Genomic DNA, 111,747 nt, shown 5'->3' with positions numbered 1-111,747 from the left:
TGGTTTTTGAATGCCAAATCCCTGGGGTTACTACTTGTATTTATGAAATTAAAGTACATTTATCCTGCAGTTCTACACATTTGCCATGGGATGGAAAAAAATTATCCTTCGAACTCCTCTAACCTAGTATATTATTGTCTCTCTAATCAAAATACAGAGTGGGGCTCCCAGAATCTTACCTAGTGTACAGACCAGTAAATTCTACAGGTAGGATATAAGCCTACTGGCGGCTTGACTATATGCACTCTGCAATCCCCTTCCCCCAGGAATAGACAAACAAGTGAACAGGAATGGGTTAGACAGACAAAACAACAAAGAGGTCAAACAAAAATAAACACAGTGGGGTGGCAGTAACACTGTGACAACATTTATTACATACCCACACATGAACGACTCTCTCTACTAAAGTACTAAGTGTATAAATGTCTGAATGTCAAAGTGTTTGTAAGTGGATCCCTAAATGAATCCAAAGTGTACTTATGTGTCTGCAAAGCCCAAGAGAGAGGCTAAGATGAAAGACAACAGTTGGTTTTTAAAATATGGGAGTGTGGTGAGATTGGCCATTAACAACAACAGGTTTCATGTAATTATGGTGCCTGGTCACTGATTGGACCACATGGGTGCAGAAACAAACGTTTAATGATGATGGACAAGTGAAGGAACAAATCACAAGGGACGAATAGGAATAAGGAACACCTGGATATGGACTGACAGAGAGAGAAGAATCAAAGGGCAAACAAATACAAACACAGGGACGATTCCAGGGGACATAACAAGTATTTTGCTGTCACAGTCCAGACATACAGTAGACCACAAAAGATATAGTCCACAACAAGTGTTTTCTTCTCTAAACTTAAAAAGGTGTGAGAGTGTTACATCTTCTACTGCTTCTTTAAGCCTGCTTGTCTTAGGGTACATATTTTGTAGTTGTGTGGTACCACATACGTTTACCCATGATGTCACATTAACTATTTAAAAATGAGCCACCTCAAATTCCAGATAGTATCTTGATCAATACCACAGCATTTGAAATGCTTGTGATGATGTATACAGTAGTTGCGATGGAACGCATATTGTCTAGCCATAATAATTGCTATCAAGATGATCGTACCTTGATTGTGATATGATATACTCACAGTTTGCACATTTTGGCACAATAATGTTTTGGTTCTTTTTAGGACTAATCTAACTGAAGGTTCTAACTTCAATGTGATGGAAGTACACCCCTTAATAACTATAAATAAAATAGCCAAAACCAAGCCAATCATAAGGATCACAAGCAACTGTCATTAAAGCTTCAGTATTTTTTCAAATTCTATCTGTTTGATGTTTTGTACATGTGTAATTCAGCTTGCATTGCAATCAAGCCAGCTAGCGGTAGCAAACTGCAAGCAACTACAGTAGCCTCAATGAATAATACTACAGTTTATGATTATTGGAAAATTACTTACCATTGTGTTTCTCATAAACATCTGACCTTTTTCAATTTCAGGGTCAAGCTTGTACATGTGAGCTGTATGCCACATTCGCCACTGCTGAGCAAGACTATGTACATGGTGTGTTACATAAACTGACATGTGAGGTGTTTGTTTTGAGTTGTATCAACCATTATGTTTATAAAGTTATCTACATGCCCATACCTTTCAGCCAATGTTCATCCAGGACAAATTCTGTCTGTAAAGCCGTTTAAAAAAATACTTATTAACAAAAATGATGGGATAAAAGCAACACATTACAGTTTGTTTAACAGTTTATTTAACATATAGATAACAGTTTATTGTTTAGTTTGTGAAATTAAAACAGCTGGACTGGTTCTTTAAATGAATAGTACACACTATGTACATGATAAATATTTGCATTAATAACATATTCATACTCTCAACAAAATCAGTGGCAACTTTTAAACAAAGTGTAGAGACCTGCCTTCCATTTAAACTAAATGGTATATACTAAGTAAACAACTTCAAGATGTTTTTTTTTATATACATGGGAGATTATGGTAATAAACTATGTAATGGTTGGCCGACCACCTCCTATGTGTTCTGGCATAAAAGACTAACTTTGTAATTATTGGAGAACATAAAGTTAGCATGAGTCTAAGATGACTTCCAGTGTTATGATTTTGTTCATGGACAGAATCTAACATAATCAAAATATAATTATAATAATGGAAAACAAATGTCTCTCTTCTAGCTGAGATCTGCAAATTGAAATATTGTCATTGGTCATCTTACAGTTACATTTGTTACTCTATTTGTGTTGTTTAAAAAAAGCATTCAGCAATGTGGTAAATAAATGTTCTATCAAATGTGCAATAATATATAAAAAAAAATTCTGTTTGAAGTAACATCTTTACAGCGCAAAAAAGCATATACATTATTGAAAAACTGTTGCTATCATATGGCAGGAACTTGATCCAACATCTAGCTGTGATAGAGGTTGCCTTTAGGTACATGTCATGAAACAGATAACCTACCCACATTCAAACCTTATCTATTAACAATAAATATAATAAAATGACCTAAAATCAGCATCTAGGGGCAAATCTAACAAACCTTGTGAGCGCTTCTACTGTAACTAAAGTGCTTTATTTGGGAGGCCCTTGTTCCTGGGTGATGTCCTCAAACTGGACTGACCTGTAACACATTAAGACACAAAATGAACAAAAACCTCTGACCACACACACACACACAGACACACACTCTCAAATGTTGTGATTCTGAGTGAAGATAAACTAAAGAAACTTTTAGGACTGTCCAAATGTCTTCACTTTCCATGTGAATCAACTAGCATGCTCCTTCGTTTCAGGCCCACAATAGAATCTGTTGATCGTAATTGCCCTCTCAAGATTCGAATCCGGGTCACACACGTGAAAGGCTGTGTCGGTAACCACTATGCCCCAGAGTTGTACATTTGCTGGGTGTCGACATAACACAACACCATTAAGCATTGTGTTAAACTGAGTAACATTTCTTATTAAGTTTACCTCCACCACAAATAGCATATATGAACAGTATGGCTTTTACAGCTTATTAGCCATACGTGAATTACATTGATACACTAACTACTGTATCAATGTAGGTGACAATAACTAACTTTTTCACCAAGTGAAAAGATGAGAGAATCGTGCAATCAGCAAAGTTTTTGTCTATCCTGAACAAATCCTAATATCCACCAGAACTGCAAAGTCTTTGGTCGTCTAGCATGAACCACACGTTTGAGATCTCCCCAGAATGGCTTGATGTTATTAAGGCCAGGAGACTGTGATGGTCTCCAGAACCTTCACTTTTTTCTTCTGTAAAAGGGTCATCTTGGCCTTGTGCTTAGGGTCATTGTTGTGCTGGAATATCCAAGTGCATCCCATGTGCAGATTTCGTGCAGGAGAATGCAAATTGTCTGCCAGTATTTTCTGATAACATGCTGCATTCATCTTGCAGTCAAACTCCTAAAACATCAGTTAGCCACCACCATGCTTTGCAGTGGGGATGATATTCTCTTCACTATTGGCCTTGTTGACACCTCTCCAAACATAGCGCTTAAGGTTGTGACCAGAAAGCTCTATTTTGGTCTTGTCACTCCAAATTCGAGTCTGCCAGAAGCTGTGAGGCTTGTCAAGGTGTTGTCCGGCTTATTGTAACTGGGCTTTTTTGTGGCATTGGCACAGTAAAGGCTTCTTTCTGGCATTTGACCATGTAGCAAATTTTTGTTCAAGTATCATTGCATTGAGCTCCTTGAAACAGCTACACCGTCTTTTTCCAGAGCAGCCTGTATTTCTCCTGAGGGTACCTGTGGGTTTTTATTTGTATTCTGAACAATTCGTCTGGCAGTTTTTGCTGAAATCTTTCTTGGTCTACCTGACCTTGGCTTGGTATCAAGAGATTCCTGAATATTCCACTTCTTAATAAGTGATTGAACACTACTGCCTTGCATGTGCAAGTCTTTGGATATCCTTTTCCATCTTTATAAAGTTCCATTACTTTGTTACACAGGTCTTTTGAAAGTTATTTTCTGCTCTCTGTGGCTCAGTATCTAGCCTGCTAAGTGCATCCACTTGAGAGCTAAGAAACTTACTGATTATTTATACACAAACACTATTTACAGTTTTAAAAGCCACAGGTGTGGGAACTTCAACTTTAATTGTCGGTTTCACCTGTGTGTGTCACCTTGTGTGTCTGAAACAAGGCCAAACATTCAAGGGTATGTAAACTTTTGATCAGGGCCATTTGGGTGATTTTTTTATCATTGTGATTTAAAAAGGAGCCAAACACCTGTGATAGTAAATGGCTTCATATGATCACTATCCTTAAATATATATATATTTTTTTGCATGTTCAGTCATCTTTTCAAAATCAATGCCAAAATTTCACAATTTATGCTAGGGTATGCAAACTTATGAGCACTAATGTATGTAATTGTCCACAGCAGAGCAACAAACTATTGGCTGAAATTGCTTTCAGGGGTTAAAGCAAAAAGAAGAGGAGAGTTGGGCAGATGGTTAAAAATACAACCACATTTGCCCCATTAGAAAACTTGACTGATGTGCAGTCAAATGGCATAACCAAAATAGCCAATGCCATGTATTCAAAACTAGGAAAAAGGTATTCTGCTAAGAAAAAAATAGGTATATGTTAATGTAGGCTACATGAATAATTGCCCTACATGTCAAAGCCTAAGTGATGGCCATTACTAATAAGGAAGTAATCCCTGCACCAACATGAGGAAAGCTTTTAATTACATACTGTAATTGCAGGTCATGTTCGACAAATATAAAATTTGTAGATGAACATCTAAGTCTAAAGGTTTGGTACTGTTTACATATTTATTAGGCACGTACATTCCAAAAAGACCTCTCCATGAACTGCCACCTTAACGTGGTGGAGGGGTTTGAGTACCCGAGTGACCCTAGGAGCTATGTTGTCTGGGGCTATATGCCCCTGGTTGGGTCTCCCAAGGCAAACAGGTCCTGGGCGACGGGTCAGACTAAGAGCGGTTCAAAAACCCTTTATGATGGAAAACATTTTGAGGACCATGACGTCGCCCGGTATGGCGCAGCCGGGGCCCCACCCTGGAGCCAGGCACGGGGTTGGGGCTCGTATGCGAGCGCCTGGTGGCCGGGCCTTTCCCCACGGGGTCCTGCCGGGCTCAGCCCGAAGGAGCGACGTGGGGCCACCTTCCCGTGGGCTCACCACCTGCAGGAGGGACCATAAGGGGTCGGTGTGTAGAGGATCAGGCGGCAGTCGAAGGCGGGGGCCTCGACAACCCGATCCCTGGACACGGAAACTAGTTCTAGGGACGTGGAACGTCACCTCGCTGGCGGGGAAGGAGCCTGAGATTGTGCGTGAGGTTGAGAGGTTCGGCTTGGGTTCTGGAACCACACTCCTTGAGAGAGGATGGACTCTTCACCACTCTGGAGTTGCCCATGGTGAGAGGCGTTGGGCTGGTGTGGGTTTGCTTATAGCTCCACAGCTCTGCCGCCATGTGTTGGAGTTTACCCCGGTGAACGAGAGGGTTGTTTCCCTGCGTCTACGGGTTGGGGATAGGTCTCTCACTGTTGTTTGTGCCTACGGGCCGAACAGCAGTGCAGAGTACCCGAACTTCTTGGAGTCTCTGGGAAGGGTGCTGGAAAGTGCTCCGACTGGGGACTCCATCGTTCTACTGGGGGACTTCAACGCCCATGTGGGCAACAACAGTGACACCTGGAGGGGCGTGATTGGGAGGAACGGCCCCCCTGATCTGAACCCGAGCGGTGTTCAGTTATTGGACTTCTGTGCTAGTCACAGTTTGTCCATAACGAACACCATGTTCAAGCATAAGGGTGTCCATCAGTGCACGTGGCACCAGGACACCCTAGGCCGTAGATCAATGATCAACTTTGTTGTCGTTTCATCTGACCTGCGGCCGTATGTCTTGGACACTCGGGTAAAGAGAGGGGCGGAGCTGTCAACTGATCACCACCTGGTGGTGAGTTGGATCCGATGGCGGGGGAGGAAGCGGGGGAGGAAGACTCGGCAGACCCAAGCGTACTGTAAGGGTCTGCTGGGAACATCTGGCCGAGTCTCCTGTCAGAGAGATCTTTAACTCTCTGACAGGAGAGCTTCGACTGGATCCCGAGGGAGGCTGGAGATATTGAGTCCGAGTGGACCATGTTCTCCACCTCCATTGTCGAGGCGGTCGCTCGGAGCTGTGGCCGTAAGGTCTCCGGTGCCTGTCGAGGCGGCAATCCCAAACCCGGTGGTGGACACCGGAAGTAAGGGATGCCGTCAAGCTGAAGGAGTCCTATCAGGCCTGGTTTGCTTGTGGGACTCCTGAGGCAGCTGACGGTACCGGCAGGCCAAGTGGACTGCAGCCCGGATGGTTGTGGAGGCAAAAATTCGGGCCTGAGAGGAGTTCGGTGAGGCCATGGTGAAGGACTATCGGCTGGCCGCGAAGAGATTCTGGCAAACCGTCCGGCGCCTCAGGAGAGGGAAACGGTGCCCTACCAACGCTGTTTACAGTGGAGGTGGGCAGCTGTTGACCTCAACTGGGGATGTCGTCGGGCGGTGGAAGGAGTACTTCAAGGATCTCCTCAATCCCGCTGTCACGTCTTCCATTGAGGAAGCAGAGGCTGAGGGCTCAAAAATGTGGACTCGTCCATCACCCAGGATGAAGTCACTGAGGTAGTCAAGAAACTCCTCGGTGGCAAGGCACCGGGGGTGGATGAGATCCGCCCTGAGTACCTCAAGTCTCTGGATGTTGTGGGGCTGTCTTGGTTGACAAGCCTCTGCAGCATCACATGGCGGTCGGGGACAGTGCCTCTGGGATGGCAGACCGGGGTGGTGGTCCCTCTTTTTAAGAAGGGGGACTGAATGGTGTGTTCCAACTACAGGGGGATCACACTTCTCAGCCTCCCCGGGAAAGTCTATGCCAGGGTACTGGAGAGGAGAATACGGCCGATGGTAGAACCTCGGATTCAGGAGGAACAGTGTGGTTTTCGTCCGGGCCGTAGAACACTGTACCAGCTCTATACCCTCTACAGGGTGATGGAGGGTTCATGGGAGTTTGCCCAACCAATCCACATGTGTTTTGTGGATTTGGAGAAGGCATTCGACTGTGTCCCTCACGGCATTCTGTGGAGGGTGCTTCGGGAGTATGGGGTCCTGGGTCCTTTGCTAAGGGCTGTCGGGTCCCTGTACGACCGAAGCAGGAGCTTGGTTCGCATTGCCGGCAGTAAGTCAGACTTGTTCGAGTGCATGTTGGACTCCGGCAGGGCTGCCCTAGGCGCAGCCAGAATTTCTAGGCGCAGCCAGGGGCCGGAGGGTGTCAGGTTTGGGGACCACACAATTCCGTCTCTGCTCTTTGTGGATGATGTTGTCGTGTTGGCCCCTTCAAGCCAGGACCTTCAGCATGCACTGGGACGGTTTGCAGCCGAGTGTGAAGTGGTTGGGATGAAAATCAGTACCTCCAAAACGGAGGCCATGGCCCTCAGTCGGAAAAGGGGGCTTGCCCACTTCAGGTTGGTGGAGAGTTCTTGCCTCAAGTGGAGGAGTTTAAGTATCTAGGGGTCTTGTTCACGAGTGAGCGAAGGATGAAACGGTCTTCAATCTACGTTCCTACTCTCACCTATGGTCATGAGCTTTGGGTCATGACCGAAAGGACAAGATCCCGGATACAGGCGGCCGAAATGAGCTTTTTCCGCAGAGTGGCTGGGCGATCCCTTAGAGATGAGAAGCTCTGTCACCCGGGAGGAGCTCAGAGTAGAGCCGCTGCTCCTCCACATCGAGAGGGGTCAGCTGAGGTGGCTTGGGCATCTGTTCCGGAAGCCTCCTAAACGCCTTCCTGGGAAGGTGTTCCGGGCCCGTCCCACCGGGAGGAGACCCCGGTGAAGACCTAGGACACGCTGGAGGGACTATGTCTCCCGGCTGGCCTTGGAACGCCTCAGTGTCCCCCCGGAAGAGCTAGAGGAAGTGTCTAGAGAGAGGGAAGTCTGGGCATCTCTGCTTAGACTGCTGCCCCCGCGACCCGGCCCCGGATAAGCGGAAGAAGATGGATGGATGGCATTCCAAAAAGAATCTTCAGTGCATGTTGACCAACGCAACATCCACCACTTCACAATCTGAGCAGAGGCAGTCAGCGCTGAAACATAACTAGAAACCACAAACATTAGTTTGAAGATTTGAAGTTATTTTCTTTGACACGCCTTTGTTTAAAATAACCTAAACCAAAATGTTTCTTGGAATTCAATAAGGATGCAAGCATTTTAACCATAGCTATAGCCATGTACACAATTTTTATTGTGGATCTACACTGGTCCTATGTAACTGAACTGTTTTTGAACTGTCAATACTAAATAATTTAAGCTAATTTGCTCCTATTACATGACTAGTGTAGCTACGTTTATGCTAGTCACCTCATTTAAACAATTGATTACACAATTGTTTAAATTCTCAGCTGGGCTTGATAGGCATTTAGCAGTGTTTTCAGTGTTTTTGCTTCACATTTTTTCAACCATATTTTCCCCAAAACCCATTCAGAAGGTGGCATCAAAACATCTTTTTGGTAGTAGTCTGCCAATAAACCCCAAAGAAGAAGTCTGATATGAGGCGTTTCCAGTTTCTGTTATGTAGGTAATGTGTTAGCGTAGATATATTACCACAGACATCCCAACTCTCCCGGAAGTTCGGGGAGTCTCCCGCATTTTGTTACCAGCTCACTGACACCCGCAAATTATCTACAATATCCGGGAAATCAATATTTTTTTAGAGCAAGCCAGAGAGAGTTAAGGGCATAATGCATATTAAGTACTACTTGTATGTACCTCATGAGTGATGGTGAAGTGTGTGCTGTTGAGTATGTAGTAGACTAGTATCGCAGTAATTTGGGACCGATTTAGACATCACAAAATTGTGTCTCGGGAGGAGGGTCACCTTGCAGGTTGGGATGTCTGTTACCATCATTGTGCTATAAAAGGTTACCATACACAGCTGCACCATACACAGATTCTACCATTTTCCCTAGCTACCAAACACCAGTGGAAAATGGAACGCATAAAGATTCACCCACACCTGTAAAATGGGCAAAGAATGCTGGCTGACTTGTAAGACTTTCATAAAGCCATGAATACAATGATTATTTTGATTAAATTGATGTACCACATTGGAAACCATTGGAAAATAGGCGGAGCTCTCAAATAATTGGGGGAAATGTTTTAGTGACTAGCGTGTGATGACAGGGAAAGCTAAGTGACCTTTAAAAAGGGGAGGTTCTCCTGATAAAAATGATATACACTGAGATATCTGATGAAACAGACAGCCTTGCACCTACAGTATAGCATGTTTCCATAGGGAAACAATGAGGCAGCCTCAGTGTTCCAAAAGTTACGTGTATTTCCAACCTGGTCTCAGGGTACTACGAAGACTATTTTACCTAAATCTTTGACAGCTGAATTCATAAGATATATTACGTTAGGTAAAGTAACATTGGACTTTGCAAACCCGGGACTTTCTGCTCCACAAACAGGTGCTTTACCCACTGCTCCAAACAGAAACTTCTTGTTGGAGTAGGCAAGTAACCCAAAATGTAACCCTTACCTTAACCCCAGTGCTGTGATACCTAACCTTAACCCTAACCTGAACCCCACTGCTGTGATACCTAACGCTAACCAAACTTTAACCTAACCTTTTTGTTTTCTAACTTTACCCCAAACCTTAACCCCAGTGATGTGATGCCTAACGTAAACTGTAACGTTAAAATGCATTTATTACATATTGTAGCGACCTTGGTAAGACCAATACTCGTCCCCTGGTATCCATAAACGCTGTGTTGAGCAGTAGGTAGGGCGCCTGCTTTCAGACCTGAACGTTGCTGGTTAGAAACATGCCTTGTTCATTTTGTATCATTCATTTGTAATGAATGATACGTTTTTGTACATTCGTAAAATATGATACATTTGTCTGGTGTTCACATCATATTATACATTTTAATAGCATTCATAACATATTATATGTTGTAATAGCATACGATATGTTACATTTTAGCCAATTTGTAACGTGTTATATGTTTTGTTAGCGCACTGTAATGTAACCTAACAAAACATAACATATACAAAATCGGGTGCCATGGATTTACATAAAATAGTGTACATAGTCCCCTGAGACCACGTTGGTAGTTCTGAAAAAAAAATATTGGTTTCATGTAGAAAATAACAGACCTACAGTAAGGCCTGGAAATAATTGGACACTGAAGTTTTGTTATTTTGGCAGTCTGGACATTTTAAATGATGGTTTGGATATTGTAAATGATGGATTCATTTATATAATAATTATTCTCTCAATTGTTTATAATAATGACCATTTTATGGTTTGGTCTCTTTTTAATAATGTTTATTTTTAATGTAGTTTCGCCTGAGGGCCAAAAGATCACAGACATCCAATATTGGTTTTCGGCCTTGTCACCTGCATACAGAGATTTCTCTGGATTTTCTGAATCTTTTAATGATATAATGTACTGTAGATGATGAGATCCCCAAACTCTTTGCAATTTTACGTTGAGAAATGTTATTCTTAAATGATTGCCCTATTTGCCTGCACAGTCTATCCCAGAGTGCTGAACCCATCCCCATGTTGTTCTTCTTAGTCTCAACATTTGATATGTTGTCTCTGTACTATTTTCTATTGAACCTATGATTTAAATGATTTGCACATCATCGCATTCTGGTTTTCTATGATTTAGCACAGCATCGCAACATTTTTGGAAACGGGGTTGTACAACGATAATTTTAATGCTTGTAACAATTTCTGAAGTTCCAAGTTGGTGCCACAGCTCTGAATATTATTTCACTCCTTGGAACAGCCAGGAAAAAAAACAGAAATTGTCGTGAACCACTTTTCTTGATTACTAAATTGCAGCAAGTAACTTGGATAAGATCATATTATAAAACTGGCCTTGTGATGAATGGAATTATTGCTTGAATTAACAATGACATAAAGGCAAGACTAATTAGAAAGCTAACAAATGTGTAATCAAGTAGCTTCAGCTAGTATCAGGCTTAATTCAGCATTACGATCATGTTCAATGTATGGTTCCCCTTAATTACCAGCAACAGTGGAGTCAGTAACTCTGCAAACAACAATTTTTCTTAACCCTGAAATAACCAATAACATCTGTTAGGAAAGAGACATGTTGTCATTGACACAGCCACACACAAACAAACCATGGAAATGGATGTGATACACAGTAGTAGCCTACAGAACTTGAAGTAGCCCCTATTTATCAACTTATATCAATGTCTTTCTATAATGGAGAAGCATTGATATTCTAGTTAGTTAGGCGAGTCAGCTACAGTAGGCTATTGGCTAAAGGTTGTTTTCTGCAACAACCACATTCAGAACAAACAGCATAAACCTACAATTTAAATAAAAAGGAATGTTATTTTATGTCCTTTCACATTCTAATTCCAGTTTTGTATAGACTTTCAAAAAGGCATTCCTATCTAGGAAAGTATCGAAGTATCTAAAAGTGGAAAAACTGAAAGTAATCAGATTAAAGTATTAAGTATTTGACACACTGACGATTTTGCAGGTTTTCCTACTTACAAAGCATGTAGAGGTCTGTAATTTGTATCATAGGTACACTTCAACTGTGAGAGACGGAATCTAAAACAAAAATCCAGAAAATCACATTTTATTGTATATGAAGCCCTCCTTTTCTCCGCTCATTACCTGTATTAACTGCACCTGTTTGAACTCGTTACCTGTATAAAAGACACCTGTCCACACACTCAATCAAACAGACTCCAGCCTCTACACAATGGCCAAGACCAGAAAGCTGTGTAAGGATATCAGGGATAAAATTGTAGACCTGCACAAGGCTGGGATGGGCTACAGGACAATAGGCAAGCAGCTTGGTGAGAAGGCAACAACTGTTTGCGCAATTATTAGAAAATGGGAGAAGTTCAAGATGACGGTCAATGTCCCTTGGTCTGGGGCTCAATGCAAGATCTCACCTCATGGGGCATCAATGATCATGAAGAAGGTGAGGGATCAGCCCAGAACTACACGGCAGGACCTGGTCAATGACCTGAAGAGAGCTGGGACCACAGTCTCAAAGAAAACCATTAGTAACACACTACGCAAGTCCCCCTGCTCAAGCCATCACATGTCCAGGCCCGTCTGAAGTTTGCCAGTGACCATCTGGATGATCCAGAGGAGGAATGGGAGAAGGTCATGTGGTCTAATGAGAAAAAAATAGAGCTTTTTAGTCTAAACTTCACTCGCTGTGTTTGGAGAAAGAAGAAGGATGAGTACAACCACAAGAACAACCGTGAAGCATGGAGGTGGAAACATCATTCTTTGGGGATGCTTTTCTGCAAAGAGGACAGGACGACTGCACTGTATTGAGGGGAGGATGGATGGGGCCATGTATCGCGAGATCTTGGCCAACAACCTCCTTCCATCAGTAAGAGCATTGAAAATGGGTCGTGGCTGGGTCTTCCAGCATGAAAACGACCCGAAACACACAGCCAGGGCAACTAAGGAGTGACTCCGTAAGAAGCATCTCAAGGTCCTGAAGTGGCCTAGCCAGCATTTTCTAATGTATCAAATACTTATGTCATGCAATAAAATGCTAATTAATTACTTAAACATTTGATTTTCTGGATTTTTGTTTTAGATTCCGTCACTCACAGTTGAAGAGTACCTATGCTAAAAATGACATGCTTTGTAAGTGGGAAAACCTGCAAAATCGGCAGTGTATCAAATTCCTGTTCTCCCCAGTGTAGTTAAGGAAAACCAAAGGTTTGATTACAATTTTGAACAAGTAAATAGAAACTGTATTGGGTTTGCTATCCAACTCTGGCCACTACACACACAGCTGGCTCACCTTGTTTTTGCAGAAGCTTGGCCCAAATATTATTCCCAGTATAGCATTTATTGCATGTGCAGCACAAACAAGGGCTTGTAGTCCACTGGTGGCCATTAGAACACAAAATAGCGCTACGTTCCACTGAACAATGTTCCGGGGCTCCACACAGGCCGACGCCCACAATTTCCTATCATATAGGTAGATTGGATCACTGCAAAGTAAGTTAAAACAAAATTGACATTAATTACTTCCTAACAAACAGAAAACGGTGCATGGAGTTGATAATGATTACTGGTCATTTTGTGACTCACCCACTTGTCTGTTGTTTGAGTGGCACATCCCAGGCTAAGCCTTGTGTGCCATTGTGCAGACACAGTGGTCCATGTACCAATCCTATAGCACTCACTAGGCAAGAGAAGGCAGCAGCAGCCAGGGCCACACAGGAACAACCGACCTGGCACAGCATCTGGCCACAAAAAGATGGAAGATCCATTCTATTAAAATTTGATTTAAACAAGAAACCAGGCAAGCCTAGTTCAGCCAGCCCGCAATAAAATGTGTTAATCATGGCTGCCCACTCAAGAATCGAACCTGCATCGCACATGTGAAAGGCATTGTCATGAACCACTATTCCACCAAACTACATATATGCTGGGCATTAGTATAGCCTCTTCACATTATATTATTTTCTCTTATTAACATGACGCCGAGTTTGAGTATTTTGTTAGACATCATTAACTAGCGTTAAACTGAGTAACATTTCTCAAGTTTACCTCCAACACAAATAGTATCTATGAACTGCATGCATTTTGCCACTGGCCGTTCTAAAAGCTTATTAGCAAGTAATATGTCGCTAGATGCCATTCTTTTGTGTTAAACTGAGTAACGTTTCTTATTAAGTTTACCTCCACCACAAATAGCATCCATGAACTTTATGGCTTTTGCCACTGGGCGTTTTAACAGCTTATTAGTCATTCGTGAATGACATTGATACAATAACCACTGTATCAATATAGGTGACGATAACAGACTTTTTTGTCAAGTGAAAAGATAAGAGAATTGTGTAGTCAGCGAAGTGTTTGTCTATCCTGAACAAGTCCTGAGACATAATTAGAAAATCCACCAGAAATAGTTGCAATAGTAAACAGTTTCATTTTAAGATTCCTATAACGTATCTACTCAAGGTTGTAGCCAGCGAGGTTTTTGTCTATCCTGAACAAATCCTCTTTTGCCAATGGCCATTTTAACAGCTAATTAGCCATTTGTGAATGACATAGATACAGCATCTATCAATATAGTTGACGATAACTAGTGATGGACATTCGAGACTTAATTAGCATTATTTTAGTAGCTGGATATTATGCTGGTAGCACTCTTTTCTTTATCACAATAAAAGTTAGTTAACAATATAATCTGTGAAAAAGAACAGACAAGAATAACATTGGTACGGACATTAAACATGTACAGACAAGGTCCGCAGAGAGCTTCCAAAGCATCAGAGGGATCTCATTGTTGAAAGATATCAGTCAGGAGAAGGATACAAAAGAATTTCCAAAGCATTAGATATACCATGGAACACAGTAAAGACAGTCATCTTCAAGTGGAGAAAATATAGCACAACAGAGACATTACCAAGAACTGGACGTCCCTCCAAAATAGATGAAAAGACGAGTAGAAAACTGGTCAGGGAGGCTTCCCAGAGGCCTACAGCAACATTAAAGGAATTGCAGGAATTTCTGGCAAGTACTGGCTGTGTGCTACAATCTCCCATATTCTTCATATGAATGGGCTATGGGGTAGGGTGACAAGACGGAAGCCTTTTCTTACAAAGAAAAACATCCAGGCTCAGCTGAAGTTTGCAAAAACAAACAACAAGTCCCCCAAAAGCACATGGGAAAATATGTTATGGTCTGATGAAACCAAGGTTGAACTTTTTGGCCATAATTCCAAAACGTATGTTTGGTGCAAAAACAACACTGCACATCACCCAAAGAACACCATTCCCAGAGTGAAGCATGGGGGTGGCAGCATCATGCTTTGGGGCTGTTTTTCTTCAGCTGGGTCCGGGGCCTTAGTCAGGGTAGGGGGAATTATGAACAGTTCCAAATACCAGGCAATTTTGGCACAAAACCTTCAGGTATCTGTTAGAAAGCTGGAGTTCACCTTTCAGCATTACAACGACCCAAAGCACACATACAAATCCACAAAAACATGGCTTCACCAGTAGAAGATTAACGTTTTGGAATGGCCCAGCCAGAGCCCAGACCTGAATCCAATTGAACATCTGAAGAGGGCTGTGCACAGGAGATGTCCTCGCATTCTGACAGATTTGAAGCGCTTTTGCAAAGAGTGGGCAAATATTGCCATGTCAAGATTTGCCATGCTAATAGACTCCTACCAAAAAGACTGAGTGCTGTAATAAAATAAAAGGTGCTTCAATAAAGTATTAGTTTAAGGGTGTGCACACTTATGTAACCAGGTTATTGTAAGGTTTTTATTTATCATTTTTCCCGCTCAAAGATTTCGGTTTGTTTTTCAATTGAACTGTTCATGTTATAGGTCACATTAAAGGTGGAAAAAGTTCTGACATGATTTATCTTTGTCTCATGCTTTTACATCACAAAAACCTGCCATTATAATCAGGGGTGTGTAGACTTTTTATGTCCACTGTAAAGTTGTAGGCAGTGAAGTTTTTTCTGTCCTTTTGACTGTTACGGGAGGCAAACGCAGGACCTGTTGTTCCGGAACCGCGTTTCTAACCACTACGCTTTTTAACAAGGGGTAGTCAGTCACTCAGTCATTCAGTAAGAGACATTCGCTCTTCTTACCCGGCTCCGCTTACGCGGTCTGCCAAAAAAGGTAGCCTGTTAGTGAATAGAGAAAGGGTAGACAACCATTTCCCAGCAGAGCATAGGGGTTGCAGGATTATGTACAACTACGCATTTAACTATTGTTAAATCATAAAACATACAGGGTTGCATACCCCTGGGATGGAGGACTGGAGGTAGCTTGGGTTTATTCCCCACTATTTTTAATTAGTCAAGGAGAGTGGTCAGCAAACCAAATCCTAGCTGGAAGTTGACATTAGTACACAAAAGATCCCATTTGTCCTTACAAGTCAGTAAGAAGACATATGGAGGTCAGTTGTTATGTGAACCACATTTGTTTGACTGGTAACCTCATCTGAGACCTGAAAACTCGCATTAGCTAATGTGGTCTTGAGGTGCATAGATTTGGATGAAAACAGAAAGCACATTCTCACCTCTATCCTGTATGCACAGGGGCCTTTTTTTGAGCTGCCAATGATAAAACCTCGAGCCCCAATAACAACCTTAAGAAAAAAGCATATATTTATTTTAGATTTTAGGCATTTAGAACATTTACATTTACTAGGTTAGTTAATTCATGTTAAGATAGCTAGGTGGTGCAACCCAGTGATAAGCAGTAAATAAAATTCAACAAAATTTGTTTGGTGTTAATGTTAGTGAAAGCAATAATATGATTTGGACATGGAATACCTATTTAACTGGATACACATTTACTTCTCTCCAATAATATTTGTACATTATTGCTGTCAACAGTTGCAGGGAAGACTGGTAGCACAGGGATTTGCTTGTGGGAGCAGTAACTAAGAGGTTGCTTTCTTCTGAGCTGACAAGGTGACAAATACCAGTAATCCTTCAATAGTTGGTAATATCTTGGCCGTGAATCCACACTCAGAGGATGTTTCAGGGAGGTGGGGCTATATTATATCATTAGGAGCAACAACAATCTGCTTAAAATCTCACTGTGACTGACTGTGTATGAATGGCAAACACATGACAATCCTCCCCCAGGCTACATTCAGACAGAGGACTTTTTTGGTTTGTGGGGATTTTGGTGAATAAATGTGTGACATTAATGTCATCACTGTACAATCTATGACCATATAAGGAGAACCCAAAAACAGACAGACACAGCATTGTTATCTCACCAAGAATCCAGAGGCCCACAGGCCTGTGCCCCACCTTGCCTCCCTCGTCACGTGACCCTCTAACAGGTAGCGTGCCTGAAGATCTGGGAACAGCAACAGCCCATTGGCCAATATGCACACAACTGCCATGGAAACGAGGGACACACCCACACACCGAGAGCAGCTAACAAGAGACATTTCTGTGATAGACATCCAGCAAGGAGAATGCAGAAGATTCAGGAAAATTAGAATAGCTTTTTCTTTTTAGTTACCCTGTCACTCTTCTTAAAGATCAATCCTTACTCACAGAGAAATACTATTTAACATGGAAGACAGGTATTAAATCACTCCATAGAATAATATGGGACATCTTATAATGACAATGAAGAAATAACTAGCTTGAGCCTTACCTGATGAAGTTATTCTAAACTACAGGTTTGGAATGTGACATAGAAAAGGATCCGGCTATCTGGCAGAGCTGGATAAGGAACATACAGTTTCAGCTTGACTGAACCTAAATAGGCTCTGTCCAGTGACACATGCCCGCCCCCACAAATATAATGTGTACTAGCTTCAACCACCCTCCCCCAACATTAATTATGCAGGTCAGCACCAACAACAAGGACTAGATAGTTATGTTACTGGGAATTTAATATATTTTTTTATCAACTTATATGGTAGCTTATTGACTTAGTGTAATTGTAACACCAATGATGAACATTCCCAATAGTACACTTAAAAGTTAAAGATACATTTTTGGCCATTGCTGGTAATAGGGGTGTTGTCGAGCTAAAAATAATTTCCCAAAATGTGTGTACAATCATGCATGTACAGATAAATGCCCCATTTCGTCCAAATGACTTGCTTTAAAAAGTTGAATTGTGATGATGATTATAATTTAAGGTTATGGACATTTACACAACATACTATACATCCAAATGAAAAAATATATATTTTTTAATACTTTGTAATTTAAAAAAATTCCCACACTGAATTTTGAATGAGGATTTCCGAAAATCACCAATCCTTCAAAAATGATTTGTGATATGATTACTAATTCTGCTCATAATATTATTCATCTTCATTTAAATTGACTAACACTATTTGTCACAATAGACACACAAAAATATCCAGACTAACAAAAGGATTGTGGTAATTTTCTTTCATATACTGTGCTGTGAATAACTATTTGTCCCTGTTCTGTTTGTTTCTATTTCTGCTATTTGATCTTTTCAAAACTGCAACCAAAACTTAATATTAAACTAGAAAAGACATTTACAGAAGTGAATGTTGTATGCTAGCCAGGTTGTTTAAACATTTTTTGACTTTGAAGTTAAATTCCAAGCCATGCGACAGTACTACAGTTGTGGTCAAAATCTAGCACAAGACAGGGAATATTAGGCTACATTAGCCTATCCATTCGGGCAAAGTGAGCACGTGTGAAGCAGTAAGCAGATGACAGTTTCTAAATATGTCTCTCATTGTCAGACCTTGGGGAACAACAGAAGTCTACAATTTAGCCCTTCAAAGATTGCAGAAGTAGCCATCTGTCTTAGGAAACTATTTGTAATTCAGATTAAGCAATTACATTTTTCTCTGCACTAATAAAAGATGCACATAAACTAGTAAGTATTCTAGGTTGGATTAGAAAGTTTGGGAGTTGTGAATTCCCTTTACACTCAATGGTTGTATTACACAATTAGTACTCGTGTTCTATCTAGAGCGTATTGTAAGTATGGAAGTCAACTGATGTTCTTCAAATGCAATGCATTACCTACAGTAAGAATTTAAAATGCAAAAGAATGTACTAAACTAATGCCAATTGTTATGCCTCTCACCAGGTCAGGTTTTGGTTACCATTCGACTTATCTGGTTAAATACATTTGATTAAATTTAACGTTATATCTTATACTTTTCTTGTCAAACAATATGTGGCCTACATGCAAAAGTTTTCAAAATGGTCAATAGCTGGGGTAATGATGTCAATGGAATGTAGACCAAGAGGGCTAGAGGAACACTGTCAATGACGCAGTCATAACTCAGTTCTAAGAGAGTGAATATCTGTCAAATCCTTCATGATTCATTTTAACAGCCCGACAAAGTATTCGCTAAAGTCTGATATTGATAAATTTGGCTGTTTGCTGCATAACATTAAGAAATAGTATTTTTGAGGTTGACAAATAAAGTGAATATATAATGGCTTTATTGTTTATAACATCAGACGGTTATAACATTATGATGCGTCTGATTAAATGTGTTTTCTATGTTAAAAACTGCTGCCTGTATTTTAGCTGATGATAAGGCATGGGTTTTGTTACAATTACTAGCATCTCTTACCGTGTTTAAAGTTCTCAAACCCTAACTGTAAGGACAAAGATTTGCAGGTATTTTATACTAATTGACTATTTCCTATAATAACTCGTTTTTTTCCCTAGAATACCTATATTTTTCAAAGCCATAGTTACATAGAAACTTAGCTAGTAATCATACAATTACAAGACTTAATGTATTCAGCTTAAAATATTGTTACAGAGTTGAACCACCTGTTCTATTGGCTAATTACTAAGTGTTCTTTACTGTAGTTGTTGTTAAAAACCAAACTTCTTAAGGACATCCTCCCTGAGCAAGAGGATTATTATAGTAGTTTCAATCTACAATTTCAGCAGTATGCAATTCAAAAAGTTGCTGCAAGTGTGACATACACCCACCTGAAGGATTATTAGGAACACCATACTAATACTGTGTTTGACCCCCTTTCGCCTTCAGAACTGCCTTAATTCTACGTGGCATTGATTCAACAAGGTGCTGAAAGCATTCCTTAGAAATGTTGGGCCATATTGATAGGATAGCATCTTGCAGTTGATGGAGATTTGTGGGATACACATCCAGGGCATGAAGCTCCTGTTCCACCACATCCCAAAGATGCTCTATTGGGTTGAGATCTGGTGACTGTGGGGGCCATTTCAGTACAGTGAACTCATTGTCATGTTCAAGAAACCAATTTGAAATTATTCGAGCTTTGTGACATGGTGCATTATCCTGCTGGAAGTAGCCATCAGAGGATGGGTACATGGTGGTCATAAAGGGATGGACATGGTCAAAAACAATGCTCAGGTAGGCCGAAGGCATTTAAACAATGCCCAATTGGCACTAAGGGGCCTAAAGTGTGCCAAGAAAACATCCCCCACACCATTACACCACCACCAGCCTGCACAGTGGTAACAAGGCATGATGGATCCATGTTCTCATTCTGTTTACGCCAAATTCTGACTCTACCATCTGAATGTCTCAACAGAAATCGAGACTCATCAGACCAGGCAACATTCTTCCAGTCTTCAACTGTCCAATTTTGGTGAGCTTGTGCAAATTGTAGCCTCTTTTTCCTATTTGTAGTGGAGATGAGTGGTACCCGGTGGGGTCTTCTGCTGTTGTAGCCCATCCGCCTCAAGGTTGTGCGTGTTGTGGCTTCACAAATGCTTTGCTGCATACCTTGGTTGTAACGAGTGGTTATTTCAGTCAAAGTTACTCTTCTATCAGCTTGAATCAGTCGGCCCATTCTCCTCTGACCTCTAGCATCAACAAGGCATGTTCCCCCACAGGACTGCCGCATACTGGATGTTTTTCCCTTTTCACACCATTCTTTGTAAACCCTAGAAATGGTTGTGTGTGAAAATCAGAGTAACTGAGCAGATTGTGAAATCCTCAGACTGGCCCGTCTGGCACCAACAACCATGCCACGCTCAAAATTGCTTAAATCACCTTTCTTTCCCATTCTGACATTCAGTTTGGAGTTCAGGAGATTGTCTTGACCAGGACCACACCCCTAAATGCATTGAAGCCATGTGATTGGTTGATTAGATAATTGCATTAATGAGAAATTGAACAGGTGTTCCTAATAATCCTTTAGGTGAGTGTATAGCTCTAGAAAAAATTAAGAGACCACTGCAAAATTCAGTTTCTCTGGTTTTACTATTTATAGGTATGTGTTTGAGTAAAATTAACAGTTTTGTTTTATTCTATAAACTACTGACAACATTACTCCCAAATTCCAAATAAAAAGTATTGTCATTTAGAGTATTTTTCTGTAGAAAAAAACAACTGTTCAAAATAACCAAAAATAGATGCATTGTTTTCAGAACTTAAACAATGCAAAGAAAACAAATTCATATTCATTTTTCAGCAACAAAATTCTAATGTTTTAACTTAGGAAGAGTTCAGAAATCAATATTTGGTGGAGTAACCCTGACTTTTAATCACAGCTTTCATGCATCTTGGCATGGTCTCCACCAGTCTGTCACATTGCTGTTGGGTGACTTTATGCCACTCCTGGCACAGAAATTCAATTAGCTCAGCTTTGTTTGTTGGCTTCTGACCATCAATCTTCCTCTTGATCAAATTCCAGAGGTTTTCAATGGGGTTCATGTCTGGAGATTGGGCTGGCCATGACAGGGTCTTGATCTGGTGGTCCTCCATCCACACCTTGATTGACCTGGCTGTGTGGCATGGAGCATTGTCCTGCTAGAAAAAACAATTATCAGGGTTGGGGAATATTGTCAGAGCAGAAGGAAGCAGGTGTTCTTTCAGGATAACCTTGTACTTGGCTTGAATCATGTGTCCTTCACAAAGACAAATCTGCCCGATTCAAGCCTTGCTGAAGCATCCCCAGATCATCACCAATCCTCCACCAAATTTCACAGTGGGTGCGAGACACGGTGGCTTGTAGGCCTCTCTAGGTCTCCATCTAACCATTAGACGACCAGGTGTTGGGCAAAGCTGAAAATGTCACTCGTCAAAGAAGATGACCTTACCCCATTCCTCTATGGATCAATCCTTTTGGTCTTTTGCAAACTTCAGCCTGGCTCTTCTTTGCTTCTCATTGATAACTTTTTTTTTTCAAGCTTTGCACAACTTCAGCCCTGCCTCGTAGGAGCCTGTTTGGAACCGTCCTCATCGTGCACTTCACCCCAGCTACTGTTTGCCATTCTTTTTGTAGGTCACTTGATGTCATCCTACGGTTGATGAGTGACATTCGAATGATTTGACAGTTTTTTTCGCCCTCTGCCAGACTGTAGCTTTGTTGTCCCCAATGTCTGTTGCTTGACCTTGTTCTTATGAACTGCCGTCTTTGAAATTTTCAAGATGGAAGCAACCTGACGCTCACTGCATCCCTCTGCCATTAAAGCCAGAATTGAACCCTTCTTTTCCTCACTCAAGGCTTTTATTTTCAACTCTTTTGTCATGCTGAATAGTTCAAATTAGCTTTAAGGTACTACTTGCACTGTTTTTGCCATCCAGCTGGTCCTACTGCAAGAGGATAGGGATGACTACAGCAGTGTTTTTTAAAAACTTTTCCTTGTTAAATTTGATTTGGTTCAGGTAATCACCTGATCAGTACCTCATTAGGTTAAATTAGGTGTGCCTGTGTTGGAATATAACAAACACTGGAATGGAATGGCTGCCATACATGTAGAGATGCTAATTTAAGAAAAATTAGGAGTGGTCTCTTAATTTAGATATACAGCTCTGGAAAATGTAAGTGTTTTTAATTTCTCTTGTACATCATGGAAACCCATGGGCCTTCTGGCACAACCCAAAGTGAGGAGAAATTAACACACTTTTTATGCACTATCATCTAAATTAACACACTTTTTTATGAACAGAATGTTTTATATTTAAAGCAACAAAATAAATTATTATAACTGACAACTAATGAAAATCCCAAATTCAGTACCTCCGAAAATTTTAATATTACTTAAGACCAATACAAAAAAAGTACTTTTAGAAATGTTGGCAAACTGAAAAGTATGAACATGAAAAGTATGAGCATGTACAGAACTCAATACTTAGTTGGGGCTCTTTTTGCCTGAATTACTGCAGCAATGAGGCCTGGCATGGAGTCGATCAGTCTGTGGCACTGCTCAGATGTTATGAGAGCCCAGGTTGCTCTGATAGTGGCCTTCAGCTCTTCTGCATTGTTGGGTCTGGCGTATCGCATCTTCCTCTTCATAGTACCCCATAGATTTTTTATAGAGTTAATGTGCTTGGTCACAGAGCTCTGTTAACAGCCAGCCTCTTTAGCTATGACCTTTTGTGTCTTGCCCTCCTTGTGCAAGGTGTCAATGGCTGTCTTTTGGACAGCTGTCAAGTCAGCAGTCTTCCCCATGATTGTGTAGCCTACAGAACTAAACTGAGAGACCATTTAAAGGCCTTTGCAGGTGTTTTGAGTTAATTAGCTGATTAGAGTGTGGCACCAGGTGTCTTCAATATTGAACCTTTTCACAATATTCAAATTTTCTGAGATACTGAATTTGGGGTTTTCATTAGTTATCAGTTATAATCATCACAATTGAAAGAAATAAACACTTGAAATATATCAGTCTGTGTGGAATGAATATACATTATACAAGTTTCACTTTTTGATTATATTCTAATTATATGACCAGCACCTGTAGTAGGATATAGGGCGTTCCAAGCCTTTTCGTTGAGCATGGTCGTTGTAGGTGAATAGAGCCAAACTAACCCGCTTCCCGAAAAGGAAGAAATAAGTTTTGGGGAGATTATGGGCGTTGTGTGAAAAAGCATAATTAACCTTCAAATCACAAGGATTGTAATTTATTAAAAACAAGGTGATTCAGGTACAATATTGAAAGAAACAGAAATACAGAAATCATACAGCCTTAAAAAATGTCATATACACTTTGCAAACACCGTACAAAGCATCTAGCAACTATATAGCCAAATAAACTTTTCTCTAAAATTCTTCCGCGGCATCACACATACATTATACTCCATTTAAATATTGCATTAGAAAATGGGAGAACCCAGTGGTGTCGTTAGGTCTGGGCGTCCGGGGCTATAGTCACGGATATTTTATGAATAGTCCCTGATCTCAAATTGACCACAAATAATTCCTATTGCGCATTGACAATGCAGAGGTGTAGGCCGCTAGTGTGTACATCGACGGGGCGGGGCGAGGGGTGGGCTAAGCCCCGAATATTTTGTGATCCTAGCGACGCCTCACGGAGAATCAATGCAATAACCAATCAACAATGTTCAAAACTGTATTTTTTATGGTTTTTAATTTCTCGCATGTCAGGATCAAGAAAGAGTTGTTAAGCGAATGTCTCCTAGAATAGTGTCCGTGTCTTTTCGTTGAGACATCTCTTTCGGCTGGGTTCACTTAAAAGACGGCTAATATATTACACTTAAATAATATACTGTAGCATGTCAGATAAGTAAACATTTGCATGGAAATACATATACAGATGTGCATGTGGAAACAAAGCATCCTCACTAGGCAGGATACGAACCCATTTACATAAAGCATCTAACAGTTGCTCAACTTACTCTTATTTTTTTTTTTTATTGAACAATATTAACAACCATAATTGGCCTGGAACAACAAATTAAATGTCAGACAACAGACAAGCACCTTACGTAAGATAGAAAAAAAAAAAACACTAGGGATTTTCACAAAGTTTCACATCCTTTATCAAAGTAGATAAGATTACGGCATTCTGTTGAGATTTCATTTGTTTATTATATGTTTTGTTCATAATCTAATAGGTGCTCTCATTTGTGTTTATATTTTGTATTCATTATTACCCCTTGTTGTCCCTGTGAGCCAAACAATCACATTGTGACTTGTGTATCATGTGACCTAATCAGTGAATGACCAATTGCACATGTTTCTGTTCAATACACAATAAAAAGAGTGCCGGTCAGAGAGACGGGCTGATTGTGAAACCGTTATTCGTTGTCTGTGTGAGTCACTCTGCTAACAGGTTATGGGCCCAGAATACATAGTGTAATATTGTAGTGAGGTCGAGAATAGAAAAGGCAAAAGGAAAGGCCTCAACGAAAGACAGGTCCGAGAGAAGTGTCTCGTTATACGGTCATGAGCATAAGGTCGGATACAGTGGTACCAAGGCACCGTTGGTCAAGACTGGTCTTTGACGGAGATGAAAAGAATTACGAGTTATGGGAGACGAAGTTCTTGGGACACCTTTGTTTGCAAGGACTGAAAGGGACTATATTAAATGAGAATGCTGACGACGAGAACGACGAGACGAATAATGCGAAAGCCTATGCGGAGCTGATACAGTTTCTGGATGACAAGAGTCTGTCGCTGGTCATGCGGGAAGCAGCAGATGACGGACGTAAGGCACTGAAGATTCTACGGGAATACTACGCTGGGAAAGGGAAGCCCAGGGTGATAAACCTGTATACAGAGCTCACTTCACTACAAAAGACGCCCACGGAGAGTGTCACAGAATATGTCATCAGAGCTGAGACAGCGATCACTGCTTTGAGAAACAGGTGAGGTTCTGAGCGATGAGCTTTTGACAGCTATGGTTCTGAAAGGACTTCCGGAAACGTTCAAGCCATTCACAATCCACGTTTCCCAGGGCGACGACAAGATGACCTTTGCTGAATTTAAGACTAGGCTCCGGAGTTATGAGGACATTGAACACATGCGGGCGACTACCCCTGAGGACAATATAATGCATGTAAGAGCACAGCAAGGACAGAGATCCGCATCAGCTGGGGCTGCGAGTGCTGACATCGTTTGTTACAGGTGTGGCACAAAAGGACACAGAGGAAGGACATGCCAGCGTAAACAGTGGTGCAGTCAATGCAAAAGTACCACCCATCGCGACACAACATGTAGGCGGAGAAAGCAGCAGGACAACGCAAGACAAGTGTCTGAGGAGACGAGAGACAGAGAATATGTGTTTCGGGCAAGCGACGCTGTGATGTGGAGGCCTGAAGACAGGAGAAGACGCCTGATGGTGGATGCAGGTGCGACTTCACACATCATCACAGACATCGCAAAGTTTAAGAAGTTTGACAGCAGTTTCCGGGCGGACACACTGCGTGGAATTGGCAGACGGCACGAGGTGCAACGGAGTCGCCAAACACAGAGGAGACGCAGCAGTATGGCTGGCGGACAGCAGAGGACGGCATTCCAAAACTACATTAAGAAACGCGCTATATATCCCAACATATCCACAAGATATATTCTCCGTGAAGGCAGCTACATCGAATGGAGCAACAGTGACCTTCAGAGAGGGGATGAACGTTCTACTGCATAAAGACGGTACCGAATTCCCCATACACGTACATAACAAACTGTATTATTTGCAGACCACAGACAATGAATGTGATGATGACCAATGCAACAAAAGTTATGATTTGGAGACATGGCATGGGATATTAGGACATTGCAATTACGGGGATATACTCAAGCTTGAGAATGTTGTATGTGGCATGGAAATAAAGAATAGAGCAGATAAACTGACCCCACGTTGTGAGATTTGCACACAAGGGAAGTTCATTAATGCTAGAAACCGAGAACCAGGTGTGAGAGCCGGAGCGGCTCTAGAAATGGTACACACAGATCTGGCAGGGCCTATAGACCCAATATCCAGAGACGGACATAGATATGCTTTGTCTTTTACTGATGATTATTCTGGTGCCATTTTTGTTTGTTTGAGAACTAAAAGTGACACACTAACCGCCACAGAAAAGTTCCTTGCTGATATAGCTCCGTATGGTAAAGTGAAGTGCATAAGGTCTGATAATGGGACAGAATTCACAGGAAAGGGATACCAGGCTTTGTTAAGTAGAAATGGTATTAAACAGGAGACCTCTGCACCATACTCTCCACACCAAAACGGCACTGCCGAACGAAATTGGAGAACCTTATTCGACATGGCCAGGTGCATGTTAATTGAAAGTGGGTTACCAAAAACATTGTGGACGTATGCAGTCCATACAGCTGCTGTAGTAAGAAATCGATGCTACAATAACCGCACTAAACATACAGCTTACTTCATGTTAACAGGCAGGCAACCGAACATTTCTAGAATGCAGAAGTTTGGTGTTCCCTGTTACGCTTATCAACATGGCCGAGGCAAGCTGGACTCGAGGTGTGAGAAGGGAATTTTTGTTGGATATGACAAGAACAGTCCAGCATACTTGCTCTATTATCCCGACAACAATAAAATACAGAAACGGAGACTGGTCGAGTTTTACCCCACGGTGGGAGCTGAGGCTGACATGACACAGAGTGACGACGAGGAAAGTGAATTTGGGGTTAGGGCTACCCTTGGGGAGTCAGTAAGAGGCCCTGGGGTTGACCTGGGGAGCCCACAAGAACAAGCACAAGAACAAGCCAAAGTACCTGAAATAAGACGTAATCCCACCAGAGACAGGAAAAGGCCAGGTTATTTGGGTGATTATGTTTGTGGTTTCGAGGGTGAGGTAACGGACGTGGATTACTGTTATAGACTCGTATGCAACATACCCCAGACGTACAAAGAAGCCGTAACGTCAGTGAATGCCGACGAATGGGTTAGGGCTATGGATGACGAGATGAAGTCATTGGGGACAGTGTTACGTTTACCCTGACCAGTCTACCCGCAGGCAAAGAACTAGTGGGGGGTAAATGGGTCTATGCGATTAAAAAGAACATCGACGGGACAGACAAGTACAAAGCGCGTTATGTTGCCAAAGGTTATAGTCAAGTGAGAGGTGTGATGAGACAGCGTATATACATGCGCCGATAGATTGCGACATTTATATGAAACAGCCTGAGGGTTATGAGATATTACAGGCACATGCTAAACTGGTGTATAAATTAGAGAAATCCCTGTATGGACTTAAACAGTCGGGCAGGAACTGGAACCGAATGTTGCATGATTATTTATGTGACATGAAGTTCACTCAAAACCCGGCTGACCATTGTGTTTACACAAAGGCTACAGAAGCCGAGAGAGTATACATAATAATATGGGTTGATGACTTGATAAATGTAGTTTAAATAATGCTGGTTTAATAACCATGTATTCTTATGTTTTTGTTTTATTAAATTGTATGCTGCAGCCAGGTTAGGGAAATATGATTGAATACAATAACCATAAAGTTTAGAACTCCTTAAATTACACTCAGCCACACTCACTCAGACTTTACACCTGGCTCTGATAGAGAGACAGGATTAAAACCCCACAATTAACATACAAATGAAACTGCCCCCTATACAGCACAAAGAGACCTTCTGTCTCCAGCCCCCTGATGTTCTAGTCTAGGTTAGGACAATAGAATGTAAATTACTGTAACCTGGTTAAGATTTCACACCTGTATGCAAATAACCTGTTGATCTATGCTCGAGAGTTAGTGCATGTCCTTCCTCATTGGATAGCGAAAACCAAGAAATTCGTCCAACATGTCACCATGCCAACGAAGAGCCAACACGGATGGGTTTTACTCACGAGAGTGAAAAGTAACCGCCCCTGTGGCGGGAGTATTAAAACCAATGTTCGATCTTTATTCGTGGCGAATATTTTGTGGAAGCTCGAGGGTTGAGCAAATATTTGACCGCTGCAGTGTATTTCATGTATTTTGACATATCAATTCTTATTAATAAATCTTCATGCTAAATTTCAATTTGGACCGGAGCCTCGTCCTTCTTCAGAAACTCTGATACACGTAAAATTCTTAACATAATCTCAGCCAACAATATGTATGTGCTTAATCGTGTGAAAGAGATGCTCAGTGCAAAATTCAGAATGAAGGACTTAGGAACACTAACACATTTCCTTGGTATTGATTATAAGCAGGAGTTTGAATGTGTCAGAATGTCGCAACAACAGTATACTACAAAAATCCTGGAGAGGTTTGACATGCAGAACTGTAAGGCCAGAGCCACTCCCTGCGAACAGCAATTGAACTATACGGACAGCGCAGAGGAAATGACTGACGTAAGAAAGTACAGAGAGGTAGTAGGTAGCCTCATATACCTGGCGACGTGTACAAGACCGGACCTCAGTTATGTCGTAAGCAAACTGTCACAGTATTTTACTAGGCCGACCACAGAACAGTGGAATACTGTAAAACAAGTTTTAAGGTATTTAAAAGGGACAAACGACAAAGAACTGTGCTACAGGAAAGGAGATGATGAAAACCTGATACATGCATACTGCGACGCAGATTGGGCAGCTGATGTGACTGATAGACGCAGTACTACGGGGTACTGCATTAGCCTAAACGAAAAGGGTCCGTTGGTCTCATGGAAGACCAGGAGACAGCCTACTGTCGCATTGTCCACCTGTGAGGCAGAATATATGGCGCTGGCCGCGACTGTACAAGAGTGTTTGTTTCTACAGCAATTGCTGGAAAACCTAGATGGTCTGAAATACAAAACCAGGGTCTACGAAGATAATCAGGGTGCCATAGCTTTGGCCAAAAATCCTGTGCAAAGACAGAGGTGCAAACATGTGGACATTAAGTACCATTTTGTAAGATCGGTGATAAAGGAGGGGAGAGTTAGTCTACAATATTGTCCAACAGACGACATGGTTGCTGATATACTTACGAAACCAGCAACGAGACTAAAGTTAATAAAATTTGACACATTTATGTTTGGTGCATAAAGACTTGTATGACAATAGACATGTGAGAGCAAGTGGGGGTGTTGAGATTTCATTTGTTTATTATATGTTTTGTTCATAATCTAATAGGTGCCTTAATTTGTGTTTATATTTTGTATTCATTATTACCCCTTGTTGTCCCTGTGAGCCAAACAATCACATTGTGACTTGTGTATCATGTGACCTAATCAGTGAATGACCAATTGCACATGTTTCTGTTCAATACACAATAAAAAGAGTGCCGGTCAGAGAGACGGGCTGATTGTGAAACCGTTATTCGTTGTCTGTGTGAGTCACTCTGCTAACACATTCTCTGAAGTTAATGAAGACAAAGAATGCCTTAATCTTATCTGCTCAACCTACTCAGCCACCATATTTTAACAGCAATTACGGGACGCGCGAATACGTGGCTCCGAGGCTGGTTCCGAAATTTAATTCCAGCCAGTTCGAACTTAAGGGCAGAGGCTTGTATCCGAGCAACAGTATCACGTGATTGATGACGTTTGAAGCTTCAGACGTCACGCAACCATCTAATGCGTTTTTTAAAGACATGGCGGTTACCAACCATGCTTTAAAACATATGAAACTAAATTAGTCTTCAGCCTAATTATCAAGAAATAATTAAATTCACAAGAATGAATGTCAAAACGTTCCTGCTACATTCATTATCAAAAACAAACGGATAGGCCCAATACTGTAGACTTCTGTTAGAATATGTTTTGTAATTTCGTTAGGTCATCCAGAACAGAACGTGTAGAGCTGTGGATAATCTTTCAGTCGTTTTACAAAGCCCGGATCGAGTCCCAATGATTACTTTGTCACAATGTTTTGATGATATCACTGGCAGCACTGTGTTTGTAATTCTTATGTCAGGAATATTTGCTTGTCAGTTTTTAATATAATTTCTTAAATCAAGCATTGGATCCACCGTATTTTATGAATATTTCTCCAGCGTTTCTCTCATAGATATGTATCATTCAGAAGTATGATCACCAGGTGATTAATGATGTCCAAAGCTTTGTTTGATCTCTACTGACAGGCACTGGGGCTTTCCTCCAGGCCTAGTTATTTGCAAGTGCTTCCCATATATTGGATATAGCTAAGTAGCCTATGTGAAATTGGTGATTAGATAATTATCTGATATCACTGTCACAGTGTTGAATCCAGTTTTAGTTGAGGTTTAATGTGCCAGCACACTTAATTAAATTCTTATATTTATTTTCTTATGAGTTATGTTAATATTTTCTCTTCCGCAGCCTCAATAATACCAAGGATGCAAACGTTTTTAAATAATTGTTGGTCAGGAGATAAACCAACATCTCTGATCGAGGCATGCTTTGAAATTGCAACCCATTCGAATCCAGGCGAAGGGGCCGAGGCTTGCGCAAGTGTAATACCATGTGATTGATGATGTCCGAAGCCTCGTTTGATCACATGCTTTATCAAAGCGTCTTTGGAAAATGCACTCTTCTATGTTTGTTTGGGTTGGTTCGGTGTTTGAAACTTTTGAACAGCAACCTCTACTGGTCACCTTATTTAGTCATCTATTTTAAAAAGTTGTTAACATTACCAGTTTTGCAATGGCGCAGTTGGTAGGGTCGCTTTGCTTCTGTTTTTTAACTTGTTATGGTGCGAGATCGAATCCATATCATGTTTGACTTTTTGAGTGTACATGATACTGTTTATTGTTCTCTGAATAATTTGTTTTATTTTGTGTATCTTATGACACTCTTGCCTTCATAATACAAAATATTACAACGGATTCATAGCTGAAAAATGCTAGATGGAAAGGCAAGAATAACATTGGATTCAAACCACGCATTTATATTTCTCTTCAGAAAGCACACACCACTGCGTCGCAAAGCCATGTACTATACATTTATATCAACATTAAACATGTGATATCGAGGCATGCTTTAAAATGTAAACACATTGTAATCAATGCGAGAGGGCCGAGGCTTGCGTCGATCACAGTGTCAATGCAGTGTTGCCAACTCCTCAGTAAGGAAAGTCACTATTGGCTGTCCTAAAAGTCGCTAGAAGTCGCTAAATGATGTCATCGCCTAATTTGCGTAATTTCCCATTAGCATCATGAATGGATTTTTTTTTTCTTTTTTAGCCGAGGTGAGGTGAGTAAGTGACTGAGGCTGTGTGAGTCGAATCATACAGACAGTGATTTATTTTTGTGCAGTGATTTATTTTAGACAAAGAACATTTACATTTTACATTATGGGCCGGAAAAGTCAGCGGGGGCTTCCCGCATGCGCGATTCATTTTCAGTCTGGACGCGGAGGAGTTAATATCTCCTGCTCTGACTGCAGCTCGGAGGAACTGCTGTGCGAGGACTGTGAGTGCTTTCAGATGGGGGAGGGGCCCACGGCGGCACCCGCTGCTCATTGAGAAGAGTAGGAACAAGTCTCCAATAACACCACAAAAAGTAGCTAGATTTGTCGCTAGTCCCTTTTTTGAAAAAGTCGCTAAGTTGGCAACACTGCGTCAATGTAATACCACTTGATTGATGACGTCCGAATCCTCGTTTGATCACGTGCTTTTTCCAAAGCCTGTTTGGAAAAAGTAGGCTTCTGTGGTTGTTCGGTGCTTTCGAAAAGCAACCAATACCGGTCACCTTATTTAGTAATTTATTTCAAAAAGTTGTCAACATTGCAACTCTAGCAGTGGAGCAGTTGGTAGGTTCGCGGATTGCGGCTGTTATGGTGCGAGATCGAATCCAGATAGTGTTTAACTTTTTGAGTGCAAACAATGCTGTTTATTGTTCTTTGAATAAATCGTTTTATTTTGTCTCTTATGACAATCTTGCCATAATTATACAAAAAGATTAGAACGGATTCATAGCTGAAAAATGCTAGCTGGAAAGACAAGAACATTACCCATATGGAAAATAAATATATTTTTGCAATGCAAAATGTATGTAGAATATATGATGAATATATGTCGAATAGATTTAACTTAATTCAAAATTCATTTCAGGTATCAACATGTATTTCACCCTTTATTCTGAAATGTATTTAAAAACGTATAAATACATTTATCTTTATTCAAAATACATTTCAGGTATCAAAATGTATTTCACCTTTTACTCTGAAATGTATTTAAAAATCTATAAATACATTTAACTTTATTCTAAATACATTTCAGGTATCAAAATGTATTTCAGCTTTTATTTCCGAAATGTATTTGAAAATGTATAAATACTTTTCAGTTTTGTCCAAATGTATTTCACGGCAGAAATGCTCTCATTACAATATTTATTTTGTATAGGAAATACATTACAAAATGTATTTTGAAGCCCATATTAAAATGCTTTTTTAAAAATATATTCCCATCACTACATAATAGCATGGTTATTAAAAATGTTGGCCTCAATGTCGGTGCCTACAAATATATTTAATTTGGGAGAAAATATACCTCAAGGGTTTAAAAATGTTGCCTAACTAGCTACGGCAACGACACAAACATAGCAAACACCATTGCAATAAATGAGTAGTTAATTAATTAATACATTTTATTTAGTTTAATATAGCACACTATGTTTACACCCATGTTTGAAAATCTCAAATCAACCTTAATTGAAAAATTATTATTCAATAGTATTGTATATTTTATACATATATATACTACTTACACAATTAAAAAAAGTACAGGTAAACCCTACATCTAAATTATAACAATATGATTTAAAATACATTAGCATAGCTAAATATAATTACTCAACCCACTAACAATATCTATAGAATCACTTTAGACAGACATAAAACAAACTGTTTCCCATGTTAGGGCGATCCCAACAAAAAATTATATAACGTTATTGACTAGAACATTGGTATTCAACCCTCTCCTGGGGACCCCCCCAGCCATCTCACAGTTCAGTTTTAGCCCTGAACAAGCTCACCTGATTCAACAGGTAAGGGCTTGTTAATTTGTTAATAATTTGATTTAGGTGTGCTAGCTCTGGGATACATCTAATAGATGGAATGACTGGGGGGTCCCCAGGAAAGGGTTGAATACCAATGTTCTAGTCAGACGCACTAACCACTAACCCAAACTAGAATATCTAACATAAAGGGGCAAATAGTTGTCTTACCAAGTTTGCTATAGTACATTAGAATATATTTGACCATAACATGAAATGTATTTTGGTAATATATATCTATATAATGTGTTTCAACACCTAAATGTGATATAATAAATACGTTGGTAATTACATTTCATCTTTTTACTTTCATAGGATCTGAAAAAAGCATTTTAATATGGGCTTCAAAATACCCTCTCCTTGAACTGCCACCTTAACGTGGTGGAGGGGTTTGAGTACCCGAGTGACCCTAGGAGCTATGTTGTCTGGGGCTATATGCCCCTGGTAGGGTCTCCCAAGGCAAACAGGTCCTAGGCGACGGGTCAGACTAAGAGCGGTTCAAAAACCCCTTAATGAAGAAAAAAATCATGTGTTCTGTGACATCGCCCGGCATGGCGCAGCCGGGGCCCCACCCTGGAGCCAGGCCCGGGGTTGGGGCTCGTTCGCGAGCGCCTGGTGGCCGGGCCTTTCCCCATGGGGCCCGGCCGGGCCCAGCCCGAACGAGAGACATGGGGCCGCCCTCCCGTGGGCTCACCACCCACAGGAGGGACCATAAGGGGCCGGTGCAGAGAGGATCGGGCGGCAGTCGAAGGCGGGGGCCTAGACAACCCGATCCCCAGACACGGAAACTAGCTCTAGGGACGTGGAATGTCACCTCGCTGGCGGGGAAGGAGCCTGAGTTAGTGCGTGAGGTTGAGAGGTTCCGACTAGAGGTAGTCGGGATCACCTCTACGCACGGCTTGGGCTCTGGAACCACACTCCTTGAGAGAGGATGGACTCTTCACCACTCTGGAGTTGCCCATGGTGAGAGGCGGCGGGCTGGTGTGGGTTTGCTTATAGCTCCCCAGCTCTGCCGCCATGTGTTGGAGTTTACCCCGGTGAACGAGAGGGTCGTTTCCCTGCGCCTACGGGTCGGGGATAGGTCTCTCACTGTTGTTTGTGCCTACGGGCCGAACGGCAGTGCAGAGTACCCGACCTTCTTGGAGTCTCTGGGAGGGGTGCTGGAAAGTGCTCCGACTGGGGACTCTATCGTTCTACTGGGGGACTTCAACGCCCACGTGGGCAACGACAGTGACACCTGGAGGGGCGTGATTGGGAGGAACGGCCCCCCTGATCTGAACCCGAGCGGTGTTCAGTTATTGGACTTCTGTGCTAGTCACAGTTTGTCCATTACGAACACCATGTTCAAGCATAAGGGTGTCCATCAGTGCACGTGGCACCAGGACACCCTAGGCCGCAGGTCGATGATCGACTTTGTTGTCGTTTCATCTGACCTGCGGCCACATGTCTTGGACACTCGGGTGAAGAGAGGGGCGGAGCTGTCAACTGATCACCACCTGGTTGTGAGTTGGATCCGATGGCGGGGGAGGAAGCTGGACAGACTCGGCAGGCCCAAGCATACTGTAAGGGTCTGCTGGGAACGTCTGGCCGAGTCTCCTGTCAGAGAGATCTTTAACTCCCACCTCCGGCAGAGCTTTGACTGGATCCCGAGGGAGGCTGGAGATATTGAGTCCGAGTGGACCATGTTCTCCACCGCCATTGTCGAGGCGGTCGCTCGGAGCTGTGGCCGTAAGGTCTCCGGTGCCTGTCGAGGCGGCAATCCCCGAACCCGGTGGTGGACACCGGAAGTAAGGGATGCTGTCAAGCTGAAGAAGGAGTCCTATCAGGCCTGGTTGGCTTGTGGGACTCCTGAGGCAGCTGACGGGTACCGACAGGCCAAGCGGACTGCAGCCCGGGTGGTTGTGGAGGCAAAAACTCGGGCCTGGGAGGAGTTCGGTGAGGCCATGGAGAAGGACTATCGGCTGGCCTCGAAGAGATTCTGGCAAACCATCCGGCGCCTCAGGAGAGGGAAACAGTGCCCTACCAACGCTGTTTACAGTAGAGGTGGGCAGCTGTTGACCTCAACTGGGGATGTCGTCGGGCGGTGGAAGGAGTACTTCGAGGATCTCCTCAATCCCGCCGTCACGTCTTCCATTGAGGAAGCAGAGGATGAGGGCTCAGAGGTGAACTCGTCCATCACCCGGGCTGAAGTCACCGAGGTGGTTAAGAAACTCCTCGGTGGCAAGGCACCGGGGGTGGATGAGATCCGCCCTGAGAACCTCAAGTCTCTGGATGTTGTGGGGCTGTCTTGGCTGACACGCCTGTGCAACATCGCGTGGCAGTCGGGGACAGTGCCTCTGGGATGGCAGACCGGGGTGGTGGTCCCTCTTTATAAGAATGGGGACCGGAGGGTGTGTTCCAACTATAGGGGGATCACACTTCTCAGCCTCCCCGGGAAAGTCTATGCCAGGGTTCTGGAGAGGAGAATACGGCCGATAGTAGAACCTCGGATTCAGGAGGAACAGTGTGGTTTTCGTCCAGGCCGTGGAACACTGGACCAGCTCTATACCCTCTACAGGGTGATGGAGGGTTCATGGGAGTTTGCCCAACCAGTCCACATGTGTTTTGTGGATTTGGAGAAGGCATTCGACTGTGTCCCTCGCGGCATCCTGTGGAGAGTGCTTCGGGAATATGGGGTCCTGGGTCCTTTGCTAAGGGCTGTCAGGTCCCTGTACGACCGAAGCAGGAGCTTGGTCCGCATTGCCGGCAGTAAGTCAGACTTGTTCCCTGTGCATGTTGGACTCTGGCAGGGCTGCCCTTTGTCACCGGTTCTGTTCGTAATTTTTATGGACAGAATTTCTAGGCGCAGCCAGGGGCCGGAGGGTGTCAGGTTTGGGGACCACACGATTTCGTCTCTGCTCTTTGCGGATGATGTTGTCGTGTTGGCCCCTTCAAGCCAGGACCTTCAGCATGCACTGGGACGGTTTGCAGCCGAGTGTGAAGCGGTGGGGATGAAAATCAGTACCTCCAAATCCGAGGCCATGGTCCTCAGTCGGAAAAGGGTGGCTTGCCCACTTCAGGTTGGTGGAGAGTGCCTGCCTCAAATGGAGGAGTTTAAGTATCTAGGGGTCCTGTTCACGAGTGAGGGAAGGATGGAACGGGAGATTGACAGACGGATCGGTGCAGCTTCTGCAGTAATGCGGTCGATGTATCGGTCTGTCGTGGTGAAGAAAGAGCTGAGCCGCAAGGCGAAGCTCTCGATTTACCGGTCAATCTACGTTCCTACTCTCACCTATGGTCATGAGCTTTGGGTCATGACCGAAAGGACAAGATCCCGGATACAGGCGGCCGAAATGAGCTTTCTCCGCAGGGTGGCTGGGCGATCCCTTAGAGATAGGGTGAGAAGCTCGGTCACCCGGGAGGAGCTCAGAGTAGAGCCGCTGCTCCTCCACATCGAGAGGGGTCAGCTGAGGTGGCTTGGGCATCTGTTACGGATGCCTCCGGAACGCCTTCCTGGGAAGGTGTTCCGGTCCCGTCCCACCGGGAAGAGACCCCGGGGAAGACCTAGGACACGCTGGAGGGACTAGGTCTCCCGGCTGGCCTGGGAACGCCTCGGTGTCCCCCCGGAAGAGCTGGAGGAAGTGTCTGGGGAGAGGGAAGTCTGGGCATCCCTGCTTAGACTGCTGCCCCCGCGACCCGGCCCCGGATAAGCGGAAGATGATGCTATGATGCTATGCTATGCTATGCTTCAAAATACATTTTGTAATGTATTTCCTATACAAAATAAATATTGTAATGAGAGCATTTCTGCCTTGAAATACATTTGGACAAAACTGAAAAGTATTTATACATTTTCAAATACATTTCGGAAAAAAGCTGAAATACATTTTGATACCTGAAATGTATTTAGAATAAAGTTAAATGTATTTATAGATTTTTAAATACATTTCAGAATAAAAGGTGAAATACATGTTGATACTAACTCTAAACACTAAAAAGGCCATACCAATTTTTTATTGTACATCAACAATGATTATATTATTTGCATAGATACAGTGGGGAGAACAAAGCCGATTTTGCAGGTTTTCTGACTTACAAAGCATATAGAAAATTCACATTGTATGATTTTTAAGTAATTCATTTGCATTTTATTGCATGACATACATTCACCTAAAGGATTATTAGGAACACCTGTTCAATTTCTCATTAATGCAATTATCTAATCAACCAATCACATGGCAGTTGCTTCAATGCATTTAGTGGTGTGGTCCTGGTCAAGACAATCTCCTGAACTCCAAACTGAATGTCAAAATGGGAAAGAAAGGTGATTTAAGCAATTTTGAGCGTGGCATGGTTGTTGGTGCCAGACGGGCCGGTCTGAGTATTTCACAATCTGCTCAGTTACTGGGATTTTCACGCACAACCATTTCTAGGGTTTACAAAGAATGGTGTGAAAAGAGAAAAACATCCAGTATGCGGCAGTCCTGTGGGCGAAAAATGCCTTGTTGATGCTAGAGGTCAGAGGAGAATGACTGAAATAACCACTCGTTACAACCAAGGTATGCAGCAAAGCATTTGTGAAGCCACAACATGCACAACCTTGAGGCGGATGGGCTACAACAGCAGAAGACCCCACCGGGTACAACTCTTCTCCACTACAAATAGGAAAAAGAGGCTACAATTTGCACGAGCACACCAAAATTGGACAGTTGAAGACTGGAAGAATGTTGCCTGGTCTGATGAGTCTCGATTTCTGTTGAGACATTCAGATGGTAGAGTCAGAATTTGGCGTAAACAGAATGAGAACATGGATCCATCATGCCTTGTTACCACTGTGGAGGCTGGTGGTGGTGGTGTAATGGTGTGGGAGATGTTTTCTTGGCACACTTTAGGCCCCTTAGTGCCAATTGGGCATCGTTTAAATGCCACGGCCTACCTGAGCATTGTTTTTGACCATGTCCATCCCTTTATGACCACCATGTACCCATCTTCTGATGGCTACTTCCAGCAGGATGTCACAAAGCTCGAATCATTTAAAATTGGCTTAGGTGTTCCTAATAATCCTTTAGGTGAGTGTAAGTATTTGATACATCAGAAAAGCAGAACTTAATATTTGGTACAGAAACCTTTGTTTGCAATTACAGAGACCATACGTTTCTTGTAGTCCTTGACTAGGTCCTGTCCTGTCCCCTTTACTGAAAAGCATCCCCAAGGAATGATGTTTCCACCTCCATGCTTCACGGATGGGATGGTGTTCTTGGAGTTGTACTCATACTGTGGTCCCAGCTCTCTTCAGGTCATTGACCAGGTCCTGCTGTGTAATTCTGGGCTGATCCCTCACCTTCCTCATGATCATTAATGCCGCACAAGGTGAGCTCTTGCATGGAGTCCCAGACCGAAGGAGATCGTCCGTCATCTTGAACTTCTTACATTTTCTAATAATTGCGCCAGCAGTTGTTGCCGTCTCTCCAAGCTGCTTGCCTATTGTCCTGAAGCCCATCCCAGCCTTGTGCAGGTCTACAATTTTATGTCCTTACACAGCTCTCTGGTCTTGGCCATTGTGGACAGGTTGGAGTCTGTTTGATTGAGTGTGTGGATAGGTGTCTTTTATACAGGTAACAAGTTCAAACAGGTGCAGTTAATACAGGTAATGAGTGGAGAACAGGGCTTCTTAAAGAAAAACTAACAGATCTGTGAGAGCCGGAATTCTTACTGGTTGGTAGGTGATCAAATACTTATGTCATGCAATAAAATACTAATTAATTATTTAAATATCATACAATGTGATTTTCTGGATTTTTTTTAAAGTGTACCTATGATAAAAAAATACAGACTTCTACATGGTTTGTAAGTAGGAAGACCTGCAAAATCGGCAGTGTATCAAATACTTGTTCTCCCCACTGTTTGCCAAAATGATCAGACAAACAATTTCCCATGCATTTAAGCTCAACACCAAATCAACTCTTAAAATGTTTTAATGTACATTAACAAGATAATTTATCTCAATGAGACAATTTGTGTAAATAAACAATATATAAAAGCCTAATACACAGTCCATTCTCCTGCCCTTAAATTGACATTCTGGGCACTGTCCTGGAAATCAGGGGTCCGTAAAATATCCCTGGAGAACCCCACGCTTCCAGTTACTGGAGTATCCCACATAGTCTTTAAAAAAGCACTCTGAAAAGAAAAATATCAAGTGGGAAACACATTTTTTTCCCTTATGGCCCTGGGCATCTTGTTGAGATTCGCCACACCTAAATCAAGAACAGAGGGAGAATGATTAGAATGAGCATGCTTATATTTACAATACTACCTAACACAGCATAATACACAAAACAGGTTAAACGCTACTAGCAGACAGATTACTGTCATATATCAACCAACTGTGATCTAACGTATTATTATGCTGTAGCTCTGCCGTCCTGAAGTTTGATACGTGAATATATTTTTAAATTACATTTACATTTAAATTGTCAAAAGCATTTAATCTTACTTAACAGTATAGTAAGATAAATGTTGATTGGTACCCAAACATTTTATTCGTTTTTGAACTATTTAGAAAATACTCTCCAGCCAGCCAAAGTGGGCCAGCTCTCTAAACTCCTGATTGCTCACCACATCCCTCAAGGATTTGCAAGTTCCCAGGGAATGAACTGAACATAATGTGGATCAAATTTAGTAAAAATAAGTTATACACAACCTATCATGTTTGAGTATAATAAACTGGTTATTATCTGTAGTAACTCATTTAGAGTCTATAGGCTATGAGCACAGTGGAGTTGTCCATGAAGACTCTTCAAATAGGTTTATATATTCTAAAAACAAAAGACACTTCAACCGTTTAATTCGGAAACGTACAGATCTTTTTTTCAGAATAACTAAGGCCTCTACAAAGTAAATATGTTAGTATAGAACTATAATAGTTTACTAGTGACAATCCCATGATTAATATTATTGTGTATAGAGTATTTTTTGGATATTCAATTTTGTCCGGCTGTTTTAAGTATGAAATCACTACTGCAATAATTTGCTCAAAGCTAATTTAAATCTGTAACTACCTACATATCTTATGTTATAAACAACATGTAGCTACAGTACAATAGCTAGCTACTGTATATAGCTTCAGTAGCAAACTTGTAACAGTGGCCAGGTTTACAAGTGACATGACACAGTACGGAAGTATGAATTTTAGCCAGCCGAGTTTTAGTCAGCTGAGTTTCAGCCAGCCAAGTCTGCGGGGCTGCAGCTGGATGCCTCTCCCCACCCCCGGAAAGTCATAGCCCCGGGTAGTCACTAATAAACTGTTCACACCACAATCAAACAAGTAATAATAATCTGTTATATGGGGTTAAGTCTGCACAGGACACCAAAAATAAGCCAAAACCTACTAATTTTCTCACGCCCAGTGGCTAAAGTTTTCCTTCCTTATCTTTGGGTGCCATTTTGTTTATGTCAGTTTTTTCTGCACCTTTATTAGCCAGTCTGCAAACAATTGTGTTTCCATGTTGATTAGTGAGCTTCTCTGGCCCTAGTCTTTGGTCCTCTGGCAAAAACCTTTCTGCATTGCCCTCACATTTTTCCCCTTCCTCTTTTGTCTTCTCCTCATCGTTCCCACTACCCTGAGACCAACCTTCATTTTCCCTGCTCTCTTCCCTTTTATAATCCCCTATCACATCTTCTTGCTCAATATATACTACAAGGACAGATCCCTCTACAAGCATGAAGAGTAAACTCTTGTCAATCCTAGATTGAGGTTAACCTTTTAACTTGCATTAATCCTGTCTGATCACTCATAATCTTGGCAATTTGGATGTTCATGTGTTCATACACACAGAAAGCAGTTATATGTTGCAGAGCTCCGCCCCATAGAGGGCTTAGCTCCTAGTGGTTTACCCCCCCCACGTAAGCAGCCGTCACTGAAAACAATATATGCACATGCGCCAGCCAATTGAGGCACGCCTGCCCCCTATAAAGGTACCTGTGCCCGTAGCACCCCTCCCTTTTTTCTTCAGCACAGCAGAACGTCACTCTGCACTAGCCAAGAGTTGGTCGCCAGTTTATCTTCACAACTAGCATCTTGGATTACTCTAATTTACAACAAACAAGTTTTTCACCGCTGCTTGCCACTGCACCGACCTGGAGATACTCACAGTTTCTGTGTGTCGTGCCTTGGACCGGCGCACACTCATGCGGGAATTACCGACCCTCCTGCCTGCGCCGACTGTGCGTCCTTGCCTCTCCCTACTCGTGTAGAGAGCTAACTTCTTCGAGGTTGAGGTCGATTTGGATGACATCCTGGACCCAGGCTGACCCTCTATCCCCCCTCGTGGGGAGGGGAGAGAGTGGCCCTACTATTCATATTCCTCCCACCTTGTAAATAGACAATGACATTTCCTTGGCCGCCTCCCTTTCCTGTCCTCCTCCCCTCTGTGTGGAATTTTCCAGGATTATAGAACGAACTGAGCTCAGGATTGAGCTGCCTCTTCCTCCTCTTCTGCCACCTAGAGAGAAGTCCAGTCCAGCTAAATCCTTCAAATCCATCGATGGTCCCGCCCCAGAGGTTCAAGGATTTAAGGTTTTTTGCTGGGGGTTCCTGGGACACCCCCTCCCTGTGAGAGCTCTGGGTCATTCTTAACTTCCTTTCTCAAAGGTGGTGGGTAGGCAGTCCGCTATTAGCGGTGCTGTCCCCGTTTTGGAACCTGTGCTGGCTGCACACTTTCTACCATAGTGGGGCTGGCAGGGAAAGAAGCCTCTTTTGCCCTCCCCCAAGGACAGGCTTTCTGCCCAATTTTTGGATAAGGCTTATGTTTTAGGAGCCCAATTTATGGCAGCTTCTAACAACAATGCTATTCTAGCTTCGGCTACCACCGAGGTTTGGGAGAAGCTTCGACCCATACCTCCCATACATAGGGGAGATTGTGGACTCCATGAAAGCGATCCTGCACCTCATGCAAGCTCAGACCATCTGCTCTGGCCAGACCATGGCATCTGCCATCGCCGGTCACAGGCACCTGTGGCTTTCTCTCTCATCTTTACAAGACTCGGAGCGGAATCCACTACTGAACGCCCCTCTATCTCAGACAGGATTCTTCGGTGGCTATTGATTCTTTACGTAAGATCGACACGGACAAAAAAAGAGCTGGGATGCCATCTTCCCCTCGCTAGACACAGCTCCCCTGCTTCCTCCGAGGTACAGTCTTTTAAGCCTCCTCAGTGCCCTGGAGCGTCAGCCCGACGTCGTCAGAGACATCAGGCTACATCTACTGCTCCTGTCAGTGCCTCTGTCCTTCCTGAGAGGCGGGATCCTCCCCCTCCTGCGTCCCAGCCCGGCCTGACAATTCGTTCCTGGACTCCGGGTCCAAGATTCGCCGTCCCATGGCCTGCTAAGAAGCCTAGACAAACGTGACAAGGTGTGGAGTCGGCCGGGTACTGCACCGCTGCTTACCCAGCCCCCACGCCTCACTCTCAGGTTGTGTTGGCTGGATCGCGTGGCGTTGCCAGGGCTCAGGATCTCCTCTCTTCCCTCAGCCTGTATCGCCAACCTTGTGTCATTGTTGGGCATGATGGCAGCAGCCCATGCGGTGGTTCTCCTGGGACTGTAGCACATGCGCAGACTTCATGCCTGGTTCTGCCGACAGCGGGTAGACCCTGTGCATCATCGAAGACACATTCTATCCCTGCCGATCAGCTTATGGGAGGATCTGGCCTATTGGAGAGACCCCGTCTCACTCTCTCAGGGAGTCCCCATGGGGAGAGTGACGTCATTCGTTAAGGTGTTCACGGATGCCCCAAGGGTGTGGAGGCATATGTCAGGGGCAGACGATAGGGGAAGTGTGGCCTTCGGGCCCTCGCCATATCAATCTGTTGGAGTTGGACACCGTTCTGCAGGAATTAACCCACTAGACCTGATCAGAGGCCGCAACATTCTGATTTGCTCGGACAATTGGGCCACGGTCTCCTACATCAATCACCAGGGGGGAGTCAGGTCTCCTGCTCTCCACCTGTCGGCCACGCGCCTGTGGCTCTGGGCCCACAGACACCTGCTCTCTCTCTCGGCCCTTCACATTCTGGGACGGCTTAATGTGGGCGCGGACCTAATGTCCCGAGAGGGTCTTCGAGACGACGAGTGGGGTCCTCATCCAGAAATCGTCTCCCTCATCTGGGAGAGATTTGGGGAAGCCCAGACAGACCTCTTTGCATCGAGGCAGAACACTCGGTGTCGGTTCTGGTTCTCACTCAGTCAGCGGGATCACCCTCCGTTGGGGTGGACGCCTTTTCTTGCTGGATAATAGTGTTGCCAGGTATACTCAGCAAAATGTTATGAAAAATTAACATGAATTGTGGGTTGTCTGACTACACCTTATGTATAAGCAAATATTGCTCAGAAGAAGCAATTATATTGCCTTTTAGCTAGATTTTGCCATGTGCAAACTGGTCGAAGTTCGCATATTATTGTTCTAGCTAATGCTAGCACGATTATGGTTTCATGTTCGCTAGATAGCCATCAATGGGTCTCTGAATTATGGAAATGCATCTAAAGCAATAGATAGCCCAGATTATGTTTTGATTGGTTTAGCTGTTTACTTTGTTTATTCTGTGTTCCATAGTTATGGAAAGGGCCCATCAACTTTAACCCTATTTGAAACAAAGGTTTGTGTTCATTGTTCCAGCATCGAAGATTGGAGGTGACACTGCTACAGACCGGTCAGTATGGTTGTAGTTCGTAATGACAATGTCAGATCCTAAGGGAGTTGTAGAACCAATATATACAACTCACTGCTGATAGGTGGCGTTAAGTTGCACAAGGCACCTTAATATTTGCCTATAACTTGTACATTCCATAGGATCCTTAACATGTTTTAAAAGAAGGGAGATAAGGGCAGTTTTCTGATCTCTGTGAAAGGTTCCCACCTTAAAACCCACCCACTTTATGCAAATATCCGCAGAAATCAGTGGGGACTGACCAATAACATGATTTTTTAGGTGGCTAGTGGCTATGCTCAAAACATGACATAAAACTGAATTTGATGTTATGATGCCAGCATGCCATAAACACGCTCAGAAGTGAGCCACTCTGGGCAATGCTAACAGGGCTATCTGAATTTTTGGTAATCAATGTGTGCGTCTTTTGAAGAACTGGGCTTAGTGCACTTCTAGAAGCCCCATCTATCTTATACACAACTAGTGATGGGAAGTGTGACGGCAACACTTTGAGGCTTGCTTTGAAATGTCAACCTAGTCTGCTTAAAGCGAAAGTGCTGAGTCTTGCATGCAAGCCAAAGTTCCACGTGACAGATGTTTGAAGCTTCGGACGTCACACAACCATTTGATAGGGTTTTAGAACTTCTGGTTTAAAGGACACAGTTTTCTAACCACACTTTAATACATGTGAAACAAGATTAGTCTACAGCCTAATCATCAAGTCTTGAATTCTAACAAATTCTGTGCACCACATCATTCATTATCAATAACAGGTGCATATCCGAATAACTGTAGCGACCGTGGTAAGGCCACTACTCGCCGCTCCAAATGGGATGTCTCTATTTGGAGCAGTGGGTCGTATGCCTGCCTCAAAAATCAAAGGTCACAGGTTTAAGACACTGCCCGCCAGATGCTACAAACTGCACGTAGACTATTATTACAGTTTGTAAGACAATTTGTATTGTCTTACAAATTAAGCAAACAAATCAGCTGGTTGAAACCTACATTTTTTTGTCCCTTGTCAGATCTTATCGACTGCTGTGTAACACTGCCACACAATTATTCTCGAACACTTGGGCCAGTGTTTCCCAACCCTATTCCTGGGGGCCACGCCCCCATGCCCTGCAAGTTTTAGATCTCTCCCTGCTCTGTCACACCAGATTCAAAATATCAGCTCATTATCAAGCCCTTCATGAGTTAAAGTGATTGGCTTGTTTAATGACCCCATGAGCCTTCAAAAACAACTCAGGGTAAACAGAATTTTACCCAAACATGAATCAAACTATCCATTTAAGCAACTGCATATGTAATATTGATATTTTAATTTGATTTAATTTTGATGATTCAAAAGAAGGAATTTCTTTAACCTAGGCAGTTTCTTAAACATCATCCTGAGAGTGCCTCCCAGGCAGCAGTACCTCCTGCTTGTCAATGACGTTGGAATATGTCCTTTCATATCTCACAGACCTTTCTGAACACTTACTGCTCCTGTACTGGCTCATTAATGGTGGCTGCCGGTAAAAAAGAAATGGTTGATCATCAACAAATCCTGTGTCAAAGTGTTCTACTCTGTGTCTTTACCTCCCCTATCCTATTGTCTGCATGGTCACTGATGTTGAATGATTTTAAAACATAGTATTTTCTCTCACCCATCCACTTCTTCTTTCCCTCTCACCTTTGAGATGAGTATGTCATCCACTCCCTTTCTCTACCTTCTCTCTCCTCACTCCTACACTGCTAGACAAATGTTAATACAACTATCTAAGTTATACTGTTAGCCTCAGCAATCATAGAGTTTTTGGTAAACACGTATAATCAGTTAATTATCATTGAAATGTCAGCAATATTGAACAAATCTGAGAGCATGAAACTCACCTTTGTTTGTGTACTGTAGTTACTGTCATCCTTGTATGTAATGTGCTTGATTCTGGTATTTAAATATTCAGTGTTATCATTAACCTATTCATTTGAATTACAAACTTATCTCCATAGCTTTGCAGTCAGTAACGCTTGACCAAAGTTTCTGTCAGGGTTTGTTTTTTCGGATAATCTAAATTCATGTTCGGATAGCTTATCGGATAATTTTATGAGTAAAGCAACTAAAAGGATCAAAACAAGACACGTGAATCAATCTAGAAACAGAATGGGATACGAACAATGACCAACAAACACACAAGGGAAGAAGGAACGAGGGAAGAGGGTATGGCAAACCCGCCGTGCCAGGGCATGCACAGTTTTTACATTGTACTTTGTACTTTGTACAGAAATTAGTCCACTCAGCTACAATGAATGAATGCAGCCCCTGGCTTGATTTCTGATAAAGATTATATAATAATACAAACAAATAATGTATGTGAACAAGATCAACTACTGAGAGAAAGGTCCCATAAATTTGTCAGTTATTGACATGAGTCATGGCTAGTAAGTTAGTTCCTGTTTCAGTCACATCTTTTGTCACGTTTGTGTGGTCAACCACATACATCCTAAAGATTTCTTGACAAATTATTCCTCTGTCTAATCAGTCTCGCTTAGTCACCATTTTGACAAAGTGATCCACTGCATCACACCCCCAAATCAGCGTTTAATCAATATTCACCTACATCAAGCTAACTTTAACATTTCTAGAATATTGCCCTACCAACTAAGCTACACAGGGCCTATCTCCTCTCAAAACAAGATTTTGGCATACCACTGGAAATGTAAAAAGACAGGTACAATCCACATCAAACTGCGAAAGTACATTATTATTAGCTACTTGTTTGTTCCTTCTTCTCTCTTCAATACAGCCTGACTTGTGTCCCCTTCTCTATAACATCATGAATCACCATCCTGACTTCCAGTCTTCTCTTGTCTCTCGACATATCTCTTCTCTTTCTATTTTCTATTTAAACACAGTGGCCACTTCCTCTAACTCACATCTGCTATGAGTTCTGAGGATGAATGTGACAAGAATAACGTTCATGTTATTTTGAGAGTGGGTGTTTGATCCAAGGTCCCTAGAGAGGGCCATTTTGTAAACAGGACCAGAGTTTGTGTACTGCATGGATTTGTTTAGTCCATTAGTCAATGGTACCTTTGGGGTCTGGCTTGTGTTCTTGCCACCAAACGCCAAGCCAGTTGGGGAAGCTTTATGTCAGTGGCAAATGATAAATAAATAGGATTTTGTGTTGATTTTATATGCATCTCAAATAGTTTCTGCTCACATTGTTTTGAGAAAGCCTCTGAAATATGATGTGTTTGTCTCAGCTTCTGTTTATCTTCTATTTCATCAAGCGCACATAACCAGCTCTAATGCAATAGATTCACTTGGTTCTCAGCTCATGCACTTCTGTTTCCGGGACACGATTTGTGTATGATAGCTGTTATGTAAGTAATCTAAGCTAACACAGCAGTGTTAGAAACATTTCTAAACTATACGTTTTTTTCACTCTGGCAGTTTTGCCTCAAAGCCTATGCAGAGAAATGTGAAAAACTGTCATCTAAATCCACATGTAAAATTCAGGACCAGATCAAATGGAATTTCTGAGACCACACTGGTCCTTAAATGTGAACATCCTACAAATTTCTTGCAAAAGCCCAGCCCCCCCCCCCCCCCCCCCCCACACACACACACACACACACACACACACACACACACACACACAAACTTCCTTTGATTCTCAAATGAGGGAGGACTCATGCAGAGACACAGAAGAGCAATAGAGAGCAAGATAAGACACATTAAAGAGAACAGAGAAAATGGTGTGTGTATTTTTTTTGACTGAAAAGGTAGCCCTTGAGAATAGAGAACAGCAGCTGGAATATATGCGGAAAGTCTGAGAAGCATCCTGTGTTGTTGTCAGCAACAAAAGAGATCCACCCACAGACAAGGCACAAGCAGACGACACGCGACCCTGCACAAGCCCCCCACAACTCAAGCTCTGTTCAAAGCCAGGAGGAAAAAATTACTTTTCAACACAGACAATCCGTGTCCTGCTTGCTAAAGGTAAGTCATATGACCTACTTAAACAACTGTATAGGAATGAGCATGTACCGTACAGTGAGCAGGGATTAACTGCAGTTCAACCTGGATAAAATTATTGTTGGTCAACTGGATGACAATTTTAGATTTTGGGCAAGTGTGAGGTCTTGATAGGCCTAAATCAATGGATTTCTGATTTATCTAATGTTACTGAATTTTGATATGTGGTTACATAAAAGTTGAGAAATGTTTAGTTGAGGCGAGTTGTCATGATCATTAGTCAAGCTTTTGCAATACAAACTCAAAAATGGAGGTATGAAACAAGAACAGTTCTGCACTTATAGGTACACTTTTGAAGAATGTTCCCTCAAAGGTACAATTTGTCCTTTGGGACAGAAGAGCACTTTTTGACTAACAGAAATGGTACAAAGTGAATTAAAACAATAGGAAGAATACTAAAGGGTACACAATTGTCTCTCAAAAAGGGAGCGACAAGCATTTGTACCCTTTTAAGTACACACCGGTACTTCTATTGTACTATACTATATGTACTATATGTTATTATTATCTAGGCTATAGCTTGATGAGCAGTTGTTAGGACAAATAATAATTAGGGAGGCAGGTTGGAAGTGTAAAAACATTTATTTACACAGCATTGCTGATGATCATGATACATAAAATTACCTGTAGACTTAAAACTGTCCTTATATTCAAAATTCAGCCTTTCCAAGAAAAGATGTGTCATCAGAAAAACTGAAAGTTTAAGCTGGAAGCAGCATTTTGGGGTCTGAGCAGTGTACACACTGTGCCACCATACAGGCAAATTAGATATTTCCCTATACATTTCCCTGTAGTCCACTTTCCAAAACAAAACTAGTAAACAATGGAAACAATATAATACAACCCTGTTTCCAAAAATGTTGGGATCTGGCATCTACAGTACATAATATCATTAAAAAGATTCACCGTAACTGGACACATCTCTGTACGCAAGGGACGAGGCCGAAAACTAATATTGGATAGCTGTGATCTTTGAGCCCTCAGGCGGCACTGCATTAAAAACAGACACAGTTCTGTAGCAGAAAATAATGCATGGGCTCAAAAACACTTTCAAAAACCTTTATCTCTGAACACAATTTGTCACTGAATCCACAAATGCAAGTTAAAACTCTATCACGCAAAGAAGAAACCGGATGTAAAAAAGGTCCAGAACCACGGCCGCCTTCTCTGGGGCCAAGCTGATTTAAAATGGACTGAGGTGAAGTGGAAAATTGTCCTGCGGTCTGACAAATCAAATTGTGAATTTCTTTCTGGGAATCATGAAATAATTCCTGTGTTCTCTGAGCTAGAAAGGAAAGGGACCATCCAGCTCGTTATCAGTGCACAGTTCAAAAGCCATCATCTGTGATGGTATGGGGATACATTAGTGCGCACAGCATGGGTGACTTGCACCATTAATGCAGAACAATATACAGTATCTCACAAAAGTGAGTATACCCCTCACATTTTTGTAAATATTTGATTATATCTTTTCACTGAAGAAATGACACTTTGCTACAATGTAAAATAGTGAGTGTATAGCTTGTATAACAGTAAATTTGCTGTTCCTTCAAAATAACCCCACACACAGCTATTAATGTCTAAACTGCTGGCAACAAAAGTGAGTACACCCAAATTTGGTTGTGGAAATGGCTAAATTTGTCCCACAGATAGGACTCCAGTGGCAACCTGTGAAGCTCTGGTGAATTCCATTCCCAAGAGGGTTAAAGCAGTGCTGGAAAATAATGGTGGCCACACAAAATATTGACACTTTGGGACCAATTTGGACATTTTCACATAGGCGTGTACTCTCTTTTGTTGCCAGCGGTTTAGACATTAATGGCTGTGTGTTGAGTTATTTTGTACAAGCTGTACACTCACTAATTTACATTGTAGCGAAGTGTCATTTCTTCAGCGTTGTCACATGAAAAGATACAATCAAATATTAGCAAAAATGTGAGGGGTGTACTCACTTTTGTGAGATACTGTATATTTAACATGGGGACATAATTGTTTCACTTATACCTGTGGGCCAGCTGAACTAATCTTGTCTAGTTTTTGTTTCTTGTTACTGTAAACTACACGCATTATTTCATCTAAACCAATTTATGGAATTGGTAACTGTTATGTTTTGTCCCAAAAAAGACTGGTTCTTATTGAAGAAAGGTATCACTGTGCACACTAAAAACATATAATTGCACAGTGCTGTAGTTGAAAATTAATATACAGTGGATATAAAAAGTCTACACACCCATGTTAAAATGCCATGTTCTTGTGATGTAAAAGAATGAGACAAACATAAATCATGTCAGAACTTTTTCCACCTTTAATGTGACCTATAACGTGAACAGTTCAATTGAAATACAAACTGAAATTTTGAGTAAAAAAATTAAATAAAACTCACAATAACCTGGTTGCATAAGTGTGCACACCCTTAAACTAATACTTTGTTGAACCACCTTTAGATTTTATTACAGCACTCAGTCTTTTTGGGTAGGTGTCTATTAGCATGGCACATCTTGACGTGACAATATTTGCCCACTCTTTGCAAAAGCACTCTAAATCTGTTAGATTGCGAGGACATCTCCTGTGCACAACCCTCTTCAGATCACCCCACAGATGTTCATTTGGATTCAGGTCTGGGCCATTCCAAAACATTAATCTTCTTCTGGTGAAGCCATGCTTTTGTGGATTTGGATGTGTGCTTTGGGTCGTTGTCATGCTGAAAGGTGAAGGTCATCTTCAGCTTTCTAATGGACGCCGGCAGGTTTTGTGTCAAAATTGACTGGTATTTGGAACTGTTCATAATTCCCTCCACCCTGACTAAGGCCCTGGTTCCAGCTGAAGAAAAACAGCCTCAAAGCATGATGCTGCCACCACCATGCTTCACTGTGGTTATGGTGTTCTTTGGGTGATGTGCAGTGTTGTTTTTGTGCCAAAAATACCTTTTGGAATTATGGTCAAAAAGTTCAACCTTGGTTTCATCAGACCATAACACATTTTCCCACATGCTTTTGGGGGACTTGATGTTTGTTTTTGCAAACTTTAGTCGGGCTTGGTACGAGAAGGCTTCCAACATGCCACCCTACCCCATAGTCCATTCATATGAAGAATACGGGAGATTGTTGTCACATGTAGCACACAGACAGTACTTGCCAGAAATTCCTGTAGTTCCTTTAATGTTGCTGTAGAACCCTCCCTGACCAGTTTTTTTCTTGTCTTTTCATCTATTTTGGAGGGACGTCCAGTTCTTGGTAGTGTCTCTGTTGTGCCGTATTTTCTCCACTTGAAGATGACTGTCTTTACTGTGTTCCATGGTATATCTAATGCTTTGGAAATTGTATCCTTCTCCTGACTGATATCTTTCAACTATGAGATTCCTTTGATGCTTTGGAAGCTCTGCAGACTATGGCTTTTGCTCTGAGATGCAATTAAGAAAAGGTCAGGAAAATCATACTAGTACAACTGAACTTTATTTGTGATTAATCAGAGTCACTTTAAATGATGGCAGGTGTGTAATGATTTCTGTTTAACATGAGTTTGAATGGGATTGGTTAATTCTGAACACAGCCACATCCCCAGTTATGAGAGGGTGTGCACACTTATTCAACCAAGTTAGTGTAAGGTTTTTATTTTTCATTTTTCCCCTTCAAAGATTTCAGTTTGTTTTTCAATTGAATTGTTTACATTATAGGTCACATTAAAAGTGGAAAAAGTTTTGACATGCTTTATCTTTGTCTCATTCTTTTACATCACAAAAACCTGGCATTTTAACAGGGGTGTGTAGACTTTTTATATCCACTGTATTTTCCATCAAGTTCTCTTGCATCATAATTGAAATGCAAGCATTTTTGCTTTATTCAAAGGCTGTGGATTTACACAAACCTATACATTAACTAACACATTTCTGGTTTATTCACTCCTTGTAAAGAGGAACTCATATGCATATTCTTTAGAACTTTGGAGTTATTAAAAGTTAACCCAAATTGTACGACTAGCGTCATCGTGCCATGCACTCCCTTTTTCCGTCCCTTCATGAACTAATTCATTGTCTGGTCTCCCATAATCATGCACACCAGGTCCCAATCATCCCATCGGTATGTGTTTAAATGTTTCTCCTCTGCTCCCCCCAGTTGTTGGATATTATCACTATATGTCGCATGTAAAACATGCTCATTGAGCATGTTTGGGATGCTCTGGATCGGCATATACGACAGCGTGTTCTAGTTCCTGCCAATATCCAATGTCGCACAGCCATTGAAGAGGACTGGACCAACATTCCACAGGCCACAATCAACAACTTGATCAACTCTATGCGAAGGAGATGTGTTGCACTTGCGTGAGGCAAATGGTGGTCACACCAGATAGACAGGTTTTTGGACCCCCCCCCCCCCGAGCCCCCCCAGTACAGTGAAACTGCACATTTTAGAGTTGCCTTTTATTGTGGCCAGCCTAAGGCACACCTGTGCAATAATCATGCTGTCTAATCAGCATCTTGATATTTCACACCTGTGAGGTGGATGGATTATCTCGGCAAAGGAGAAGTGCTCACTAACACAGATTTAGACAGATTTGAGAACAAAATTTGAGAGAAATAGGCCTTTTGTATATATAGAGAAAGTCTTAGATCCTTGAGTACACTTCATGATAAATGGAGGCAAAAATAAGTGTCGCATTTATAATTTTGTTCAGTGTATAAAGCGATGTTAGGTAAACTTCCAGCATACCTCTGTACCCTTCTCTTTCTCAGCTCTGGTTGTTATCAGCTACACTCTTCCATGTGGTTGCTTTTTAATGTACCTCGGGCTTTGACAGATCTGGGGAGAACTGCATTTTACTGCTATGCACCTTGGGCATGGAATAAACTGCAAAAAGATCTAAAATTTGATGTATTTATATCCATTGTTGAATTTAAGGGCATCATAAAGAATATGGTGATGGAGGCAAGTGGTTGTTTTTCTTGAAGCCACTGTGCTTGAATAGTTGTATTTTATGTTTTATTTTGGATTTATTGTATCTCATGTTGTATATGTTGTATTTTAATATGTTCTGGTTTTTATACCGCTGCTACCTTGGACAGGTCTCTCTTGAAAAATAGATTTTTGATCTCAATGGGACTGTAAAATAAATTATGACTGATAATTTGATTTGTTTAACATCCATTCAACATGGCATTTTAGCTCAATCAGTTTCAAGTCATAGGATAATTATGTTAGGTTCTGAGTTTTAGCCTAAACATTTTGAGTCAAACTGTAGTCAAACTGCCTATTTGTGTATTTTGCTTAGTTATGTCCAATTTTGAATGGGACCTTAACACAAGAACATTACATTCTTACAGGTTTATAGACTGACTGTATTCATTTGTTAACATACGCAAAGAGTTAAATGAAGCCCTATCAACATTACTTGATGTACAGTCAAAATCTCAGTCACAAGGTTAAAGAACCAACAACCAAGACAATGTGTGCACTCAGCAGTTGTACAAATGCAAAACAATTTTAAGATGTGTTCTATCTTCATGTATACACCAGGTTTGCATAACAGCTATCCTCCAACTTTATCAATCAATCAATCAATCAAATTTATTTATAAAGACCTTTTTACAAAAGCAGTTGTCACAAAGTACTTTTACAGAGATACCCGGCATTAAACCCCAAGGAGCAAACAACAGTAGTGTAGAATTTCAGTGGCTAGGAAAAACTTCCTAAGAAGGCCACATTTTACAGCTTTTTTTGCACATCTACAGGTAAATTCTAGTTATGGCTCATATATTAAGACTGTAAGTTATTTATTTATTTTGATATAAACACTCTCACCCCCAGGAATGGCTGACAACGTGAACAATCAGACAACAGACTATGGCAGCGTATTCACCCACCAGGTACAGCATTGTTGATTTAATAATATAATACATGTTTTTGTTATACCACACAAGAATGCAATTCAATTATTTTGATTTTGAAAAATAATATTTGATAACACTCACAGTTGATTGTTATCTCAAAACCATGTCATTATTATCCTTACTTAAACTGAAACTGCTGGCAAAAACAATATACTTTATTTAGCAGACATTCTTTTGCAAAGCAAATTACAGTAGTGAGAGTAGTTTGAAGTTCATGTATGTGAGCATGTGTGATCCAGGTTTGTGTACTTTTAGGGATAACTACAGCAAAAATAGACAAATTAGTTCCCACAAGGTTTCTTGGCCGGTTTTCACTAAGAAAAATGTAATTGATGTTATATGGATGTCTTGATGCAGTGGTTGAGTGGAGGGAGAGAGGGATAATAAACACTTTATTATACTTTTGTGTGTTCAATGTCTGATTTAGACCCCAGAGGACCCCATTGTCAGAACACAGGCAGCTATTTGGTTATTAACTATAATGTTTTAAAGGAAATTAAGAAAGTTTTTCACACTGTGATTTATGTTCTATTTTTAAGCCCTTTGACATAGAAATTTAATTTGCATTGATATATTTTTTTCTAATGAAAGCTCTTAAAACACTATCAAAGTCTATAAGCTTGTTTTGAAACTAATTTCATGGCTTTTATTTATCTCACAAAAACTAGTTTGCCCAATTAATTACCACTTTCTTAATTACCTTTAAAACATTATAATTAATGTGTTCTGACAATGTGAAGAAGTAATCTTTATTGATCCAGTTGGTTGACCATAAGATTCATGAAAAAAAAATGCCATTTTATGAAAAAGCTATAGCTCTAACCAACAGTATTTCTTGAATTCAGAGTTCCTAAAGTTTTCCAACCTGCTAACCACAAAAGAAAAGGTACACCATTAAGAAAACCAACTGTTTTTTCCTGAAATACTGAGTTCCTAAAGTTTTCCACAAGCAGCATCATTGAAATTTGCAGTGAATACATGTGGTCAGAGAAACGCATAAAATGTTGTGACCTAAGATTTGTAAATATTAACTGAAAAGGTATAGTCTTGAAAAACGTATTCTGTCATTATAAAGTAACTTTAAAACTAACTAATAACCTGTTGCATCGCTATTTTATAAAATGAATCAGGATGAGTAAAACTGAGAACAGTACAGCCTTGGACTACATAGTCTCTTCTTAGCACTCATAGTATATGACTTGACTCCACCAAGCAATCAAAAATGGAACATAAATAATATAACCAAGTATGTACTGAAAATCATTTCTATGTACTGAAATCAAGTGATATCATATTTATGCCCAATAAAAGGCTAAAACAACATTGTAGTGCATTTCATCCATTTAACATCTGGGTTTTAATCCTTAAGTGCTATACCTATTGTTAAATTACTTTAATACATTTTATATGATTATGAGTCTGTATTTTTAAAACATAAGTTCCTGAACCATTATGTTTTGTTTATGAGCTTGTCAAACATTACCTAAAAAGGTATTGTTCAGAAAAGAATTTAAAAAGAAATTGCACTTCTATCTTACAAACGAATCAAGGGAAGCTGTCTTCCATTCTACAGCCTGCTTCATAAGTCAGGGCCATCACTGGTGTATCGCTCAGTATCAAAGCCATTATTATTATTTTCCTTGTGCGTTCACTATTCACTTGCTTTTAAAACCCTTTCGTACAAATCTTAAAACAAGTTACAGAAACCTAGGGAAATAAAAAAAAAAAGCTAGTCATTAACCCTTTGACGCGTACGACCACACCAGTGTGATCAGGCTAGAGTGGTCCCTGAAGCGTACGATCACACTGGTGTGATTAGAACGTATTGTTTAGAACGCAACATTAGCATGCCTAGCTACAAGTAACGTAACAATGGCTGGTCAGACCACGCTTTTATTTACTCACATTTAGCTCAAACAGTGTTTATAACTTTATTTCCTGATTGTAATTGTTTCAAGACCACACTATGATATTAACCAGGTAGAAAGCATTCAAATCGGGACAAGAAGTCTTACTTACTTACCAACAGACAGCCAACACTAATACACAAAAACGAATTATATTAGCGACTACTATAGAGCATTTCCTGGAAGAGCTGACAACCAACCGATCAAAACCATTGTAAAAACCTTCTAGAAGTTACATTACCCGTTGTGGGCGCCACTATGCTTTTTATATAGTTTATTCATTTTCATTGCACTGAATTACAGGTCCAGCTAGCTACAGTTATACATCAACCAGCTTTTGCAGCTCTTAGAATTCGAGTCAACGAGAGAAGCTTGCAATGCAATGTATGTAGTGTTCCTTACCTGGCAAGGTGACTGTTCAAATGCTGGAACTCTGAGTGAGTACTGAAGTCACGCGCAAAAAAACTCACGCTGGGGGGTCAGTAAGGAATATTTGAAACTCACGTGTGAAAAGGTTAAACTGTACACATACACACACCCTGCCCCAAGGGCCCTAAAACCAGACCCCTTCCTCTGAGAAGGCCACAGCCCCCATCACCCAGATCCCCCTTGACCAGCCTGACTTCCTCTGAAGTGTACCACAGCCCCTCCCTAACCATAAGAAACACAGGGTCATCTCCCTCCCGTGAAAAAGCACAATTTAAAAAGCACCTTACACCTGTGAAAACATATATACATAAATCACCTTTGTTACCCAAACATCCTGGGTCAGCATTATAAAAATCCCCCCTCCCTAAAAGACACCTGGGAAGTCCAGAAATGACCCCTTTTGACATAAACGATAAATTATGAATCACCTTCACCTTCCGTTCACACCACTCAAGGGTCAAAGGTCAATCCCTAAAGCCATAAATCAGACACACAAAAGTGTAATAAAGAGTATACTATCCCTCTCTGGAGGGAACCAAGCGCAGGCAGAGTGCCTTCGAACGTATATTTATTAATATACCCAAACAAACTAACGGCATACTTGAAAACAGAACGAAACTGACGAACCCGTCCATCACCTCACCGCTACAAAGGTTCAGGTTAATGGTAGTCTTGCAAGGCCATAGCTCCAAAAATCATCCCACCTCCTTTGAGTTCTGAAAATACTTTTTCATTTAAAAAATGGTTTGAATGAAGAGTAAGTTCTTGAGATTTCTTTTTAAACTCCCATGATTGATGGTGTGGTTATGTGGGTCAACACTTTTTTCGGGCAGGATAGAAAATATTTCCCATAGAGTTTTTTTTGTTGCTATCTGGTAGTTTGCAAAATTGCAGACAATTTTAGAAAACACAAAAGAAAAATATATTCTGAACTGTGCTTAATTCACAAAAATGGATTCATTTAAAGCCATAACAAATTCTCTGCTTAAAAACTGTGACATTTTGGCATGTGTACATAAATGCTAATGTAATGCAGTATTGCCTGAATACATTGATAACTGTCAACCATGAACATGTTGACTTCGTGCCACAAAAGCTGTTTTGTAATTATGGAGACTTGGTGCCTCAAAGATTTAAGCAACTTTTGCAATTCTCAAACTGTAATCCCCAAATAATATAGTTTTTACCTCTAACAATCCTTCTCACTGTCTGTACGGCCAGAATACACCTATTTCCTCAGCCTCTAGGCATCTTTGCGCTGCAGTTTTGGTTGTTCCCAGTTAGAGGAAGTTGCCTCAAATTGTGGACCTTATTTAAGTTGCTGAATTTTTTTCTTTGTTTGCTCGCACCAGCTGTGTTTGCTATTGGTGTGCTGCGACAGTTTTGGTTTGTGGCGTTTCTTTTGTGGTTTGAAGATATTGAATGGCTGTATATCAGCTCTGTACCTGGTGACTTGCTTACCCAACACCATGACACAGTTGATTTAAATATGTTATATTGTATTGCCCTAATATTGGAGATGGGTATTTTCCAGCATGTACCTTGTCATTGCACATTTTTTGAAGGTCAACATACATTTACATTTTAGTCATTTAGCAGATGCTCTGATCCAGAGCGACTTAAATTTGGAGGAAGGATAACATCTATTCATTTTAAAAGACTATGCCCATTGTAGAATATTGGTTGAGACATCAAATATAACACGTATAAATATAAATATTAATAACAAGTATTGAATCATAACCAAATGAGAAGAAGTGTGCTTTGCACACTCTTAATAACATATTCATATTATCCAGTAGATGCCCGCCTTTACACATGTCCCTAACCCTAACCCAAGCTCATCAATAATCACTTGTCACCAAGTAGTTGTTCAGATACCCAGCCTAAAACCCCAAGAAGCAAGCAACTAGATGAAGCACCAAGGCTGGGAAAAACTCCTTAATTAAGAGAACATCTAACATTATAGATTAAAAGAGTAAATTACTTTTTCTAGCCAAATCGTTCATCAAGATTTTAAAAAGTTCAGATGATCAATGGGTCAAAAACATACCTATTCCTCAGCAGTAAATGTTAGTCTGCCTTTAGAACGGTGTTCAAAATAATCATAGTTGCTATAGCACATATTTGATACTTAGGAGATGTAAATGTAATTTGGCTTTTCATAAGCAAGTGTTAAAACTTAGTGACAGAAGGAGTCATCAAGCCAAATCTAGATTGACATCACAACCTTTAGATTGGGAAAGCTAGGAGTTGTGGGTTATGTAGTCTTAGGTCTCAAGTTCTCATTTCATCCAAGGGTGGTGGAATGTGTCTTTTGTGTTATTAGTTTTTTTTATATTCAATTATAAAAATATACAATTTGTAAGGCCCTGCTTAATCTCAACCATTTCCAATGGACTTGGGATAGTCAATGTTGAGATGTGTCCTTCATAACTCATCCAATGCCGTTCTGGTTCTTATTTTTGACTGGAGTCCTTATGCATCAGATAGAACCCCTGCCTTCTACCTCAATTGAGATAACAGGCTCCCAAATGCCTCAATGAGTGATTCCCTGCATCTCATAAGCCAGTCATTACTTTGGAGGAAAGTAACAATTCCAATTTCTTATTTCAAACTATAATTAATCTCTTTGATTCATATGGTTGGTAATTTTAACCAGTTTAAATCTCATCTTAATCCCTCAAAATAAATCTGAATATTTCAAATATACTACATATTTCTACCACAGCTGACAGTGGTAGAACAGTGACAGACTATACCTCCAAAGTGTTAACGTAGATAAAAACTAAAGCATTGGTCAGATTGGATATCAAAACAGTGTTTTTAAAGTGTCAATCCAAAGATACTTTGCTGGGACTCAGTGTTGTTTTAACACCATTTGGTTTAAAGTATAATTTGGACATTTCTTCTTAGCTATGTCTAAAAAGGACATTGTAGAATTCTTTCTCTTAGACACCTGTGACATTCATCATGTCACTACCTTGTGGATTGTTTTCATAAAAATCAAACCGTATACCAATTCATTACATAACATTAAGACCGTACTTTGATATATTTGATCTAGTTTACCTTAATACAGCAATGCTGCACAGCCCTGCCAGTTACAAGAAAATTTGCAATGTGTTATGTAATTTCTATTGGAATCCAAATGTAGTTAGATAGCATAGCAATAGTTGGAATTTGTTTTCACTGACTGCTTACCTGACAGTCATATTGTTTTTAAAGTGAACGTGATGACTATATGAAGGTTTCTAACTGGAACAACCTTTTCAGCAACGGTGCAATAAATGTAAATATAAGCATTAAAAAAGAATTCTGCAAAATAACTGAAAACCTTCCTACACTGTTCTACCAATGCTAGAGCTGGGAATATTATGGATCTATTTTACTTTCAGAGTGAGGAACTGTGTAACAAATAAGTGTTCATTTCATTATTTCATTTAACTCTTGAATTGTCGCTTGAAATTTTAAACAGAAAATTCCTCCTGTCCAAAAGGCTGTTTATGTACAGCTCTCTGTCTATTTGTATGCTCCAGCCAGTCTCTCATCCTTATTTCTCCCCAACAGGTGCTCCCATATCTTTACATTGTCATGGGTGGTGTGGGCTTGATTCTCAACAGTTTGGCTGCCTGGATCTTCTTCCGGGTGCCCAGTGACTCAGGCATGGTGGTCTATTTGAAGAACATGGTGCTGGCCGACCTGCTGATGCTCCTCACCATCCCTTGGCGTGTGGCGAGTGAGTTCGGCCTGGGTGGCTGGCAAATGCGAGTGATTGTATGCCGCTACAGCGCCGTGGTCTTCTACAGCTCCATGTATGTGGGCATCGTCCTAATGGGCCTCATCAGCCTAGAGCGTTATGTCAAGGTCGTGGGACACTCGTGCTCCTGCACACACCTCCTACAGCGGGTGGGCTTTGCCTGGATCCTGGCCTTGCTGACCTGGGGTTTGCTGCTCTTCTCAATGCTCCCCAATGTTGTGATGACCAGCAAGCCCGCAGATGAGGAGAGCTCCAGGAAGTGTGTAAACCTGAAGACCCAGCTGGGTATGAAGTGGCACGAGGTGTCCTCCTGCTTCAGCGTGGCCCTGTTTTGGGCCACCTTCCTGCTAATGGCTTTCTGCTACATCTCCATTTCCCGCCACTTCTACAAGTCGTATCGTCGCGTGAACCAGGACAAAAGCAATGTGTACAGCAAGTCCAACCGCAGCATCTTCAGCCTATTGGCTGTGTTCTTTGTCTGTTTTGTGCCCTATCACGTCTGCCGTGTGCCCTACACCCTCAGCCAGTTGCAAGACTACACCCACACAAGCAGGTATATTCTATTCCAGATGAAGGAGCTGACCCTCTGTCTGGCAGCGCTAAATGTTTGCCTGGACCCAATCATCTACTTTCTGATGTGCACCAGGTTTCGTGAGTCACTGCTTAAGAAACTGCCTCTGGCTGAAAGTGGTCTGGGACTACGTTCCTTCACTATGGAACAAAGTGTCAGTAATATTTGATTAGTTGTTAATAACTGTAGGAAGAGAACTGCTGGCCAAAGAGGTTTGACAGCAACAGAGCGGAGAACAAAATGGGTAAGATGAAAAAATGAAGGTGGAAGAGTTTTCAAGCTGTAAAAGAAAAGATTCTCAAACTAGGTTTTTGTTTACATATTGCAGGCAGCTGAATGACCATTTCGTAATGAATGCAGCTGTGTATACATTTTTCAATAGAGCACATGCCAAAGAATGTTCCTTACTCACAGGTTCCCCCGCAGAACATTAAAATGAAATGCTTACTCTCAAACGTACTTCCTGGGAGTCTGTCTGAAGAAAGATTAAAGACCTTCAAGCACAGGTTTCTAGATCATTTCTACAATAATGTTCTGTAGAACCTTGAAGACAACTACTCTGCATTGTAAATGATAGAAAGACTCATGTCATTGTAGAACACCAATTTACAGTACATAGAATTCTTACATGAAATTGCTACTGTGGGCATGTATTAAGACATTTCACATCAATGTTGTTTTGTTGGTGTTATTAAATGTTTTCAGAGTAAAGGTTTAACATGGTATATGGATGTTAGATTTTATTCTGGCGGGTCTAAGGGCTTATTTACATTACGAGTGAGATATAAGGCAAGACAGACTTATCTTAGTTTGCATAATAATTTCCATAACATTTGAATTAACACCGGCACCAGCAAGCTGTACCTTTGCGGGATTGTGGCCATCAGTCAAGGGAAAATCAAGCAATATGCATGCACATTGCAAAGAGACTTGATGAAGTTCCAACACAATTATCTTCATGCTTGTACATGAAGATAATTCTTCATGTGCCCCCTCCTCGGGGGCCTTGATCCAAAATGTGACGCACGCTACTCGGATGGTGGCGCTTCTAGCTATTGATATCTGCAAATTAACAAAACAAAATAATCTATACATTTGATAGCTTCACAAGGAGCAGACTGAGGATGGAGTCAGTGCATCAAGAGCCACCAAGCACAGATGTGTCAAGCCGCTCCTGAACCAGAGACAACATCAGAAGCATCTTAACTTGGCGAAGGAGAAAAAGAACTGGACTGCTGCTCAGTGGTCCAAAGTTCTCTCTTCAGTTGACTGTACATTATGCATTTCGTTTGGAAATCAAGGTCACAGAATCTGGAGGAAGCGTGAAGAGGCACATAATCCAAGTTGCTGAAGTCCAGTGTGTAGTTTCCAGCAGTCTTTTCTAGCAGGACTTGGTACCTGCACACAGTACCAAAACAATTGGTAACTGGTTTGCTGCCCATGGTATTACTGTGCTTGATTGGCCAGCTAACTCACCTGACCTGAACCCCATAGATAATTTGTGGGGTATTGTCAAGAGGAAAATGATATACACCAGACCAAACAACACAGATGAGCTGAAGGCTGCTATCAAAGCAACCTGGGCTTCCATAACACCTCAGCAGTTCCAATTTTCTTTTTTAAAATTCTAATATTTTGAGATACTGGATTTTTTACTCCCATGAGCAGTAAGTCGTAACCATCAAGATTGAAATAAAAAAGGCTTGAAATGTTTCACATTGTGTAATGAATCTAGAATATATTAAGGTGTCACTTTTTGATATGAATTCTGAATAAAATTAACATTTTCACAATATTCAGGCTTTTTTAGATGACCTTGTATATACAGCTCCGGAAAAAGTTAAGAGGCCACTGCGCCTTCTTTCCTTTCCAAAAAAATTTAAAAGTTTTGAGTGAGGAACAGAAGTGTTCAATTTGCAGTGGTCTCTTAATTTTAACCCTTCTGACCCTCACTCCAAACCTTCCTTTTCAACTTTTTTGGAAAGGAAAGAAAAAGTGCAGTGGTCTCTTAATTTTTTCCAGAGCTGTATACATATGACATTTATATATAAAGGACGATATTATTCAGTGTGTTGGTATTAGATATTATTGATGAAAATATAACATATTATAAATTATAGTTTTGTCACTTGACTCATGTTTCATGACTTGTACCAGAGAACCAAACTGCTTCATGCTATTTTCAGTGTGCATATATTACATTATGTGGATATTTAGAAAATGCACTGGAAATCGTTAATTTCCACATGGGGGCAGTGTGCACACTGTATATAGCTATTTTGTAGCTTACTGTGGTAGTAATTTATATTCAGTCCATTTGGAAAGTATTCAGGCCCCTTCACTTTCTCTACATTTTGTTACATTATAGCCTTATTTTAAAATGAATTTAATAGTTTACACAAAATACCCAATAATGACAAAGCACAAACAGGTTTATAGAAGTTTTGCAAATATATAAACAAATCGAAATATCACATATACGTAAATATTCAGACTCTTTGCTATGACACTCAAAAGATATTGTGCGGAGATGGGAGAGCCTTTCAGAAAGACAACCACCTCTGCAGCACTCCACCAATCAGGCCTTTATGGTAGCAGGGAGACTGAAGTGACTTTTCAGGAAAGGCATATGACATCCCGCTTGGAGATTGCCAAAAGGCACCTAATGAACTCTCAATGGGCTGTGATATGGCTTTTACTGAAGAGTGGCGTCTGGCCACTCTAACATCAAGGCTTGATTGGTGGAGTGCTGAAGAGATGGTTGTCCTTCTGGAAGCTCTGTCAATGTGTTTGGTCACAACCCTAGTCTCCCCGATTGCTCAGTTTGGCCAGGCGGCCAGCTCTAGGAAGAGTGTTGATGGTTTTTAAGAAGAAATGGAGGCCACTGTGTTCTTGGGGAACTTCAATGGTCCAGATATATTAGTACACTTCCTCAGATGTGCCTCGACACAATCCTGTCTCAAAACTCTACGGACAATTCCTTTCACCTCATGGCTTGGTTTTTGCTCTGACATGCACTGTCAACTGTGTGACCCAATATAGACCAATATAGACCATTGTCCATAGCTGTAATGTAACAAAATGTGTAAAGGTAAAGGTGTCTGACTACTTTCTGAATGTACTATAGATACCTGCACTGCTAGCGCAATGACTTGTAAGGGGAACTCCAGACAGAATAGTTGAGGGCTGAATCATTGCATTCCATAGCACCAGGCAGCCAAAAACTGATTTATTATACTCCTCACATACACACATTTCATCATGTATCTTTAGTTGCTATATAAATGGTAAATTAAAATACATTTCCTTTTAGCTTGAAAAATAAACAAGAATAAATGGGAGTCTGCAGTTTTTGTGTTTTTCCTACTGAATGTGCATCTGTGGATGTGTGTGTGTATGTGTGTGTATTGATAGGTTTAGTTATACTTGTTGACTGGGGAATCCACTTTTATGAACTGTGTCATAAGAAACAGAACGACTTAGTGAGACATTTCTGGATCTTTGACTGGTGGTGAGTTTTTGCAATGAGGTCATTATTGTGAATTGGACTACTCAATGTCGGAAGGTAAGCAAAATTGGTAAGTAAAACTATTTTCTAAAGCTGTGACCCCAAACAATGTAGTTGTAAAATTGTTGTTTAATGGGGTATTGCATGTTTCCCTTTAACGTTGTGAAGGGTCATGCTACACTGCTCCAGGATCCCAATTAGTTGAGGCTATAACCTTTAACTGCACACATGATACTACTCCTTAATCACCTTTCCTCTACTCTTCACCCGTTCTCGATAAGCTTCAGTTTACTCCCTAACTACCAGTTCATGTCTTGCATGGTGATACAATGGGGTCCTCTGTGTGTAATAAACAAGTCCTTTTTGTTATTGGTGTTGGAGGTCAGTCAACTAAATATGTTTCCTTAACTTCACCCTGCAGTTCAGTCATGCAAATTCTTCCCTTATTTTTACCCTGACTGTCTGATCAGTTATGTTTGGTTAATTTTCACCATAGTAACCTGGTAATATTTGGACATATTTGGTTTGCACTTTTTTTTTTACTGTATATTCTTTTGCCATTTTATGTTTTACAGTACAGAGAAGAGACAGGCTGAAATAGCTGTGGACCTGATACTTACTCATGCTGCCGTGCACAGGAAACTTTATATGTTAACTGTATTACATAACGTCCATTGATAGTTCAGGATTTTACTTTAGAATTACGTTATGATTGTAAAAATTAAGCACATGACTGCGGGAGACAAAATCTATTACAATTTGCACATAGGAATTAGTATATACAACTGACAATTTTCTTGGGCAATGTTTTGCTTTGACTAGAAAAGTCAGTTTCTGAGACCTGCTGGTGTAGTATTGTGTAATGACCTGTAGAGATTTGACTAGATCATTATTTCTTGACAAGTCTCAACACAATTTCATGCAATGTCCCAACCGCCATGTCCCTGTAACTCAGGTACACACATGACTCAAGTAATCTCTCTGTCTGTCTCACAAATATATATACACACACACACACGTTCATTACCGGCCGCACTTCCTCATACATATACAGTGAGGCTCTTCCTCACAAAGAAAGGAAGCTGTAAATAAACTCTTTCACCTAACCAAAGGTACAGCTTACACAGGAATAAAAGGGTAAGAGATTCACTCAAACATTTTTGTCAGTAAGTGAAATGCTTCTGTTTTTAAAGGTGATAGCTTAATATAGTTATGTGGATGGATGAAAGGCATAGCTATTTCCCTCTCTGTATATACACAGTATGCTGTTTTACAAAAAACATGGTATTACTACTTTCATTAATAACTAAACTACTTACATATTTTACCTAAATCGCAATTAAAGATTTGTCATTACCTTTCAAACAAATGTTTAAATGTAGTGTTGTTAAAACACTGAATACTGGCTTCAAGACGTTGGTCTTATTGTGTACATTGGGGGTGAAGGTAGATGTCGAAAACACTATGTGTTGCTTTTTTCCAATGAACTGCTTCTAGCCCATAGTAGTGATTATACACATTTCAATGAGTTAGCAGGTTTTCTCATCAAGACATACTTCAGTGGTGAGAGCATATATTGCCCTACTTTTATATACTGTGATACATCTACATTACCAAAACTACGGGCATTATTGCTTATGTACAGTGTATACACTACTGTTCAAAGGTCTGGAGTAGATTAGAATCTTTTTTATTTTTTTAAGAAAAGCACATTTTTGTTCTCTACTGGAGGCTTCATTAAATAGTACCAGAAAAACACCAGTTTCAACATCAACAGTGAAGAGGCGACTTCGGGATTAAGGCCTTCTAGGCAGAGTTCTTCCTCTGTCCAGTTTTCTTTTTGTTGGCCAATTTGAGATGCTGCTTTTTCTTTGCAACTCTGCTTAGAAGTCCAGCATCCCGGAGTCACCTCTTCACTGTTGACGTTAAGACTAGTGTTTTGCAGATGCTATTCAACTAACCTGGCAGTTGAGGAACTGTGAGGTGTCTGTTTCTTAAACTAGACACTAATGTATTTCTCTTCTTGCTCAGTTCTGCACCAGGGCTTCCCACTGCTCTTTCTGTTCTGGTTAGTGTCAGTTTGCGCTGTTCTGTGAAGTAGAACACATGGTTGTATGAAATCTTCAGTTTCTTGGCAATTTCTCACATGGAATAGCCTTCATTTCTTAAAACAAGAATAGACTGGTGAGTTTCAGAAGAAAGTTATTTGTTTCTGGCTATTTTGAGCCTTAAATAAAATTTCAAGTGAACCCCCAAACACTGATGATGAAGATACTGAACTAGTCTGAATGCCAGTTTTATTGCTTCTTTAATCAGCACAACAGTTTCGGGCAATGCAAACCTAATCGCAAAAGGGTTTTCTAATGGTCTTTTAAACACAACATGCCACTAGAAAACAAGAATGATGGTTGCTGATAACGGGTCTCTGTATGCCTATGTTGATATTCCATTGAAAATCTGCTGTTTCCAGCTGCAAAAGTTACTTAAAACATGAACATTGCCTACAATGTATTTCTGATCAATTAGATTTATTTTAATTGATATAAAATGTGCTTTTCTTTTGAAGACATTTCTAAGCCCAAAACTTTTGAACAGTAGTATATATATATACAGTATCTCACAAAAGTGACACCCCTAACAGTTTTGTAAATATTTGAGTATATATTTTCATGTGACAACACTGAAGAAATGACACTTTGCCACAATGTAAAGTAGTGAATGTACAGCTTGTATAACAGTGTACATTTGCTGTCCCCTCAAAATAACTCAACACACAGCCATTAATGTCTAAATGGCTGGCAACAAAAGTGAGTACACCCCTAAGTGAAAATGTCCAAATTGGGCCCAATTAGCCATTTTCCCTCATGTAACTCATTAGTGTTACAAGATCTCAGGTGTGAATAGGGAGCAGGTGTGTTAAATTTGGTGTTATCGCTCTCACACTCCCACATACTGGTCACTGGAAGTTCAACATGGCACCTCATGGCAAAGATCTCTATGTGGATCTGAAAAAAAGAATTGTTGCTCTATATAAAGATGGCCTAGGCAATAAAAGATTGCCAAGACTCTGAAACTGAGCTGGAACACGGTGGCCAAGACCATACAACGGTTTAAGGACAGGTTCCACTCAGAACAGCTCTCGCCATGGTCGACCAAAGAAGTTGAGTGCACATGCTCAGAGTCATATCCAGAGGTTGTCTTTGGGAAATAGACGTATGAGTGCACACACACACCTGTTTCACTTTTTGAATGGAATTACTGACATAAATAAACTTTTTGATGATATTCTAATTATATGACCAGCACATGTACTCAAATATTTACAAAAATGTGAGGGGTGTACTCACTTTTGTGATATACTGTATATATACACACACACACACACACACACCCTGTATACACTTTATAAACATTACATAGTGTATCTATGCAGTACCAGTCAAAAGTTTGGATAAACCTACTCATTCAATGGTGTTTCTTTATTGTTCTTATTTTCCACAATGTAGAATAATGGTGAAGACATTAAAACTATATATTAACACAAATGGAAGTCATCTAGTTACCAAAAGTGTTAAACAGATCAGCATATAGTTTTGATCCCTCACGCTCTTGGCATTCTTTCAATCAGCTTCATGAGGTAGAGTGTATATACAGTAGGGCCTACAGTATACACTTCTGGGAGTACGTGGACGTGTGTATTTGGATAGTGTCTGAGCAATCAACTCTTTAAGTTGTTAAACGTAAATCAAGCACAGTCCGTGTCCTACGATAAAAAAAAAAAAGCTTGGTGATTCAGATTAACATATTTCAAACAACTACAATGACTAGAGTGTGAATGGTTAACAAATCACTTCTGTTTACTGTGTCCACACCTGTATACAGACTGATAACCAGCCTACATACACAGTGACAGTACTCGGAGGCATGGACAGCAATTTCAACACATCTCAACCGACCATGAACAAAACTGTAGGGAACAGTTCCGATCTGTCCACTTGTCGATTGATGGAGGTCTCCGGACACCCGTTCTTTACTGTAACCTACTCCATGGTCTTCCTGGTTGGCCTGGTTCTCAACAGTTTCACGGTGCGTGTCTACTTCTGCAGAGCCAAACGTCCCCATTCTAGCGTGACAGTGTACCTGCAGAACCTGGCTGCGTCCGACTTCTTCCTCAGTCTCTGTCTGCCGCTTCGAATCGCTAACTACGCAAACCCCAACTCTACTCTTGTCCGCCACGTCTACTGCAATTTCGGAGCAACGGCCTTTTACCTCAACATGTACGCCAGTATTCTGTTCATGGATTACATCGCAGCCAACAGGTAAACTGAAATGTGTGTCTATGTCAGGCTGTTTGCGGCACATTTCGTTTTTCCTTAGGCCAAGTTTGCCTAATTTCACTAGCAAGCGTGAGAGACTTTCTCATCATTTAGTACAAAACATTTACTGTAGAGTTTTTAATATACGCTTAACTCCAAAATAATTTGAACAATAACACATTTACAGGTTATGTTTTTTAGGTCCTGTATTCCAGTACCCTGGAGCAGAGCCGTTGAAAAAGAGAGTTGCGACACACTATGATCTCGCCGCCATGCAGTCACGTGTTTTATGTAGCTCTCAATAGTTCCAAACAGCTGCGCTGTCAACCAGTTTGAATGAGTTTAAGCGGGACAGACAGCAGCAGCAATATTTGCAGCAATTCTAGGTAAATATTGACGCATAATGTACATTGATTATTATGTTTACGCCAACATTAAATGCATACAATTTACTTTTTTTTTGTGGGGGGGGGGGGGAGTGACGGAAACAGCATTAATACGTTTTTGTGTTTAATTTTGGAGGGAAATGGACTCCCATAACGTAGAATACATTTACAGCAACGACTGTATTTGCAGCAATGTTCGGTAAATATTAACTTCATGAAATGAAACCGGAGATATAATTACTGAGTGAATTAACTATGTTCCAAAATACGACCCATAACTGTTAATGGGATTGATTTCAGTATGGCCAATGTACCCATTCATCCTTCCTTAATCATAGACTAAACCATGTATCAGAAAACACACACACAAAAAATTATAATAATACATCCATACGATATGATGTACACATTGTACAGACTAGTATAGGCCTACTCTTAAGTATCAATATGTACACAACTAACCCTAACCCATAATATATATATATATATATATATATATATATATATATATATATATATATATATATATATATATATATATATATATGTATATGTATATGTATGTATACACACACGCACACACACATATACATTTACATACATAAAGTCCAGAGCACCTGCTGTCATTTTCCTGCATATCCAGGTCTCTTGGCCTATTTTCTATGTCGGAGGTACATCTTTTTGCCCCAAATCATCAATGACAGCCACTTCTGACCAGACAATTAATCTATTATCTTCCAATAAACATTAACTAAAACTGGCTACATAAAACAAAACTACTGACTATATTCATGAGAGGTCGGAAAATGTGTTTAATAGTCAAAATTACAATAATTTAATCAACTTACCAGCTAGCATACTTCCGAAGCTCCTAATATTAATGGTCTTCAGTGCTGGAACCATAGACTTCATATATAAAGGCTAGATACCTTGTCCGCGCTAAAGGCTAATGGAGGTCGACGTCCGCACATGGCGGCCATCTTGCCACAGGCCGCTCGCTCACTTGTAACATTGTGTTTTATGGTGCATGTACTTTTAAATAACCATAACTTGCAAATTTTTCTACCGATTTTCAAACGGTTTGGTTTGTTATAAACGTCAGAGATAAAGTTATGACACTGCAGACATATGAACCATTAAAACCATGGACTTCCATATGAAAATATCCTTGAACAGAACCAGATAGGTGTAATGAATATACAAACAAGGTATGTATGTTAAATCAATAAATAGGCTACAGAATGGCAACAAAACATATACACTTTTGTACTATTATAATAAAATTACTATTATAAAATAATTTTAATTACTACATGTTTTTTCTTTATGCCAGATAACAAGCATCTCTGAACTGACCACATTTCAGCCCTAGGTCACTTGATATGACTTTAGAAACAACTGAGCCCTAACACCAGGTCTTGTGAAGCTGTGTGCAAAAGCAGATCAATATAGAATGAAATTGAGTACTTTAGACCATTATTTGCCAAGGTATGGTCATGCGTATTGTAAAATGCCCTATGGGAACTCCCCATAGGACTTTGTCAGACAAAATGCTGACAATAAAATGCTTACTGTGGGGCAACCTCTTCGTGTAGAAGCATAATGAAATCAAATCAAATGAAAGGTAACACTGATGTTACTTGTAGACTATTTGGATTGTATGTCAGGGGTACTGGAATCACCAGACCTCCATTGTTTTTTAAATTCAGCATGTGGTAGCTCTGGTCCTTGATGGCAGATGCAGCATGTCACCAGGCTTGCACGGCAGACATCACACGACAGCTTCTTCAGAGCCTGTTGCACAACAAATCCTGAAATTTTAGTTAGTAATATCATAACTGATAACAATAATCATTAATAAGCATGGGGAAATTAAGGGAACACTTCCCTTTTTGGACAATCATGAGATTGTTTTTCCCCAGATTGTGACTATTGGCACTTTTGGTTATAGGGAAAATCGACTTTCAGTTAGCCTTCACCTGAAATGTACATGAGAGCGTTGTCCACAAGACCATCGAAGTGGACGGGAAGGTAGCTGTGATCATGTACTAGGGCAGGAATGTCAGCAAACGGGGATGGAAGATCTTCTCCTCCTGCTGCAGAGGACACATCTACAGCTGACAGGCTTGTAGAGGTGTCAATGACAGCTGGTAGGGACTCTGTGTCATCCTGTGCCGTCACATTGCCTCTGCATAGTTTAACAACCCCACACTGGGCCATCAGCTTTACATCCTAAAGATGTACTTGAACTGGCTGGCATTAGGGTTGTTATTCGTTTAAGATAAAAAAAAAAGATATAAAAGAATTGTACACAGATATTCAATACATGCTTTAAAATGTTTTATGCTTAAAACATTTTTACAAAAAAAGACTAATTAGAACTAGCCACCCCTGAATGATCTTTCCACATAATATAGGTTGAATGACATTATCATACAATTCAGACTGTATCAGTGATGATAAGTTCTGCAAACAAATAGACAAACACAGGCATTTTTCTAAATACTCAAAATGGTTTGCTACACTTCCAGGTATTGTGTATGTCTTAGGGTTAGGGTGTATGTCTGCAGAAAACACATGTTACCAAAAGTCAAAAAACATATGGACCGACAAACTGAAAACAATACAAGTCACTTAGTGTTGCGGCTGGTAAATATAAATTATGAACCCTACCAGATACTCTGATGGAGTTGAAGAGAAGCTCCAAGTGGTCCTGGCTGAACCTGTAGGTCAGGACATATTGCTGTCCTTCAAGCAACAAAGGAACCAACCGGATTGACAAGCATGTGCAACTTTGCTGGTTAGCAGCTAAACTGTAACGTTAGTTGCCATAGGTCTCACTCAAAGCTTATTGTTATTAGCCAGCAAATAACTACAACCACATCCACAAATATTGTAATTTAGACAAAAGATTAGTTGTCATAAAATCGTTATTGGTCTCAGTAAAACCTCTATAATCGAACAGCTCGTTTGTGATAACTGCCTTGATAACTTGCGCAAGTAGCCGTGATCCAACTATGCTGCATGATTTAGACGTTTTTAGAATAGAAAAGCTGCAATTTCAACATTTTCAAGCATTCTGAATTATAGCCACGTTAATAACGTTTGTAAGAAACCAAACTGTTTGTAAATCCGTCAAGGTTTCAGCGAGATAAGAGTATTTTTGTTAGTGCTGATCACTCACCTTATATTAGGTACCACAGAGCCCGACAGGAAGCCTGCCTGTGATAAGATGGCCACCGGTGATGCCGGAAGTGAGTGCACCATGAGACGTCTAGCCTTTAAATAGGATGTCTATGGCTGGAACTATCAGTGTTTGGAACTATTGGCTGCTCCACAACACGTGTTACTTCCGCATTCCAAAGTTCCTATGGCGGTCTATGGGAGTGTCGCAACTCTCTTTTTCAACGGCTCTGCCCTGGAGTAGACAGGATTAGATGACGTTGCAGTCAAAGTGCACACTGTCAGCTTTAATTTGAGGGTATTTCCATCCATGTTGGTTGAATCATTTAGATATTATAGAACGTTTTGTAATAGTTCCACATATTAGGGTGATAAACATAATTGGACAGGTTAACCTTTATGTACAATAAATGTTTATTACTTGATATCGTATCCTTTTGCATGCAATTATTGCCTGACATCCATGATCCCTAGATATCAGCAGACACTGTGTATCTCCCCTAGGGATGCTCTGCCAGGCTTCAATTGCAGCGATCATAAGTTCTGGACGTTTTTATGCCTTTTTGAAATTTTTGTCATTTTATCACTTTTAGGAATTGAGGTATGATCAACTTAATTCAGATTAGTTAATTAACTGATTATTAAGATTCATCTGTCTCATGTTGACAAGCTTGACTTGCACTGACATTTATTTGGTCCTCATGTTGTTTAATACCAGCAACAGATTCCTGCAGTAGACATTAACAGCTCCCTTTTGTTTTCACTAACACTGAAAACACACCTGTCTACAGTTCTATGAAACAGCTGCAAAGCCAATTGTCTTTTTGTCTTCTTCTTCAAAACGCTTTTGAAATGACATGACTACTGTTTTGTGTCAGAATTAAGCCACAATGGTCAGACTCCTTGTGAAATATGTATGTTAACAAACTCTGTAGCGAGTTAGGTAACCCTGATCATCAATCTCCTTTGCTTGTGCAATTGCACGTAAATGTACACTCAAATGTGTTTATGTGAAATGTAAATAAAGGGTGTAATGCAGAGGACCAGCCTACTCTAAGGTTAAAATGCAGCCACAGTCTATCATCATGGGGAAGATCAGAGAACACAGAAATCAACTGAGACAAAAGCTTGTTGACATTCATAAGTTAGACAAAAAATATGTTAAAAAAATTGCTTCACACCTAAGAATACCTATGTCCACTATTAGGATAACTATTACATTTAAATTACTCTAGCTTTGATTGACATGCCTGGAAGAGGACCCAACTTATTTTAGAGATAAAGAATGTTCTTGAGATGATCTACCAGGTAAAGAATTTGTTACATGTCACAGTTGGAGTACTGAAGGAGTTAGTTGAATGTTGGAGTCACCAAGTCTGCAAACAAGCTATTTAAATGTCTTGGTAGGAAACATTTTCATAAACACATACACTGATGAGCGCAAACATTATGACCACCTGCCTAATATGCTGTTGGTCCTCTGCATGCCCACATAACAGCACCAACACGCCAAGGCATGGACAAGTCCCCTGAAGGTGTCCTGTGGTATCTGGGAGCAAGACGTGAATTGGACTTGTTGTTCCACAATCAGATTAAGATCTGGGGAATTTGAAGGTCACCTTGAACTCTTCATCATGTTCCTCAAACCATTCCTGAACAATGTGTGCAGTGTGGCAGGACGCATTATCCTGCTGAAAGGGGCCACTGACTGGGAATAATGTTGCCATGAAGCAGTGTAACTGGTCTGCAACGATGTTTAGGTAGGTGGCACGTGTCAAATTGACATCCACATGAATGCCTAGACCCAAGGTTTCCCAGCAGAACATTGCCCAGAGCTTCACATTCCCGCCACTGACTTGTCATCTTCCCACTGTGCATGCTGGTGCCATCACTTCCCAAGGTAATCTGCACACACGTACGTGGCTGTCCATGTGATGTATAAAAAAATGTGACCAGACAGCATAGCCTTCGTCACCCCCCGCATCGGTGAGCCTTGGGCGTGCAACCTTCTGTCACCGGTTTGTGGTTTTTCCCTCCCTTGGACAAAACCTTTCTGTCCCTTGGTATTCACGACTGTTGACCGGGTGCACCCAACGAGTCTTGTCGTTTCAAAAATGCTCTGACCCAGTCATCTGGCCATAACAATTTGGCCCTTGTCAAAGTTGCTCATGTCTTTACTCCTACCCATTTCTCCTGCAACACATTGACTTACCATCTACCCAGACCTTAACATGTGCCCTTGTTAGGAGATAATCAACGTTATTCACTTCGCCTGTGAGTATGTGTTGCTTTCTTCATAATGTTGTCGCTCATCAGTGTATAACTATAGCACCCGGTTCAGAAGTTCCACTGATGTTTTGCAAACTCCAGGTGGCTCATTTATCAAGCATAAATTATGTCTAGAAAATGTGTGAGATTTATCAATATGAATATTTGCTTAAATGTCTATCCAAAACCTCACTGGAACCTGGCACAGTGCCAAGTGGTGGAGTAAAGGATCTGCTTCAAAAACGTGGATTAGTTGATGCAGAAAATATATTTTAAAATGTTTGGATTTCATTGTTTTTACATTACACCTTTCATGTAACTTTCTTAACAGGTGACAATGTTTCATGTGGTATTATTGAATAATCATAATATAGTAAGAAAATGGAAAATATAATGGAAACCTAATTCTCTGATGCAACATATGCAGAAATAAGCATATGCTGACAGATGGGACCTATTTGTATAAAGCAGTGTAGATATCGTTTTGTTGTTTAATTTATTTTCAACATATGTTAGAAAGGCTAAATAAGATTTTAACTGCCACCCCCCTTCCAGATACCATTCAGGTTGGTAAGACTCAGTGAAATGTCTAATGCCTATTACCCCTGCTAAGCCATTCCTATTGCTTACAGGTACCTGAAGATAGTCCGTCCTCTGGAGACACACGCCCTGCAAAGAGTGAGGGCCGCCCGCTACATCTCCATGGCAACCTGGGCCACTCTCTTCACCGTCTCATCAATATACCTGATTATTTCCCTCAACACCACTTGGGGAACCAAACCCAACTCTGAAGCCATGGGGTGTGATGCCTTTCACACCAGCAACCTCCGACTGCTCTACAAGATCGTCCACAGTTTTTCGGCCGCCATCTTTTTCTTCGTTCTGGTTTCCCTCCTCTTACTCTACTGCAGCACTGTCCGCAAGCTGCGGGGGGCACAGAAACGGCAGATCTCCTGTGGAACCAGCAAAATGCTCAGCCGCTCCAAGAGAAACATGCTTGTCCTGGTGGCTGTGTTCTGCGTGTGCTTCGTACCATACCACCTGGTGCGCCTGCCCTACGCCTATCTCCGGTCCCACCTACACAATTGTGCCTTGCAGCAGGCCTTCTACTACCTTAAGGAGTTGACCGTGCTGCTGTCCGTCCTCAATGCTTGCCTGGACCCGCTCATCTACTTCATCTTCTGTAAGGCCTTTAGATCTCAGCTGGGCTTGAAGAGGGGTCTAAGTGTGACGACAACACATGCCGTCAGTACAACTCCGCGTCTGGAAGGTAGGAGAATCAACCTGAGGAAAACCATTACCCTGCCAGGCACCCCAACAAGGACTTCATTTAATATGTTGAGACGGGCAACCATCACGTAGGACGCAATGCACCGCCCTTCAGAATCTGTAGAAAACGGCTATTGTAAAGGAACTACTGCATGTAAATATAATGCACTGTAAAATACAGATCCAAAATGTTAGGCCCAGATGAACTAGAGTACCAACAGACTTAAGCCAAATAGATATGATCCTTTTTTAATATAGGGGCTTGGACACAAATAGACTTCAGAACAATCAGATGTTAACCTAAATGGATCAGAGGACAACTTATTTCAGTTACAAAAGAAAAACATGTTTTATCAGCCATATTCATCTTTTGGTTAAGAAATAGGTATTTGGACCAATAGGTATTTGCTCCTTGTTAGCTTAAAATAAATATGCTATTCAGAGCAATGGTCAGGTTTATTAGCTGTAGTTACATAGACCCAAATGACAATCAAACAGTACCCAACTCATAAGTGAGGGACAGGTTTAAATTTCAGACCTGAAGCAGGATCTTGGCTGTATTGAGTCCATGTTATTTTACTGAAGTATTTGCTCCTCTTAAATAATATCTGTCCCTGTTAAAGAATCAATCCAGGCATTTTAATTTATCTAAACAACTAGTTTAGAACATTCTCTGAAAGTATTATGACATTTTGACACATGGTTTCTTTCAATAGTGTTTATCAATAAGTTATTTAAAATTACAATATATTACTGAAGCCAGAATTTGTTTCCAGGAAACTAATTTCAAGTAATTCCCAGCTGAGGATGTCAATACCATCCAAGGATAACATTTTCTATAATGACAAATGTTTAATTTACAGTTGACTCCTGCCCATTTAAAATACTGAAAATACATTAATAAAACATAAGGACATCAGGTGCATTTCTAACCAATGGAAAGCATATAAAATTCATTTGAATGGACACCCAAACAGTGCTCTGATATTTCTCAAATGCTGAAGTCTCACAAAAGAAATTACCTTGATTTTGAATTTAAATGAAATTCTAAATGAAACCACAGTTAGTTCCCTTGTCATGATGTTTTGTTCGCTACTTGTTATAACTGCTAACCTGTTTGCAAATAATCTGAAAGTTTACTAATGTTTTAGTTGGTCTTATAACTTTTTTATATTGAAATGGGTATTTTATATTGACACTTTAAAGACACGCCATGGAGATTCTCAAACTCCACCAGCATTAACAGTATGCCTTCTCAGTTTTGATATCTGTTTATCATGATTTATCATGCCTTATGACAGACAATTTGTGTTGTATATTTATATATCTACTACCGTTCAAAGGCTGAGGGTCACTTAGAAATGGCCTTGTTTTCGAAAGACAGCACATTTTCTGTTTGTTAATATAACATCAAATTGATCAGAAATATAGGATTGACATTCTTAATGTTGTAAATTACTATTGTAGCTGGAAACAACAATTTTTTTATGGAATATCTACATAGGTATACAGAGGCCCAGCAACCACCAGTCCTGTGTTCCAATGGCATGTTGTGTTTACTAATCCAAGACTATGGTTTTCATTAGAAAACTGAGAACTGTTGTGCTGATTAAAAAAGCAATAACACTGGCCTTCTTTAAACTAGTTCAATATCTGGTTCAAATTGTCCAGAAAAATGTACCTTCTTCTGAAAATCATAAGTCTATTTTTGTTCTGAGTAATGAAGGCTATTCCATATGAGAAATTGTCAGAAAGAGTTGGAGGCCCTGGTGTACAACTGAGCAAGAGGATAGATACAGTATCTCACAAAAGTGAGTACACCCCTCACATTTTTGTAAATATTTGAGTATATCTTTTCATGTGACAACACTTAAGAAATGACACTTTGCTACAATGTAAAGTAGTGAGTGTACAGCTTGTATAACAGTGTACATTTGCTGTCCCCTCAAAATAACTCAACACACAGCCATTAATGTCTAAACCGCTGGCAACATAAGTGAGTATACCCCTAAGTGAAAATGTCCAAATTGGGCGCAATTAGCCATTTTCCCTCATGTAACTTATTAGTGTTACAAGATCTCAGGTGTGAATGGGGAGCAGGTGTGTTAAATTTGGTGTCATCGCTCTCACACTCCCTCATACTGGTCACTGGAAGTTCAACATGGCACCTCATGGCAAAGAACTCTCTGTGGATCTGAAAAAAAGAATTGTTGCTCTATATAAAGATGGCCTAGTCTATAAGAAGATTGCCAAGACCCTGAAACTGAGCTGCAGCACGGTGGCCAAGACCAAACAGCGGTTTAACAGGACAGGTTCCACTCAGAACAGGCCTCGCCATGGTCGACCAAAGAAGTTGAGTGCACATGCTCAGAGTCATATCCAGAGGTTGTCTTGAGTGCTGACGTATGAGTGCTGCCAGCATTGCTGCAGAGGTTGAAGTGGTGGGGGGGTCAGCCTGTCAACCGCACCATAAGCCGCACACTGCATCAAATTGGTTGGCATGGCTGTCGTCCCAGAAGGAAGCCTCTTCTAAAGACAATGCACAAGAAAGCCCGCAAACAGTTCGCTGAAGACAAGAAGACTAAGGACATGGATTACTGGAACCATGTCCTGTGGTCTGATGAGACCAAGATAAACTTATTTAGTTCAGATGGTGTCAAGCGTGTGTGGGGGCAACCATGTGAGGAGTAAAAGGAGTGTGTCTTGCCTACAGTCAAGCAAGGTGGTGGGAGTGTCATGGTCTGGGTCTGCATGAGTGCTGCCGGCACTGGGGAGCTACAGTTCATTGAGGTAACCATGAATGCCAACATGTACTGTGACATACTAAAGCAGAGCATGATCCCCTCCCTTCGGACACTAGGCCGCAGGGCAGTATTCCAACATGATAACGACCCCAAACACACCTCCAAGACCACCACTGCCTTGCTAAAGAAGCTGAGGGTAAAGGTGATGGACTGGCTAAGCATGTCTCCAGATCTAAACCCTATTGAGCATCTGTGGGGCATCCTCAAATGGAAGGTGGAGGAGCGCAAGGTCTCTAACATCCACCAGCTCCGTGATGTCATCATGTGGCAACCTGTGAAGCTCTGGTGAACTCCATGCCCAAGAGGGTTAAGCAGTGATGGAAAATGATGTTGGCCACACAAAATATTGACACTCTGGGCCCAATTTGGACATTTTCATGTGAGGGGTAAGGGGTGTACTCAATTTTGTTGCCAGCGGTTTAGATGTTAATGGCTTTGTGTTGTGTTATTCTGAGGGGACAGCAAATTTACACTGTTATACAAGCTGTACACTCACTACTTTACATTGTAGCAAAGTGTCATTTCTTCAGTGTAGTCACATGAAAATATATACTCAAATATTTACAGAAATGTGAGAGATGTACTCAGTTTTGTGAGATACTGTACATTAGAGTGTCTAGTTTGAGAAACAGACACCTCACAGTTCCTCAACTGGCAGCTTCATTAACTAGTACCCGCAAAACACCAGTCTCATCGTCAACAGGGAAGAGGCGACTCCAGGACGCTGCCCTTCTAGGCAGAGTTCCTAAGAAAAAGACATATCTCAGACTGGTCAATAATTTTTTTTTTTTAATGTATCACTTTAAAGGAAAAATAAGTTGATTTTAAATATCATGGCATCAACACATCTCATCAAAAAGTTGGGACAAGGCCATGTTTACCACTGTGTGGCATTCCCTCTTCTTTTTATAACAGACTGCAAATGTCTGGGGACTGAGGAGACAAGTTGCTCAAGTTTATGAATAGGAATGTTGTCCCATTCTTGACTAATACAGGCTTCTAGTTGTTCAACTGTCTTAGGTCTTCTTTGTCGCACTTTCCTCTTCATGATGCGCCAAATATTTTCTATGGGTGAAAGGTCTGGACTGCAGGCTGGCCATTTCAGTACCAGGATCCTTCTTCTATGCAGCCATGACATTGTAATTGATGCAGTATGTGGTCTGGCATTGTCATGTTGGAAAATGCAAGGTCTTCCCTGAAAGAGACAACGTCTGGATGGGAGCATATGTTGTTCTAGAACTTGGATATAACTGTCAGCATTGATGGTGCCTTTCCAGATGTGTAGGCTGCCCATGCCACACACACTCATGCAACCCCATACCATCAGAGATGCAGGCTTCTGAACTGAGCGCTGATAACAACTTGGGTTGTCCTTGTCCTCTTTGGTCCGGATGACATGGTGTCCCAGTTTTCCAAAATGAACTTCAAATTTGGATTTGTCTGACCACAGAACACTTTTTCACTTTGCCACAGTCCATTTTAAATGATGCTTGGCCCAGAGAAAACGCCTGCGCTTCTGGATCCTGTTTAGATACGGCTTCTTTTTTGACCCAAAGAGTTTTAGACGGCAACGGCGAATGGCACAGTGGATTGTGTTCACCGACAATGTTTTCTGGAAGTATTCCTGAGCCCATGTTGGGATTTCCATTACAGTATCATTCCAGTATGTGATGCAGTGCCGTCTGAGGGCCCGAAGATCACGGGGATCCAGTACGGTTTTCCGGCCTTGACCCTTACGCACAAAGATTGTTCCAGATTCTCTGAATCTTTGGATGATATTATGCACTGTAGATGATGATAACTTCAAACTCTTTGCAATGTTTCTCAGAGAAACTCCTTTCTGATATTGCTCCACAATGTTTCGCTCCAACATTGGGGGAATTGGTGATCCTCTGCCCATCTTGACTTCTGAGAGACACTGCCACTCTGAGAGGCTCTTTTAATACCCAATCATGTTGCCAATTGACATAATAAGTTGCAAATTAGTCCTCCAGCTGTTCCTTATCTGTACATTTAACTTTTCCGGCCTCTTATTGCTACCTGTCCCAACTTATTTGGAATGTGTAGCTCTCATGAAATCCAAAATATTTGTCATGACATTACAAAATGTCTCACTTTCAACATTCGATATGTTATCTATATTCCATTGTGAATTAAATATAAGTTTATGAGATTTGTAAATAACTCCTTTTTTACTCACAATTTGTACAGTGTCCCAACTTTTTTGGAATCGGGTTTGTATACAGAACCAGTCTACTCATAGATTTTTCTTTGTTTTTACTATTTTCCACATTGTAGAATAATAGTAAAGACATCAAAACTATGAAATCACAAATATGGAATCACACATGAAAATAAATTTTAAACGCAAGAAAATATTTCTTATTATAGATTCTTCAAAGTCGCCCCTCACATGACAGCTTTGTACACTTTTTGCATTCCCACATATGATATATATGAATGTACTTTTGTTTCATTAAACAAGTGTACAACATGGCGTAAAATTATTTTAAAATGTTATTTGTAATGCTGAATTAACACAATCCTCCAAAAACATGGCAAATTGTTGAACTTATTTATTTTAAACATTTGACCCAATTAAATGAAATGTATATATCCTGACAGATATGTGACAGATTTAGGATGCATTTCTAATTATTTTTTTAATTATATTCACAAATACAAATATTTAGCTGCATATGAATTTGATTTTGCTTTCTTAACTGTTATTATTCATGAACACATAAATGAAGTGATGCATGTAAATATTTGAGTGAAACCTGACTTCTACTTTTTATGTGGAAGTCAGCTATTTATTTGTTTAATATTTATGGTCATCATAAGACCCCAGGTTATTTTTTGGGTAATAAATGGCTATAACTGGCAAATTTAGACATCTGTGAGTTATTATTCACTCTTTTGTAGATGGTCTGGAGACAAGCAAAGTCGCAGGAACTTGGAATTAATAGAAATGGGAGAGTACTTAACCAGTTTGCTGGCAGATCTGTTACAGGCGTGTCTGTGTAGGATTTCATATTGTCCACCCATTTTCTAATAAAAACTCAAAATAAAATCACTTTCACTTTCTTTGTTGGAAGGACTTCCATGGCTAAATGATGTATGATAGAGATTCTACTAACAGATTATGCACACAAACAACATATTACCAATGGGAAGTTAAAATAAATATTGGTTATTTGTTAATGTCACGGACTGCATCTTAAATTACTGTGTTTAATTTCTTCTATATTACTGAGATCTTATGTTGGCTAGTATAACTATCTAACTTAGCTAAAACCTGCAAATATCAATGACATTGGTTTGCTAGCTAACTAGCTAACCAGTGTTACTCAACCTCCCCAAGTTCTCCCATGTCAGCCTGCTCCTCTGCATACTCCACAGGCTTCACTGATACTTGCATTCATTACCAGACTATGGTGCTTCCCTACCTAGGAATAAGGGAAATTCCCCTTCCTACCTTCAGGTAATAGTTGTTTTCGCATTTCACCACTCATTTATACCTTAAGGAACTTCAGAACCATTCCAAATATGGTCAGTTTTATTTAAGCTTACCCTGTCTGAGCTTTTTTATAACAATGTAAGTCTTGTCAGGACAAGGTGATGTTTGTCAGCATATTTACTAAACATCAACATCTAAAACAGACATTTTTTTATTTAGGCATTTGTTTCTCATATTGGTCATATTGGTTTCTTATAGACCACATCAACTGGCAACCATCTATCCATGCCATGCCTCCAATATAATTTACCAGTGTGCATTTCCTGTGTATTAATGCAGTGTTACCACCTATGACTGTATTTGATAGTGACACAGGTATGGTTCATTTTCTACCAAGTAACTTGTAATTACATTTTTCTGTGGGGTTACAGAAATCTTCTAGTGTTCTTAGAAATGTATGATTATATATTTCTCTTATGTATTTCTTCTTTATTTACTACCTATTCCAGTAAACCCAAATGCAGTATTTCTTGAAAATCATGGAATTTTGGAAAGATTCCCAGAATTTTCCAACCCACCTCAACATCAGACTACACTGATTTGCAAAGATATGTACAATTCCAGTCAGAGTGGAGATATCAACCATATGAGATGTTAGATATGAAACCCTTAAACTGGCTAACTGCAACAACAGCTTTAGTAACAGGTCCAAATACCAATGGATTTACTGTACATTACAAAATGTACAGTGAACTCAAAGTATTTGGACAGTGACACATTCTTTGCACTTTGATACTATGACAATAGGCCTTAAAAGATGATAGCTTCAATTTGTGCGTATTTCCAGTGATATAGGATGAAACACTTAGTAATTAGTAAACTTAATGAAGCATATTTTGTACAAAGTCCATTCATTTTAGGGTACCAAATGTACTGGACAGATGACTGCAACTATTTCAAAAAGCCCTTAAAGTTGTGGAATGTGGTTGTCACATCCTCGTTCCGGATTTCTCGTTCCAGCCACAACCCCCTTTCCCGGAGTACTGATGTTGTGGGAGATTGGGGTTGGTCTATACTTCCTGGGGTGGGGCGTTTTGGTTGTGAAGTACTGTTTGTTAATTCAACTTGCCGAGGATTTTGTCAGTATTCTTTTTTGTCTAGATATTCCTCAAACTAGTTTTGTGACACTGTTTATTCTCTTGCCTTGTGATTTTGTGCTGTAGCCTGGTTCTTTGGATCAACTGTGTTTTGACCTTTCTGCCTGCCAGGTGACTTTAGTTTTGTGGATTATGTTTTGTGCGAATATAATGTGTCTATGATAGTCGTGATAATTGTGTGAAGATACGTGGTAGAAAATATAAAAGAACACATTGACATGAAGTTTTAAGTATAGGCACTCCAAATTGATACAAACTTAATACATTAATTTTAATTTAACCTTTATTTAAAGAGAGTGACTGAGACCTAGGTCTATTTAATAGCTGAGCCAGTTACAGGAAATAGAAACATACAAAACGATAAAGACATTCAAATATTAAAAACATAATTTTGAAAAACATTCACATTGAACTCAAACTAGACACTCTAACGTATTTGTGCTCTTGCTCAGTTGTGCAATGGGGCCTCCCTCTCCTGTTTTTATTTTGGTTAGAGCCAGTTTGCATTGTTCTGTGAAGGGAGTAGTACACAGCTTCAGTTTCTTGGCAATATGTTGCATGGAATAGCCTTAATTTCTCAGAACAAGAATACACTGACGAGTTTCAGGAGAAAGGTCTTTGTTTCTTGACATTTTGAGCCTGTAATGGAACCTACAAACGCTGATGATGAAGATACTGAACTAGTCTAAAGAAGCCCAGTTTTATTACTTCATTAATCAGTCCAACGGTTTTCAGCTATGCTAACATAATCGCCAAAAGGTTTTTCTAATGATCAATTAGCCTTTTAAAATGATGAACTTGGATTAGGAAACAATGTGCTATTGCAACATAAGACTGATAGTTGTTGATAATGGGCCTCTGTACGGGCCTCAAGGCCGGCTCAGAGCTGCGCTCAGCCAATCAATGGAAAATAACTATACAAGGGAGTCACGACCTTTTGCAAACAGTCTTGCATGCCATGTCATCGGAGGTCTATATATTGTTTTTAGAGATTTGATATGACTAGTGAATGTTCTCTCATGGGAACCCACAAGAAGGCAAACCCCTAGTTTCTGCTTGGTTTTCTGCTTCCTCCCACATCTACTGCAGCCTGCCTCAGCTTCACAACTGAGCACCACACCACTCTCTGTCTCACTAGTCACCTAGCATTTCTTATCATTCTTGCTGGCTAAGCAAACCACTTGACTTTGGTCTATAATATAGCAGTTGCACTCATTCTCCAAAAGTTGGTTCTTGATTTATTGGGGTATCATCTATAGGCATGACTGGAGTTGCATTTCAGACAGATGTGGTTAGCAGCATCACTAGTTACCTATTTTTACCAAAACAACATTCATTGATTTTTCCCCTCACTCCTCCTTCAGCAAATTAATATGAATACAGAATGCATCTTGTGGAGATAATCCAATGATAAATAAAATATATATCGTCATGATGAACATTTTATTTAATCCTTAAAATATCATGAAAAACAAGAAAAGGAACCAGGCAAGCCTAGTTCTGCTGGCCCGCGATTAGAGGGGATAAATGTTTTTATCCCTGGCTGGATCCCTGGCTGGATTCGATCTACCGTTTCCTATGTGGCAGACTGTCTTTTAACACTGACGCTATTTAAAGAGCAAGTGTTGTTGCATGTAATACGTGTAGAGACGTGTTGTCTGTTTACTTCTGCAATGTTAAACCCATTAGTCGAAGCTCCACAGATCTTGAAACTAGTTCCCTACTGTACATTAGCAAACATCCAAACCAACAATAGGGTCACTGCTGTTGTGGATAATTATTTTCTACTTCTCAGGTTTGTAATTTGGATTGTAATTTGTCAAATATAAGTACTCCATTAATTCTAATAGTTTATTACAAGCTTGTAGATGATACACTGACAAAGTACACTCATGTGTACGTTCCTTGGTATAACAAAGACACACATTTTGAGGGGCTCCTAATATTTTCTTCTAACATCTGGTTCTCATCTTAATGCTCCAAGTCCTAGGAACATAGGACACATAAGCTAAATAACAACCATATAGGCCTGGGGCCAAAGGGAGAACAAGGTATTGCTGGCAAGAGTTCTGACAGAGAGGGGAACAAGTTATATCTGCAGTCCCCACATTTTTAACCACATGTTTCCCAAACTCCTAGATAGAGCAATGTATACAGTATGTATAAGCCTACATATTTAACACATATTTAATAAAACCTAATTTATGCAAAAAGAATATAGTGTATGCATAATTTATATGGAATTTATATATACATAATTAATCTTCCACACTACACTACATTAAACGAAGTGAAATTAGAGATTACTATAGATGGCTGGCTAATGGCAATACAGTAATGAAAACAATGACTCCAATCACTGCATGGCTGGTTCCACTACGCTATGTGAACTACACTATGTAAATCGTAATTGAGAGGAAGGCGTTCGTTGTCAGTGCAGTTTGTCCAACGCAATATTACCATTAACAGTTTTACTTTAGGCTTACTATAATGTAGCTTCTGACCCTTACAAAAAAGCCCCACAGGAGTCCTGCAGGAATTGAATCTGTTGTGAAGGAATCATACAGGTGTCCCGCGGGAATCCTGAAGGATAGCCAAAATCCTGCAGGAAATCTCCCTGATGCTTCTGCTTGTGTGTGACTTATCCTGCAGACATTTTGGGAATCTTGCATAACCATAACAATTCATGCAGGAATCCAGCAGGACCAAATCCTGCAGGACTGCAACTTCCATTATTTTAATATACCAGCAGGATATGGCAATCCCTGCAGGAATACAAACCCAAAGGACTGATATTCCTGCAGTATATGTGAATAAATTAAGCTCTGAGAGGATTATACTGCCTTATCTTTTCAGAGCTATTTTATCCCACAGTTCTATCTTGTGGCTTACCTTGCAAACATGTACTGCAGTATTCTCACGTTACAGTGAGTCTAAGAGATATTCTTCCCAACAGCTGACTGGCCTGCATGCAGGTGTTGCTCGCGCGTAATTGGGTTGTATGGGCCAAGCGCCTTGCTGAGAACAAGCGAGATTGAAATCGTATTTTTCCAACCGTCATCTCACGTGGGTAACGGCAGGTACCTATCTTGAGCTTTTAACTATGTTCTTATCCATCTATAACGCTAAAGTATTGTACATCAAAACAATGTCCAGAGCAGAGGCATTGCTAGGATCACAGTCCATTTGGGGCATAGCCCTCACCACTCCCCCTCAGGTAAGACTTCATCATCACCACATTTTTCATGGAAGTCTCTAAGGTGCTGTCTCATGTGTTGTAATAAGTTTGTTGTGATGCCACATGCTTTTCTAACCACCATCCTGCCAGTTCTTAATGTTAGAAATATTCAGAAACAACAAAAGATTGATTATTTTTCAATACCAAATCATCCCTAGCTTCCTTAGCTATCTCATGTCCTCTGGGTTCATTTTCTTTATCGATCCCTAAAAGCAAGCCCTACTCGGTGCTATTCTTTCGAAGTACGCTTTACGCTGCATCTTCGATGTTTCTAACTGGTTAGAATTTGCTGTTCAACATTGTATATTATTATGATTACAGCGAAGATGGCACACCAGTAAAAATAATTATTTTGATTGAGGGTAAAAAAAAAAAGAAGCCAAAATTGCAGCTTTTTGCAGTTTAGAAATCACACGTTTAAATTCCAATTTCAGTATGTGTCATGTCCTGGCTATGTTACGGGTTGCTTCCCCTCCGCCCTGAGTCAGGTGGTTCGGTCCCTGTTTGTTTTTTCACCTGGAGTGCTGGGGGTGTGTTCAGTAGGGCAAGGGGCGTGGCAGAGTCTTCACTGCAGAGCCATTCTTCGCAGCTGCACCTCATCCACATGATTCACTCCAGCAATATTTAAACCCGGGCTGATCACCTCTTCGGCGCCAGTTCGTTATCTACTACCCATGTGGTACTTGGCTCTCAGTTCTAGTTTCTTGCTATTATCATCTGTGTATTCTCGTGTGCTCTATTTTGCCTTTGTTCCCTGAGTTTGTACTTACCCTGTGTTTCTCTCCTGTTACCTGCTCAGACCTGCTGCTTCCTCTGCTGCGCCTACTAGCTCCTGGCCTCACCACCCAGCCTTCACCGTCAGCTCTCCCCCAGCTTCGGACCTGCCTACACTGTTTTCTCGGAGTACCCTGGCTCTCCATTAAAACCTTTTTTTGAACCTACCTTACGTGGTCTGTGTGATTTCTCTGCGTTCTGGGTCAGACGTACTCTAACAGGCTATGCCCCTAGCCATCTCTGTGCTGGGCTGGTGGCCATAGTCAGGACTTCACAGAAAAAGATGCCTCTAGGCATCTCTGGTTGTTTTTGTTCTCCCCAATTGAAGGCATGTGTTCATTGTTGCCTCCAACTGGGGATCTTATTTAAGTTGCTGTGTTTGACCATCAGTTGTCGATTATTAGACCTGCCCCACGGCCAGGGTCTATGGGTGTTCCGAGGGGGTCCTCTGTGGGGGCCCGAGCCAGAGGGGGTCCCCAAGGAGCCACTACCACCACCGCTGTCAGAGTGGTTGGAAGGAGGAGCCCCTGCTGCCACCTCCGGGGGGTGGTCCAATGACCACCCACTACTGCTGTTTCCTCCCTCTACTCCAGCGGCCGGCCCCTTCTCCATTCCGGCATTCTGTCAAGCTTCAAGGGCAGAGGTTCCCGCTCCAGCTCCTGTAGACTTACCTACCTACCTACCAACCTGCCTGTGCCTACTTCCAACCCCTACACAATCGGTGACAGTTTTATTTTGATTAATCTTCAGCTGCACAAAAAAAATATCGTATATCCATAGTCGCGTGAATCAAAGCCCAGTAACCTGCGCACTCACTCTCTTTCTCTCAGAGGGCTCACAGAAAATGCATACGTTCCAAATAGTGCAAAGTAGATCTGCTGCTTGAAAGACACACAGAGGACCCAAAACATTTGTGTTTTTTAATCAACAATATCATCATTTTGAGGGCTTAATTGCATGATCGGAATTACAGATGAATAGATCAGGGGCTACTTTTTTTATTATTTATAGCCCCAGCGACGCCCATGGTCCAGGGAGTCCATTAACAGAGTTGGGGAGTAACTGGTTACAAGTAATCAGAAACAAAAACACAGTAACTGTAACCTGTTACGTTACCAACAAAAATATTGTAATCGGATTACAGATATTTTTGAAAGAATGCATGATTACTTTTGGATTACTTCAATTGAAAACGAATAGGTGCGCAAAAAAATTATGACACGTTGCATGTTTAAGTTTATTATTTAATGTTTTAAAAACATCATGTTTGAACCAAAATAAGAATTGTGGTACTCAGCTCTGAGTGATCATCATGCGCGCAAAGGTGGTTCGCTCACATAATCAGATTAATCAGATTTATTTTTTTTCTTTATTTTTTTGGGTTGGTTGGTTGGTTGGGTGGCTGGTAAAAACAGAGTATATCTACGATAATATTAGCCAAGCTAAATATAATGTTATTTAGTTATCTACTCAATGCATCTTTCTCAGAACAATGATAGGCCTACCTGATGTTACAGTGGAGAGAACAAGTATTTGATACCCTGTTTGAACATGTTACCTGTATAAAAGACACCTGTCCACACAATCAAACAGACTCCAACCTGTCCACAATGGCCAAGACCAGAGAGCAGTATTAGGACATCATGGATAAAATTGTAGACCTGCACAAGGCTGGGATGGGCTACAGGACAATAGGCAAGCAGCTTGGTGAAAAGGCAACAACTGTTGGCGCAATTATTAGAAAATGAAGAAGTAGTTCAAGATGAAGATGTTCAAGATGATGGTCAATCTCCCTTGGTCTGGGGCTCCATGCAAGATCTCACTTCGTGGGGCATCAATGATCATGAGGAAGGTGAGGGATCAGCCCAGAACTAAACAGCAGGACCTGGTCAATGACCTGAAGAGAGCTGGGACCACATTCTCAAAGAAAACCATTAGTAACACACTTCGCCGTCATGGATTAAAATCCTGCAGCGCACGCAATGTCCCCCTGCTCAAGCAAGCGCATGTCCAGGCCCGTCTGATGTATGCAAAAGAAGGATGAGTACAACCCCAAGTACACCATCCCAACCGTGAAGCATGGTGGTGGAAACATCATTCTTTGGGGATGCTTTTCTGCAAAGGGGACAGGACGACTGCACCGTATTGAGGGGAGGATGGATGGGGCCATGTATCGCGAGATCTTGGCCAACAAGTTTCCCTCAGTAAGAGCATTGAAGATGGGGAGTGGCTGGGTCTTCCAGCATGACAACGTCCCGAAACACACAGCCAGGGCAACTAAGGAGTGGCTCTGTAAGAAGCATCTAAAAGGTCCTGGAGTGGCCTAGCCAGTCTCCAGACCTGAACCCAATAGGAAATCTTTGGAGGGAGCTGAAAGTCTGTATTGCCCAGCGACAGCCCCGAAACCTGAAGGATGTGGAGAAGGTTTGTATGGAGAAGTGTGCCAAAATCCCTGCTGCAGTGTGTGCAAACCTGGTCAAGAACTACAGGAAACGTATGATCTCTGTAATTGCAAACAAAGGTTTCTGTACCAAAGATTAAATTCTGCTTTTCTGATGTATCAAATATTTATGTCATTCAATAAAATGCAAATTAATTACTTAAAAATCATACAATTAGATTTTCTGGATTTTTCACACAGACTTCTACATGCTTTGTAAGTGGGAAAACCTGCAAAATCGGCAGTGTATCAAATACTTGTTCTCCCCACTGTATATCTTTTTCAAGTTTCAAGGTTTATTAGTCAAATGCACCAAACAACACAGCCAGGACGAGTTGTACCGAAGGATTTAGACAGGAATTGTTTAATAGATTAGGTAACTATTTAGATAGCTGTAACATGGCGCTGCCTTGAAGATAAAACATTATATGGAATTTACCACGACATTTGAGGAGAAATAATGTGTGTTGGGAAGCACTCTGCCAAAGGATGATTATTTGCATTTGACGCAGCCACATCTACTCTGTCCATACAGGTAGACCATGTGATTCTGCTTGCTTTGCATCTCTGAAAATGTTGTTAATTGGTTATCATTGGCTGCTGACGTCATTTACTTTAAGCTAAGAGTGCAAGTTTATAATCACAGTTTATTTATATGCGTTTTGAAAATTCGTTTTGAAAATTCATTCCAGGGGTGCTGGAAAGTGCTCCGACTGGGGACTCTATCGTTCTACTGGGGGACTTCAACGCCCACGTGGGCAACGACAGTGACACCTGAAGGGGTGTGATTGGGAGGAACGGCCCCCCTGATCTGAACCCGAGCGGTGTTCAGTTATTGGACTTCTGTGCTAGTCACAGTTTGTCCATAACGAACACCATGTTCAAGCATAAGGGTGTCCATCAGTGCACGTGACACCAGGACACCCTAGGCCGCAGGTCGATGATCGACTTTGTTGTCGTTTCATCTGACCTGCGGCCGTATGTCTTGGACACTCGGGTGAAGAGAGGGGCGGAGCTGTCAACTGATCACCACCTGGTGGTGAGTTGGATCCGATGGCGGGGGAGGAAGCTGGACAGACTCGGCAGGCCCAAGCGTACTGTAAGGGTCTGCTGGGAACGTCTGGCCGAGTCTCCTGTCAGAGAGATCTTTAACTCCCACCTCCGGCAGAGCTTCGACTGGATCCCGAGGGAGGCTGGAGATATTGAGTCTGAGTGGACCATGTTCTCCACCGCCATTGTCGAAGCGGCCGCTCGGAGCTGTGGGCGTAAGTATCTAGGGGTCTTGTTCACGAGTGAAGGAAGGATGGAACGGGAGATTGACAGACGGATCGGTGCAGCTTCTGCAGTAATGCGGTCGATGTATCGGTCTGTCATGGTGAAGAAAGAGCTGAGCCGTAAGGCGAAGCTCTCGATTTACCGGTCAATCTACGTTCCTACTCTCACCTATGGTCATGAGCTTTGGGTCATGACCGAAAGGACAAGATCCCGGATACAGGCGGCCGAAATGAGCTTTCTCCGCAGGGTGGCTGGGCGATCCCTTAGAGATGTGAGAAGCTCGGTCACCCGGGAGGAGCTCGGAGTAGAGCCGCTGCTCCTCCACATCGAGAGGGGTCAGCTGAGGTGGCTTGGGCATCTGTTTGGGATGCCTCCGGAACGCCTTCCTGGGAAGGTGTTCCGGTCCCGTCCCACCGGGACGAGACCCCGGGGAAGACCTAGGACACGTTGGAGGGACTATGTCTCCCGGCTGGCCTGGGAACGCCTCGGTGTCCCCCCGGAAGAGCTGGAGGAAGTGTCTGGGGAGAGGGAAGTCTGGGCATCTCTGCTTAGACTGCTGCCCCCGCGACCCGGCCCCGGATGAAGCAGAAGAAGATGAATGAATGAATAAATGAATTTTCTCAGTTTAAACATTTGATATGTCTTTTCTCAGTTTAAACATTCTGAATAAAATATTGAAATTTGAAACTTCCACTTCATTGAATTATGTTTTTATTCACAATTGTAGACAATTGTCCCAACTTTTTTGGAATCGGGTTTGTACATCTGTCCCTCTAACACATACATACTTCTACACACACAGCTTGCACACTATTACATCTGCCTCTCGTATCACTCTGCTCTCAGTGAAACAATGCCTACCATGACAGATCATTAAGCAATAGTATAAATTCAAACACTTTTTATATCCTGTGAACTCAGCCCCTCTCATTTCCAAGACTGAACAACAGTGAGACTGACTACCATATGATGCTATTATGCAAAGGTTATGGCAGGTGAAAAGGGACTTTAATAAGCTATTTAAACAACCTAATGTGCATACCACCGCATATGCGACCGTGTATACGTCTATACGCGTATGCACCCATGTATACTATGGAATATGAGGGGTGGAGTCTGCCATAGAGATCTAGATAAGCGATCTACCGTCACCTTGCTCTCATTTAACTTCGCCGTGAGCAAATCTCTTTGGCTTTATGTCTCCGTGAGGGAATCTCTTTGGCTTTACTTCGCCGTGAGTGAATTTCTTTGGCTTTAGTAGATTACAACTGTTGGTTGTTCATTGCATACTGCACTTGTTATCTACACAAATTGAAGGTTCGGCTACATCAATATTCAAATTCTGTAATTCCTCTGAGAATAACATACCCTTTTCTATAGCTCCTATATTGAGCACTGTAAATTAGAACTTTTGAACATTTACTATATATTGGAAGAATATCAAGACAGTAAATCCAGGTATTGAAACTCTCAACTTATGGCCCATCCACCACAGTCCAGACATCCCTGTGGACCACAATCAGCCATTATTGGGCAGGTGTAATTTATATGTCATTTATGCATTGTATACAGGTGCATCTAATAAAAAATAGAATATTGGTTCTTCCTACCACCATTCTACTAGAATAACTACCAGTTGGAGGAGAGTGTTCCGGAGATAACACTTTCTGTCCCAAATATCTCTTGGAGCCTAGATACTTTTCATAGTCAGTAAGGGGAGAGTTTACATGGCCATGAAGGCCTGGGGGCACCAGTCGAGCCATATTTTACAGTATATCACTGGATAATCTCCCACCGCATATGTGGAAACAACCTCCTACAGTTCCTGTTTGTTCTTTGTGCCTTTTGCCTTCAGGTTTGTCTACAGCAAAAAAAGTCCATACAGGTCAGGTGGGTTGATGGGTGCTTTTTCAACAGTCAGATCATTGGCAGCCATACATGCCTGTGCAACAACTCTTTCTCCACCACACTTCACAGAAGAGGTGGTATGCTTTGGATCATAAGCAGTTGCTCATCTTCTCATTACTACACTATTTATCTAGGTAAGAGTCCTGCGTGAAGTTGGCCCCCCACCCAACGCAAAACTTGTACTCAATCTTTTGTGTTCCATTTGTGCCGTTAACATGTTAATTTGTGCTGCTATCATTTTATAGATATTAAATAATATTTTATAGGTCATTCAGAGGTCACTCAGCCCCCCCACATCCTCCAAAATCAATCAAAATAGTCTAATTTGTTTTTGCTTCATTTGTGCCAGTTTGTGCTGGTAAAATGTTAGTTATTGCTTCCGTCTGTGTTTTTAATATTAGAAATGTAATTATTGGCGATGACATCACTCAGGCCCCCAACATGCTCAAAATTCAATCAAAATGGTCTCCTCTTTGTTTGTGCTGATGCAGCATTTTATATATTAGACATTTAATTATTGGTGATGTCACTCAACCCAAATTTTCTACTGGATAGCGCATTGGCTTAACTCGCTTTCCACTATAGCTCTGTCATTACATCAACTGTTTTGGTAAGAAAGTAGCAAAAACAATATTTTAACTGGCACAAACGGAACACAAACGACTGAGCATATTTTGAGTGAATTTGTAGCATGTTGGAGGGCTGAGTGACCTCGGAATGATCTTTAAAATATTCTATAGGACTAATATCTAAAAATGACAGCAGCACAAATGGAGCACAAACAATTAAATGTATTTTACTGGCATAACAATTGTCCCCACCCTACTCAAAACTAGGGAAAATAGTCTCAATAGTTTGTGCTGGTTTGTGCCGTTATAGGTTTTGTGCTGCTTTCATCTTTTAGATATTAAATAATATTTAATAGGTCAAATTCACTCAAAATAGGCTCAATCATTTGTGCTTCGTTTGGGTCTGTAAAAGTTTTGTTTTTTCAAGTGTCTTTCTTCAACTTTTTTTGGAAAGGAAAGAAAAAGGCGCAGTGATCTCTTAATTTTTTCCGGAGCTGTATAGCAGAGCTGTAGGGCTAGTGGAAAGAGAAAAGCCATGAACTATCCAGTAGGAATGTAGACTACTTACCAAAAACTATAGCAGCACAAACAATTGAGCCTATTTTGAGGCAGTTTGGAGCAGGTTTGGGGGCGGGTGACCTAAAAGGAAATGTCTAATATATAAAACGCTGCATCAGCACAAACGAAAAATGTAAATGAACAAACCAGCCCAAACGGAGACCTGTGTGAAGTTGACCCCCCCCCCCCCCAACGCAAAATGTCGTCAAACTATGCTCAATCGTTTGTGCTGTAAAAAGTTTAGTTTGTGCTGCTTCGGTTTTTTAGATATTAACATAATATTTTTAGGTCAATCTGACCCCCTCCACATGCTCCAAATTCACCCAAAATAGTCTCGTTCGTTTGTGCTTCGTTTGAGCTGGTTTGTGCCGGTAAAAGTTTCGTTTGTGATGCGTTGGGTTTTAAAATATTAGCCCACTGTTAAAAAAAGTGGGCTGGTGCACCGTCTATAATTCTCTCTCATTCAGTGTCTTTCCCATTCAGTTAGTTGTGCACAAACGATCGAGAATTTGGAGCGTGTGGGGGTTGGTGACGTCATCAACAATAATTTAATGTCTAATATTTTAAAACCCAACGCAGCACAAACGAAACGTTTACCGGCACAAACGAAGCACAAACGAACGAGACAATTTTGGGTGAATTTGGAGCATGTGGAGGGCTGAGTGACCTCAGATTGACCTATAAATATTATTTTAATATCTAAAAAACCGAAGCAGCACAAACGAAACCTTTTACAGCACAAACCAGCACAAACGGAGCACAAACGAACAAGACTATTTTGGGTGAATTTGGAGCATGTGGGGGGGCTGGTGACGTCATCGTCTATAATTCAATGTCTAATATTTTAAAACCCAACGCAGCACAAACGAAACGTTTACCGGCACAAACGAACAAGACTATTTTGGGTGAATTTGGAGCATGAGTGACCTCAGATTGACCTAAAAATATTCTGTTAATATCTAAAAAACTGAAGCAGCACAAACAAAACTTTATACAGCACAAACCAGCACAAACGGAGCACAAACGATTGAGCATAGTTTGACGACGTTTTGCGTTGGGGGGGGGGGGGGCAACTTCACACAGGTACATGTATACAATGCATAAAAAGGACATATAAATTACACCTGCCCAATAATGGCTGATTGTGGTCCACAGGGATGTCTGGGCTGTGGTGGATGGGCCATAAGTTGGGAGTTTCAATACCTGGATTTACTGTCTTGATATTTTTCCAATATTTAATGAATGTTCAAAAGTTCTAATTTACAGTGCTCAATATAGGAGCTATAGAAAAGGGTATGTTATTCTTAGAGGAATTACAGAATTTGAATATTGATGTAGCCCAAACTTCAATTTGTGTAGATAACAAGTGCAGTATGCAATGAACAACCAACAGCTGTAATCTACTAAAGCCAAAGAGATTCACTCAGAGACATAAAGCCAAAGTCACGGCTTTGAGTGAGAAAGGAGGAGCAGGAGAACGAAGCGGAACGTCTTGTGGTGTTTTCTTGTTTTAATAACGGCAAATGGCAAAGCGTAACAATGCTCTTCATTACTGAGAGACAATAATACACAAAGACAGGGGAAGCAGAGGGAACATATATACTGGGGGGAATGGTGAGGATGAGAACCAGGTGCGCTAAACGAGACACAGGTGAAATGCATAAACGAGATGTGTCAGAAGGCCGGTGACGTTAAATGAGAGTTGACGGTAGGTACATTTATTTCGTAAGAAAGACAGTTACAAAAACAAAACTTTTACAGACCCAAATGAAGCACAAACAATTGAGCCTATTTTGAGTGAATTTGACCTATTAAATATTATTCAATATCTAAAAGATGAAAGCAGGACAAAAATTATAAAGGCACAAACCAGCACAAATGATTGAGCCTATTTGCCCTAGTTTTGAGTAGGGTGGGGACAATTTTTACACCGGTAAAATAAATGTTATCGTTTGTGCTCCATTTGTGCTGCTGTCATTTTTTTTTATTTATAGATCATTCTGAGGTCACTCAGCCCTCCAACATGCTACAAATTCACTCAAATCGTTTTTGTTCACTCAAATTGTTTAAGTTCCGTTTGTGCCAGTTAACTTACCAAAACAGTTGACGTAATGACAGAGCTATAGTGGAAAGAGAGTAAAGCCAATGCGCTATCCATTAGAAAATTTGGTTATGTACCAGAAACTGTACCAGCACAAACGACTGAGCCTATTTTGAGTCAATCTGGAACAGGTTGGGCGGCTGGCATAGACTAAACTTTTAACGCACCAACGAAGCACAAACTAACGAGAATATTTCGGGTGAATTTCAAGTGTCAGGGGACTGAGTGATCTCAGAATGACCAGTGAAATATTATTTAATGTCTAAAAAATTATAGCAGAAAAGAACATTTGAACAGCACAAACGGACCACAAACGATTGAGCCTATTTTGAGTCAGTTTGGAGTTGGGTGGCTGGTGATGTCTTCAACTCTAATCAGTAGTCTAATATTAAGAACAAGGATGCAGCAAAAACAAAACTTTTAACGGCACAAACAAAGGAGAGTATTTGTCTCAATTTGGATCATGTTATAGGGCTGAGTGACATCACTTAGAATGCAATGTCTAATATATAAACCCAGATAGCAATGAGTCGGCGGACCTCCAAAGACAGTAGAAGCGTCAGAATGTCTTAATCGCAAACACGTTTGCCGGCTCACCGCCAGCAGCAGCTGCTTTTTAAAAGCGGCAGCCGCCTTCCTACCGCCTTTGTTCTGCGGACGGCCCGTGGGCCAACCGCTATTCCACCGCCGTTATACAGAAACGCTATTTTCGAGCGATCTGCCGCTTTTATATATATATATATATATATATATATATATATATTTAATATTTATAGCATGCAGTTTATCGAGAATAATGATTGATCAAACCAGACAAATTTCCATTTGGTGTTTTAATTCCACAAAAACCGAGAAAGGTGGTGTACAACATAATACATCATACATTTCAATAGTGCATGTGACATGTTAACACAGGTTGGAAATACGTAATAAAAACACAAATAAGGACAGTAACTGTCATTCAAACAAGATGTGTCAGATCACTGAAATAAATAACAGGCAGAAAAAAAATATACATATAAATACACACTGCAGAACATGCAGGTTTCCAATTCAATTTTGGTTAAAAAAAAAACTGATACGGAGGTAAAAACAGTAGTAGAACAGAACAGTATAACTGCAATGCTGACCTGTGGCACAAGGATTTACAAGCTATATTTAAAAATAGAATAACAGTTAAGCACTGTAACGGAATGAAAAATGCTGATGTTAAAAACAGAGTAAGTAGAATATTTGGTACCAGGTAATGTGCAATATCAAGTATCAGAGGTATGAAATAGTATTTCCAAGCTATTATTAATAGAATAACAGTTAGGCACACTGACGGAATGAAAGTAGAATGTTGGTACTAGTTAATGTACAATATCAAGTAACAGGTATGAAATAGGATTTACAAACTATTATAGAATCGTTAAACACTGACGGAATGAAATAAGCCAATACTAAAGTTAAAATAAAAAATAAAAAAATTATTTCCACAGTGAACCGGGTGGATTTGGTGAGTGTAGTCTGGCACTTCGGGCTTCTTGATGTTACTGACTGCAGGATAAAGAAAGTGTTCCAGTTGTCAGTGATGCTGGGGTGCCAGTAGTCAGCCTAGGTTTAAGGGGTCGGCTGTGGGTCCCTCTCAGCTGTGCGGCGCCTTTTTCTGCCTTCACGGTCAGATGCTCCTTTCAGGTAATGCGTTACGCACCTACAGGGGTTCCCAGAAAAAAAAGAATAAAGTAGTCAGTCCTGGTCCCTCAAATACTAAACTATGACATTTATATCTAGGTCTACTACATGTACAGGTATTAAACTTACAACCACAGGTGTTGTTTGCAAGTTGTACCTTATTGCCCAGTTAGAGCAATCGTCTCTAACATTGTCCCTACTTCACCTGCTCTTGAAGTGAGCCGCTGTCATCCGAAGCTACAAAATGAAAGGCATATGGTAATTCTGAACCTACATTACACACAAAAAAGTACAATTTAAGAAAGAATGCACATTCTCACCTGCTTGTGCATTGCATTCCCTCAGGGCTTGGTTCTCCTCCCTCAGAGTCTCTGGAATACTACATTAAAAAAAATAAAAAACAACAACTAAAGGCAATATTTTCAATACTGTTAAAACACTGGACAATAAGACATAGGCCTAGAATATACCTTCATAGCTGAAAACTTTGTGCTGTACACGAGATGCCAGGGGCGTCCAAGGGCCAGTAACAAAGCGATGACTTTCTCCTATTGATAATCATTGACGTAAAAATGTTTGAAGTAATTGCATACATTTAATGAATTGGACTTAAATGTAAAACTTAGTTTAGCGCAACGTATTACACACCTCCAGCATTTTCACCCATATGCTGCCAGGGTAAATTTGCTGCTGGTGGTGTAAAGCTTCGTTCACACCAGACACGGCAATCTTCATGCGTTCCGGCGGAAGTCCATTCATTTTAATAGAAAGCAATCCGCACCGCTGCGTCTAATCTACCGTACTCGGCCAGATTTGGTTGCGGTACGGCAGGTGTGTCGCATGAGTTGAAATTTTCCAACTTGTGCGGTGCTTTTCCGTATGGTATCAGAAACGGAAGTTGATGTACCACCAAAGAAGAGCTAATATGTAGCTTTCAATTACGGGTTTATGGGATCGCAAAAATAGATTTGACAGCTCATTAATTATTTGTAATAGCCTACCAGATCAAAGTTTGAAACGATAAATATTTGAGCGGGACATATCCTAGACCTGATTGGTTAAATCATATTTGAGGGAAAAAAATAATAATATATATACATAGCCTGTATGACGTTTTCATTTCATCTACTACAATGAAACATAAACTGAGAAAGCTTCTGCTCATGCTTGCATGGCTACACTTTTCCACGCAGCATTTTTAACATTTAGGTCTCGGTAAACGTCCGAGGTAGTATCATACAAACAAGGGTGGCTAGACACTACCAAAATGAGGTTCTCCTCCGTCTTTGCGATACTGGTTATGAAGATGCGGAAGATTGATTGCGTTTTTTGCGTAGATTGATTGCGATGTTTGCGTTAAATTACCGTACGGTAATTTTATGCCGTGTCTGGTGTGAACGAGGCTTAAAGCTTAGTACTTGACGAGCTGGGGGAACAAACATAACAGCTTTAATTTCACTGCAGAGATTGCATATTCATTAATGAAACAATAATTGAACTGTGCAAAGCTAATTTACAACACACCTCGACACCTTTTATCCAGAAAGTCAAGTGCCCTAATGAAAAACAGATTATGGATAAAAGGATTCCTCATCTTAAATAGAAGCAATAGTTTCCAAGACAAATAACATCACAAATAACATCACTTACTTGTACTCAAACTCTTAGTTCTGTGAAGCGGAGTCTGGATTACTGGGGAGAAACCTGGTTCTGAGAAAGAGGGAACAGAAATGTCAAAATCTAACAACCTGTATAGTTTAGTGGCAGGATCACAAATTAAGCATCACAGCAATACATTTTACATACCAGCTCTGAAGTCTACAGATGGCTCAACATTTTCCTGGTTTTCTGGAATTGATGCAACTTCTGTAGCATCTAGTGATTCAAGTGAATGTCCTGTTTGTCCCTCTGAACTCTTTTCAATATTATTTTCCTTTTGGCCCAGTAACTAGACATTGTGACTAACAATGCATTTACCTTTAAAGCCAAAACGATTGACCAACAGTAGGTCTCTTGGGTGAAGATACCTTGGCCAGAGCACAACTGGTTATCTGCAAGAAAACATAAACAAAACCGGATTGTTAACATTAGGAATATACAGTATCTATGCTGTGGGGTGGAAACATTATCAGCCAAATGTGTAACAGTGAAATTGTTAAAAAATAAAATGTATTCATAGAGTGTTGTGATTCAAGTGAACACAGAATTGTCCTCAAACATAAAAGGTACAGCAGTTCAGAGAATTTGAAATCACAATCGCCTTAAATCCAGTAGCAACACAGCACAAAACTTGCTAGCCACAGTGTGTAACAAAGGCAAAACAACATGTGCTAGCTAACACTTACTAGCCACTCTAGCTACTGGACTAGTAACATATTTATGCAGGCAAACAAAATAATTTAAACAACATACATCGTTATTTTTGTAAGAAAACCCCAAAAGTTAAACTTAGTCTTTTTAGATGTAAAGCTTTTGCTACCTACTATAGCTCGTTACATTTCTACATATACTAGCAACATTGCGTAAACAAGGCTACTTTAGCTAGTTAGGCAAGAACAAACATGAATACACATTTTAAATATATAAACTAAAAACAATGTAAACATAATATTGCGTTACACAAAAAGGAAACATGTACTTAAACGATGGTAGTGCGGATATTCTTTGCTATCTGGGAAATACCGAAGCAGCACAAACAAAATTTTTAACGGCACAAACGAAACACAAACAAATTAGACTATTTTGACAGATTTTGGAGGAAGTTGGGGGCTAGTGACACCATACCCTATCATTAAATGTCTAATATTTAAAACACAGAAGCAGCCCAAACTAAACTTGTAACGGCACAAACCAGCACAAACAAGAATGTTATGGGTGAATTTGGAGGATTTGGGGGGCTGAGTGACCTTGGAATTATCTATAAAGTATTTTTTAGGACTAATATCAAAAAAAAAATGACAGCAGCACAACTAGAGCAGAAGTGATTAATGGTATTTACCTGTGTAAAGATGGTCCCCTATCCAGCACAAAATTACGTCAAAATATGCTTGATCGTTCGTGCTGGTTTGTGTCGTAAAACTGTTTGTTTCTGCTGCTATCATTTCTTAGATATTAAATTATAATTTATAGGTAAAATTCACTCAAAATAGGCACAGTCATTTGCTCCTTTTGTGCCGATAAAGGTTTGTTTTTGCGACTGCTTTCTTACCACTGCTTTCTTGATAGTGGAAAGAGAGTAAAGCCAGTTCGCTATCCAGTAGGAAACTGTAGCAGCACAAACAAACCTTTCAGCGGCACAAACAGAGCATAAAAGATTGAGCCTATTTTGAGGCTGTTTGGGACAGTTTAGGTACAGTTTTAAGACAGTTAACCAAGCAAAAATAGGAATACCTTTTAATATGAGTAGATCTCTAGAGCTTTACTCTAAATTATTACCACTTTTCCTATTGTTGGAAATGGCTTGAAAATGTGATGCACATTCTTTGGTACCAAATATCCTCATTACTTATGTTTACTGGTAATTATTTTCATCCCAGAGCTGACCTCTTTATATTATTAACAATTATTGTGTTTGTGTTATAATTTGCTTGTATGGCTGTTTTTTTTTAACCAAAATTTTATTGGAAACCTGCATGTTCTGCAGTGTGTATTTATATGTATATTTTTTTCTGCCAGTTATTTATTTCAGTGATCTGACACATCATGTTTGAATGACAGTTACTGTACTTTGAAATGTGGAATTAAAACACCAAATGGAAATTTGTCTGGTTTGATCAATCATTACTCTCGATAAACTGCATGCTATAAATATTAAATATATATATAAAAGCGGCAGATCGCTCGAAAATAGCGTTTGCCGCAGAAGGTCCGCCTTTTAAAAAGCGGCTGCCGCTGGCGGTGAGCTGGCAAACGTGTTTGCGATTTAGACATTCTGACACTTCTACTGTCTCTGGAGGACCGCCTCCGGTCCGCCGACTCATTACTATCTGGGGAATTCCTTATGTTGTAATATCATGTTGTTATAAACTATTTGTGTGACTATTCTTTTCACTTACTACACTAGTATTTTACAAATATGTTGTTAAACCCATGATTGAAATGTTAAATCTTTATTTTGCTACACTCACGGCGACATTCAGACGTTGCACATTGTTAATCACTCATGGCGGCGTAAGAAAACGTGTACACCACCGCCTACATAACATCTGAAAACCTCTGTAAAATTGCATAGAGAAACAGACGTTAGGTAGGCGTTCACTAGCTTGGTTATCCATATCAGTACCTAGCATCGCCGTGTATTTGGCAGACTCCACCCCCCATAGTCTATGACAGTCAACTGAACATGTATACTGATGCGTCGTGTATACAGGTATAGCAACGCGTATACATGGGTGCATACACGGTCGGTGGTATGCACATTAGGTCGTTTAAATAGCTTATTAAAGTCCTTTTTCAAATGCCATACAAAGGTAACACACATACATACAGTACACTCACACACAGAGACATACACAGTTTGGGCTATTATATTCTATAAACTCTGTCCTTCTTATCTCTCTCTTGTCCTCCCAAGAGACTGAGCCTATAGACAGCAGTCAACACAGAACATGCATGCGATTATCCTAGGAATCATCTTTTTGCAGTGCTGGAGTTTGAATGGACAATAAACATCTTCCGCATTTTGTAATAAAACACATATGTAAATAACTGCATAGGTAATAAATAATGACATAATTTGGGAGTTTGAATTTATGAAAATGATATTATGGTGCATTACGTAATAACAAACCAAAATGGATGTCTTCATTCATGGAAATCATTATAACATATCAACAATGTTCATTTTATTCATTCTAGCATGAATCATACTGACTCAAAATTCATTTGAAAAGATACTACTAATCAATGGATTTGTATAGTTAACGTAATAGACTCGTAGTGAGGAACTTCCGCTTTTGTCTAGAAGTCGGTATTGCAGTTTCCGGTTTACATACTAATACTCATCCCATTAATAAACATCTAAACTCATAACAAGATGAGTGATGCTGTTGGACGGAAAAAAAAAATATATAATGTACGTGACTCATTTAAGTTTCAAGGTACAAGTGGGGCATCATTTTAATCAGGAGAATGTCCTCTTTTTAAAAAAATATGGTTTGCGCCATTCAATGACTTCAAACGCTAGACTAGAAATAGTCAGAAAAGGGGATTTTTGTATATACTTCCACGTAATGCAGGTTTAAGCGCAATTAATACCATATAGGACCAGATGTTTACTTCCTATGCCAGTTGTTATTTTTCAGTTTCGTTGTGAAATGAGGTTACAGTAGTAAAATAAAAGAGGAGACCTGTTTTGGTGCTTTTTTGAGGCTATGTAATTTTAAGCTTCATTCAGGTTGAAGAGGCTGAACGAAAGTTTGTTTCAATTCACTTGCTATGGGGACGCGCTAGCGTTCCAGCTCAGCCAGCGTTCAGTCTATTCAAATTGTTTATGCAATCCCACATTGCATTTTAATTTTCCACTTATGGAAATTGTTGAAGTCTAACACTTCCCTGAGTTGGTTTGTTGGAAAGGAGAATAAAACACCAGGAGTCAGGTCAATTACCGTATCGTATATCCATTTATTACAGAAGCTTCCGGAGACAAGTGACGCCGCACAATGTCTAAGGATCAACAGTCAAAACATCATTTATACTTCAACTACGCCCAAAAGATAGAGTCGTTAAGTTCACAAAAGCAAGTGTGCTATTGGTCCAGTTCCAGTTCTATTCCTTATAAGGATAAATGCAAACATCTTCTTGCCCCCTTCTGGTTTCTGTCTTGTCTGTCAGACTATGTGTGTGTGTCTCTAACCTGTGTCCTGTTTCTCAAAAGACAGACATACTAAATCTTTCTCTCCCCGGCAACCGCTTGAACAGGGTTTCCTGTTCTCCTACTTGCACCTTCAGTTTCAACACAATTACAAACACTTAATATTTTGTTTCATTTCTTACAAATGTTCACTAACTTATACAATCAATACATCTACAAAATGAACGGGTCAATATCATTAATAGTGATTGAAGAGAATTGAGCTACATTTTCAATTATCATTTCTATTCTGTCATGCAATCAAATTGCTTTCAATATGATCTGCGAAATCCAACATTACTTGAACAAGCCCTGTTGCCATTGTACCCATACATCGATGATTGTAGCCTACATATTTCCGGTTGGCACAATAAACAGTGTCCCGCCTTCAGAGAATGACTGACAGGGCCATAGAACATGAAAATGCAATCGCATTGCAATGTCATTTTTATTAAGTTAGGAAAACAGCGTTAGAGCGTGGAAATTAAATTGCAAAGAGTGGCGCTGTTTCTCACTTTTCACATTTGAATTAACATTATAATTTTTGTAACCACAATGCAGGCCATGACTTTGCAAATGAAAAGCCAAATGGCTTTTTATTAACATTGTAATATTGACAGCTTATGTGCATACAGTACATGAAAATTCTAATGCAAATCACATGATTGAATTTAAATTTTCATATTGACTGAAATAATGCAGGCTAAAGTGGAAAATGGTCCATATACATTTCGGTCATTGGATTATGTTTTAATATAGGAAAAATGATTAACAGAAAATGTGTTTTTTGATATTTAACTTCTAATATTTGATTTCTGATTTCAAATGAATGTTGACCAATCAGAAAAGAGCTGGTTTTCTGTATTATTATTCTCGTATTTATAACAAAAAAAAAATATTTTTGTTTCTCGTTTTCTCCTTATAGAATATTTATAGCTTTCTTGTGTGTTCACAACCTAGTTTAGAGGCACTACAGTTCAGAGTGTATGAAGTTAAGATAGAAGTGTTAATGTTCAATATGATTCAGATGTCTTATTGAATTCATATGCCTATATATGGCCTCAAATTACTGCCACATGTCTTGCGGGTAAATAAAGTGATGTACAAATCTGTAAATCACAATCCATGCGACAATTTTGCATTTCGTAATAGTGTTTAAAGGTCTGTGAATGTGATTAAAGACTTGCAAGAATTAACAATTTGCGTTTGTACACATTTTTCATTTGCAAGTATTCCAAAAATATGTATACATGCACGACTTATGAATTACACACACAACTTATTTACGCAGACAAATCACCAAATGCAACTCGTGATCTACAGATCACGCACTCTCACTTCACTTCTAATTGGGGGGTCAAAGAAATTAAGTACTATAGATTAGGAAGTGCATTAGATTTGCTAAATTGTATTTCCTGAGTTGTGCATATGTAAAATATGATCTGTATTACGGCAGATGACGTGACGCGTGTTTTTTCTGTAATTAAGTGTAAATGTTTACTGAACTGCATTTCTCAACTAAAACAACACTTGCCAGTGGGGCATAGAACATCATTTTATTTCAGTATTATGATTTTGGGACGTAAAATGTATTTGGTGTTGTTCATATTTCAAGGTAATTAGCAAAAAGTCCTGCGGTGTGACTGTAACATTGATGACTCATCAAATGTAAATATTAATCAAATAAAGCAGATATGTTTGGAGCAGCTAATAAATGCTTTGGCATTATTTTGTATGTATTTACTTGATTAACTTATGTTTTCAAAATGATAAAAAATTACTCAAATAATATTTACAGTACATTTAGTTTTGAAACACAAATGGTGTCCTGCAGTGTGACATAGGATATTAGATTTTTGTACTGGCAGTTACATGGACAGCCATAGGGGTCTTTTAATCAAGCCCCCTACCAGGGAATTCCCCAGATGTTTGGATGATCTAAGGAGGGAAAAAGGTGAGTGTATACCTATATTATACATATATTAAACAAATATATATAGGTTAGCACAGGATGAAGCCAGGCATGAGGAGATCCTTAGGGAGAGAAGGAGGAAGTAAATACATTTATAATAGGGAAACTGAGTTGGTGAAACATTCTCTAAGACGTACACTTGTATAGAAAACATGTTTTGTATAGAAAACAGTTGTTTTTGTTCCATCAACAGATATCAAGAAAAAAAATCTAAAGGGGAAATTCGACCACGAAAAATAACCAGCCTCCAAAACATAAGAGAGCAAAGCTTTGTGAGGAATGGAAGAAGACAAAGGCAAGGAACAGGAAGAAGAAGAAGGATCTGGCAAGCATTTTGGATATCACTCCCCCATCACCCGAAGAACTTGATGTGTCCGTTAGTCAAGTTCATCTTTCTCCTGCTGGTTCCATTTCCCCAATTCCAAGTCTCCCCCAAAAGGTTTGTCCACCCAAAATCTCTGAGGCATGATGAGCGTGCTGTATGGGCTCACTTAAAGCCAGTCATTGAAGCCCTCTAAATGCAGCATGACACACAGTTTGAGTCACTCCACCTCATCAGTGATGGTCCTGTGACACAGTATCGCAACAAGACAAATTGTTTCCTAATGAGTACGCTGCCATTTACCTGGGGGTTCAAGTGTCTCACGTGGAATTTCAGTGAACGGGGCCACGGAAAAGGAGCTCCTGATGGGGTTGGAGCTTGTGTGAAGCGGATGGCAGACCAGGCTGTCCAAAGGGGAGCTGATCTGCAAACTGCAGAGGCCTTCTTTGAGTTCTTGTCCAGCAAAGAGATGAAAATCCAAATGAAATGGATAGAGGAAAAGGACATAGAAGAATTTGACGAACTGCTCCCTCCTGTGCTCCCTGCTGTAAAAGGCATACTAGGTACACACCAGATTTTCTCTACAACACCAGGGGAGGTGTTTCATAGGGCAGTAAGTTGCTTCTGCAGCTACCCAAAAGTGTGTGGCTGCTTCAAGGTTACAAAAGTCAAAATGACTGGTGACAGTCCAGCTCAAGAGATGGAAGCATGGAAACAAGAATGCCTTCCAGTGGCCGGATAAAGAAGATTCCATTTACTACTCACGGAGTGACATAATTGGTACGATTACAGAGCCTGAGCCCCATGGTCGAGTTGCGAAATTAACGAATATGGACTGGCTCATGTTCAACACATAAGTTTGCCTGATAAGGTCTGATTTGATACCTGAATGTAAATTTTTCAGTATCTCTTGTTCACTAAATTCAAACACTAAATAAAATAAATGATGCATTTTCAATTTTGTTCAAATAGAGATGAAAATGAATTTGTTTGTTACAAAAATATTCAATACATTTTACCATAAATATTCATACAGTGTCTAATTTTGTCCTGTGGTGTGACGGGATGTCCTGTGGTGTGACATTACTTCAAACACAATTAAACGACTTTTATATGTTAACTAGCTTTAATAATTATATGCATTGGAAAACACTGCAAAATATAACTATATATATATATATAAAAAAACATTTTCAAATATTTTTTTCTCATTTTACACAATATTTCAACTGGAGTGAGTGGTAAAAGATGGCACAAGCAAAGAATATAATCGAAAAACAGCTGTGAAAAAAAATAATATGCAGAATTTTAATGATCATTCTTTAAGAATACTTGTTAAACTTAAAACATACCTGATTTGTATTTGAAATTAATAATATTTCAATATTTACATTTTATACTAATGTCATGTCACACCGCAGGACATATTTTGCCTGGAGCTGTGAGAAAAACTTAATAAATAACATAATGAAAAAGAAAATCTGCTAGCCTTTGACAGTTTCAAAAACAACAGTATTTGAAATTTACAAATTCATACAATTCTCAAACAATTTAGAACTTTATTTAAAAAAATGCTGTTTCACCCTTATTTGTCATCTGACCATTAACCAATTGCTTGAGAAATGACTAGTTTGAGTACTGACTAGACAAGTTAGCAATTATACCTAACCTTAGAAATAATAAATGCTACCAGTAATGTATCTTGTTAGTTAATTAAGGTAAACATGTGCAACCCTTGCTACTAATAAATAATATATTTATTAAATTCAGTCCATACAGTAGTAGTCTCTGAAACTGGTGTAGCCTAAATTGACTAATTTGTCATGGTTAGCCAATTGCTTCAATACAGACTACTTTAGAGATGACTCTCTTTTTTATGTACACCCTGGGGAAATAGACCAGGATAAGAAGTGTGAAGAACCGGTGACCAGTAACTGTTTATCATCCTGTTGCTGGTCTGCAGGCACCATAGAAGGTACAACAGGCAATAATGTTCAGCAGAGCAGATAACCTAACCACCAACTCTTCTGTATAAGGTATGGAGGCTGACAGAGTAAGCATAATTGACACAAAATATACAGTTCTGGAAAAAATTAAGAGACCACTCCCAATTTTTCTTAAATTCTCTACATGTATGCCAGCCATTCCATTCCAGTGTCTGTTAAATCCCAACACAGACATACCTCATTTACTTAATTAAGGTACTAATTAGTTGATTACCTGAACCAAATCTAATTTAACAAGTATGAAAACCACTGATGTGGTCATCACTATCCTCTTGCAATAGGACCAGCTGGATGGAAAAAACAGTGCAAGTAGTACCTCAAAGTTAATTTGAATAAAACTCTCCACTGACCGAGATGACGTCAATTAATTTGAATGTCACTCAACAACTGTAGGATGACATCAAGTGACCTACAAAAAGAATGGCAAACAGCAGCCGGGATGAAGTGCAGGCTCCTATGGGCAGGGCTGAAGTCGTGCAGAACTAGAAAAAAGCCCTTCAACAATGAAAAGCAAAAAAGAGCCAGGCTGAAGTTTGCAAAAGACCATAAGGATTGGACCGTAGAGGAATGGAGTAAGGTCATCTTCTCTGATGAGTCACATTTTCAGCTTTGCCCAACACCTGGTCATCTAATGGTTAGATGGAGACCTGGAGAGGCCTACAACCCACAGTCTCTCGCACCCACTGTGAAATTTGAAGGAGGATCGTGATGATCTGGGGATGCTTCAGCAAGGCTGGAATCAGGCATATGTGTCTTTGTGAAGGACGCATGAATCAAGCCAAGTACAAGGTTATCCTAGAAGAACACCTGCTTCATTCTGCTCTGACAATGTTCCCCAACTCTGAGAATTGTTCTTTCCAGCAGGACAGTGCTCCATGCCACACAGCCAGGTCAATCAAGGTGTGGATGGAGGACCACTAGATCAAGACCCTGTCATGTGCAGATCTCCAGACCTGAACCCCATTGAAAACCTCAGAAATTTGATAAAGAAGAAGGTGGAATGGTCACAAGCCATCAAACAAAGCCAAGCTACTTGAACTGTTGTGGTAGGAGTGGCATAAAGTCACCCACCCGCAACGACAGACTTGTTGAGAGCATGCCAAGAAGCATGAAAGCTGTGAATCAGGGTTATTCCACAAAATATTGATTTTTGAACTCTTCCTAAGTTGAAACATTATTATTTTGTTGTTGAAAAATTAATATGAATTTGGGTAACCCTTCAAATTGCAGCCCGATACTTACAAGTGTTGAAGTCAACACTTCCCCGAGTTGGTTTGTTGGAAAGGAGAATAAAACACCAGGAGTCAGGTCAATTACCGTACCGCATATTCCGTTTATTACAAAAGCTTTTGGAGGTAAGTGTCGCCGCACAATGTCTAAGGATCAACCGTCAAAACAGCATTTTATACTTCAACTACGCCCAAAAGATAGAGGCGTCAAGTTAGCAAAGCAAGTGTGCCATTGGCCAAATTCCAGTTCTATTCCTTATAAGGATAAATGCAAACATCTTCTTGCCCCCTTCTGGTTTCTGTCTTGTCTGTCAGAGTATGTGTGTATGTCTCTAACCTGTGTCCTGTTTCTCAAAAGACAGACATACTAAATCTTTCTCTCCCCGGCAACCGCTTGAACAGGGTTTCCTGTTCTCCTACTTGCACCTTCAGTTTCAAATCAAGTTACAAACACTTAATATTTTGCTTCATTGCTTACAACAGTTCACTAACTTAACATACAATCAATATATCTACAATTCCCCCTTTTGATCTTTCCCCAGAGAGATCACCCCTATTCGCCAAGCTCCAGTTCTCCCGGGTCATGCTGCTCCAGTAGAGGCATCAGCATCCTGGTGGCGGTCCTGGAGCCTTTTCAATGGCTGTAGAGATAACTCTCATGGCAAGCCCTCTTATTCATGGGATACAACAACAACCACAAGTGACCATTATAGCACCAAATGTAGCAAGCGATAAAAGAACAGACATTATCAAACCTTTCCACTGGCCGAACATCGAGGTCAGCAATTCCTCCAGCGGATTATCTATCCCAGAATGCTCGTATGCGACCCCTTGACATAGTCCAATTCAATCCCCCAAATTTCCTCAAACAGGTGTCCTCAGGTGGGGTCGCGAACCTCTTCGCTGGGGGAATGAAGACCCGATGCCAACCTGGGAAACCTGTAATAACATACAACACACATCATTATTCCCCCAATGCCCATATACCATTTCATTCTACTATCATCTCCCCAGGCCCTTCTCTGTGACCCTGTCATCTTGGTACGAGTGGTAGGAGCCACTCGGTGTCCTATACCCCCTTTTGTTACAGTATTCCTCAGTTCCTTCCCCTAAGAGTCTATTCCCCTGGCGCCGTCCTTTGTCTCCTTCACTCGCTCGTAGTCCCGCCGTGTCCTGGGGTCCGCTCCTGGCACCGGTCTGGCTGGTGCTGGTCCTCCTTCCGTCCACACTGTGGAAAGCTCCTTCTTCCCGGTTTGGATGAGGTCCGTCAGCGACCTCCCTGGCTCCTGCGCTGGTGTACACTGGTTCCAATGGTACCAGGTCTCTCCTTTGTCCCTCAGGCGGACCGCATGGCTCGTTCTCTCCACCACCTGATGAGGACCCGTCCACCTTGGCTCCGACCACTTTCGCTTGATGACCTTCAGCAGCACCCACTCCGCCTGGGGCAGGTTCTGGTCCAGCGGGTGCAGGTTCCTCCGTTCTCCAACTCTATTGGAGAATTCTGAAACGAGAGCTCGCAATTCATCAAAATACACTCTGTGATCTTTGGGCCACTTTTCCCCTTCCGGGACCACAGGCCCCGCGGCTGGTCCTGGAAACTGTCTCCCCGTCAGCAGCTCGTATGGGGTGAACCCAGTGGTCTGATTTAACGAGCATCGAATCGTCATGAGTGCCAGTGGCAGTGCATCCACCCAGTTCAATTTAGTCTGTGCACATATCTTAGCCAACTTGTTTTTTAAGTTTTGGTTCATCCTTTCTACCTTTCCCTGGGACTGTGGATGGTACACAGTGCCAAAAGCATGTTTCAGGCCCAATAAGCTCTCTACCTTCTGTAAATCACTGTTCTTAAAGTGAGTCCCATTGTCTGACCTGATTTTCTCTGGGAAGCCGTGTCTGGGAATGTACTGGTTCACTAAACACTTGATCACTGTCTGACTGTCCTCCCTTCTTGCCGGCCAGGCTTCTGGCCACCCTGTGAACATGTCCACACACACTAACATGTAGCGGAACCCCCATGTCCGTGTAGTCTATCACTATCTCTTGTCCAGGTCTCGTCGTCATGGGGAACGCCCCCATCTCAGGTTTGATCGTCGGTTTTGGATTGTGGTGAGTGCAGATGGTGCATGTCCTAGTGTAGTTACGTACCATGTCTACCATAAACGGGTGCCACCAATGGCACAAGTTCCTCAACATCTGTGCTGGCCCTACATGGCCCAACCCATGGGCTTCTGCAAATGTATCTCCCCGCATGGCTGGTGGAAGTATTACTCTGCTCTCTGGCCCTCTCCAGAGCCCGCTCGTCTCTGTTGCTCCTCTCTGTTGCCAAATTGTTTTCTCTTGTGGGGAAGCCCCCTTTTGATATCTCACTAGCTCGTCTCTCTCAGGGCCTTCTCCCCACCCCACTTCCTCTTCTGCTCTTACCACCACCACTCGCGGAGTGTACCCTGCTGCCTGTTTTGCTGCTGTGTCTGCCGCTTGATTTCCCTGAGCTACTACATTATTTGAATTATCGTGTCCTTTGCATTTTATGATGCCTACCTTTTCGGGCAGGTCTAGGGCCTCGGCTAGTTCTCTCATCTCTGCCTCGTGTTTAATCGGTTTGTCTCCTGCTGTTCTAAACCCAGCTTTTAACCACTGTCCTAGCTCCACGTGCGCTGCGCCTACTGCGTATGCCGAATCTGTGTAAATGTTTACTCTCTTTCCCTTGGCCTGCCTGAGGGCCTCTATAACTGCTCTCACTTCTGCTCTCTGGGCTGACTGCAGCCCCTGGAGCCTCTCTGCTTTCACTGTGACTAAACCCTCTGGTGTTAGTTTCACTACCGCAAACGCCGCCCTCAGCCCGTCTTGTTCGTGTCTGAAACAGCACCCATCAGTGAAGAAGTCCTCTGCCCCTGGGAGGGGTTCTGCCTGCAGATCGGTTCGCGTCTTACTCTCCCTCACTACCTCTTGCGCGCACTCATGTGGTAGCCCCGTCCCCATTCGGTCTGCCATATTTATCCCTTCATGTGTGAAAATCAAATTTGGAGCCCCGCAAATTTTGCTTAGGTGTTGTTGGCTGAGGGAAGTCATAGTG

The 111,747-nt window shown here is 40.8% G+C and overlaps 3 protein-coding genes across 7 annotated transcripts; 2 read left to right on the top strand and 1 right to left on the bottom strand.

The window, feature by feature from the left end:
• Positions 1-1,798: 1,798 nt before the first annotated feature.
• Positions 1,799-69,596, bottom strand: LOC109615759 (transmembrane 4 L6 family member 1). 2 transcript variants are annotated; one of them, XM_034293903.1, is made up of 6 exons: positions 17,200-17,244; positions 16,811-16,989; positions 16,100-16,168; positions 13,149-13,303; positions 12,856-13,048; positions 1,799-2,636 (listed from the first exon to the last, which is right to left on the bottom strand). In XM_034293903.1, exons 2-6 carry the CDS (start codon positions 16,985-16,987, stop codon positions 2,622-2,624), a joined length of 609 nt encoding a protein of 202 aa, XP_034149794.1. In that variant the 5' UTR covers positions 16,988-16,989; positions 17,200-17,244; the 3' UTR covers positions 1,799-2,621. The 2 variants fall into 2 exon arrangements, 1 of the variants encoding a protein (XP_034149794.1); XR_004576069.1 differs by lacking the exons at positions 16,100-16,168; positions 16,811-16,989; positions 17,200-17,244 and adding an exon at positions 69,465-69,596.
• LOC105020445 (P2Y purinoceptor 14) lies at positions 47,521-61,900 on the top strand. 3 transcript variants are annotated; one of them, XR_004576068.1, is made up of 4 exons: positions 47,521-47,819; positions 53,657-53,715; positions 59,646-60,912; positions 61,509-61,900. XR_004576068.1 is itself a non-coding variant. In XM_013136663.4 (3 exons), exons 2-3 carry the CDS (start codon positions 53,659-53,661, stop codon positions 60,573-60,575), a joined length of 987 nt encoding a protein of 328 aa, XP_012992117.1. In that variant the 5' UTR covers positions 47,521-47,819; positions 53,657-53,658; the 3' UTR covers positions 60,576-61,900. The 3 variants fall into 3 exon arrangements, 2 of the variants coding, with proteins under 2 accessions (XP_012992117.1, XP_034149792.1); XM_013136663.4 differs by having other exon boundaries at positions 59,646-61,900; XM_034293901.1 differs by lacking the exon at positions 53,657-53,715 and having other exon boundaries at positions 59,646-61,900.
• On the top strand, positions 64,926-76,717 carry LOC105009742 (P2Y purinoceptor 14). 2 transcript variants are annotated; one of them, XM_010869171.3, is made up of 3 exons: positions 64,926-65,051; positions 67,797-68,233; positions 74,700-76,717. In XM_010869171.3, the coding sequence occupies exons 2-3, from the start codon at positions 67,839-67,841 to the stop codon at positions 75,427-75,429; spliced, it is 1,125 nt and encodes a 374-aa protein (XP_010867473.1). In that variant the 5' UTR covers positions 64,926-65,051; positions 67,797-67,838; the 3' UTR covers positions 75,430-76,717. The 2 variants fall into 2 exon arrangements, with proteins under 2 accessions (XP_010867473.1, XP_034149790.1); XM_034293899.1 differs by lacking the exon at positions 64,926-65,051 and having other exon boundaries at positions 67,276-68,233.
• The last annotated feature ends 35,030 nt before the right edge of the window (positions 76,718-111,747 follow it).

The sequence above is a fragment of the Esox lucius genome, chromosome 1, assembly GCF_011004845.1.
Source record: "Esox lucius isolate fEsoLuc1 chromosome 1, fEsoLuc1.pri, whole genome shotgun sequence".
NCBI classification, from domain to species: Eukaryota; Metazoa; Chordata; class Actinopteri; order Esociformes; family Esocidae; genus Esox; species Esox lucius.
Note: the sequence above shows the minus strand (reverse complement) of the source record. Positions and strands in the feature narration are given on the sequence as shown.

Excerpts from the sequence above, each read along its gene's own strand:
- LOC105009742 (XM_010869171.3), top strand. The coding sequence starts at position 67,839 with ATGGACAGCAATTTCAACACATCTCAACCGACCATGAACAAAACTGTA. Across the intron at positions 68,234-74,699 it reads GATTACATCGCAGCCAACAG|GTACCTGAAGATAGTCCGTC; the intron begins GTAAACTGAAAT and ends TATTGCTTACAG.
- LOC109615759 (XM_034293903.1), bottom strand. The coding sequence starts at position 16,987 with ATGTCTCTTGTTAGCTGCTCTCGGTGTGTGGGTGTGTCCCTCGTTTCC. Across the intron at positions 13,304-16,099 it reads CCTGTGCATACAGGATAGAG|ATGCTGTGCCAGGTCGGTTG; the intron begins GTGAGAATGTGC and ends TTTTGTGGCCAG. Across the intron at positions 13,049-13,148 it reads CTCAAACAACAGACAAGTGG|TGATCCAATCTACCTATATG; the intron begins GTGAGTCACAAA and ends CTTACTTTGCAG.
- LOC105020445 (XM_013136663.4), top strand. The coding sequence starts at position 53,659 with ATGGCTGACAACGTGAACAATCAGACAACAGACTATGGCAGCGTATTC. Across the intron at positions 53,716-59,645 it reads GCAGCGTATTCACCCACCAG|GTGCTCCCATATCTTTACAT; the intron begins GTACAGCATTGT and ends TCTCCCCAACAG.